Below are 144,179 nucleotides of genomic sequence, written 5' to 3' on the forward strand. Positions count from 1 at the left end.
TTCTGACGTAAACGAATGGTATCCGGGTAACCGAAACGGCGATGAATCTCTAGCCTTTGGCTCGGGTTTACAGACACTCAGGAAACATCTTCGATGGAGTATAAAGATGGTATTGGCGGACGCTCTCAAGGCTCATTCATCATTCGACATGATAAGAGAACAGATTTCTCCTCTGACTGAGCATGGACCAAAGAATCAGAAGACTTGATAACTGGGAGTAACGAGAGGATGGTGCGAAGTGGGTGATTTTCGATCTTCACCCTTCGCGCACGGAAGAATCGAGGGCTCATTTGTTACCATCCGTCCGTGCTAGTGATCTAAAACGATTCGCTTAATTTGGCACGCGAACCACGTGAGTTCTCTCGATGCAGTGAGGGCATGGCTAAGCACTGCGAATTGTTCCGTCCTGTGGGATCGTCATGGCATTTCATCCACACCATCCAATATTCAACTCCATAATTTTTCCATTTCAAATTATCGAGTCAATAGAGAACTATTTTTTTAAATAATATTCATTCTCACAACACTTCTCGCTGCGCAAACTATGACAACAAGGCCACTTTCTCTCGGGACGTGTAACGTACCTTTCGGAGCCCATCGTTCCATATGTATCGAGTTGAATGGCGTACATTGCTGTCAAATTTGCGAGTAAATACCGATCTATTCCATGTGTGTAGGTCCTTGAGGAACGATATTGACAACATTGGACTCCTTTTCACTCGAAATTAAAAGGCCTTCCGCAGTGGACACGGTAATGGGTTCATTGATATTATTTGTCTATCGGTTTGGAGCGAATTGGACTTCCATTATTTCGTCATTTCTACTGTTAGCTTCGAACTTCTCCTTGAGTCAAACATCATAGCGCGTGGCAACTGACTGCAAAACCGCGTTTTGGTCAGAGATAATTAACTCTCAAGTATATGGTACCAAGCCGCATTTATCGTCCGTGGGAAGACAAGAAGTTTGAGGTAAAATTCCGAGTGTGAAACACGACATAAAGAAAATCGCACTCCCAGCCCACGTTCCGAGTACTCACATGGGTTTTTCAGGCGGGTATAACAAGTGGACTCGTTAAGATGACCTAAGAAAAGTTATCTCCGATTTGCAGGGGAAGGAAAAATCTCACCAGTTCTCCTTGAACATTTTAAAAAAAATATCCGATCTGCTTTCCAACATTTGTTTTCTCTCCCTCTCGCTCGAATATGTATCTGTGTGTGTATGTATATTTATAAATATGCATGTAAATATATATATATATATATATGTATGTATGTATATATATATATATATATATATATATATATATATATATATACACATACATACGTATACGTAAAACATACGCCCTTACATATATATGTAAGTATATATACATGCTAATGTGTGTGTATAATGTATATTTATATGCAAATCCGAAATCTTTCTTTTTCTTACTGCCCTATCCACATGGTCTTCACCCCACGACCTATTCCCCAGGAGGAAAAAATAACAAAAAGCGCTCTCTCTCTCCGCTTTCGAATACCCATGGAGATTGGTCCGACGAAAACTGCGGTTGGAGCTCCCATTGACCATCACCCTCCTTCCCTCTCTCACTCTCCCTCTCGCGTCCTTTCTCTCTCTTTCTCGAGGGGAATTCTTTGATGGGGAGATCTCTAGGGAGCCATCTCACTCCGTAGGCCGGTCGCGACGTGTTTACCGATGTGGCTGCCTCTTTTGAGAGAGTAATTCCTCGGGGGAGAGTGGTCGTGGTTCCTGTAATTTTGTTTGGGTGGAGGAGGGAAGCGAGTTTGTAAAATCCTGGGGAAATGTATTCCACCCTCAAGCGTCGATTCCCCGTGAACTTCGGAATGTGATCCCCATGAGGATTGGGTCGATGCGAAGGTGCGGGAGATGACGTCTTCGGCCTCACGTTTAGTTATCCCGCTAATGGGAAACACCAACGTCGCAAATCCTATCGAAGGACATGCTAATTTTACACGGCGAAGATAAGATTGGAGGAATGCTCACATGTATTCTGCCAATTGTTTTTTTATTTATCTTCACTTAGAAAAAAAGGTTGGCTCTTACCATAACGATGATGTCATTATATTCTGTCTTACGGATAACATCATCTAGGATTTTTATTTTTCGTTAGGTTTGCGATGACATTTTTCAAGAAAAATACGACACTCTGCACATCATGTTTGCTACAGATGCATTCTTGAATAGAAATTAGCATTTATAGTCTGGTTGAAATATGAGTTTGGGAGGTGGTGAACTCCATTTTTCAAAGTCCTGATGGATTTTTGCAAAGAATGCAAACAAGTATTGTCTTATTGTCTCGAAAGGGCGTGATAGAATATTTTTTTATCGATAAATTTCAACAATTATTTCAACATACTGGTGAAGTACTCATGAACTTTCAACCAGATCAGGTAGTCAGATATCTGGAAGACTCGCGAAGACTTTACTCACCGGGAAATAACCTAATTCTTCAGGAATTTACGGAAATGAATTTTACTTAAAAGGATATACCATTTCAATAATATAAACAGGATGTCGTGCATATTTCACAAATGTATTTAGGTTATTAAATAGTCAAAGATAAAACCCTCTTTACCAGAAATTTTTCTCTTTTTCCTACTTGAGTAATTGGTCATATTGGAATGATTTCTCGTTTCCTCCTATAAAAAAATCATGCAACTCTCCAACTTGAGATGCGTCATCCGTGTGTTGTGTAAATATAATTAGCCGCGTATAACATAAATATTTAGATTAGCGGTGATTTGATTCAGTCGTTTTAAATGGATGGTTCACATTAATCTAATTCAACAATATTTAAATTAATAGTATGTTTAATATGGCCGTTGGACATGTATATTAAATACATCAGACTTGTTGTTATTTTTATTTTGCTGACAAAAATAGGTTATTTTTATACAGTCATCCACCTAAGGGTTGATTTTGATAGGCGAGGGTAGAATTTACCTTGAAATAAGCCCTAAGACGTCAAGCTCTAATATACAGATTTGGGGCAAGGGTGCAGTTTTTTTCCTGTGTTACCTTTAAAGGGGCTTGTCTAAAGGCATCACCTGGGACCCTCCAGTCACTAACCTATTGCTCTACTCGTTAGGGTAACAGTTCCCTTGAAAGCTAGTGGAGTAGGAAGTATTTCTCAGCTGAATTTATTTTAAAATAAGCCACAAAATGAACGCTTTCTTATGTTTTCGTTTAAGAGATAACTTCTGTTTTCGAACTTTGCTTTTTGTTTTCAAATTGTGGCCGTATTTGTCATATAATTTCATTCAAGGTACTCGATCTCGTAATAAAGGTAGGTTTTGGACGGTCCCTACGGCTATTTACTTTTACATTCTTGTTTCTTTTACGCGAAAACTCGTTCGCTATATATTAATTTCTTCCTTAGTTCTTCGTAACTTCTATGTGACTTCCTTCTATCTAAACAGCCTATTTTCTTCCTTCCTCCATCTCACGGCCTTAATTATTCCATTACCTTTTAATATTACTCCCAACCAACTTTCACTGTCTTTAACAGATTTTGCCACTGCAACTTCCTCTCTTCGCCCACCACGTTTGAAACTTCAGTGTTTGTCTTCCTCTCTCTCCAACTTATTTTCTCAATTCTCCGCTACGCCCACATTGCAAAAATATCCAATCTACACTCATCCCATTGACTTAAATACCAGGTCGCTCATCCATTCCTAAGTATCATGAGTTATTTCCTTCTTATAAATGCTTCATTTTGCCAAAGAAATTCTTTCCCTAATTTCTTCACTATTACGCCTATTTCCCATAAAATACTGCCCGAAAAGGTGAACTGCTCTAGTTATGAGAATTCCCTCCTACTCTATAATGTATAGCTTAGCTTTCCCGTAGTTGAAGTCTTTCATTACTATCCTTTTCTTGTGGTTAATATTCAACCCATACTTCTTACATCGCTACTGTAGAGCACTTAACAATAACTGAAATTATTTTGCTGTCTGACTGAATACTGCTTGATCATCTGAAAAACTCTGTCTGAGCTGGACTGACTTAATCATCTCGCATAATTTCACTTTTATTTCCAGCTGAAACCCTTCCCAAGTCACACTTAAAGGTTTCCTCTGTATAAAGTATTTTTCATGATCTCTGGAAGAAAATATGCCCTTGTTCATCCAAGTGCACGATGACGATGCGTCCCTCAAGCCGGAAGATCGGCGCGTGATGATGTCTTATCGAACAGCAGCCAGTGATAGAGGCAGCGTATTGCTCACGGCTTCCTGCTGGGGGAATACAAAGCAGAGACGCTAAGCGATGAATATTTATCCCATCTCCGATGTCAATCACTCGCACCGCCGTTGTGAAGAAAACAAAATAACGTCGCGTCTCCGGTCGCTTGCACGCGACATGTGGGATGGAGGACACGCGCTCTGTCTTCTCCATCGACGGCGGTAACTGCTCTGGGTGGTGCCCTCACGTCGCGCGGCGCAGGTCACCAGACTAATGCACTCGTTCGCAGTCGCGGGTCATACCGGGGTGGTTGGAGGAAGTGAAACCGATGCTCGGTCTCCCGTTGGGCAACCCTCCACTCGGCCGCGGCGGAATGGTGAAGGCGAGCGAGTAAACATCGGGTCCGTTGCGTGTGCGGTGTCTGTCGGGTATCAGTTCCATTGCTTTGTGGCTGAAAGGGATCGGCCGAGAGCGGGAGGAATTGACGGATTCATTTGGGATGAAAACCGATATCGTAATGGATCCCTTCTTATCGCAGTCCATTGCGACGTGCACTGGTCGATAAGGCACTGAATGAAATAATTCTAAAATGGGGGTTTTATATTTAGTTTTCGAAATAATTTTTAATTGATGGAGAAGATTTGCCGGCGCATGGAAGAGGAGTTTACAAAGTAAAATGGCAACAAAAAAATAAAATATACTGGTGAGTTTTTAAATGTTATTTCATATCAGCGAAAGAAATCCGTACCATTTTACTAAACTTATCACCGACGAGTGAGACTTACAAGTATTTTTAAAAAGTACTTATGATTCCATTGGCCGAAGGAGTAATAATTTTCTAACTCTCTAGACATTTTTCTTAGTCTATATTGTATTTTTCTTCTAATTAGGTAAATTCTTTCCGAAAATTTTTCTTTTCGGTCAAATTAAAATTGTTGGAGAAATAATTTAATGATTTGGTGTCCTCATTGCTATTGAAACGTTGCCAAAGAAAATATTGTATCTGTGGGAGGGATATAATTGGAGCATCGATTGTCCTGGCACTCCACGTTGTCAATTTCAGTTACGACCCATGAGAAGGAAGTAGACGAAGAAATTATTGAGAAATTATTAGAATCTAAGAAAAACGTTTTTTTTGGCATCATTCGCGAGAGTGACATCAGACAGCGGACAATAAATATAGATAGCTCCGCGACATTAGCAAGAACCGAAGATGTAGGATACAAGAGAGGAGGTGATGAAACAATTCAACGCTGAATGCCTTTAAACATTTGTTTAAAACAAGTGATCTTGGACTTGCGTCGCAATCCACGATAGTGTGCCTAGTCAAGCTCTGAAGCATAAAAAAATGTATAGCGAGAGCTAAATAACATATCTGTCAGTGACCATGAGAAATAAAGGTAGAACGCGAATGGAATATATTTAAATAGCAAAAGAGAACGGGTGTAAGAACAGTTGGAATACATAAATAAGTGAATTACGTACTTCGGACTAAAGAAAACGAAATTTCCGAAAAAAAATCACCATAATTATTGATAACCACCGAAATAACCACAGCGTTACAACGGTGTTTACAGCATATAATCAAGAAAAAAACAGAATCCTGGAAACACGCAAGGTTCAGGCTATGCTCTTAAGGCCACACGTAACAATGGAATGAGGAAAAGACGCATTTCAAATATGCATATGCTCCGAGTACTCTTAACGCACTGCACGCATGCACTGTTCACAACCAGATAGTACGAGCGCTCTTGTATGCAGGAGGGATTGATGCGGAAGTAAATGAATGGAATGAGAAGCGGACGTAGGTTATCTCAAAAGAGTCATGGTCATTGGTACTTGTCGTAGGTACACTTCCCTAAGAATTCCTCCTGGTAGCCTGAATCTCTTAGTTGCGTAGCAGTCTGAGCGGCTGGTAAGGCATCTAATGTTGAAGTTGGGGATGGGATAAGAGAAATGCTGTGACTGAGAGAGGGAGAGAAGGAAGAGAAATTAGTCGGAGCACACGTTGGAAGAGAAAGGCAGGAGAGCGGGTAGAATTAAATCTTTGAGGTAGGTTACACAAATTGTTTTTTTCCCCTTGGCTTTCGCCGCGTTAAATATTTATTAAGCACGTAACGTTTTCAGAGATGGGAAAGGAATGAGGAATTTGGTGTCCCCTTTGGTAATAAAGTTTACAGAAACGTAAAGAGTCAATCAATTAGTCTCTGTAGGTTAAAGTGTTGCATATTAAGGAGTGAGGTTACTTCATTGTCTATGCTGGGAATACTTATTTATTTACGACAATTAGAAACGTGAGTAAACTGACTGCCGAATGCCAAAATTATAAATATGATCGCTGCAGAACAAAATCATTTATAATTGTTCACATTTCTCACAAGTCCGAAGTTACATTTCACTTGCATATTGTGTACTAGTGAGGAAATATAGTTAGCAAAAACAATCGTTATGCAGTAAGATAAAAAATTAATCAAAAGGAGAGGAAATATCGGATTTTATGGTATACGACTAAGTAGATTTGAATACAATGAGCAAACCACGTATGGATCTGTGTGAGTTAATTTGCATGTGGTAATACAAGTGTATGAGCTGAATATAATGAAAATTTCATTTAAATTATCACGACTCACTGTAAATATTTCCCCTTACAGATGCGCAAATTTCATTTAGATGTCAGAGACACAAATTTGACTAAAATTAGGAATTCTTACAATTGCACTATTAAAAAAAGGTAAAATTTTTCTTACAAAAATATTCAGAGAATTCCATCCCCCGTAGGCCTCAGTCCAGGAATTTTTTCTAGATGTGACTTTATGATGATTATTTTTATCATTACAAAATGGTAGTTAAAGGTTGGTTTTGGATGGACTAATAACCACTAAATTTTTATACCTGCCGTTTTCATATTTCGAATATATATATATATATATATATATATATATATATATATATATATATAATATAGAAACTTACATTACTTCTCTATCTTCCGATGAAGACGGAGTAGAATTCCGTCGAAATTATCAAGAAATAACGTGTGAGTGATATCTTTTTTTTGTGTTTCTATATTGTTTGTTACTGTGTAATGTACTATTCGGCACTTCCGTGTTACGTCTACGAAATCATATATATATATATATATATATATATATATATATATATATATATATATTATATATATCAATTATCCACCCTCAATTAACCTATTTTGACTTAATAAAAACTATATCAACTCCTCTGCTAAATTATATAACTTAACTAAACACGTAATTACACTTTTTAAAACATTTTTTCTCAATCAAAATGTTTCTTTTATGCAGTGTTGTGAATTTAACATGCTGATATAGTGCGAAAAGCGTTTGAACAATTTATATTATTTTCTTTGCTCTTAGGACATATATCCGTGCACCCCTTGGGATCCAGATTAATCTTTAGCTTGCCGCCAGATTTCTCAGCATCTCTCGGACCACGATGAGTCAGCACAACAATCATGCCCAAAGTGGCACTGGAACCGGCGACCTCTGGGTCAGAAGGTGAGCGCTTCACCCAGCCGACTAAACCGGTCAGATGTGTAATGCCTTGCTCTAAGGGATTCTTTTTAAAGAAATCTTCTTTAATTGAAGGCATTTATAAATCAGATGAAAAAGCTTTTTAGGACGAGAATGGTGGGAAAAAAATAACGTGTTAACCATAGGTTGAGTTTACTTTCGCGAGCATCATCGGACGCGATCCTTGAATCTCAACAAACACTGTTCAATATGGAAAAATCCTCGCGATCATCCATTTGAGATAATGCCAGGTTTCTCCGTCACGATTCATAATTGCTGGCACGTTGAGTAGGAGACAAGAGAAAGAGCGCCCGCTCGACGCCGCAAGGGACCGTCACGTCGACGACGCCGATGGTCGTCGGGTGCGAAGGCGACGAAAGGGCAAGTGGTTCCGAGTGGGCGCCGGAGAAATGGACCAAACCAGCCAGGCGCCGATGCCTATCTCCTCGCTCCAATCCCACTCTCGATTTCTCGTCCTCCCACCATCCTTCCGCTCCCCGACCACCTCCTACCTCCTCCCCGCAGTATGCGAGTAGACACCCGCCCGATTCGCCTTCTTTCGGAGGGGACTCTCGCGAACCGCTATGAACTCGTCCGCGGATTAACATCGAGATAAATCCTGTGGCGCGGACATCCAGTTTTGCTAGTAGTTAAATTTCTTGCAAGGGTCTCCTTCTCTCGAGTCTCCAATTTCCCTAAATATCTCGCTTTGTCGAAGGAGGTTTGCTTGACTGTTTAAGAGCCCATTTTCCTCCCGTCTACGAGGTTTTTGAGATGAAGAAGGTGTGAGTATAGGGGCCAACGTACGGGCTTCCCAAATTAAGGATGAGACACCGCGAAGCACTGATATGCAACCAAACTTCTCCAAAAATAGATTTCACGTTGGAGAACTTCGGAATGACATCCAAATTTACATTTTTCTTCTTTACTTGCACCTCTGCATAATATCTCTGACTCTAGTTCTTCCCCTTAAGGCAGCATTAACTGAGAAATGATATTTCTAAAATTGTCACCTCGCCCCCTCCCACTCTTTCTGTCCATATTTGTTTCGAAGATGTGCCCCCGACCTTGAAACGTCGATTTAATAAAAAAATATATTTTACTACATGAGCTTTTGCAACGATAACACGTTAATATTGCTAGATGTTGTACTCAAAATAAGTACATTTTTATGTTTACTACTATAGGTTACGTGTAAGATTAAAAAGGAGGGCCGATTCAGATGGTTCACGCTTGCTAAGCAGTGAAAACGACTCGAGTGTTCGCCAGCTATAATAACCATTTCTTTTCCCCCGAAGGTTGGTTTTCTTCCTCTTTTCATGGCATTTTGTGCGTCGATAATCTCTATTTACTGGAAAGTGTCCCAGATTTAAGTCATCAGTTATTCTCACATGGTCGTCCCACAAATTTGACCTTTTGATTCCCTCTTAATTCTTCCTCGTCAGCCTACAACGCACCAGGGATGATCAGGTGGACGAATGTTTCCATTCAAATCTTCTGCCCGCTGCTACCCTCACGCATTCAAAATTTTCAGTTTCACGTCTTCCTTGACCTATTTTATTCCATCACAGCTCGTTCATTGTATTTGCTGCCATATGGTTTTTCATCTCATGATTTTGTTTTCTTCAACCCAAGTTTCAAGCTTTCGACCTCAACACACTCTATTTTCCTGAAGAAGTAAATATGGATGTGTATAAATGGTGATTAATTGGGGTGTTAAGGAAAGATTTTGCTGTCGTACACAACCTGTGAAGATAGGTATTCCTTTTTGGATTCGCATTTTTTCTAATTTATGTGATAATATGGAAACTATTTCAACCAAATGTGGAAGTAAATATTAATAGAAGATTTTTATCATTTCAATAATGTATCAACGGGAATGCTGGAAACAATAAAATAAAATTTGTTTCACTTTTATTTGGAATGCCCTTGGCCTAAAGGAAACCAGGAACTATTAAGAATAATACTTATTAGTAAGTAATAGGTAAATAACTAGTTTCGGCCATTGATTGATTTCATTCCCCTTAAGTGCCTTCTTCTCTTGAGTTGGTAGGGAGATATTTTTATGCATCGGTTTTCAATGTTGAAAAAAGAAGTATTTTGAAAATCAAAAAGTAGTGAATTATTTTAGAAAAAATGTTCACTGTCACAACCATTAGAAGTGATTTCAATCAAAAACCTTATGGAAAACTATTAAAAATATCGATTATGATTAACACCATTACAATTTTGTTTCGTGAGAGTGGTATGTTTTTATTTTCGATTCAAAATAAAAAATATAAGGGTACGGCTATTGGAAACGTGTCACATGTTCAAAAATCTTTTATACAAGATATTTACATAAAATAGGCGAGTTACAGACGTAGGGAAACCATATAAATAGTCCATTTCAAAAGTGTAACAATCCAAAAATATTTTTATCAGAATCATCATAATCATTATTTGAATCTTAAGATTGGCTCACTGTGGTCCTTCATTCTTCTCCATTCAGTGTTCTTTCCCTCGCCCTCTGATAACTCTACTCTTGAACGGTCGCAATTTTTCCTATATTTTTCCTAATGCCTCTTGGTCTTTCTCGCAGACTTTTTCTTCTATTATACATATTACTGACCCTTTGTGCCTCAAGTTGCGCCCAATCCACCTAGTTCTTCTTTCCTTTAGAGTTGTCCATATGTTCCTTCCCTCTTCTGGTCTTATATACACTTCATCATTCCCAAGTTTGTCTACCCATTCGATTTTCAGCATTCTCCTCCGGCACCATGAATCAAAGGCTTCTCTACTGTCCCAATGTTCCATGTTTCTGATCCGTAGAGTGTCAAGCCACATGCGAACGTTTTGATGAACTGCTTCCTTGCTTGCATCCTTAGACTCTTTGAACGTAATAGTTACCTCTTCTTCATGAATACCTTTTTGGCTTGGGCTATTCTCCACTTGATGTCAGTCGAACATCTTCCATCTCAAGTTATACTAATGCCTCGGTAGATTGAAAGGTTCTACTCGGGTAACTTATCAGAATAAATGGCAAAAATGAGAAGAATTCTATATTTCAGACTTGTGAAAACGATAGTTAACTGAATAAATATTAACCTGTTTTTACGATTCCACGGGCGCGAAAGTAAAATCGCTACGTTCCTTCCAACATCCCAATCTCTTGATGTGGGTAAACTTGTTCCTGTTTGCAGGATTTTGCACTCCAGGTCAAGGCCCGGCGCCTTTCTTTTGGCTTTTGTTCAGCCTCTGAGTGTAATGCCATGAATACTTGTCTCGAAAGTTGCGGCACTGATCCTTTTATAGTGCAGTGAATAACATTCAGGACCTTAGAACAGGTGCTGGTGGACCTCAAGGCTGCAGAGATGTGTGGGAGACCTTCATCGATGACAAAATGAAAAATTTGGCGAGACAGTTCATATATGGGGTTTCTCCCGCGAGAATAATGGCCGGATAATTACGGAGTAGAAAATAAAACAATGAGACAGCTTAAGTGGCGGAGATAGTTTTCGATTTTTATTACACAATGCTACAAAAAATTATGTCACATCATACCTTACCAAACAAAGGATTGTCGTATTCAGCTTTTAAACTGTTTTCGGAAGAATTTAGATTTTCATTAATTTTGTGAACGAATCTATATTAAAACCATCCTGAAATCTTTGTCTTAGAATGCATTTTAATGCCCAATAATCGAAGTGAAAACTCATAAAATTAATCAATTGCGTAAAATATTTTTGCTCAGCTAATGGAAATTTGTAACGGTTCAGGTATTAAAAATAACTTATTTCAAAGACTTTCCTCAGTGCAACAGAGAATCAATGTAATACTTACGGTGCGTGAGATTTTACACTGAATTAGTTTCTGTAAAATTCACTTGTTTTCACTGTGTTCATTATGGTTTCAAATAAAAAAGGAGACATAATGCAGATAACGATTAGAAAGCATGTGTGATAAATATAAATGAAATATCCCGATTTTTCTAATGAATACATAAAATTTAACTTTAAAAACTAACATTACACTATTATTATTCAAAATATCTAATATTTTCGTTCCTTTTCCTAATATCGGTCGCTCTAAAGTTTCTAAAATTATTTGAGGGAATTACGTACTTTTGTCTTCTCACTGGACCAGTCACACAAACTTCTCGATTTTTCTTTCTCCCCTCTTCATCATCTGACAAAAAAAAGGGAGCGTCTTATAGATGGAATCGTCCATGGCCCACTTGTGGTAAAAATCGGTCAATCTCAAATTTTATTCCTTCATAATTTACGTCCGAAATAACTGAGTCAGTGGCACAGAGAGACGGCACCTACTCGTAAAGACAGTATGAGAAACAATTTATGAGGCGGTACCGAATCGAATCTCATTCGTTTTTTCTGTCCCGGCAAGAGAGGTAATTGGGATGTTTGGCATGAAAGGAGTAGATGGGGATCGAGGTTAGAGCCCGTACTCGAAGCACAGAGTTCATCCGTTGCATCGCATAGCATATTACATTTCGGGGTTTATTCACCGCGGTGTTTTCTGTCGAGTAATCAGGCACATGTTTCAAGACAATCAAGAGTTGATTCGGTTGAAGAATACTTAAAGAGAAAAACATCATTTAGCTATTTCTTACAATTACGCACTTCTTTAACATCAGACCATTCGCACAACATTTGGATTTGCCTTTACTAATATCATAAATACGTTCGCTTATCAAGACAGATGCAATAGAGGAAGAAATGCATTGGAATGAATATACGATTAATTAGATCGCTACGGATCCTCGATCTTTGTCCGGAATTTTTTAATTTATAAACAATTAAAAGAAAGAGGAAGGCTACGTAAAACGTCAAAATAGAAGGAAAAAAACTAGAGCAAGTGGGGCAGTGTTTGTGACTAACATGGTGGAAGTAGTTGGGACACCAAAAGAAGAATTGTGTTAGGCAAAGAAGCTTTCTCAAGGAGGAGGAAATTAATGACAGGGTTGAGTAAGGCTGTTAAAAAGAGTAGTTATAACTTTGAAATGAAGGGTCGTTTTCTACAGCTATTAAACTTGTTCGTTGAAGAAAGGTAATGGGTGTATATTGGAGGTTTTTGAGATGCGGGTGTGGAGAAAGATGAAGAAGGTAAAATTGAAGGAAGGGCAAACAAACGGAGAAGGACTAAACATGGAAGTGGAGGAGAGCATTGTTGAGAGAGATCCAAAGGAGGCAGGAAAGATGGGTGAAGAGTATTTTTATAGGCGATGGAATCCTGTAGACTGTGAGAGATATGAGGATGTTAGGCAGGCATGGCAGTGGGAGGAATAGTATAAGTATATTGGACGGCGTGAAGGAAGGAAAAAATATGCGGGGATGAAGAACGATTTATTGTATGGCGAAGCTACAAATTGTGTCTTATTAGGCGAACCTAAGAAATGCATCCGTATTCAGTCTGTGTCCAACCAAAACCTAACCTAAACGGTACGCTAACAATAATCCTTGATAAATGATTAAAACTTTTTATTAACTACGTAACTTTTTGATGCATTCGATACACACTACAGAACTTCAGTCTAAATTTGAAGGTGTGGGATACATTAATTCCTAAAAGGAGGAAGCGCAACACTTCCCCGTCGACTTATCCCTTAACCCTACGCCACTCACATAATGGTATTTTAAGTTAAAAAAAATATTTTAAGCCAGAGAATACCTTAATTTCTACTCCATTTTGAAATGTTATTTTAGTGGGTTTTGTTCTTCTATACTGAATATTTCTTTTGAAAAGGTAACCTACTTGGACTTGGGCAGCCCAACGTAATATTATCAGTTCCATCAAATGTAAGAGAGAAGATAACTGCAAAACTGCATTTATAATAACAAATACACGTCACGATGAAGCGGGAACAGAAATATGCAGTCCCATTATTCCACGTCCGTAGCTGCTAAACGGGAGAGAGTATATGTAAATCTCTCTTTCCTGTCCCACCTAGAGGACTATACACCCGACATCCTGCCAGCCTGTCATAAATTTTCATTCATCTGATCTTTTTTTCTCTTTATCTTCTCCATAATAGAATACAGTATATTTGAGAGCTTTCTGACGCTCAGGCGGGTATTGTAGTCCTTAAGATTAACAAGCATCGTAATTGATGTGAACTTGCCCCACTTCTGGAGTTAAATGATTTCTATACATTTCTATGATTTCTACCTGTATTTAAATATATAGCGTGCTCTCGGATATGAAATGTCGTTGGAACCCAGGTGTTAATTGATTAACAATGTAAATAACACCGTCAATGAGAAGAGTAGTGTCATTATCCTGACTTAACTTTGTACAATTAGTTAGCAAGTAATAATCTAGGCAATTAGAGACAAAACGTATGCCGTTAGATGTGGTCATCCCCGTTCATCGTCCATATTCCATCGATTGCAATAAATATTTTATCTTTGAAAATTAGTAATTGGTTCTTTCTTTCCATTTCAAAAAATTTACCCACCCGTTGGTAGAGAGGCCAGAGATGTGGATTCTAAGATTTCTAGTCCTAGGGCATTACGAGTTCGTATAGTTGCCCAATAAATTCCGCTGAGAGATTTGGGAATCTTCCAATGTTTCCGGAGGATTTCCAATACGATTAACATCAGGATTTTGTAATCTTGACATCGAGGACAATTTAAAATTTTAAAAACCACAACTAAAAGAAAACAAAAATAAGGCATTTTGATATTTTTATCGCTATATTTAATTATTTACTTTGACATTTTCTTCTATTCGCGGTAAAAAATCCTGTTCTGCGTTTTGAATTCGTGAGAAGTTAAAAAATATAATTATGCAATGACGTGTTTGATAGATTAACAAAAAGACGTTGCTGCCAGTCGTTTTAAGCCTTCGTTACTCTTGCTCGATTATTATTCCCGGTGAAAAATTTCTATAATTTTCAATTAGTGCGCTTTTGTAAACATCACGTTGAATTTCGTTCGGCGGATTAAAGGTAGGTCATTAATTTTATGAAATTTTCCCGCTCGCTAAATTAATGGAAATTCTTTTCAGTATTATTTCTTTAGAAGATGAATCATTCTTATTTTGCCCAAGTGGTTTTCCCTACCGTAGGGGTTGTAGTCAAACCTGGGACACGCCTCCATGCACCCTTTCAATTTAGTATGCTGTGTAATTTTATGGGCAAGAGCATCTTCTTGGAAAACCGCAGGAAACAAAAGCAAAGGGGTCGGACCACGCATCCTGATGTGGAAAATTTGCTCGCTTTATTGTTTAGTACGCCGTGATGTCTTGTCTTCAACTATCAAATCAACCAACCAATGCGATTGGTGTAAATAAGTTTTGGATTGTCCTTAGCATGCCTCACTTCACAGATGCATGGTTCGAAATTATAATTCAAAACTCAGTGCTTTATTTTCACTGGTGCTGCATTCCGCTGTCCAATATGCATTCGTCATTAAAATACCTGTGCCCACCCTCCGCCTTTTCTGATTTGAATTCATATTTCCTATCCAACCCTCGTATAAATTAGCAGTTCCCCAACATACAAGTATTTCCCCTCTGCCTTCGGCTAAACACCAAAAAACTCACCCCTCCATGTCGATTTCCAATCGATTCCACCCAACCTCCCTTCCCACCACCCTAAAACACATCCACCAACCACAACCCTCCTGTCCTCTCACTCTTTCTCCTCCCATTTCCCGCCCCCTCCCCCCGGCCATAAAACGGAATTGTTGTCCCTGGGGGCGCGGTCCCGGCGAAAGCTTTCCACACGACCGACGGATGGACATCTTTTGAAGGGGAGGAGGAGGTGCTGGAAGGGGGGAGGGAGTGAGGGAGGAGGGGCGGGGATGGAGTGGTTGGGGGATTGGGAGAGTTGGGAAGGGAGAGGGGGAGGGATGTCGGAGGGGGAGGGAGGATGGAAGAGAGAGAAAGGCAGGACGACGGTTTCTCAGCGGTGTGCTCCTCGCTCTGGTGGAAGGATTCGTTGTTTGGACACGGGGTTGGTCGTTGGTGTGCGCTGGCGCCTGTTCGCCTGCAACCGGTGAGTTGTACGCACGGGAGGTCTTGAGTCCGCGCCCGGGCTCTCCCGATCCCCGTGCCTAATATTCGCACTCATTGCACATTTCTGCATTTTGCCTCTGTTTCCTCTCCTCAGCCATGCTTTTCCGGAATTGTGACGATTTTGCGAGTTTCCTCATTACTTTTACCAGAGGTAGATCCCATCTCTCCGTGGAATGATGTAGGTGAGCCATTAGCTTCAACTGAGAGATGGTATTCAAGTAAAGGTGTCTGCTCCTTTGATAACATTTTGCTAACCTATGTGCCATTCTCGTTAGTTTGACATGCATTAATGGTGATGCATTGGTTCGGGAAAGTTGCGATATCCCTGAACAGAGTTACATACCCAAACGCCACTCGTAGTCATCATAAGTTTCGTAGTTCATGCATATATTTCCTTAGTTACATTTGATCAAAATTGATCGTCACCTAGTGAACAAAATGCAATTATTTGAGTATTTCCTGAGTATATATGTTCCCTCAAACCTCGGTTAGTGCATGTGCAAAGAAACTCTTATGAATCTCCGCGTTGTCATAAGAATAAATTTGAAAAGGTTTTGGCGCCTTTGTTTACCTGCGATTGCTGACTTCAGGGCAGGTTTGGCGGGCCCGATTCAGTTTGATATACGTGTTGATTTTTTCTTCCTTCGGGGTTTGGTCTTTCAAGGCGTTGTGAACTAGACTTCGTTGAGAATCGAAGATTTAGTATTATTGCCTCAGTAAATTTTTTAGCGTACTTTTCCGAAAGTTTTTTGATGAAACCGGCTTATGCTTTCGGGCGAAACTGGTTAAAAATCATTGAGTAGCCGATTCGTTAAATCAATTTTCACTGAAAATTTTAGAGGATTCATTGGGCTTTTCCAGTTTCTTTAAAAAAATACATATTGCTATAAATTTTCCTGCAATCGTATTTCGTTCATTATTATTAATTGCTTCCATTCCCTTAGCAAATGATTATTTGCTATCGTATCATTCTAAATTAAATACGAGGAAAACCAACGGTATGGTTTTCCACTATAAATGCTTAATGCAATGGAAAATTTTTCAATGTATAGTGTGGCAAAGGAAATCTTCAATCGGCCAAAGAGGTTGAGTGAATGGCATGGTACTTGTTTTACATATAAACTGAAAAATATAATTATACTGCCACAACCGGAAATATTATTTGTAAGCAAATTGCCATAAGGATAATCTGAACAAATATGCCCAATAATATTATTCAACAGTTTCCCTTTTCTTACACAACTTTATTGAAACAGCGATGTGGCCATGTTGTCGAAGTTGATTGGTATCTTAATGGCATGTGCCTCTTGCTAGTCGACAGTTATTTGGTCATGAAGGACATTTTCATTTTAAAATTTTCACGATATGTGTATCAAAAATTGAACGGTTCCTTGAAAGTATAGCGGCGACTAGAGAAAGTTTTATTTCAATATTTAGGGAAATAAAAAAAATATCTACCCAATTATTTTAGTTGAACCGGTCTTTCTTTTAATCTTGCAGGCGGTAGTCAACTTGAATTTATATTAATCGGCACAAATAGAAATAATTAACATTCGTACCGGGATCCCGGTCAAGGCGAATATTTTTTCACTCTGAAATTATTGCATAGTTGCGTTGCTTCATATTAATAAATATACTGTGTTATTGAAAATAATGTGTGATATATGAAACATGTTAACTGTGGTATTGAATGTTAGATTCTGAATTAGTGTAATAATTTAAAGTCACGCTCATAAAATAAGGAAAACTATGAAAACAATAATGTAAAGATGCGTTACAAAGTAAACTAATTTTAGTTTGCCTGTTGGCACTCCAACTTCATGGAGGAAATAAAAAAGTAGAAGTATAAAGTTGAAACTTTTCATATCGTGGGCCAAAGGAAATGGAAGGCGTAATATTTCTGTTTTCCAAGAACACTAGGCTACAGTATGTTTACTTTGAGTCGCTAAATTTCGGGCGAGACAGCTCTTAAAAAAATAGGCGTTTCAATCATCTTCGGTAATAATTCCGGCACGCGATGAGTCAACGCTTATTTGACCTTTAGTTAGGTCCCATGTATTTCTTTGGTGCTAAGTAGTGGAGTAAAGCTCAAATATTTACTCCATCACTTATGTGTATTGTGTAGCAGCGAAAACAAAAAATGACCTTCAACTGTTCTTCCATATTTATGCAGTTGGTTTAACACGTCAAAAGTTATGTACATGAGAAGTGGTTTAGATGTCACGCGGAATTAATCTTAACTCTAAAGCATATATTTTTCGCGCTTATTCATTCTTTGAAATTCTTTGAAATGGTCCAGGGTGATATGTTCACAGATGCCGTGGGGAAAGAAATATTGCTTATCTGCGATACCTGCATAATGAACATTTATTAGTAGTAGTGGTAGCAGTATTTAGGGGAGGCGACCGACAGCTGAGGTCATTTGCGCCATAGGGGATGGACAGGAAAGGATGAAGGGTGGAGAGAAACCCGGCGCCTGCATTAGCCTACTCTTAACGAAAGGCGCCAAGGGGTCCGCAGTACTCACCCAAAGTGCCCTCCACAAAGCACCAAAGTTGGGATCGAGAGACCTCTGAAAAATATTCAACATCGCCGGGATTTGAACCCGGGTAGGAAGCTAGTACGGTAGCCACCACACCATCTCGTGTGTGAAGTTATGTGATTTTTCGGGTACCAGACCTTCCTCGGAAACCATAATAGGCGCAAGGAAAGGAACTAGCCCCCCTACCCTAATGTATGAATTTCTCACGCCGTTGGGGTTAGTACTGGGTGAACTCTACCATCACCTACCAAACCAACCTTGGCCTGATTACTGTATATATATATATATATATATATATATATATATATACATATATGTATACTATTTTGTACATTACGACTGTAATTGTCTTTCCTCATCTTTATCTTACGCAATAGTACCAGCATTTTTACTGTTAAATATGTTTGCCTGTAGAATTAAATTAAATTTTTCCATAATTTGATGAATTATTTTTTTCGAAAGCTAATAATTGCACAAGGGGCTAGAATCTCGATAAGCCTGTTTTTGACTTATCTCTAGGTTTCTAGGACGCAAACCACAGGAGCTGAAACTTAATCAGCGACCGATGTGGGACTCGCACTCGCGATCTTTCTCATAAGGTTTTCCACTTAAATGACTCATTTGTGTAGAAGTTCAGTTTTTTAATAATATTAAACTGTAATAATTGCTTATAATACGCTCTTTATTCCTGTCTAAATATAATGTTTAAGCTAGATCAAAAATTAACGTTAAGTAATCTATTTCACCACTAGTCTAAAATTCGAAAAAAGGTAAGAATTATTACTTCATAATTATTCTGATGCATAAAGTACTATCATCAACAAATAATCCGTGGCATAAAAAAACTTTCAGCCATATACAAACAGCCACAAACGCCATCCACGGGTAGGATTTTCTCTTAAGATATAATATTTGAGGTAATTGTGAAAATATTTCCCATATTTTGCTGGCTCTTACTCCAGAGGTTACTTTAATCATAAGTTCTCAGCCGTATTTCAGTAGGGAACTAGTATCAGGAATAATGAGTTAGGAAAACTCATTTTTCTGCAGCTTTTGGGTGTACATTTTAAGTATTGCGTGGAAAACGGTCGAAAATTATGTGGAAATGGTGGAATAATTATTAAAGCCGTGTTAGGTTGTAAGAGCGTTGCATTATCTTCCAATATTTATTTAAGATATGAATTTAGCATTAAAGTAATCTCGTCAATTTATGTTAGGGATTGTCCACATTTCGATCATAAAGTGTACTTTTTGAAATCATAGCTCTGATAGTTTATTACCAAATTTTATTTATAAATTAGTGTCTCATGTAATCAGTATCTTTCATATTTGTGCAAATGTTTATTTGAAATTTGGATTTGAGACTAAAGATTGGAAACATATGATGTAGAATATGAATATGATGATGTGATGAATTCGTGGGGCATAGTAGCTTTCCAATTTGAACTCGGTGCCTCCTTTCCCCTATCCTTAATTTGGGATGTTTCCCAAGTAGGAAATCAAAATTAAATCTGTCCCAAATGATGAAACTTCTAAACGGAAAGTGGATTTATTCTCATCTATGATTAGTCACTGAATAACACTTTCAGGCATCCTCATCTGAAAATTAACCGTGGCAGAAAGAGAAAGAGCTACGCTTTCTTATTAGTGAGGTGGAAATGCTCGAGTCATTATGGAATCAATACAAATAAAAACTCTGTTAAGAAGAATCTGCATTTACGAAATATTTTCATTGCAGGCACATTGAAAACAGTTATAGTATTTAGAGTGTCTATAAAAATTATTTTAACATAAAACTCTTTTTCAGGATATTGAAGGAGAGATTCTTCGTGGTGGGGGCAATTGACAAACCGTCAGACAGCTAGGTTAGTGGATGAGCTCTACTTTTGCAGCATCTGTCTACGAAGAGTTGGCAGTGTGGTCAAAAGCTTCCCATTTCAAATCAACCAAGACTAAAATCCTACTGTGATACGAATTTCGACGGGAAGGTTGTTGGAAAATTCTTCGCTTTAGATCCATCATACCTTTTGGCTGTCAAAGAGGAAGTCTTCGAGGCAAGGAAAGTTGGCAGAGACCAGGGTGGGGACTTAATGGAGAGGAAGATTCCGGGAACTACATAGCTGCTTCTCAACCCGCTCCGTGGAGGAGAGAGAAAACGATTTTGAATGAGGACATTGTCTGCCGCTCTGAAGAAGGAAGGGCGACGAAAGGTCTTTAACTTGGACGAGCAATACGTTTCCCAAAGTTGGGCGCCGAGTTCGGAGAAGTGTCCTGAGACGAGGTCTTGCCGATCAAAATTCTATTGAACGAGTATCTGGCATTTTGCCGTTGAAATCTCCCGAATTTCGAAAATCTTCTAGCAATCAAAAAGCAGACGACAAATATAGAATTAAATTTTAAAGCATTGGCTGTGAAATTTCTGTAATAATTAAATACCTAGAGAAGAAAATGGAGGGCTACAAGAGCTTATTTTCCACGGTCGCCGTGATGCTAATGGTAGTCATGCTGGAGACTTCAACGAGCGTGGCCAAGAGTCCCCCGGAGTTACTGAAAAAAACACGTGAGTAGAGGATATTTTTATTGAATTAAAATTAATAATATTTTTGAGGGATTTTTTGGAATCATAAATGATGAGGAGAACAAAAATCCACGTACAGAACTAAAACTCATGGAATAGTTTTGATTTTACTTGGTGGTTTTACAGGAAATTCTTAGTCTATACTTGTTGTAGCTAGCTTTGGTTTGACGCCTCAGATTTTTCACACATTCAGTAAATACATGTATATGAATAATCGTATAAGGGAGATAGCATAGTGCCGATAACGAATAGCAGGAAAATGAAGGAGTAGTTTGAGTTTAAAATTTGTTAATCATTTTGTTATTGCACGATCACTCGGGTAAGCCACAAATTGAAAATTTGTAAATAAAGATTTGGAAAATTCTCATTAGGTATGTGCATTTATATTGCATTTGAGAAAATCATTAAATAAAATTCTTGAATGATCATTCTTTAGTGGACGGGCATCTTGACTGAGGTAATCGGTTTTAGTAGATAATAAATAAGACTATCGACAATTTTCCTTTTCAGGAAGATAAACTATACCTGTATCTCCATACAACTCTAAGGAAAATAAAACTCATTTCAAGCTTTGTACAGTTTACCTTACTTTTGTATACTCCTCACTGGGACTCTGTAGGTGGCTTTGGGCAAGTGAAAATAGTACATATGTTAACCAGTCCCATTTACATATACATCATTCTTCTATATGCACGTCCTTCGGCCACTGGTGATCCACATGCTATGTCTTTGAAGCTGACTGGGGGGCCCGATTGATTAGAATGAATTCAACACACCATCGTCTTCGGCGAAATTTCGTAATCCTGTTTGGCTTAGTGTAATCCCCGGATGGGTAGTGCGGTAATTTCCTTCAGTGCACGGCTCCAATCCAACTTCTTTATTCCTAAGGCGAACGACTTGGGCCACGCGATTTCCTTTCCGCCGACATAGAAAGTCTTGTCTCCTCCACCTCCCCTACGCTCCTCCTCGTCCATAAGTTAATCCTTTCGCTTTCCGGCTTGGCAATGTACCGGAAGAAGGCTTCGGAAATGTTTAATCCGCCTCACGCACTGGAAATTTTTTTGGAATGTTCAACGTTTTCATTTTGGTGAAATGACATATTAAAAGGGAGGGTAAATTTTAAGCCTGGAATTGCGATTTCGATGTCCTCATTAATAATAAAGATCAAGGGTTGAAATATGTGTTATTAGTTTGACTTCGCTTTGAGGATTTGCGAGACCTAGTAAATTTTTATCCTATAGGTCTCCATGGAAATAAAATATCACACACATCACCATTTATTTTACTCCAGTGTCCATAGTTTTTCGTTGACCGTGAAGATGAGATAACTTCTAAGGATGCTGATGTTTCTTTGTTGAACCATATATTTGACTATAATACATATTTAATTTAAATCATTGAAAAATAGAAATCAATTCATAATCCGATCTGATCTTACCTGAATAGTCAATTAAACATGAAGTGAATGTTTTCTCCTGAAATAAATGAAAGAACTGTACCCAATTAGCCCAGACCTTTCCGATTTAACTCAATGCAAATATTCCTTAAAACATGGCATAGACTTGAAACAGTTATGTCAGTCCTCACATCATGCAAATAAAGCGATGGCTTAACGTTACCTGCCGATCAACCCCGTAAGCTCTGGTGCGATAATTAGGCAAAATAACACAAATGGAGACATTTTAAGACTTCCTGATAAAGTAAAAGTATTGAATAACGTGAAAGGATGATTTCTCTACTTCCAAAATTAAGTTGATTGTATATTATTTACTTTTTTTGGAGGAGGGAGGACAATAAATACTTTTTTCAATCGTCCGCGGAGATTTTTGCTTCAAGGTCTCATTCCATCAACCTATTATTGCTAAAATTCAATGAGGGGAAGATAAAAGAAGTCCAATTAATTGCCAATTGAACCAAATTGCATCTATTGCAGGAAAATCCAACATTTACTTCCTTTCCGCGCGGGAGTGAGTCGCAGTCACGGACTTGCGCTTTTGAGCAATCGTAGTTTTAAGGGTATGAGTAGGCACGTGAAAAGCGAGCGCTATTGGTAATGTTCGTATTTCTCTTTTGACCAATACATCTATTAACTTTCTCGGTGCTATTGCGAGCGTACTAAATCTGTACTGCGGGTTCATTGTTTCGTTCGGGATTTTTTTGTAGTATATTATATGGTTTTCGTTCCTTGGTGCTCCCCTAGCAAAATGCTTTTCGTTCTCCCGTACAATCTATGTGGGAGGTTGGGAGGAATCAGCAGGAGAGACTCGGAAGAGTCAGGGGTTACAGAGAGGGACGAGTCCCCCTGACGACGTCCTCCTGTTAGTCAAACCGATGGTGGGTAGGTAGGTTGGTGACGGAGGAAATAAGAAGGTGGAGAGGTGGGGGGGTGAAGGAGTTGGAAGGGAGGGGGATGGGAAGAAAATGGGAAAATTGAAAAAAAAAATACGTGCGGCCGCGTGCGAGAAACTCACTTTCCCCTTTTGCCATCGGGAACCAAAACATTCTTCGGGACCGAACCACAAGAGACAATCCCCCCAGGGGGGATGATGGGAAGTGAAAACAGAAGCACATGAATGGATTGTGGGTAATATATATATATATATATAATCGAATGACTGTCTGACACATTCATGGGACTGAGCACGAACGCACGCAAGGAGAATGACTGGCCTATGAATCTCAAGTTGTGCTCCTACTCTCCATTGGGTGAAGAAAGGCCTCGGGACTGGGACTCTCGAGGCACACGCATTCTCGCCATTTTCATCTTGCGACCACACTGGAATAAGTAAATGCCCAAAGTGAAATATGATCACGAAGATTTTCCGCTTTTCTTTGTGAGTGGTTCATTTGTCCATTAACAAAGCCCGAACCAATACAATTATATCTGTTGGAAAAATAGTGAAGCACTTAGTGTGTATGTATATGTATATATATATATATATATATATATATATATATATATATATATATATATATATATACATATATATGCTTTCGTAGACGTAACACGGAAGTGCCGAATAGTACAATACACAGTAACACACAATATAGAAACACAAAAAAGAACACTCACACGTATTTTCTTGATATTTCGACGGAAACAATCCGTCTTCCTCTGAAGATATAGAAGTAATCCTTACTTCTATATCTTCAGAGGAAGACGGATTGTTTCCGTCGAAATATCAAGAAAATACGTGTGAGTGTTCTTTTTTTGTGTTTCTATATTGTGTGTTACTGTGTATTATATATATATATATATATATATATATATATATATATATATATATAATTATATATATATATATATATATATATATATATATATATATATGTGTATATATATACATATAATATAGATTCACACAAATACACACACACTTAGGGACACCTATAACTAGTAACCATATTGTTAGCAATGAGATTACATCAATTTGGGCATGAAGATGATTTCGGTAGCCGCTGGTGAATCTGTCCGAACCTTCTTTTGTATTTATGGTGTGATAAGGAAAAGAAGGTGGATTTGACACAGGCTTAGACGTAATGTATATGTCGAGGAATGCCAAAGGAAAAATTCTTAGGTCAAGTAGAGAGGGCTGATAGAGAGTTTGCATTAGAATGGGATGGACTTGAGGGCTGACGTCAAACAAACTTCGGGCCGAATAGCTGGTCTTATTGATCTGGAATCCAAACTAACAACAGTTCACGGTACACGATCATAAAGCACGATTACGAGTTGACAGGTTATATTTTGGTTGGAGTTAGTGGTAAATGAAAACTTGCTTCCCTGATTAGCTAACGCCTCTTTGTGATAGTCAGTGGATAAAGTTACCAGACCGTCCAGGATTCTAAGCCGGGCGACGACACTTAATACTGTCAGTTAAAACCGAACTGAAAAAATGGAGAAATGACATTGAAATAAAAATTTTCAAACTAGCCTTCGGCTCGAAGAGTTCGATTCATACAGATTAATTAATAGATCAAAACAGCTAGAATGTCTCAGTAAGAATTCTCATTAGACTTTGACTTTAAGAATGAACGTCTAACTCATCGTCGTTCTAGTTTATTTAAAAAGCTGAATATAGTATATCATTATAATCAAGTGTTGACGGAAAGGATTTTTCGTGGTAGACGTTCTATGAAATCGAAAGAAACTTTAACATGAACTATATGTATATGTGTGATTAAGTTAGACTTACTTCCGTTATTTTTTAGATGAAAGTCTGTTGAGAAATTACTAAAGGAAAGCTCAGTCAGTATTCCGAAGAATTGCTGACCGCAGCCCTTTAGAATTTCCTCTCTTACACTTAAACTCCCTTACTCTTACTCCCTGAAAATTCTCGGATAAGCTCTTGCGACACTAACGAAAAATACTAAGGTAAAATGGGTCATGGGCTCCTGTGGAGAGTTATGCATAAACGACATGAGTAAAAACAGACCATTTACTGGTGCGGTAGGAAATCGAAGATGTTTTTTCCCTTTAGCATTGCCATTCATGAATAAATGCTGTTCTCTTCCCGCACCAAGTTCATGAGACGGACGGAATAAAAAGGATTTCAGATAACCGCAATGACGGTTTGCTGAAGTAACGTGGATTTGACGGCATTTTTACTATCCTACTGTTCATTGGAAATCTAGACCAGTAAGCATTAGTTTGGACGAAAGGTCAAGTTTAAAAAATATTCGAGAAAATGATCCCGATTACCCTTTTTATTTCCTTTCCATTGGTTCTGCGTCAGTGATACCCATTTCGGTGAGAACTTATTTTTTTTAAACATTTTTATCTTCTCTATCGAAATCATTTCGACCAATGATAATAAATTCTAAGTAAAGTTTCATCCTTCATTTCTTGAATATTTTACATCGTCGAAAAAGAAAGAAAAAAGTACCAACTAGCCTCCCCAACACTAATCTCTCGCACTCGAAAGAGCAAACGTCGGACGCAATTGAAAGGATAGGGTATATATATATATATATATATATATATATATTCATATATATATATTCATATATATATATATATATATTCATATATATATATATATATATATATATATATATATATATATATATATATATATATTTATATATATATATATATATATATTCATATATATATATTCATATATATACTTGTTGCCAAAGATTGCGTTAAGTATCGAAATTATGGAAATAAATTCTTAAGCGGTAAGGAAAAAATATTTATTTCGTCATTCTTTTTAAAGATTTACATATTCCCACTTAAAACACCAGTGAGAACAGCAAAACTGTTTTTTGAGAGGGAAAATATAAAGTCAAAGGGCCGAGGTCGACTGGTAAGATCGATATAAGCGGCAGAATCTGAGGAAACTTTTGATTTCACCTCTCGAACGAGGTCCAAAATCGCCCAGAATGTTTAACTTAATGGTGCTAATAGCTTTGTGGTTTGATAACATTTCGGGCAATTTCCATTTACACAATAAGAGCATTAACGTACACCCCCTTAACAGTTGACCCGTCCTCAGCCGAGTGAGGGATGACGAGAAACATATTCGGGGCAGCTTGATCAGGAATGGATAATGGAAGAACAAAAACGTCGACCTCCGCTTTAGAAAGCAGGTCCCGTTCCCCTTGGAAAATTCCACTGCTTAATCCGATCGAAATGTCTTCGGGATCGGGCGGTGGGGTAGAGAGGTAATCGGTTCTCAAGTTCCAAACACGCACGCACACTCGCACATAACTCCCTTCGGGTTGATTTTTCAGGGTCGACGTAGAACTTCTTTTCACGCTCCTTGCCCTCAAACTACCACTCCACGGAGTCGTCGACCTCAAAATGCATCCACGAAATGCCCTTCGTAAAGCTTTGGACGTTACAGGAAACTATGCTCGAAGGTGGAAAAACAAGTTCCTTCGGTTGGCATCCAAGAATAAGAGGAAAATCCCACCTGATAAAACGGAGACATTTGGGATCACTCTTCGACTGTAACCGCTGGAATCCGTTGGTTTCGTCAGAGCGGCCAGTAAGGAATCGGCCCTCGCCTTCTGGATTATGCACTCGATGATCGTGGGCTGGTTCTATAGTTCCATTTCCTATGGAGATGGTTAGAATCGAATACCTTTAATTCTTAATGCCTCACGACAAACAGGGTAAAGGTATCGTCTACTGAACCAACGGAACCCTGATTCAAACCTAGGTGATGCCTTGGAATATTCCGATCTTAACCTAAGCTGAGTGATATTCTGAAAACCAGATATTTCTGGGAAATCACACGGGGTAAATATAAAGTAATAGTTAGCTCCCGACTCCCTTCTTAATTATATGCCCGCAGGATTAGAATCATGTGACCTACGGGTTAAGGGCTGGATTTTAAGACCTAGGGAAATTTGAGGATGATTCTCTGCTTGGTCAGATCTGTCAAAAAGACTTTTTATAATTAATAATTTATCAAAGAATAGTAAATATATCTATGGTGAGTCATATTAAATTGACATTAGATAAATTTTTGTTGCACGTAGGTGGATCCAGATTAATTTTTTGTGATTAAGGCATTTATAATTTCATGAAAACTCTCGTTGAAATAATGAAGGTCACGGCAAAAGGTGTCATCAAAAGGCTGCGCAATCCAGTCTCTGTTGGAAAAGGATTTTGAACGAACAAATAAGGTATAAGCATGTGCCAAGTTTACTAGATTCAGAGATTTTCATTAATTTATACTAATTTCATCAATCACTGATGCGTATCAAGTATTAATTAACGCTTTTTAGTTGAATTTTATTTTGTACATAGCGCTTAGAATGTCATTCAGGTGAAAATATTGTTTTTATGAATATTGTACAGGGATAGTAGGAAGATATTTTATCCCCAGTATTTCATAATGATATAGGAATCAAGATATTTGAAATATTGTAAATTTATAAGAAAAATACTGGTTTGGTTAACACGCTGAATGAAGCGGCAACCTGCCAAAAATGTCGTGGGTTTTCGACCCGCATCTGGCCTGAGTGTTGTGTAAATAAAATATTCAATTCATTAAATATAATTATTCGGTGAAACCATTGGGCAGAAGCTGGTCATGCTGGTGCTTATGCAATTATGAAATAGATTTCACTTCAACTTGGTGACTTAGCGTACCCTAATATGTGATGAATTAAGATGGATTGGTTTGCATCCCCAAACGAATTACACCCATTAAAAAAATTCTATCGTGGATCCAGAAAAATATATGCGTCTAATAATATAATAGATAAAATGAAAATTCTCTAAAGCTTCAATATCTTTTGATTCCAGATGAAATATTTCATTTGGCTGATTAAACAATCTTTTTCAAATATGAAAAAATATAACTTTAGTCTTCATGAAAAGTTGTGCAAAATGAGATACCGACATTAATACTCAATATTACGAGTAGTAAGAGTGTCATTGTTTAAAATATTATTTGTCGCAAAATGAGTAAAAAAGCCCAATGGTTACAGAGTATTACTCGTAAAACACGAATTGTTTGTCGTTTCTGCAGCAGTGGTAAGTGTATGTTATGGGAAGAATCAACCCCACAATTTTTAAGAGTACGGCTGGGGTCTTCTCATCATATTCATACGGCCGTAGTTACCATTCCTTTAATTCATTGGCAATTGTATGCGAAACTACATGATATCGTATTCAAATAAATTCATCAGAGGAAAATGGTTTGTAGCGGATACCATCCTCGGCCGGGTGTATTTAAAAATGAAGTTACGTGTAGATTGGTTTTATCGAGCCAAATGATTAATTTCAGGGTAAAAAAACCCATTTTAGCAGTACATTGACAAGGAACATTGTTTACAATTAGAATATTTTAATACGATTCCGAACCTCAGCATTATACGGGCCTAAAGGACGTCAAAAATGGCACTTTCTCTCCCGGCGGATACTCACCTTTTGAGGGAGTTAAGCATTATGCAACGAAGAGCGGGAGTAATTGGTCTTTTTGTATCGCAGCTTGCTCTAAACCACAGAGTTGGTTATATCTGGAGCAAGCAATCCACGGGTGTTTTGAGAGGCTTTTTACGACGTATTATCGTTAATTATTTTCATGTCCCACAGGGAGGATAATAATACCGCCAAAGGAAACTGTTGGGATGATAACGCAACTTTTTAGGACGGTGGAATTCTATGGAGATGCACGACCCTCTTTCGAAATGATGCTTGTCCGTTAGGTGATTATTTACGCTAACAGGGACACGCTCTGACACGCATAAAATTGCTATTCTAAAAGTTGCCTGCTCGACCTTGGTTTCGCGGAGCTATCTTAATCTTCATGGACAATTAATATTCGTTTTCTTGTGACAAGCATTTCATCTGAAAGAGAACCTAAAAAACTCTTGAATAGAGTGGGTGGAAGTCTAGGGAGTGGTCTAAAAGGGAGGAAATCAGTGAGATTTTTGCCTTGTTGCCATAGAATGGGCAACTTTGCTCTCAAAGCTAATGGATTTGGTAATGGGACTCTCGTGCACATTGTCGTAAGTACTAGAGCCGATTCATTAAATCATATATATAATCCTGATTAAAAGGTAGGTTTCGAACTGTCCGAATCTTTAAATCCTATTTGGAGGGCTTCCTCTTTCTTTGTCCTGCGTTATGTCCTTCTTAATTAATTTTTAACTTCTACCTATCTTATCGTAGTGTAAAAAGCTTACTCTCTTCCTTCTTTGTCTCCGCTAACCCTTCTATGACTGACTTCAAATATTCCTTCATCCTTTATTCTTTGCCTTTATTGGATTTCTCCAAGAATATTCTTCTCTTCACCCACCCTTTTTAGTACGATCATATATCGTGAAACATTTGCAATTTTCCGTCCATGTCAAATCAAACTATCGATTCGCAATGTGATTGAATATCATGCACGCTTTTGTACCTAAATCTTCCGCTATAGTATGTTAATGACACCAGGGTTTCAATGAACTTTGAAAATACTAAAATAAAGAATAAAACATGAGTGTTCTTGTGAGTAATCATGCGGGGATCTGCAGTCCATAACCCTTTGTCTCAAACATTCAGGTATGGATCGCAGGAATTATGAATCTCCCACCGACTGTGCCTCAACGTGAGTCATCCGTGAATGTGAACCTTGACAAAATCACATTCACATCGTTAAACTGTACAAAGACATCTAGGAATAAGTAAGATTCTAACATCTAAGATTCTCACGTTAGACGAATTTAAGTAAATGACCGAGAGTATTTGAAATATTTCTACGTGAATGCTTGTAGGTGTGGAAGGAAGATTCAAAAGAATGCAACAGAGATTTCCGAAGGCAGGTGGATTACACGAAGTAAGGAACACTATTCCGTAGAAAGTCGGATCTTTAATTATTTCCCTCAAAGCATGCCAGTGAATGGTGGGCTTAGGAATGAAAGTACTACTAGCGGAACGGCGGGGATTGGGAAACGGACATTTCTGGCGAAGTTTGCGTGGATACAAGGAACGGTGGCTGTAAAATGCATCGTTCACGTCAGGGGGCGAAAGGGCTTTTGCTCACTCTCGCTCCCGCGCGGGACTTGCCCTCATGTGATGCAACGCCGAAGAAGTTTTGTGTTTCACTTGCGGTAGACGAGGTGGTTGTCGTGACCCAATTGCCTGGTCGTGCGTCCGCTTCATTCGTATTGCAGGGGATAAACATTCTTTCCAAGTGTTGGACCAGGCCCGTGAGATATTCATTGTCCAACATCGGCCGTCGCTATACAAAAATATCTTAGCTGGCGACGATAAATCGATAAAATTATCAAAATCGAATATATCGATTGAATTAAAAAAATTTAATCGATATGTATCGAGCTATCTACCACATATTGATTGTATATAGTATCATTGACCATATTGTGTGCCAATTATTCGTATAATCTATATTGATAATACAATCCATATAGTCTTCACGACGATAATTGCTGATCCAAGATATATCAGTCTCTTAAAATGATCTCTAATGATCTTGTAGAAACGGTGAATATAATGCAATCATGACGATACATGCAATGATAGTGGGCATAATATTACCGAAAAATATTCATTTAAGTCATTGATTTGTTTCTATGCAATATGACACAGTTTTGATCAATTTTTAAAATTGATACTACGCCAGAGTTGAAATCAAATCGGAGTGATGTGGAGGATAAAAAATAGAAATAAGAACATTTAGTTAAGAAATTTATCGAAGAACTAAAATGATTGGAATTACGAAGGAATGACGTTGACAAAAAATAATTTATTCAATTATAGCAAAAAAACGCAGGGACAGTTCAATTATATTGCTAAGAGAGAAGGTTAGAATATTTTTTTAATTTTCGACGAATGCGCACGTTATCCACAAGGTCAGGATGACTTAGTCGGATCCGCCATACTCTTTTTTAATGGATAAAATTAATAGTAACCCAGTGGTTTGCGGTAGGTTTTCGATGGACCCTGACACTTCACTCTAATGCACCGTTAAGGCTAGGCTAAAATGAACCCAAAATATCCTTACCCCCATGCTAAAATTTACAATAACTCATTCAATAGCTCTGCATACTTTGTAAAACACTTCCTAACTATGTGAACAGTACCATCTCTTTCTAGTTTATGCCCATTACCTTTAATAATTCTTGCAGGCCCTCAATTTCTTGAGGACAAGACATTGAAGTCAAAGGCAATCTTGCATTATAATTTCTTGCTTCTCTTTAACTAAACAAACAAAAGGCGTTCCTTATCATCCCGAGGCCATTTTGAAAGAATTTTTAACCTTGCGAAACACCCTGGAAGAGCAATCCATGCAAGGGAATCTCATTTTTTATAATTTTTTGCTTAGACTTTCAATGAGTTCTGTATCCAAGGCTGTTTTACTTTCTTTTGAAACTGAACTGAGTAATTTTCTTTGATTTCTGACGTAAGAATGGAAATTAAATGGTGGTACATACAATTATTACAAACAAAGAATTAGTTGAATATAGGGAAATGTTTATCCAATACCTTCTTATATATAATTAATTGCGTTACTCTTATCATGACCTATAACGATAAGAATTCGAGATTCGAAGATACGAGTAAGATTCGAAGTCTTCGAGAACACTCCTGCCATTTCTTTTGTTCAAGATAAATTGATTGCCGTAACTTAAAGTGAAAGCGTTGAAGATTGGCGTGAACTCACCGAATTAAACCGTGTATCATGACAATAGTCATTTGTGCTGTGAGGGAGGAGGATAAGTTGGATACTACAGCATTATATAATCCTTGCATAACCTTTGAGCATGCGGACGAAACAGGGTGAGAGTTGAATGTTCTAGAGAATATACGGAAGAGTCATGACAGAAAGGTCTTCGAGTAAAGAAGAAATCAGAGTTCAAAATGAAAAAAAATGCAAGTGTTGGAGAAATTGGAGTATTTATTGAAGATATTTTGTTATTTTTAGTTTGAAACGGGGAAATAAATTCTTATACTCACAAATGGTATTTTTTGTCGAGAAAATGACATTTTAGCAAGGTGCTCATAGTTGAAAAGAAACTTGATCAATTTGTGTAATCACTAAATTAAAATAAATAGTATAATGATGGTATTCCTATGAATATTCCTTTTTGTTTGTAGCATCGTTAAAATCTATAGAACTTATTAAGGCGGCATTTTCTATAAAATTGACTATAAATACTATGGATATTTTTTTAAGGTAATCTACCGGTTAAGGTAGGTTTTTGGATGGACACAACTACCAAACAAATATTTTATTACTCCTAACAAAACACAAAATCCATCATCCTACTCTATATCAGGTCCCTCTTCATCTCCGAGTACTTTCTTCCTCCCTTCATCTCGTCCAACATCCCTATCCTGTTCCTTCCCTTTCCTCGTTTCCCCAACATTCTCCCCTCAATTACAGTCTTCAACTTCCGGCTGCCGGTCAATACCCCCTTCAGCCACTTTTCCTGCCTCCATAGGATTTCTCCCAACAAACCCCTGTTCTCGCCCACCATACCAAGTACTTCCTCATTTGTTTTCTTCTCTGTCTCCATTTCACCTTCTCCATTCTTCTCCACACCCACATTTCAAAAGCCTCCAATCTACGTCTATCCTCCTGCTTCAATGACCACGTTTCCGCACCGTACGCTCCATATCAAAGTTTTTACGAGTCTTTTCTTAACATCCTTACTCAACGTCCCTGTCATCAACTCCCTCCTCCTTGTGAAAGCCTCTTTGCCTAGCGCAATTCTTCTTACGTCCCTACTACTTTGACCGTGTTGGTCCAAGACACTACCGAGATACGTAAACTGTTCTACCTGCTCTAGTTTTTGCCCTCCTATTTTAATGTTAAGCTTGGCCTTTTTCTTTCTAGGAAGTCGCATAACCTTTGTTTTATTAATATTGATTCTCATCCCATACCTGTCGCACTGAATTTCCAATTCACTCAGCAATGCTCGCAGCCCCTTGGCTGACTGACAAACTAAAGGTTGGTCATCAGCAAACCTAACTGATTTTACGAATTCCCCGCCCACTTTCATTCCTACCTCGAGTTCTTCCCATGCCTCTTTGATCATTTCCTCTGCATACAGGTTGAACAGCAACGGTGGTAATGGGCAACCCTGCCTTACACCCCTTCCTAACACTGCCCATCCGGACTCCCCGTTTCCCACCCGCACCTGAGCAGTCTGAGACATGTACAGGTTGCGGATTAGCCTCCTTTCCCTCCAATCTATTCCTATTTTCTGCAATATACACTTTAGTTTTTCCCAATTCACTCTATCAAACGCTTTTTCGAAATCTACGAAACAGGCAAATACCTCCTGGTTGTGTTCTATATTCCTCTCGATTAATAATCTCATTACTGCAATTGCATCACGCATACCTCTCCCCTTCCTAAACCCAAACTGATCATCCCCTAAGTAATCATTTGCCCTACTCTCTATCCTTTTGTTTATGATCCTGAGAACAACTTTAGCTGCGTGGGATATCAAACTTATCGTCCTGTAGTCCTCACATGATGTAGCCGTTACCTTTTTCGGAAAAGGAACTAAAACTAATCTCACAAAGTATTCCGGCCAGATTCCTTCCTCATAAATACTACGGATCAGCCCATATAGCCTCTTCCTCCCACATTTTCCTAAGCATTTTAAAAGTTCCGCGGGAATGTTATCTACCCCCACGGCCTTATTTAGTTTCATCTCCCGTAATGCCCTTTCTATCTCATTGTCTAGTATGCCTGGACCTAAGCTATCTTCCTCTACGTCATTTTCTTTTTCAATGTCTAACTTTGTTGGTCTGAGTTCTTTACTATACAGTTCTTCTATATACTCCTTCCATCTCTCTTGGATCTTTCCTGCGTCAACTATTACCTTACCCACCTTATCTCTAACTGTTAGCATAGATCTCCCTTTCTTACTTCCCGATAAAGATTTAACTTTGCTGTACAGCGCACCGATTTCACCCTTCCCCTGCAGACTTTCCATATCCTCGCACTGCGTCTTCCACCATGCTTCCTTTGCTCTATTTGTTGCCCGCCTCAATTTATTGTTCAATTCTTTGTACTTTGTACTATGGATACATGTTTGAAAATATTATAATACCTTGCGAATTTATATTTTTTGTATTTATATAGTTTTAATTTCACTAAGGGCTGTAGGTATTAATTTCAGCAAATCGGAGTGCCAGAGAGAAGACGTGACTATTTGAATTCGATTGGTGAATGAGGGTGGTTAACGCATTATTTGTGAAATTAAAAGGTTATATTATTTCTCATCGCCATAAGGAAAATTATCATAGTTAAACCTAATTTTTGCGAACATTCATGTGTCGGAAATAATGTGATGACTATCATTATAATTTTTATGAACATGTATTATCGTTATAAATAACACTTTGGCAAAAATAAGGATAAGATGGAAGAGAAAAGGAAAACAGGGATTTCTAAGATACACTACGAAAAACAATCAGAAAGTCCGGTAAATAAGTAAATGACCAATTGTTACATGCTTACATAATTACTTTGATTACATCGACGAGTACCAAGCTATGCCATCCTTCAAGCACTCATTTGAACTGGGGGTAACGTTAAGTTTAAAAGGTGACGAGGAACCGAAGTCAGCTTTATTTCGGTTAATTATGTTTTCTTCCGAGAAAATAGATGGGTTTTCATCAATATCATGTACTATTTAAAAACTTGTGGAAAGTCCACGAAAATCACTCTGAACTCTTGGATCTTAATCATTCACGAAAGATTTATCGTGAGGGAAGGGCTGTGCAAACCTCACGATGGAACCAAACACCTGATACTTCATCGATGTCCCAAAGGTAAAGTTTTAATCATTTTGACTGAAGGATCAAATAATAGAATATAGCGAAAGATATTCACCTGAGTCACGGTTTAGAGACATGCCCAATGGGGAGTCTCTTTCATTCAGTTCTACTTATCGCTAACCCCTCCAAAAGGAATGAATGAAAAACTCGCTTAAAATGACACTTTGACTTAGGTAATCCTCAGAATTTCCCCTCATGGGTATTTTGCAAGCTATGGAACTTCTCTCTCAGGTGATTGGAGAGAGGAACTTAGATGAGATCAGGGTCATCCACAAATGGTCATCACAAATGCTGGAACTCACCTCATCTCGAAAGCCATCAAAATAGGTTTTTCCCAACCATCTTTCATATATTACAACACTGCTGTGACTGATCCGGAGATTGATCGCGGTATGTGAAGATAGACCATTGTCATTGTTTCAATTCACACATCCAGGGTAAGAGAGCCAGTTCCTGTTTCTGCCCCCCCAAGTAGTTTCATACAATTACCTCACACCCCATGCTGTTCTCTCAGTGACTCTACGTAAGTTTTTTCCTTGGGGACCACTGCACTTATTAACTCCTACGACCTGGTTAAGACTGAAGTGTCATTTAGATCAAACAACGACATAGCATTCATTCAGCAAATTAAAGGTTAAACATCCGTCCACTATATCATTCTAATATCTAATCGATGTGAATATTACTGTTGGAATGCATTAAAACATTGTTCCCATAACACGTAGGGTAACTGAAGCATACATGTTTATTTTATCCAGGCAATACCGATAGAGAAACTGAAAAAAAATGAATTACTCATCTCTGCTTATCAATTCACTTCAGTTCATCTTTAAAAAATTTTTGTTCCCTATTAAATGTCCTTTAATTTCTGTTTTCCACGATTTCTATGCGCATAAAATGATAGACATCGGAAGAGATATGGAACGCAGCTTTCTTCGAAAGTTGATCTAGCTGATCCATCTATTTCTCCATCCGAAAGTGTAATAAAATTATTGAAATCTTGTAAGTTCTAGAACAATTATTATTAAAAGAGTAAGGGACCTACATTTCATTTTTCATTCATATTTTACGTTTCTCATTTTAAAAAACCAGCATTAACCAGATAGTTTGAGAACTTACGAGAAGCACGTAGTACTTCCCTGTTCAGGGTTGTACTACCTTTATACCTACAGTTTCACGCGGTTTTTAATAGGTTACATCAGGTTAGTAAAATCACATTTTGCACGTCTGGTCTCATTGGCTACGAAGGACACATACAATGCTCATCTAAGAATCAGCAGGTCATTCAGTTTTGTAACTCCTACTATGATTGAAGTAGATAGCCGACTCTTTGGCTGTGTTCTCATATGGTGTATATTATAATCAGAATAAACCAGTGCAGAGAAATTACAATCAAACATTGTTTTGATTTCATCAAAATTTTCACTAAAATCTATATGTTAAGTTGGAACTTTTTGCATAGTTTTTATATTTTGTGAGTTACGTTTCAAAAATCTTATGTATGCATAAATATACCAATCATCACTACCGAATTTTTTAAATTATCAACTTCTATATGAGTGCAAGAAACTCTAAACGATTTCATTTATTACAGATAGCAACATTGCTTACTTTCATACTGATTTCACGATTAAACTGATTCATAGAGCATATTTGTGCATGAAAATGTTGACAATTAAGTAGTGATGAAAAAAACTTTGAGTAGGCACATGATTTTTTCCCTTTGCCCCAAAATCGTCTGTTTTTAAACAAAATAAACAGCCTAACAATCAAATCATAAAATAGGCGTTTGCAGCGATGCAGTCTATCGCCATAAGGAAAATTATCATTGGTAAAGTTAATTTTTGCGAACATTCACGTGTCGGAAATAATGTGGATTATCTTGATTATTTTTATGAAAATGTATTATCGTGATAAGTTACGCATTGGCAAAAAATGATAAAATGCATCATCTCTGAAATATATTTGCTATCATTTTTAGTAGTAAATTACCTATTAAATTGGCTTTGAAACCATGCACTCTTGCTGACCCGAGAGCAACGGTAAAATGCTTTTACTTTTTGTTCAGTGTCAGAATGAGCGCACAATCAGGTATGAGTAGCATTAATCTATTACCTAAGTATTGGGTAAAAAAAGAACGAACGAACGTGAGTGCTATAGCAGCAACAAAATTACTTATGGGCAGGTAAAATCTCGAGTGGAATTACTCGCCTCCACTTTCACTTTCTTTTAGCGGAGAACCCAAACTTTATTCCTCGCCTCCGAGATTTTTGAAGATCACGAAACCTCAGGGCAAGGTCTCTTCCTCATTCCGAAGTCGTATTTGTTTCCTTCCCTCTTATATCCCCCCCCCATTTTCGCTCTTTTGATCCGGCGGGTTGGCAGCAGAGGGGGGGAGGCGTGAGAGGAGGGGGCGGGGAGGAGGAAGGGAGGGGTGAGTTCGCCGGTCTGCAAGTGGAACGGTGAAAATTCACTTTCGTCAATTAGCGCTGCACTCCCGCGCATGCGCGGCGGAAGAGAAATTTTCGTTTCGGATGGACCAAGAGTGAAAGGCATAACCCAAATAGCGTAGAGGGAAAAAAATGTTTCGCATCCCTCATTCCCCCACTCCCCGTGGTCAGAAAGGTGTGCGGGTTACAGCATTTCACGGAGCCCCGTTACACCTCCATCTTCTTCATTTGCTCAGTGCATTCCTAACTCTAAAAAGGCTAATTCAAATTTCCTCCAGTTCGAAATACTCTCAGGAGTTTATTCTTTGAGGCTGAGACCTTCATTCAGTGACCAGCGTAACACATGTGGCTATTTAGTCACGAATATTAAACGATGATATTGTAAAATATATTTAAAAGTGACCGTACTAGGAGCGCTTGTTAAATTTAAATTTCTCGTTCTTTGCATACATTAGGCAGCTTAAGACACATTTGCAATGTGATAATTGTATTGTTCATTATAATATGAAAACATTCATATACGAAACTTACCAGCCCTGTACACTGGATCAATTGTTAATACTGGTTCCACCTCTGAGGAATTCGAGGTTATATTCAGAGGAGGGGTTGTGTAATTTGCCACAAGCAAATGTAACCAAGCATTTGAATGATAAACATACTTTTTCTCTATAAACAAACTGTTGACTAAGAATACTTTCAGAGACTAACTTTCCAAGAACTTTATATCCAAGGCTTACTTTAGAATTAAATTGTTGACTGCATTTTTCGTTTAACTTTTTAACCCTTAATTAAATGAATTGGAGTCAGCATTATAATAGAATAAAAAATGTTCAATGAAGAATTAATATTTTATGTGGAATATTCCAATTTATTGTCGCCAGTGAAAATCTCAATATTGAAATATTATTACACACTTATTGAAATATTTTCTTGTTCTTTTCTCATTGATAGAAGTTCTCTTTGACATAATATATAAAATTAAAGGTAATAAATTAAGTGAATATAGAAATAATTATTCTTCAAAATTATTTTCTATTTTGTCACTTTTTCATCAGTTATTAAGTGTTAGTATTTATAAATACATTTTAATAGATTACTACACATATTATGAGTGTTAAAATTGTTTGAAATTTATCATTGTATTGAAGTTAACAGTTTATGCCGTAATTTTGTATTTAAATTGTAATAATTTTTAATGTGATATTTTTTTAATTCAATGAAAAATTGGTATAACGATTACATATTTTACAATTTTAATGACGAAATCAAATAACCGTTTCAAGATAATTAAGTTAAAAGTGTTTAACTTAATCAATCAACTTATCTATCTATTTAACTTATCAATACATTGGGCACAGCTGATGCTATGGTTAATTATGTTAAAGATTAGGCTGTGCAAAATATCATTTAGTTCAATTCCCGCGCAAAAAAACTATAATTGATTGGGATCGCAAATTTGGAGCGAAATAATCCAGTGATTTCCTTCTCCCACTCCACGCTCCGTCCTTTGATCCGCTCTCGCTGATGGTATTGCAGCCGAGTGGTTGAGACCGTGTAAGAGGGACGACCCGAAATTGGACGACTGCCTGAGGGATGCCTTCCAGTTCATGTTCCCAAACTTGGCAAGGGGTGAGTACGAGTAGCGGATGTTCCGAGTGAAAGTGAAAACTGTGCAGAGTTGAAAAAAATGACATCAGAGCACACGCGCAAAAGGAGTGAGAGTCACGGAGTTTATAAATGAAGCATGCAAAAAGTGCAAGGCCAGTAATTTCATTTTCCGGTGCGTTCATAGCCATTACCCGAGAGACAATCAGGTTTAAGGGAGATGTTCTCATGGCTTTGCATGCTGCTGTAGAGAACTTACATTCGGGACGAATATTTTGGAATGCTTTCGGGTAGAGGGACATGAGAACCATTAATTTTCTTGGTGCCAAACTGTATAACGAGATGATGGGTGTTTATGAAGAAATAGGGGTAAAAATAACTTATTTTTCATGTTATTAGATGCCAAAAAATCGAACTTTTATGCAGGATTCGGGGTGGCAAATATTATTTTTTGTTTACAATGTAAAGCTTTTGTTGGCCAGTGTTCTTAATATTGTTCAATAAAAATTGCCACTCGTCACAGCTTCATGTATTCTCATTTTATTTGTTTCGAAGGCCTGCACATTTCACCCAATCTTCCACTTGGCTTCCTGCTCGCAGCTTATTTTATATTTGTATTACCAATTATTTTTGAAGTGCAGTGTTTAGTGTTTTGAAGCCACATTAAATAAATTGAGTATTTGATTTAGCCGAACTAAGTGTTTGGTTAAAATAAAATTGAATTTTCAAAAAGTAAGATACTATTGCTCAGGTGGATAAGGAGGAGGTTTAAAATAAAAATTAAAACAAATATCAATATAACTGTCATAGTTTGGACATGTTATCAGTCAGCTTTTCAGCCGCTGTCAAATTATAGCACTAAATGTCCACTAAAGACTGATTTGTTGCTGCAGTCATATCCTTCTCTCAGATGCTGTTCCTTTCAGTTCCTCAAAGAATTTGAAACCTCTTCTTTGATTAAACCTTCTTAACTGTCCCCTTGGCCCTAAAACACTGCCCTCTTTAAAAGGTATCTTTTTTTGTCAACTTCTTTCAGCACCTCAAAGTTACTTTCCCTCTCTGTTCAACTTGTTTTTGTTAGTCTACTTTGTAAAAACATTTCTGCAGACTATTTTATTCTTCTTTTGCTTCCCGATATTACAGCTTTCGTGCACATAGCTTTCGTGTACAATCTCTTTCCCAAGAAATACTTTTATAAATGATTATCTAAAAAAATAATGATAATTTTGTGAATATTAACAACATTATCATTAGTTTTTTAGGGTTATTAATCTCCCAGGTATAATCAAAATAAAAAATCGTGTCTTTTAGGAGTCTTAAAACTTAGAAACGCTTAAATTTCTATATCTTAACTTACAATGTCATTTTTAATAGTGAAGTTCCAGTGAAATAGTTAAAATCACACACACACTATGCATTCTAATTAATTAAAAATGATGGTAACAAGGAAAAAATTATGGCCCTTGAGACTACTACACACAACATCAATGTAACAATCGAAGGATAAATGCATCAATGTAATTATCGTTTAAGGAATTACCAGTACCAATATAATTTTCAATGAATTTACTAAAAAAATTTAAATCAAATTGTCCATTGGTTAAGGGTTTGTCTCCGAAGAAAGCGGTAGATATACGGCAGGACAAATATCCCGGTCTTTTTAAGAGCATCCTTTTCAGAAAGTTGATGAAACCTCCTCCATATGGCAGCAGCGTCGGGTGGGTTCGCTTTTGAAAGTGTTGGTGACGTTGACACGGTGTCCGTTTCCTCAACTTGAACATCAATGCAGGAGGATTGTGGCACGAGTGGGCTTTCATAGGGTATATGAACCACTTCTAAAAACTTGAGCGAGTCGAAAATTTTTCAAATATATGGTTGAGTCGTTAAAAAAATCAATGACCGGCACCTTTTGTATTGATAAATTATTTTCGGGAATGCAAGTTAGAGATACCCGTTATTGGTGGAGCCGAACGAAAATTGAAATAATTGTCACGCTAATGATAGGTGGGCCACGAAGGGGAAGCAAGAATTCAACAAGTGGTGAAAGTAGAGAGAGAGAGATTCGACGTCGGTTTTTATCATAAATGTAACTCCTTGTTCTTTACCTGCGGATGGAACTCGATTTTACCCCATTTCGTGTAACCATCTTCGGCCATTAATTTTTTTATCGCTCTAAGGATGGCTGATAATACGTTATAACGGCTAGTTAATTCCATTCCCAATATTTTTAGTCAGCGTTACGTTACATTAAATTATGCCACAGCTTTTCTGTATATCATCTCATTGTTTTGCGCACTCTTTCTTGCATATTTACTTCATCTTTCTTTAGAAACTCTGATCTTTATATTTTGAATAGAATTTTATTTTATTTGTTTCAGGCTTCACTTCGTGGAAATATTTAATATCCATACTAAAAAAGAAAGACTCGTACTTACAAATCTGTGGAAAAGTACGAGTCTTTCTTTTTTAGTATGGAGAATTTTAAGCGTGTGATCTCATAAATTTAAAATCAACTTACAGTGTGAATTGTGTCCCTAAAAAAAGCGAAAGTACTGAAAACTATTGATAAGGTATTTGACGGGGAGCAGACAGGAAGTATGTAGTATGAAAAGTAGCTTGGATGACTAGAGTGAGGTCAACTCTTACCGAGACTTTAACAGAGCGTGCAGTCACCCATCGAGGTGAGGGAGCCGGACCGGCTGTTATATTTAAGAAAGATCCAGTTCTCGGTCGGTGAATAACAATCGTCGTATTCTTCCAATATATCATCTTCTTCGGAACAAGGGTGACCAGAGGGGTCAAAGGCGATTGAACCCTGCTCCATAAGGAGTTCTTTACCTTCTCCATGCTGTGAAAATTTTAATTAATTGCATAATGAAAATCGCAATCAGTACTTCATAATAATCTAATAGGCTGGGGAATCTGAGCCACTTTTGTTGCTGGGGAATAGATTAGGTGACCAAGGGAGTTTTATTTTTAAGATATTGCATGACGTAAGCTGTCGATGCACCAACAAAACTGCAACTAACTACACGTTTTTATTTTTATATCCTTATCAATACATTTACACGTTTATAAATCGATAAGGCCTGATGACCCCATTCTTCCTCCAGGGATACCCGAGATCGGAGTGAAGAGGTTCGAGCCTTTGTTCATCCCCGAGGTGAGGATATCTCAGGGGCGGTCCGGGGACGCCTTCCAGCTGCAGGGCAGCTTCCGAAATATCCTGGCCCACGGCCCGAGCAACTCCACCACAAGGTTCATGAGGATAGCCTTCGGCGAGAAGAACCACACGATGACGTTCGGCGTGGATATCCCGAGGATACGGATCGAGGCGGAGTATCAACTTGATGGGAACATTATCCTCCTGCCCCTCGTCGGAGATGGCCGGGCGAACGTCCACCTGAGTGAGTGGATGCGTCGGGCTTCAATCCAATAAACACTGTAACGCTATGATGGGTCAAGTAAAAATTTATTTTTTAGAAGAATGGTAAAAGCTTGCACTTCAATTATTTCAATTCAAAACGTTGTGACTCATAATTTAAGTTTATATTATAATTTACTTACTAATGATGAATTACGATGATAAATATTTTTTAATTGATGGAAATAGTAAATATTTCTGGTTATACACATAATTTAACGTAATCTACCAAAAAAGCTTCTTTGCATTCAATTAAACATCTGTGTTTTTCAAAAACAGTTGATGTTTTTGACATATAAATTGCTTTGAATCTTAAAAATTAGAATATCTGGTATAAAATGAATATTTAAATTATTTTTATGTGTAAATAAAATTATGCTCTGAATGATTTAATAACTAATATTATTTAATACAGCATTTTTATTAATTTCAATCTCCTAGTCTCATCATTGCACAAATCCATCCATCCAGCTCTGCCTGATACTTCATTCTTTACTTTCGAAAAGCACAGTCTCAAGTGTTCATAAACACGTATTACTCCATAGATTTATGAATGGCAATATCTACTATCCCAAAGAACTCGGGATCACACGGTTTCTTCTCATTCAACGGGGATGGAATGGGGGAAATGTTCCTCAGGCTAGATGGTTGCGCTTAGCAATAGGAATAAACGCAGGGTTTTAGCTTCATTAAATAAGTGAAATATAATAATTATTAATTGTGAATGGCACTGTTCTTTTTAGAATAACTTTCAGGAGCTGAATCCTGACTCTACACACTGCACAATGTCGTACTGATAAGCTCTGAGTAACACGACATAAAATATCCTAAAGACCATGATACATATTACAACAACTCGTTCATTAGAACTTCATATTTTCTACCTCCCATTATTCCATCCAAAATGCCAATTGTGCCCCTCCCTCTACCTCATTATTCCAATTAGTATAACTTAATAGTTGTTTATACGGGGAAAGGGAGTAGGTATCCTTAGTGAAGTTTAAAGAGACAGGATAAAGGAACGGAGGGGGGAGGAGAGGGTTTAGGAAAAATCCTTTAAGTGTTAGCGAAGGAGGCTTCTAGGCCAGGGAGACAGGGCACATGAGCAAACCTCTCACCACTGCTATCTGGAGATAGCAATGGTGAGAGGTTTGCTCATGTGTATTCGCCGCGCAGAGGTTGATCTTTGGCTCACTTTTGTGCTGGGGGATTCCTGTCTATTCAAGCGCAATCGCCTTTTAACCGACGTTACTGTGTAGCACCACTGGGGTGAATTGCTTTGATGTTATTGTTCAGTTGATTCTTTGCCAGGTGTACTTAATTTGATGTTATGGAGTTTCAGGCAATTTTCGCGTCCTTTTCTTCTCTTTGTTCAAAGGATCAGTCCGCTTGTCCTATATGCACGCTGTTACTCTCCACTGTGTTATGCAAGTTAGTTTGTTCAACCCTGTTTGAGAAAGAATATCTCGCTTGTCTTTACCATTGTCCCAGAATGTATTGGGGGTATAAGAGGCTGCTCTAAGGTAGTTGGGTAATTGTTGGGGAAGTTTGGGACAGGCAATGAAAAACCGATGTTTACATCACGTGAATACCGTCAGTAGTCGTGGAGTGAGGGACATTAGATTTTGTGGGGCTAGTTGCTTGTGTTTTGTCGAGTATTATTTTCTTTATTTCTGCTAGTCAAGTGTTCTCGTCGGCGATGTTTAAATATGTAGATTTTATAATTCGCTACTCGTAAGATGATTTTATTTGTAAGTGGAAGAATTTATTTAGCGATGAAACTTCAATCCATACTTCATTCACTGAGAAATATTCCACTCGCACGTTCAAATTCCCTTCCTTCTCATGCCACTTCATACTCTGGCTTCTTAAATATCGAAATTATACGACTTGTTCAAGTTTTCTCTTCCATATAGTTTTGTTTTCAAATGATCTTAGCAGTATAAAGAATTACCTTTCTTTGAGGTGGCCATGAACTTCTAATCTTCATCAAAATCAACGGTCATGAGTGTTTTCAAAATGTTAACTATAAGATATATAAAATTAATACCAGGAATTAAGGTATTTTTATTGCTAAAATATCATTGCGATATGTATCTTTGGACTCACACGTTGATGACAACAATCTCCCGATAGAACTATTTAAACGATCCACTTTGACGGGTTAATAGAATGCACACATCAAGAGAATGGAAAATGGTTTATTAACAAACATGTCCCAATGCCTTAATATGTTTATTCTCATTTGCCAATGATTTATGGAAAATCAATGAAAATAAAATTATTTGATAATCACAAAGCACATGTAAGGAAGAGATTAGAAAGGAGGTTTACTCATTATATTTTGATTAATTGGTTTTAAATTTCATTACATATATGAATACCAACTAGACAGTGCTACTTAAAAATCACTTACGGAGTTAGTCTTGAGCTAAATGTACTTAAATTAAAAGCAGTCCATGCTTTACTGTCAATTATTATTAATATCATTAATTAGAAAAATGTTACAACGAATATGGGGAAATGAAGATTGATCGAAGACTACTCAAGATTGATTGAACCTGAAATTAACAGAAATACAAGCACTCTGGTCCATTAAAACAATTATTGTTTCTTCATGTATCAAGGGGATTTTTAATTAATATTATTGTTCCGTTCGTGATCTTCCTGTTAATTAGAAGCCGTATTTTTTAAATTCTCCATCATTCGCATTTTTTTCTGCTGCCACCTCCCTTGCATTCGCCTTTCCATACAGCATGACTTTTGAGATTTAGCTCATTCCGATTCTATATTCATCTTCTCACAGCCTTGTGATCATTTTATTTTATCTTGAATCTTATTTCAGTGTACTATACTTCCCAAGCGTATCCGTCCACCTGACTTTCATCTACATTAAAAATTCTATATCACCAAAACAATCAAATGCTACATGGCGATCTAACTTATGTCTGGGAGACGATTAGTTAGTGTGTAGACATGCATTTCATTACCAAATTCTTTCATTAGTGTGTTTGGTGCAGATAATTTTTATAAAAAAGACAGCAAAAATAAATTTAAAAATTGCAAATAATGTATATTTAAGATAATTGGGATAAAATCCTCTTATTCTTAAAAATATATATCACTTTCAAAGCGGGTGTTTAGATTTTACCATCTCCATATTTTGTATTCGTCATGAAGCATTTTCGCTGCTTACGCTTATGACATTATTTGAGAAGAATGTAGTGTATTGGATAGGTTCGCTAATTTTGAAGAATCACGTCTCTTATTTGATTATTTGCAGGGAATGTGACAACATCTGTTTGGATGGTCGTGGAACCCATCATCTTCCAGTCGGATGGCGTGGACCGTGAGATATTCAGAATCAAGGATATCAAACTGGACTTCGCAGTGGAAGGGATGAGGATTCACCTGGGAAATCTATTCCATGGAAACAAGCTTCTGGGTAAAACAAAAATTTTGCTTTCGTAGAAATCCATACTTTTCTTCTTTTACTGTCTTAAAAAATTTGAAGTTGGAAAGCAATTGTTAAATTCTCGGAAACAAGGAACCACACACCACTGAGGTCAAAATTACAATGTGGTAACTCTTTAAATTAAAAAATACCTTTATATATTGATTTAAAAATATCTTTTAAAATGAACTGAATTAGTACATTTAGCATATTATTTTATTAATAATAGCTTGCAGTAGACTAGTTGACATAATATGCTGAAGTCCATCGTAAGGTATATCATTAATAATTTTAATTTTTATGAAGAAAAAGTTTCAACATTTCATGTCATAATCAGCATTATAGTAAATGGTTCTGAGCTTCAGCTTATAAAATGTTTTTGGTCGGTTACTGTATCAGAAATAAAATATAACTTTCATATTTATTTTATTAGGGTAATCTACCGGTTAAGGTAGGTTTTGGATTGACACAACTACCAAATAAATATTTTGTGACTCCTAACAAAACACAAACCAGCAAATCCTCTACATCAAGTATCTTCATTACTGTATACTGTCTTCCTCCCTTCATCCAGGCCAACATCCCTTCTTAATCCTGCCATTTCCTCTTTTTCCTAACATTTTCTCTTTCACAATCTTCAACAGCCCACAATCGATCAATGTGCTGTTCATTAATTTTTCCTGCTTCTTTATGATTTATCCTAACAATCTCCTTTCCTTCCTCACCATAACTAGCACTTCCTCATTTGTTTTCCTTTCTGCCCCTTCACCTTCTCTATCCTTCACACCCACATTTCAAAAGCCTCCAATCTACGTCTATCCTCATTTTTCATTACATAACAACGCTCCATATCAAAACCTTAACGAACTTTTTTTTAGCTTCCTTAATTGACGTCCATGTTATCAATTTCCATCTCATAAAAGCCTCTTTGCGCAGTGCAGCCCTCACGTCTCAACTACTTTGACCGTGTTGGTCCAAAAACCTTCCGAGATACGTAAACTGTTCTACCTGCTCTAGTTTTTGCCCTCTTATTTCCAATTTTAAGCTTAACTTTTCTCTTTCTATAAAATTGCATAACCTTTTTCATTTATATTGATTCTTATCCCATATCTTTCGCACTGAATTTCCAATTCAATCAGCAATGCTTGCAACCCCTTGGCTGACTGACAAACTAGAGCTTGGTCATCAGCAAACTTAACTGATTTTACGCATTCCCCACCAACACTCATTCCTATTTCCAGTTCTTCCCATGCATCTTTAATCATTTCCTTCTCATATATTTAGAGCACCACCGGTGATAATGGATGACCCTTCCTCACTGCCCTTTATAGAGAGTAAGATAGTAAGTAATTAAAAATGGCTTCGTTTGAAAAATACCACTAAAATAAATACTTTCATGCCTTTGGGCAGAGGTTGCACTTTCCACATATATATATATATAAATATATATATATATATATATGTATATATATATATATATATATATATATATATATATATATATATATATATATATATATATATGAACAGCATCTGGCCTCATGTCTGAATTTCGCACACCGTTGGGCTTCGTATTGTGTGAACTCTACCATCACCTACCAAACTGACCTTCTGTTTAGTTATTGTATTAATGGCTTGAATATATCGTGCATATGTTTTTAAATTGTTTTATAGCAAATTTTCTTCATATGCTAAGGTTTAAGGAAATTAATGTTAGCATCAGCATAAAACAGTCAGCATTTAAACATTCAAGCAATCATACGCGTAGTCCAACCTTAAATCAACACTTTAATACTTTCTAATTCTTTATTTAATACCTAAAATTTTGACGAAATTCAAAGAGTTTCGTATTGTTCAGAGAACTAAATTCTCAAAAGAAATAGACGAAAATATTGTAGGTAAAAAAATCGAATAAAGAAATAAGGGTTCGAATCCTGGAGACGGAAGGTATTTTTTAGTAGTATCCCGATCTCTACTTAAGGTTCTTTCTGGAGAGCACTTTGATTGAGCACGCCGTCCGTCGGATGGGACGTTAAACTGAGGACCCTATGGCGCCTTTCGTTAAGAGTAGGCTAATGCTGGGTTTCTCTCCACCCTTCTTTCTTTCCCATTCATCCCTATAGGCGTAAATGACCTTAGCCGTCGGTCACCTCCCCTAAAACTACTGCCATTTATCGAAAAAAGGAGTGAACAATTTCATTTCTATGAAGAAATACTTGGTGTAAAAATAACAGGAAATTAACTTTTTGGCTAAAATTGATAACCTAGAAATGTTGATATATTTTCCTTCACATCTACAGTCCCTAAATGTCATTTCAAACCCTTGAATAAAACATTAAAATCTTTCTTTAGATACGATGAGATAATTTTTTTTCTTAAATCTTTATAGGACTGACCGTCAATAACTTCCTCAACCAGAATTCCAAAGAAGTTATCGCCGAAATTCGAGGATCCGTCGGTAGAAGTCTTGGTGAATTGTTTAAAAGAATAATGAATGAAGGTCTCTCACACATGCCAACGGATTTATGGCTGCCTTAAATTCTCCAGTGACTCGGCCGACAAAATAACTCTGGAATGCATCACGAGCCAAATGTAGGGAAAGCTCAACATGCATTGCGTTTGTGCATCGCCGATGTAAACATAATGTAAGATTTTTTTTCATTGCGACAAAGAAAGCAAGAGTTTCTCCTAAAAAAATATCTGATATGAAGTACATAGTATTATGGAGACAGCCGCTTGAGAGAATATGCCTAAAGAGAAAAAAAAGAGTACAAAACTTACGTGTGTTTATATGTATATGAAATACCGTGTCCTAAAAGTGTATATTTTTAATACAATATCCCCAGGGTATGCATTGTGATCGTGATATGACAAATTACTTTATAATCTTTAATGTAAGAACGGTTTAAGTGTATACAAATTTTGCTTTAATCATTTACCTATATTTTTTTATGGGAAAAATTCCATTACGTCCTCCATGAATGTGTGTTCTAATAATTAGATAAACAACCGCGCATTAAAATCTAGAAATACAAATAATATGAGATAAAAATTTAGGTCACAAATTGAAATGTTTTTCTCTGTATAAGGGAAAATGATAGTTCTTGTTCTCTTTAAACTACAATTTGCGAACTATCGAAAATCACACATTGAACTGGTATCTCGTTGTATTTTCATGCAAATCGTCGAAAACTAAGACGGAATGGATGCATCAATCGTGTATAGCATGGAAAAACCTTATGTAATGTAGGTAAGGGGATGAATCCAAAACTGAAAAATGATTATCACTATAAGAAAAATTAATGTTAATAGAACTTTGGTGATATTTCGCCCGACCACCAACTGTAAACTAAACAGTTAAGGAAGGTCTACTTGCGCTCCTGAATGCAAACATGACCTTGCAATTACTTATATCTCTTGATTTTCAGCTCTACTGCTAAAATAGGGTACATTTTACATTAAGGAATCTTGTAAGGAATTGAGTTTCACTCACATGTAACCGCATTGGCTTATGTCTTATCAGAGGACTGGGTGACTGAGGGTTGTAGTCCTTTTAAATAAGACAAGATTATCGTAATCCACAAAATTCTGTGGAAATGGAAAAAATAATTAACATTGATTTCTTTTATGATTCCTGTGAAAATCTCTGACACCGCCCACATAAAAGATAATAATACAATTCCCGATTGTTGTAAAATTCCAATTACAAAATAAGTATATTCAACAGATTGTAGTGGAAGTTCGTCAGTATGAGAAAAACAAAATTGCGCTTTTCCACAGATTTCTGCGGAAAAGTGCAATTTGTTTTTCTCATAATACATAAAGTACTGGAAAAGAAAATACTTTGATCTTCCACACACATTGTGTACCAATTATTTTCTTTTTCAATATGAATCGCTTCCACCAAGTGACACCTCTATCCATCCTTTACATAATTAGTGTTATCAGAAGTGCGTAGATATTGGGATAGAGGGTATTCGAGGGGGGCCTGAACCTCTCCAAAATTTTACATTTATTAAGATAAGCATGTAAATAAATGATGAAGGCGTTAAACCATTATTTTTGTGTGTAAAACCCCTCCTCCTATCATCCGTAAGTGACCAACCACCTTTGATACCAATGAAAATGGTTTTTATCGATAAGAGTGAAGTAGTCTCTTTTATGAAGACTAGTTTCACTTGGAAAATAATATATTCGTATTAGAAAATGTTTCCACGTCTTTCTTCTTTTTGGAAGCCGAATGGGAAAGCTAGATTTAGGAATTATTACAAATTTAACCTAAAGTAGCTCGGGTATTCAAAGAAATTAATTGCTCATGCTAGGGCCCAAAGGGTCAAGTTAAGTTCCATGTGGGCAAGTGCGGATGGAAAACCTAAGAGCAATTGGAGTTGGCCACATTCGCGGAGTGTCACTGAGCTGGAGAGCTACTACTGAAGAAATGAGCTGAGGATTCAGTGAGGTTGGTTTGTGTGCCTCTAATTCAAAGGAGAGTGCTATCGCAAAGGTTCAAAGTCCTACGGTTTGTTCAAATATCCGAGTGGTGACAACGATCTTCAACCACACTCCAAGGTAAGACTTTTTGAGCTCTTCATATAACCCATACACTACTGACGCCCGTCGCCGATGACGTACCTCATTTTGTGTGTAGAGTTACACAAGAGAATACATGGGTGGTCTGAAAAGTTTCCGACTCAGAAAATTTCAGAAAAAATGTCTTGCATCTTTGTTAGGTCGGAAACCTTTCAGACCACCCTCGTTTATGTATGCATATATATATCGACCAAAAATACATGTTTTACACGTCTGATTGCAAATATTAATAATTCTGAACACGAAATTTTTGAAATTACAACATTTCATAGCACATGGGTGGTCTCCTTGAACGTAAATAATAATAATAATAGTTTGGCTTTATTCGGGCGAGATTGAAATTGTGGCAGGCCCTTCTTCCATCTAAACCCGTGAATGAACCCATGGAAACGTAGATCATACGAAGTTTATGGCACATGATAGATTTTTGTTCTCCTACGTACACTATGCTATTTTATTAGAGCATAAGTGCGATCAGTGCGGCGTAACTCATCATTCCGTTAGTAGTATAAGAGCTTAAATGTGGACTCTTTGGGCCTTCATTGAATAAAGGTTAGTCGTCAACTCTTGAGTTCTGTTTCGTCATTATTCAATTCCCTCGTTGATATCCTACAATCTCACCAACTACCCATCCATTCATGAAATCGCGCTCTGGTTTTGAGTTCCGTGCTTGAGTCTGTATACATGGCCTCGGGTTCCTGCTAACCTACGTTTCATATTGAAAGTAATTCATTACTGCCTACTAATACTTCACTAGTAATTCATTACTGCCAATGCTTAGCGCAACTTTCATAAATTACCATCTCATTGAGAATGCTTCTCACGTCAAGGCAATCCTTCCCTTATGTTCCCATTACCCCCAATAAAATCAACGAAACCTTACAGAATTACAAAGCATCTAGGTCCACTGCCAAGAAGGCCTTCCGGAAGGCACTAGCGGAATTCAAAAGGAAAAAATTAGGTGAACATTTAAACGATAACCCAAAGATGTTTTGGTCCTACGTCAGGGAAGTGCAGGGAAAAAAGTCCACCGTAAACTCATTGAACAACGAAAAAGGGGATAAAGTAACAAGTAGTTTAGATAAAGCCAACATATTAAACTCATTCTTCCTCAATGTTTTCAACAAATGCTCCCAGAATATACCAGAGAACCTTCCGAAAACATTTCTACAGCTAATGCATGCAATCGACTTTTCCACCCGCGGAATAGAGTTACTCCTTAAAAACATCGACCCCAACAAATCTCCGGGACCTGATGAGATACCGGCTCGCGTGTATAAAGAACTGTCGTCTGAAATTGATCCTTATCTTAATATAATATTTAAGAAATCATTAACAGAAGAAAGCGTGCCAAGCGGCTGGAAGATAGCTTCTGCGACACCCATATTTAAAAATGGAGACCGGGAGTACCCCATTTCTCCTCGATATATTCCTCAATTCCGTGAACTGTTACATGAGTCCTAGTTTCCCCCATTCTTACTTCAACGTTGAACGTAACCTGAACACTTAAAATTACATTGAGATTCTTAAATATTTGATTTTGTCGTGGTTGATCTTCATTTCATATTCCTGGTAATGGTTGTGTTGGTCCTGGTAATGTGCTTAGTTCTGCTTTAATGAACCAAAAATATAAGAGTTTTCTTGAAATTCTCGCAACCTCTTTTACCTTTAAGTCTCATACCACACTCAATACTTTGTCAGCTCATGAGCCAACAAGCGCTGGTCATGAAGAACACCTCCGCCTCTATCCCCTGCCTGCCACTGCTTACCCCGAATCCCTTGCACTTGCGTCGTTTTTTTCATGCGTTCGTTTTGAAAAAGTCCCTTACCCTTCCAATCTGTTTCCATCAACTTTGTTCACTCTATGGAAGGGAAGGGAAATACATTTTTACAGTGGGAAAATCATTCGTCCAGAATATTCCACGCGCAAGTCTCTCACACTTATGTGTACATTCTGCGGTTGACTTCGCTAAAGTTACTATTGCAGCAGTATGATAATCCTCATTTCCGTTATTTTTTCAAAATATTCTTTCTGTTCGCAAGGCCCCAGCAAAAAGTCCAGGAATATTGCTTAAATTGCTTACCCACAGCTTAATGAATTAAAATATATATTATATATTTCTATAATTATTATTAAAATTTACATGTGCAGATAGACAGTGTCAGGTGGCACTCAAGTCCCAAGTAATCACAAAATATAATATATAAAATCAGTCAGTAAAACAAAAGTACACTTTAAGGAAACTTCTAAACACAAATCTCTTTAACAAAACAAGAGAATCCCCATCTCATTTACATCAATCAATCAGCAAGAAAAAAAGATAAATTAAAAAAAATAAGATGTTACAAATAATTTTACACCACAGATCAATCAAATTATTACATAAATTCCATACATCTTTTCTTAAAAGTATGCACTCTGTTAGGAAAGGGCTCGAATAGTTTTGCAGGTACGGTGTTCCAATCAACAATTGTTTTATTCAGAAAAGAAAATTTTTTTTATTTTTTTTTGTGCCCGGCATTTTACCTTGAATTTGTGGTCATTTCTCCCTATAAAATTTGGGTTTCCCGTCTCTTTCCTAAGATCTGCCCAAGCTTTCTCCCCCTTCAGAATGCGGAGCATTCCACAAAGTCTACTAAATATATAAACATGAGTGGTCTGAAAAGTTTCCGACCATTTTATATATATATACATATATATATATATATATATATATATATATATATATATATATATATATATATATATTTGTATATAAATATGTATATGCATGCGTGTGTGAATATAATAATAACACCACGGCGTAGAGTGTAAAAACTGACCTGTTTCACCAGTATTATTCTCTCAGCTCGAATCTTTGACCTTACAGTGATTACTTAAAAGATGGTGTTGATTCAATGCTACAGTTGATGCATGTTAATGAAACTTGATTCTGTAATCCTCTGTTATGTTCTGGAGAAAAAATCTCATCCATTGTTAATTCGTCATTCGTCACTTCCAAGGAGAAAACGTCAGTCAGGGCGCAAAAACGAGTCTGCTCAAAGCCCGGAAGTGAGATCTCAACTCAGCATACTTTAGACTCATAAAAATTGCACAAGTATGTGTGTGTGTAGTTTTTCTAGATATTATGTGTACGGTTGGAAGTGAGTAGGAACAAGTGAATGCTAATTTTTTAAAATATTCCGCGTCTTAGGTCGAAACGTCATTTTTTTAAAGGTTACCTAGCCTGTCCTTTCTCAGAAGTTACCAAAGAGTCATCAGCAGGAAATTCACGAGCAAGAATGACATGCCTTATGAATAGTTAAGCCAGTTGACATGGAGAATACGCGTGGAAAATACCGAGAGACACATGGGAATATAAGTTAAAAAATTCTATGTCTATGGTGTACGCTATTCGCACAGTTTCCCTGGCACGGTTGCTGATTGAGTTCACATTTCAGTTCTCGTTATATACCTGTATAATCAGGGCCAGTGCAAGTGGGTTTTTGCAGGCCAGACAATGCACGAGGGCATTAAGCTATAAGGGGAGTACTAGAGCGCCAAAAAAAATTGAATGTATTAATCATGTAAGCAAATTTAAAAATTCAAGGCAGAGAAAAAGCAAGATTAAACGAAAAGAAAAATGTAATTTTTTAAAGCTTATGAATACGTTACCAAATTTTGATACAGTTATGGTGAAACAAATATGCCTTATTTATAGTTATGCATCAGATATGAGCTCATTATTTAGAGCATCAACTCAAGAATGAAATTATCGATTTAGTATATAACGCCATAAACTAAAATGAGAAAGTAATGAAGGATGCAAAGTATTATTTAATTTTTCTAGATATAAATTCTGACGCAAGTCGTGTTGATCAGAAATAAAAAGTAATTCGCTTTATACGCTGTAATTAGGAAAAAACTCAAATTAAATCAGGAAACAATTATAAAGATTTTGTTCTTTAGAGAATGCAACTGGACAAAGGTTGTATGCTTTTATTTGTAGTCGCCTTAACAAACTAATTAATCGTTCTAGGCGTAACTTTGTGGAATTGTTCCATGATGAACAATGTCAAAATACCACTCAGTAAATCCACATGAAAAAAATACTTAAGTATGTGACCCAGGTTTCACTGCGGTACAGAATCATCAGCCTGATGATGCTGCACCTCAATGAAACCTGGGTCGTATTTAAGTTTCTTTTTCATGTAGAACTCCTAAGATTTATTTTGACATTATTCATCAATAAACTAAATTTAGAAATACGAAATCTTCCCCGGGCAGGGCTATGGTAACTCGGCCATTATGAAAAGGAATATGCGCAATGGGCTTCAACAAAAACTTAATAACAAACAGAAGAGCTTTTTTATGTTTCTTGTTTTTTCACAATCTTAGTCATCAATGGTGCTATAAAAATGTTTTTTGAAACAGTTTTTTATGGTCATTCAAAAAAATTATTTATTTATTTTTTCTGTAAAAAGTTGGAATATCCAATTTCAATATGAAAAAGCATTTCGCAAGGAAAAAAACAATTGAAGAAACTTCATCCTTAAAATGCAATTGAAAGAAGTTTATCTCTCGTTGAGAGAAATTACTAGTAAAATATACGAGTTTATGATTTCCGGCCAACACAAATTTCAAAGTCTAATTCTTTTGCATTTATTTATTTGTTATCATTTAGTGAGGGGCGAATGTTTGATAAAAATTAACGTAATTTCCAAAACTTTAAAGTTGTGACTTGATAAACACTGGGCTGAGACGCATTCATTAGAAAACAAAGGTTACCTATGTTTTCTAAGGAATGCGTCTCAGCCCATTCGCTGATTCATTTAACCGTCAACGTCTTACGCTGATTCTGAAGTCCATTTTGGAATAGTTACAACCCTTTTCCTCGACTTGAAACTAAAACTCATCATTTGCACAATCAAATTTTATTGAAATTTATGAAGTAAATTACGGAGTCAGCTTCATGTTTGCCATCAATTTCTGGAGAAAATCTGTTGGCTGACTAGCTAACCAAGCTTTATCGGCCGCAAATCTAAATGGCTTGATCAGCCCTACCTCCACTTCATCGCATACCTCTGCTTCCATTTCCTCTGCTCATTGAGTTTAATCTCACGAACGATAACGGACATAAGCCTATCCCTACTCCCCCGTACATCCTTATAGCTCACCGCAAATGAATCCTAAACATGAGAAATGAATCAGGCCACACTTGTGCAGGTTTTCAATGAGATTCCTGTCACTTTAATCTGATCCCAGATTCTGCAATAATTTCAATGCATTAATTCATCACACTTTGACGGAAGCTTTCTCGAAGTCTCCTTTCACTGATACATCTTCTTCTTCTGCTATGGCATCATGAGCTCCTCACGTCATTCTGAAGTACATAAAGGTCTTCTCCCAAGTATTCGCTTTATCTCTTCTCCTATCTTGAAACTTAGTCATCCTTTTTCCACTGGCGAATAGATTACCCTTTCACATTCCAGAAAATCCGTTCGTTTTCCCTTAACTATTTCTCTATGAAAGGGCGAGGTAATCAAGTGGGTAGGACCCTGGGCTACTGACCAGAAGGTCTGGTTTCGATTCCAGGTAACATGTGTGATTGTAACACCTTAACCCTATGTGCGATTTTTCGGTTTCCAGATCATTCTGGGAAATCAAAGGCATTACACTCAGGGGAAGGAACTAGTCCCACGGTTCACTGTTGTGTAAATTTCATTTCATTTCGCTGTTTAATGGCTTACAATTAATATTAGACGAGGTCTACCCACGCCTACCAAGCTGTTGATCATACATTGCATCCTAAGCTATGACATATAAATTAATTTATTGGATTCTATGAAGTATAAAAACGACCCGGAGGGTCGATTATTAATGTTTTTATTTCTCTAAGAATATAATCAATTCCAATTGCGCCATTCGTTGTCAGATACCGTCCTTCTTTTACATATCACCCTCCGGACATTTTGGACTGAAGCTATTTTCATTCATGCTACGCTATGAAGTCTTCCTCAACATAATCCCTTCTTATGCCTAATCATGCTAACCTTGTTTCTCCAGTGTCCCTGTCGTCTTGAAGTACGAGGTGAGTTCAAATTCTAAGATATTCTAATTTTTATCTGACAGGCTACTTAGCCTAGAAAGTTTAAATTTCTCTTAATTCTCCATATAATTTCCCTGTAGATTTAAATATTTTCACGTCAACACAACGCTTCTGTAGAGGTCCCTTTTTCGCACTAAAATTGCTGATGGTCTGTAGCAGAGTTTTATCCTATATTTTCTATTCTATTTTACATGGTAGCCTGCAAGCCATTGTTCGAGTGTGTGGCAGAAGGTGATTACACACCAGACATACAACATCAAAAATAAAATTTTTCTTAATTTTTAGTTAGTTAAATACATATCTGTAAAATAATTAAAATAAATAAGATCATGATACCAACAGGCAAATGCACCAAGTTATCTAAGCGAGATTTACATGTAGATGTATGCGTAGATGTAATTCTCTACCAATACGAGAGGAGCTGTAGGTAACAAGAAGTGCATTAAGTGAAGCTTGTTGTGATAAATGTTCTTGAGTCCATTATCCCACGGCGTTCTGCTAATTTTCCGGTTATAAGGTTGTTATTTGATCGCAAAAGTCACTATAAAATATTTATTTCATATACATTCACAACACCGTATGTCTCTCACTCATTGACAATGAATATCGATGTGAGTTAAACCACGCAAGTATAGCAAATTGATGATTACATGCCGTTTTTTTTTAACAATATACGGTACCATTTAAAGTATTGGAAAAGCTTCTCACTCCAGTGGCAGCGATACGACTGCACGTAGCTGCCATCTATGTCTTATATTTAGAAAGAGTGCCCGCGTGTTTTAATCTCAACCACAGCTTTCTGTCTCATCCCAGCCTCAAAAACATGTAGTGTCCTTAGAACAGGCACCTATTGTTTCAAGTATTACTTCAACCAACCCAGAAAATATTTCAGCACCATAAATTAATTTTCTTGTCTTATCTTCTATTGCCGATATTTCTGTATATTAAAATGAAAATCGCCCGAGGAATTATTTTTTGTTTTTCTCTTTTTTCAAGCAAATTCTAATTTTAAAAACATTTGTTAACTCAAAAATCTAGCAATGAACAAATGATATTGGCTTTATCATAAGAAATCGAATTGTGAAATATTTTCTTAGTCTCTGGAATGCGAATTCTTCGTTACATCGTTATGCGAATCGTACTAATGGTAATTTAACAATTATGATAGGCGCGTAAATTTAAGTTCTCTGTGAGGTGAATATGTACAATTGAGTGAATGCGAATCGTTAGCGCGTGAAATGGTCGTCAAAGGCAGACATTGCTTTGGAGGATCGATTAAAGTAGTGAAAGTTATCTTGATACGCCCAAGTAAAGTCTAATTTTTTTCAATAAACGGTTGCGAAAAAGTAATCGTTGAAATTAAGACGGGATTTCTATAAAAACAAAGCATCAAATATTTAAAAAAATATACCAGTATAAAAATGTCGAGTGTTAAATTTTTAACGTGCACAAACCACTGAATAAGAAACTGTATGAATTGATTTCCCCTAAGACAATGAAGAAACTAGATTGACAACGGAAAGGAATGCCATATGCGTGTGCAGTAAGGAACCACTTTGCTAAACGTAACGGTGCCGAAATATTATTGCAACCACTCGTAGTGCAAGCTTTCAGGGATATACGGAGAAAACAGGATGGGTGGAGAACAATTATTAATTGATCAAATGTTTTCAAAATGAAGCGAGCATGGTACTATTTTAATCCAATGAAAGACGCGACATGGTAATAAAAAAAGCCGATCAAGAAAGACAGCTTCGCCGCAGTTCATGGTACCAAAGCGGATACTCAACTCTGCGGTTTTTCATAAATACTGAATCTTCTTAGAGATTTATCCGTCCAATTTCATTCACCAAATGTAAAAATGAGTTATCTGAGAAGTAGTCTTTCACTCTTACATATTTTTCACTCATGTTTGCCATTACGAGGGAAATCGATGGAATATGCCGAAAATATAAAACATTTGGACGATACAATAGAAAACCAAATAAAATGGATAAGACGTAAAAGGACTTGAAGCACGGATCTAGGACGTGTTATCTGCTTTATTTGGTGTCCTTTTGTGCCGTCAAAATGTTATATTGCTCTTGTGAGTGCTTCTACATCATCTATGTTTGAATATATATATATATATATATATATATATATATATATATATATATATATATATATATATATAACATAAAAAAACCATAAACACAGTAATCAACCCGAAGGTCGGTTTAGTAGGTGATGGTAGAGATCACCCAGTACTAAGCCCTATACGGCGTGTGAAAATTCACTATATATATATATATATATATATATATATATATATATATATATATATATATATATATATAAACATATATATATATATATATGTGTATAAAAACTTTCGATGGCACGGTCGTCATCTTCAGTATCGGCCGTGCCACCGAAAGGTCAAAGCTAGATATGTGGGTATCCTTTCCCTGCGTGTCTGCGTCTAAATGTTTTAATCAAAATGTCCATAAATTCGTTGCTATAGAGCCTTCCTTTTCAAAAACATATATATAAATATATAAATACATATATATTTGTAAAATAATTCAAATTATGTAGGCCATGGTAACAATAGAATGCTATACTATGGTGCATGTACCTGTATACAGGTACATGAACTACGGTATACAACTGAGATATACTTTTCTGCGCATACGAGAAGAGCTTTAAGTAACAAGATTTGTTTATTTCTCAGTTATATTGTCAGCATATTCCATTTATTTCTCCCGTCACCTACTGTGAAGCACTATCAGTTTATTTGAAAAAGCGTTCGATTTCGTTATGCTCTTATGCCGGCACATATATGCATCGCTTCAATTATTTTACTTTATACAGCTGTTGTCGCTCGTGTTTTAGTTCCAGGTAAGTAAGTACGTAAGCAAGCTCATATTTAACAAGTAAAAAAACGTTTTTCAAGAAAATTATCTCGATTTTTAATGACAGTATACACCAGAATACGGTAACAGTCGTCGGAACACCTTTTTTTCAGACGGAAGCGTAACCACTTTATAAGCATATAAAATATTTTGACACTCCAGGATTACTGAAGCCAATAAATTCCTCCTTTCATGTTCGGTAATTGAGAGATTTTCGAGAGTTTAATATCGAGTACGTACCTTTGTGTGTGATGCAACATGCAACTGTCTAAATTTAGGTGCCTACAGTATCTTTAATCTTTGATCGTTCGTCACAGTTAATGGCGACGACACATTTCCCTTTCGCTCGACTTCCGAGGTTTTTTTTTATTTTTCTATGGTTGAGACACAAGAGTGACTGTAGACAATGGGTGAAAGGCTTAATTTGGAAGTAATGAAAGCCTAAAAAAGACATCATGAAGGTAGCACTGTGATAACCCTATGTATTTACACAAAGACTTTTATGTAACGGATCTAAAACGAATGAATTGCACTTCAATTTCTTCAATCTTACGGGATCTTTACGGGGAGTATAGAGTGGGTTTATATACGGAGACAAAAAACTTCGTACACCGACTTCAGACACAGATTTTATGAACATAATCTTGTCTTTGTCTTCTCGCTGATAAACTTTCACTTCACTGTGCGTATGCTCTAATTCAGGGATCTAGGCTAACTGGTGATGCAATGAAATGTATGATATAATGAAAGGTCTGATGTAGTCTAGGTTCTTTTCTATATTCAATTTGTATGATATATTGATTCAGTCGAAACGGGATTTGTCGCATTAAATTTACAATAATAAATATAAAAGTAGTATTCAAAGACTTCTTACTTACGTCCAATTCATCAATTATCATATTATGCACCACGGTCACAAATAGCAAAAGGATTGCACCCCTGAAGTAAGAATCCGTAACTGAAATTCATACTTTACTGCAAGTTTTAAAGTAAAAGTGCTGCACTTTATCTAAAAACATTTAAAAAAAGAGTGGCCATTAAATTTCTCTTACAAGTAAATTTAGAAAATAAAAATTATTTGTTAAGACTACTGGCAAATATTATCCGTGAATGCTGTTAGTAGCATGTGAACTATGACAAAATAAGTAAACTTTGCAGAAATTTCACTATTCAGGGCCCTTTGGCGTCAAACTCTGGCGTCGAATTTTGGTGCTGGCCACTTGGGATTTCAAATCCTTTCCGCGGGTTATCGATGCAGCTAACAGCATTGCGAAAGCATCTCTCATCATCATCTATTCATTGTCGTAATTAGTATCCTGTGTCAATGAATTAAGTGAATGACTAAATACATTGTTATAACCTATCTCTTTGGAAAATTTGTCTTTGGAATATTTTGTTTTATTATTTGTAAACTAATGCAAGCATTTATGATTCTTCAGCCAAAACCCTTCGAGTCTACAGATTCCCTTTAGTAATCAAAGAAAGGGTTTTGATTTGCAGGACCTCACCAGGTACTTAATGGGAAAAATCACGAGGTTTGAGATGAGAGAGGAAACATTATTCCTCTGTTCTTATTTTTCTAGCTACATCATATTTACTCATTTTACTGACTTACTTTCCGCATAGAATGTCTCTTTTTAATGGACCAAGTTAAGGAAAATGTTATAATAATTTATAATAAAAGCTTTTCTTTGCATCTCAGCATGAAAAAATAATGGGACACAATCAAAATCACTTCCTTTTGCAGTTTATTTTGCAATACGTATTTTTTAGACATCCCCTTTCTTCCTTGGTGGAACAGACTCGACGGTCACCAAATTGAAGAGAATTAGTCAGCGGCGACATTACGGTTTCAATTAGGGTTACAAAAAAGAGCCCAAGAAATACTTTAAACGATTATGTATACTCGTATGAACATATATGTATGGATATGAACGATATTTATTTGTAAATTTAAATAAAAATACGATAAATGGTGAACATAATTCGAATATATTCCCTTATTCGTATAATGAATTTATCCCTAAGTGCTTTAATTAAATCTTAAATCTTTTAACACATAATATTAAGAGATACTTTACCAAAATTTCTCAATTTAAATAATAAATGGTTCTAAGATCACTTTCCTTTTGTAAATTTTATTTTGGGTGGTATACTGGCATGTATTGAAAAGGGCTGAAACGGTCACTTTTGTTGGCTGAATGTATGTCAAAATCTAATTAATATACATTCTTGTAACAGTGATGTGAAATATAAAAAAAATATGCTTTTCATGTATATAGTATTTAAGTTTTAATTCCCACAAAAACATATCGCAAACACGCAGAACACGAGGAAAATGGGTATACAGAAAGTCATAACTCGGAAAATGATGAAGATGCATTTAGGGGACCTTGAAATATGTATTTCCGAAGTTTTATCATGAAAACAATACTCTCCCATGTACTACATTTGGAAAAAGTAAAAAACACGAAACTACAGCGTGGCCTAAGATATTAAACGGTCACTTGGGTAAGAGCACCGAAGCAAAATTTACGACAAACCAGCAAAACAACACTCCAAGAAAATGCTAGAAATTATAATGTCCAATAACTGTAGAGCAATTCAACTCTCATGATAATATTCCTGGAATTTCAGTTAATGATGCAGAGTATGCTATTCAACTATGAAAATGATATTGAAGCAAGCAAACAAACTCTTCATTTATATAAAATAAGGTGACACGGATTTCATTTTCATTATTTAATTATAAAACATCAACCCTTAATTAGTTCAATACTAGCACGTTACCAATGGTGTTAATCAAACAGACAAAGAGGTTTTATGTCCCTGTAGCGGAGATGCGAATTTAAAGATTGTATCCTAATCAACTAGTCCAGTGAGTAAAAATCTCTTCAGCCAGGTAACCGCTCGTTCGTATCCCGGTTCGGACATCAATTGCACATTGTACAATGTATAATGGTTATTTTTAATTTTCTGATATGCTCTATATTTTCCATAGATATCATTGTTAATGGCGGGGACTTTGGGTAAGGAAGTTAGGAAAACATAGTGAGAACTTCGATATGGAGCACAGTTTTGTACGGCTAGGAACTTGGTCGTTGAAGTACGCTAATAGATGTAGGTTGGAGGCTTTTGAAATATGGGTGTGGAGGAGAATGGGGAAGGTAAAATGGGCGGAGGGAAAACAAACGAAGGAGAAATAATAAGCATGGTGGGAGAGGAGAAAATATTTTTGGAAAAATCCAAAGTAGGCAGGAATGGTGGTTGCGGGGCACTTTAATAAGGGATGGAATGTTGAAGACTGATAGATGGAAGAATGTTTGGCAAGCGAGGAAGGGGCAGAAATAGGATGAAAGAGAAAAGTTTGTTGGAAAGAAATGGAGGGAGGTAGAGCATGAACGGAATTGAAGAAAAGTTTAATGCAGAATGGAGCATCAGGTTTTATCTTCATTGACGAAGCTAAGAAAAGTAGCAATGATCAGTATGTACATCCAAAACCTACCTTCAACAGTAGACTATTTAATAGTTATAGTTTTGTGTTTTGGTTTAATACTTATCAATGTGGTCTTGAGGACTAAAAAGCTGCCATTAACATTTTTAGATATTAATATCAGCATTCAAGGTCCTGTATAAATTCATAGCTAACAAAAGTAAGAATTTTACTTCGCCATAAAACGTCTGCTAATAAAAAAAGTTTACGTTTTTTAGGCATGTATTTATATTCAAGATGAATAAAGTGAAAGACCTTCAAAATATTATTTTTTTCAGTCGGAATAATTCTTGAATATTGCTGCATGACGTGTGTAAAAACAAATCTCCAAATCTATACATGAGTGGCCAAATGTTATGAAGCCTTTTTGGTATGACTAAATATGTCGTACCGGCGATTCGTACGCCATAGATTTTGTTATTCAAGGTTTTAGAAAATATTTAAAAATGCACGAAGAAATGAGAAAAAAATCGAGCAAAAATGAATGCTAAACTTGCCAACACACTTTCTGGGCATGATGAATGGGAAAACTCTCGGATATCATTTCAAAAGGACGAAGGGGTTTTATCATCCTCATTATCCACAATAATATTATCTCAGTTTTAAATGATATTCTAACGCTGTAAATCTTGAGGCAGTGGGGAAGCTTTGAATTCCAATGTACCTCCCATTTGGCTTTGGGATACTTGACGTCTCTCAAAACGTTTCTGTAGAAAAGTATGGAATTCCCCGAGTGATCTTCCATTTGCAATGAATGCATTCACAAATGTAATTTCATCGTTTTCTCGATTGTTTATCCGATTAGTGAGGTTACACAATGAACAAAACGCATTATTACAATGACAGCAGTTTAAGGTAGTTTTTGATGGAAACGGACTGTCGTTATCTTTATGAGTCTTATTTATCAAGACATAGCCTGATATTTTACAGTAAAATATATGTGTGTGTGTTTTTGCTTGCGTGCGTTTGTGTGTATGTGGGTCGTGGCAGTCTAGAGAACGTTGAACTACTGACTTGGCCGGGTTCAATTTCCGAGCAAGTCTCTCCGGGCACCCTCAGCTCCACCCAAACTATGTCATTTTTCTGGCACCAGATCTACCTGGGGAACCATAACCGGCGCAGAGAAAGGAATTGATCCCCCTACCCTGATGTGTGAATTTCACATGTCATCGGGCTTATTATTGAGTGAACTCTACAATCACTTGCAAAACCGACCTTCGGCTTGATTACTGTGCATATATATATATATATATATATATATATATATATATATATATATATATATATATATATATATATAATATATATATTATATATATATATATATATATATATATATATATATATATATATATATATATATATATATATATATATGTATATATATACATGTATACACAGTACGGCGGTACAATGACGGCAGTCATTACTTCTCTATCTTCCGTTGAAGACGGAGCAGAATTCCGTCGAAATGATCTAGAAACAACGTGTGAGTTTCCTTTTTATGTGTTTCTATATTGTTTGTTGCTGTCCAATTTATTGTTGAGTTGCTGTCTGAGATTTATTGCTATTCTTAAAATGAAGGACCATAAATAGCGAGTTCTCATAAATTGACAAAAGTTTTAGAAAGATGATAATTGTTAAAAAGGAATCTGGCGATGATTTATTGGATATGGCGCAAATCTTCCTCTTTTTTTTATCACAGATTGCCATAAAAAAGCGTCTTAAACTGCTTGACAACATACAGCGTTACAAAAGTACATAATTTTATCCACGATGACCGTAGGAGTATATTCGCAGAGAATATCTTTGTAGAAATGTAGTAATGAAGCATTGAAGTCTCCAGCGTATTTAACAGGACGTTCTCAACGTATGGTAGCCTCCTCTTAACATTGCTGCTCGTAGTTCCTACACTTTCAACACGTGGAAGTAACATCGTTTGGAAGCCTTTTTGGTTCAGAGAGTAGATAGGAAATGACCCAAACTCTCTACCAAGGATTAGTAATTGTGAAAAAAAAATGCGGGTTTATGAGTAAAATATAGAAGAACAATTAAAATCGCTCCACAAAAACCCATCTTCAGGGAAGGACAACCGTTCAAGGGCAATGTACAATCAATGAACCGATTTTTTATTTACCAAGGACATACTTTCTATTATTGATTTTTGACTTCACGGATGTATATTAATAAAAAGCCCTATCTGGGATACGCCCTACCAAAATAGCTCACGAACAACCGATTGCTTCACCACCACGACTTCGACACCACAGCGCCTTCGACGCTCAGCAGTGTTTGACCTCGAAAACATGAAGGTCATCCCCCGAACTCTCGCGTTCCTCTTATGAGCTATGTAGGATTTTGACTCCTCCATGGAAGAGGAATCTACTTGAAGGGGTTAAGATTCGACACCGTATAAGAGGCCCAATTGGAATGTCCTTTATCTTCCAAATAAGTTCATATGGACATCATAGATCACTAAAATTCATTCCGTACATAAATCTGTTGTTTTATGTTTGATTATGATATAATTCATGTGTATATAACTGATTTAAATAAAATCTCACTATGCGTGAGTGAGATACTAAAGTAAAATATTACCCTACGAGGAGAAAATTGAGAGAAAGTTGAATCTTTTTATTTTACAGACTTAATGGCATTGGATGGAAAGAGGAAGACGAAAATGAAACGCAGAATGCTCTAGCTAGAAAAGTGTTAACGAATATTATAACGAGAGTAAAAAATGAATAACTTGTATGCTCAAAGAAAACAAATTTACATGACGCAATGAATGAAAGTGTTTGCGTGTAGTTTGGTACAGGGACATAACTCCTGGAAAGAACGGAAAATAGAAGAGTAGAAATCTCTGGAATAAGGTTTTGGTGACGGATGCTATAGATTAAATGAGCAGGTATAGGCGAAACGAGGAATCGCATGGAAGACTAGAAGTGAAAGTTAATGCTGAGAACACGGCGGAAAAAAGTACTGGATGGACTGGGAAGCCCTTGAGACAAGACGAGGAACAAATAATTAAACCGATTAAATGGGGACCAATCAAAAAAGGATTATCTAAACAACAAGGGCGAAAGTAAATTAAAATTGTATGAGAAATGATAGATGACTGTAAAGAAAAATCTTCGAAGTGAGAAATAAATGATGACCTCGCTCGTGATTCCAATATTACGCGTTTATTGGAGTTACCATCAAGAGGAATGAAGCAGTAGTGTATATGTACACAATTAGGTTACCCTGACATTCATTCTTGGTATTACTACGTACATAGTTTGCATGAAAAGTATCGGGAAAAATTTCATAAAAAAAGATTTATTTCAGATATTGCTACAATGCCTCACAATTCTTCAAAGAAGATCCTTTGAGGGTTAACACACTTCCCGGCGACTTTTCCACGACTCGAAGGCGGATGTGTTAGGCGGATTCTAGAAGGTAATTGAGGGTACGCGTGCAAACATCTTTGACGGCAATTTAGGGTCCTTTGGTGTCCTTTGAGAGAGGGTTTAACTTTTGGGAATAGAAAATAGTCTGCTGGTGCCATGTCAGGACTGTAAAGAGGTTGGGGAATCGTCTCTAAGCCGTTGCAGAAGATCTTCGCAAGCAGTTTCAATAGTTTTTGACCTAATATTGTACACATGAGGGCCAAGTAATCTTAATTTTCTTATTTGGATTAAAAATTGAATCTACTGCTATCTATTCCTCAACAAAACATACCGGAGAATCACAAAAACCTTGTGTTAAAATGTACTTTGATTGTTAAGAGATATTATTGGTGGATTTTATTGGCGATAGAGGAAGCTCCTTATCAATAACTCCGTTTAAAAATACATAATTGAATTTTTGAAAATACCTTTATCATGGAGTTCCTAAAGATGATAATAATAATAATAGTAATAATTGGGCCCGTTCGAGCAGGATCGGGCAATTTATTGTTTCAATTTGTTTTTTTTTGGGGTGCCTTATGTTTAAACCCCCAATACAATTTCGTAATTTTACAAAATACAAAATATGAGTTACATGCCATTCCTTTCCGTTACTCTCCCCGTTCTTACTTTATCTTTTATTGATAAATCTTTCCAATATTTTCCTAATCGGTTCCTCATGTAGGTATTGCCCAATTTGTTGGACGTTATACAAATACCCAAGGATAGCTTCCAGTTCGCGTCTTTCCTCGGCATAAATTGGGCAATAAAGGACTCTATGTATTGCCGTGTCCTCCTCCATCATGCATTCACACGTCCCCTCCTTTTTTTTCCCTATTTTCTTGAGGTATGATCTAAACTCCCCGTGGCCCGTTAAAATTTGCGTAATACCGTTGTAAGTTTTAAAGTTGATCTTCATTCTTTCCTTCACGCTAGGTAAAAATTGTCTGGTTGTTTTACCCTTTTCTAATGTTTCCCATTCCCGTTCCCACATATCCAGGAAATACGCTCTTATAAAATTCCTGTTCCTGCTCCATTTCTCAGTTGGAGACAAAGCTACATCTCCCAGAGTAGCCTCTTCCATCTGTTTCATCCGTACCTTGATTCTTCTTTCCTCTATTGAGAACGTTATCGGCTGTATCCCAGTTATTATTTGTAGAGCTTCATTACAGACTGTATTGTAGCTCCCGGATATTGCGATTAGGCAAGATCTTTGGGCCTCTTCCAGTTTTCTCCGGATTCTGCTGTAATTGAGTCTCTCTCCCCACACCTCACTAAAGATGACAAGAGGGAATGGAATTGTTATTATTGGTAATCTACCAATTGAAGTAGATTTTGGATGGACAGAACTACCAAATAATTATCTTATCTCGCCAAACAAAATTCATCCAAACATTCTGCTCTAACTCATGGATGTGATTGAATACATGGGAATAAACAATCCATTCGGGAGACTTATGATTCAGGCAACGTATTTTTGAATTACGTATACTTTTTACAAAGGTTCAGCTGGCGAGGAATTTGTTATCATATGTCAGTTGTCTATAGGAGCAAATGATCACATGAAAAATATTCAATGCACAGGTGTCAATTCAAGGAATTATTTCTTTGGGAGCTGCCGAACACAGATATTATGTGGGTCATGCGCCTGAATTTGTTTCAAGGCTTTTGATATAGAGCGTCAGGCAATTTTGTGTCTTGCGAATGAAGGCCTTGTGAAGACTCTCAACATTTCAATTACCTTAAATGAAAACTCTTCGGTTTCGAATATTGCGAGGTTTTTGCCACATATGACCACTATTAACGCGTAAACTGGCCAAGGCTAAATTGAGGAATTCCAAAATTATTACACAACTCTAGAGGGATTTTCATATCTTGTCCAATTTATGCAATAATATTTCCTAAATTCAAATACCTTGACGGAATACCATTGCAAACTTTCTCCATCCAACATTTGGAGCAAGTAAATTTAGAATTTCCGATTCTAAACTTTCAATTAAATGATTGCGTCTCAAGATGCTCAGTTACATTTCCATAACGTATATTAGCAAGACTTATGTCTTGCTAATGAAACGAATGATGTTGACTCATAAATTTGGTAAATTGTAGACCATACAGGTTTTACGAAGTTAACTATGAAATAAAAGATTAAAACCCAAAAAGGTGATTTCCCACTCGGGAATTATAGCGTCAATCGCCAAAATTTTGTAACTTTGAATAGTGTAGTGATGCTATTTATTCTCACAGCCGTGAAAAAGACACAGGAGATGAATGATAGAGAAAGATCACCGTTTAATTTTGAGAAGGAAGTCATGGAATATGCCGGTGCAAAGGCTACAATAGAATGAAGGGATTTTCAGGGAATATGATAGCATAGAGAGCTGCTTCAAATCAATCCTCGGATTGAATAACTGCGATTAAATGAAAATTGTAATTATTCACTTAGAACATGCAACAGTAGCTGTATTGCTATTTTGTTACATGTGATCTAGGTTTTATGTGTACACAGCCAATACATCGGTACAAAGATACATTAACTTACCTTTCCTAATAAAACACAACCTGAATTCCGGGACTACAGTAAACCCCTCTTCAATTCCTCATACTTTCTTCATCCCTTCATACCATCCAGCATGTATTCGCCTTCCCCTTCCTCGCTTTTCTAACATTCTCCCCTCTATCTAAGTCTCCAACATCCCATTTCCACTCAAAACGCTCTGTATCCATCTTTCCTGCTTCCTCTGGATTTCTCCCAGCAACCTATCTCCTCCCCACCATGATTAACACTTCCTCATTTGTTTTATTCCATTCCATTTCGAGTACAGGAACCAAACACTTACCAAGATAATAATATATCAGGAAAAATAAAATAAATAGTACCTACTGTAAATTTGGCCCAAACCTAAAAAGGAGAGATTTGAGAAAAAACTTCCTTGTATTATAATTTATGTGTCGGGGACGTTTCGAGAAAGGAAACCCGAGTTTATATCGACATTAGGGGAATCGGGCAATGAGGGATGTTTGTGCTATCAGGAAACTTGCGAAAATATCTAAACTTCCGTAGATAAAAATAAAACCTAGTATATTATTTGACTCAGACAGTTAAGATCATAAGTAACATAAAACCATAAACCACAGTAATCAACCCGAGGGTCGGTTTGATAATTGAGGGTGGAGCTCACTTACTAGAGCTTGTACTAAACCGAACGGTGAGTGGAGAACATCATGGTAAAGTGGTCAGTTCCTTTCCCTGTGCCAACTATGGTTTCCCGGGAAGACCTGGTACTTGACAAATTTCACAGCTTGGGTAAGGTATCCCAGTAAAGCCGACATAGGAAAATTTATTGTAACAGCGCAAGGCTTGACAATGTAAAGTCATGGCTGAAGTGTGGTTATAAAAGTTTCTGGAGAAACTCCTTTCTTCCACACCCTCATGTATTTTAATGGTATTTTGAGTAGGTCTGAACACTCACCCTTCAGAATTATCTTTTGCGATACGAGGCTCCTTGTTCTTCCCCAGGTGAGGTTTTACCTCGCTCAGGACATTGATGCTGTCCCGTTCTGTCGTCCATTCCCACCTTACCCTCTCTGTGAGTGCTGCTCGGCATCTTAGAAAATGCCTCCATTTGTAAACACACCCCCTCTCCCGAGTACCTCACCCAAATACTATTATCAATTGTCCAGAGGGCAAGGGGATAGGAGTTGGGAAAAGGGCAAACGGAAAAAGTATGGCATTGACGCGATGCTCCACCGAAACCGTGGACTAAACCAGGAAGAAAACATCGCTAAAACAATTTCAGTCAGCGAAGAAAAAGAAAAATCTCCCACCCATGAATCAACGTGTAAATCGTACATAAACTTACCTCGGTATCGGTTCATGAGAGGCGGGAGCGAATGGGGGGACAAGGGAAGCAAAGAGATTGGGAGTGGACTACACGTGATCCCCCAGTGATTGTGAAGTGTGAGTGAAAACCTGAAGTGAAGTTGTATCCGGAGGCCTCGCAGACCGCTGATCTCATGATGGAAGAAAGCAGGATTCCCAGAACCAGGAGCCTTCTTAGACCCGCCGGTTCGATTCCCAGCTAAGGGACCTGAAGGTCTCTGCGAACGCAGCCCGACTCTCAGGTTTTCGCGCCGGTCCTTCCTCAATGAGAACCTATTCTAGCCGCAGGCACCAACTTTTCCCAAATCGGGTGCAATCCGAGTAATGCTCCTAATATTTTGCAAATGCTGGTTCGGTAGTGGATGTACTAGCAACATACAGCTTAGGTTTCTGCACCATTAGGGATGTGTGAGTACTTTCGTAGAGGGAGAATTTTCTGGGAATGGTGGAAGAAGGTTGAAGAGAAAATCGATACCAGCATTAGCTTACTCTTAATGAAAGACGCCAAAGGGGGCACATAATTTAACGTCCGACTTGACGGGCGCCGTACTTCACTATAGGTACTCTCTATGTGGCATCTAAGTAGGGATCAGGATACCTCTGAGAAATGCTGTCCCACAGGGATTTGAACCCGGATCCTTGGAGCGCGATGTCAGTGCACCAGCCACTGCACCAACCCGATCCCCATAGGTTTGGTGCAGCTTAATCCGAACCGCATTTGTTACCAAGGGAAGGGTTCAGTGCTCATTCCATCGTACCGCCTACAATTTCAAATCTTCAGAAAACAAGAAAGCTTCGGCTGCTTATAAGGCACGTTATCCACTGAAGTTACCGAATTGGATGAGATTTTTGGGATTACAGAGATTACGAACCTTGTGGTTAATTTCGATTGGTAAAGCATTGCCTCATGTTTTTAAAATACCGCCAGAATATCTCATGGCCTTGAAGACGTGCGAAATATTATTACTTCAGAAGATCATCTTGATAACACAACTCAAGCATACCTTCTATTATATTCACCAGATGACTTTGTGTCTCGCCAAAACAACAGGTTTTACTCGATGCTTCTAATATTTCTTCAATTTTCTTTCTTCAATCAATTCACGTTCTCAGGCGGAGGAGATTGTTTCAGCGGGCATACTTTCACTAAAATCTTAAAATATTTAGGAATATCACTTCCAAGTAGCAGTGTAAAATGATATCGACCCTTTCCGCCAGTCTTCTCTTCCCGAATCCGCGGTCCCTTTTGCAGGGAGTGGAACCGGCCATTCCTCACTACCTTCGTCGCCATTCGGCGGCCCGCCCGCCTGTCCCACTTCCGTTGTCCCCGTGGCCTCAGACGGAGTCCTGCCGCTCTCGTGTTTCCCTTCCTTTCACTTTTATTTATCCCCCGTTTTCTCACTTTTCACTCAAGAGAGTTATCGCGGTCCGCAACACACAGGACCCCTTTCCAAGATCCCTTTCGTTCCTTATTCTTCCCCCCCCCTCCCATTTCCCTCGCGAAGCCGAAAACCTCCCGACTTCCCCTCACCAACGGGACACACGGATGGAGACCGACTTAGCCATAGCAAACAGTAAATGCCGGCTAGTCGTGCCGATATTGTCCTCCTCACCTCACACCACAACGCTCCCTCCCATTCCTCCTCTTCTCCACATTGCCTGTGTGTCGGGATCGCGGGGGACGAAGTTTGGACGGAAAATATTTGGCCGTGAACTTTGGAAAATAAGCATTTCGTAACGGCGTGTTAGTTGGCGGGTCGTCTGGTCGCGGGCCGGAAGCGATTTCGCCGCTGTCCCCGATCCTCGAGGAAATTATGGCTCGGGCCGAGGTTCCGAAATTGGGGAAGGGGTTCGTTTTTTTTGCGTGCACAGGGCCTTGCGTCTGTGTCACGCTACCAAATCGTAGATTATTTCCTCCATCCGGTGCAGTAAATTTTCATTGTCGAATCAAGAAAAGATCAAAGTCTCCCTTTCACAACTCTTGGCTATAAGCGTTTCGGTTGCCAATTTTTAGTTGTAAGTAGGGGAATTAATCTGATACATGTTTATTAAAAAATTCAATCATGTACGATCGGAATGTTATGACACGGAGGGTAATATTCTGCAGCCTATAATGTCAAAACATGTATCCCTGTTGAAACTATTATAGTACCAAAGCCTGACTGTGGCAGGTTAAATACATTATTGGAGCAAAGTCATTATTGGACTGACAATAAGTGGGGATATGTCGTCGTCAGTTAGGTTTGCAGTTGATCAAGCGATATTCAGTCAGACGGCCAAGGAATTGATGTAATTGTTGAGTGATTTACAGGTAGCAATACGAGGAGTAATAAGAAGATTAACCAAAATAAAATTAACGTTATAAAAATCACAAGACGTATGAAGGTTAATTCAATTAAAGTCAGAAGGAATAAATTAGAGCAAGCAGGTATTCCATACATGCGGGCAGTATATAAGAAAAATGTGTGCAAGAGTGAGAACGTTAGGAGAGGAATTTTGTTGGCGAAGAGGCATTTAAAAGAAGAAGATAATTGAGCACGTGTACACTGAGTAAATATGCGAAGAAAAGAGAATTAAAGTCTTTAGTATAGAGCGTAGTGCTTTACAGATATGGTACCTGGTCTTTAAGGCAAATGAATGAGTTTAGATTGGAGTCTTTTGTGATGCAAGATTAGGTAAGAATGGAGAAAATAAGTTGAACGAGGGGGAAGACAAACGAAGGGTTAAATAAGGTGGTCTAGGAGCCCACCATATTTCGTCCTTGAGAAAGTTGCTGAGGGAAATCCGAAAAAAGTAGATAATGTTGGAAAAAATGTTGAAAGGTAGTGGGATGATGAATGTCGTGAGAGAAGGGAGACTTTTAGGCAAGCGGCGTAGGGGAAAGGAGAGAATATCGTAATTTTTAGACCTTGCGGAGACAGAAGTTACGAACAAACGAAGAGGGAAATAATGTAGGGAAAACAAAAGGAAGTTTTCTCAATACTTAAAAGCTAATAGTCGTTAGGAATGGCTCGCAAACCAACTTTAAGAATTAGAATGCTTCGAACGAATGAATTCATTCCGATCCGAATTCGGGAATAGTACGCGACAAAAACTGCAGCATTTTTTCCGGATCATGTTGAAGTTATAAATAAAATTCGATCATCTCAAAAATATGAACGGTTTCTATCAAACTGCGATCGGTATCCCCTTCAAGAAACAATCTAATATAGGGACTATTCTTTCTTAAAGAGTTACCACAGCACAAACTCATTTCATTTCAAATTTTAACTTTGTCCACAAAATGAATTTTACCTCCATATATATTGGATCACTAATACTCCCGGAACTGCTCAATTATAGTTTTCATTAAATACATATATATATATATATATATATATATATATGTATTTGTATATGTATATATATAAATAAATATGTATATGAATATAAATTATGTATATGTATATAAATATATATATATATATATTTCCATACACACACACATTTATATATATAAATATATATATATATATATATATATATATATATATATATATATATATATATATATATATATATATATATACATATACGGAAATTCGTAATTATTTTTACCACTTTTCCAATAAGATTGCCACGGGCCCCTTATTTTTGTTCGCGACTCCTTCAGTCACCTGGAGTTGAGAAGAAAAGGTTATAACTTAGACCTTACGAGATCTCAGAAGTCTTATCACGTAATTGACCTCTATCTCTTATAGCTCTATTGAAATGATGCATTGTATAGAGGAATTTGCTGGAGACGGGAAAAGTGAGCTGCGTCAACGATCTGAACCATACGACCAGAAAGCAGCTCGATTTGCTGAAGATTCGTATCATCCCAATTTTCTCCGCGTAGGCTCATATGGATCAACTGCGTAGGTTCATACCACGTAGGTTCATATAAATATTGCTGACAATTTATTTTTGTCATTTTATGTAGCGTACCCTAGTTATAAATGATCTGAAGTCTTCTCTCCTGAAGATTTTTCTGATCTGATGTTTCTGACCTAAAGGCGTTGACTGCATCACCCGCGGAGCTATTGCTCCATTGATGTTGACCGGTGCGAAGTACGGGTCCATATTACTCTTAAGGTACGGATCTTTATCAGTATCCCAACGTGGAAACATTAATAAGGAAAGCAAATAACATTTAAGTGGAAATATTAAAATGGAAGCATGTACATTCAAGCGTTTAGATGATTTACCGACCCTGTCGATCAAGTCTTACCTCCGGATGAAAGTAGACTCCAAGCATTAAGTTTTTATGAATCGTTTTCTATTATATATCCTAGTACTACTTGCCTTTAGTAGTTGCTTCTCTTTAGAAGGCCTTCTTTGACATTTGTATTCTGCTTACTATTATATTTCATCACTAGTGATTCTGCTGCCATACAGCAAAACTCTTCCACCTGTTCCAGTGTTTATTTCCCATTTTAACATGGGGAATATATTCCTTACTTTGATTGCATATCATTAGCCTTAGTTTCAATCTTGCTTTGATTGAGGTTTTAGAATTTTTGTAAGAACAGAAAAAAACAGGGATGAATAGTCGAACGTGTCTGCCTGTACCAAATATCATTTGCAGTTTTTTTGCATCGAATCTTGCATACTACTCGCCGTACCACGAAGGATGGCAGAGGATCTTTGTGCCTAGATAATAAGTCGAGCACCTATACCTGAGAATGAAAATAAAATTCCAAAACACTAGTAAAAATGAAATATATGTAGAGATAACTTTATCTAAATCTATATAAAAAAGTATAAATATGAATATTAGAATGATTGCTTTGGAATAGAATACGATCCCATTCCTCATATCAAACATTAATTAAGCAGTCTTTTTACCTTAAATGCAGTTATTGGCCGACAAAAGAAAATGTATACCAATCACTTACAAGAGTAATATGCAAAAAAATAAATCCCAAGACTCTGAAATACTATTAAGCATTTTTATTTACTAAAAAGTGAAGGAGCACCATTATATTTTATACAAAAGTATAACTTGGATCATATATCCCTTTCCAGTTGAAGAAATAAATTAATTGAATACAGTAGCAGAGCATGATAATTTTAATAGTGACAAAATTGGAAAACTCCAGTTTTGTTAAATAATTATTCAAGAGAATATATGCATGTATGGATGTACACTCAATACCCGTCTCATGTGAGGGCAGGTTAGGAATGGCAGCTGATAGATTGATTCAACCCGCCGAAACGGGTTACAATGTCATGGACCAGAACTAATTTTTATAATATAATTAAAATATATTGCCTCAAACCTTTTATGAGAATTTGAGAGATTTTTGATAAATCTGAGAGGTATCCGTAATAGGTTAAGTTGTCAATGTGGAAGTAGCCTATTTTTTTTATCACCTAGAAAATTATTATGTATCAAACGAAAAAATATGGTAATTAGGAGATAAAACACACCTTAATAATTAATAATAATTAATAATATTTAAAATATTTGAACAAGAAAGCCAAAGTATCTCTTAGTATAGTTGAACGGAAAACGGGAACTCGTGCTTATTCTACTATTTTTCATCCTGGTTCATAAAGTGAAGTAAAATGTGATTCTTATAGAAAATATCACGGTTTGGATATTGTATCTACCAATATTTTCCTCTTATTTTTGTCAGAATGAAGCCCTGATTATGTGATAAAAATGTAATTAATGTAATTCTGTTGTAACGGCCGCCAACGTTCATGAACCATCTATGTAAATCTAGATCTCCGTATTCTTAACATTAATAGTGCTCATATTAAAAAAAGGTTAAACAGTCACATTTTCCTTCATGCATCTGCTCATCACCCTACAATCACATACTTCCTACCTCACGAGGGCGTCAACCAATTGAATTGCGTTTCACATTGAGGGAGTGGTAGCAGCTCTGGTCCTATAACTTTGAATTTTCCGTATCTCACTTGAAATTGAAAAAATTTAATTCTAACAATTACAGGTGAAAGCATTTCTCACATCCATAACTATACGTATGTGAGAGCATTAATTTTCAATTAATAAATTTAATTGATCCTCCCTATTGCTATTATTATTTGGTAATCTACCGATGAAGGTAGATTTTCGATAGAAATAAGCTACCAAACGGTAGAGAGATATTTCCCTTGCCTCTCTTAACAAAACACAACCTGATATCCAGCGTTACAATAAACCCATCCTCGATTCCACATATTTCCTACCTCCCTTTATTCCGTGTAACATCTCTATCCTATTTCTACCCCTCCCACATTGGTGCAATGTTATCCACCCTGTCACAGTCTTGAACATTCTATTGTCAATGAAAACGGCTCTACATCCATCTTCCTTGCCTCCTTTAGATTTCTCCATACAATCCAATCTCCTCCCCGAGCATACCTAGCACTACCTGATTTCTTCCCCTTTCTGTCAATTTCCCCTTCACCATTCTTCTCCACACTCACATCTCAAAATCCTTCAACCTACGCCTATCATTTTGCTTCAACGACCATGTTTCCGAGCCATAAAAAAGCCCACACTCAATTTTTAAGTTTGTTTGAGTCGTTTCTTATCATCCTTGCTCAACATTCTTTATCATCAAGTTTAACATCCTTTGTTATCACATCCCTCATCCTTTTGAGATCGTTTTTGCCCGACACAGTGCTTCTTACCATGGCCCGATTGTGTTGACCATTGTGATCCAGAATGTTTCCCTGATATTATCGATCACGGAAACTCCTATTAATATATATTTCACAAAATTTAATAAAAAATTTCACATTAGTTTAGCATTGGTGTTAGTTGCCACAAAAACTCCCACTATTTCAGCTCCGTTAGGATATCTTCCAAATATTTCCTCAAAAGAAACTCTACAAATATGCTCTCTTCCGGAATATTTGAAACATTTCATCGATCGATGCCAAATTGTGAGGAAGCGACGAAGCCTTCACCATGGGCACTACGTACCCTTCAGTAGAAACCCTCTCATCCTCCAGCCAGACAAATAAATGTTCAGTCATTGCTAACATCCTCACGCATTTGACAGCTGTTTAGAGGATATGGGGTCCACTTGAGAGGAAACGATATTTATATGCCTACAGCGGGCCTACCATCTCGTGTATCTATCGCAAAAAACATTGTTTAAGCTTGAATTACTCTACTCTGTCTTATTTTTCAAAAGAAAACATTTTGTGTTTGCAAATCAAAACGTGTATCTCACACTGATTTGAAACTTATAAACCATGAATCAAAGAAAATGTTGCATCCCATGAGATTTCATGGAATAAGAGCAGCCAGTTGTCATTAGCGGTCAGGAATGACGAATGTTAAAATAATCTGGTTTACTACAATGGGTAAAGAACCGTTGCACTAAATTTTGCACGACTATTTATTTATTTAAGAATTTCGTTGCATTAGGCAATTGTCCTGGTGGCAACGGTCAAGTTTGGTCAATGATCACTCTTACAACGAAAAATACATACATACACGCACTAGAAAAAACAGATATGAGACAAAATATTCTTATATATAATGACACTTCCACATCACATACAAACAAACTTCCACATCACATACAAAATGCCGTCCACATCACCTGCAAACAATATTTTAATAACTACAATGAAGTTTATCACCCAGTGGCTGCTTTACATTTACTCTTAAAACTTCTAAAATTGATAAATTAATTTATATCTATATTAATATATTATTCATGTATATTGATTAATAGATTAATTCATATCCGTGTATTGGTTACCTATTTTCTATAATATTCAGTCGTTTTATTCATCTATATAATTAAAATTACAATGAATTTTCACACACGTATATCCTTAAAGCTCAAATCTCCTATTTTTAAGACCTTCATGGTTGTGGTTACCCAATTTTGATGGGAACTTTGTCTTCCAATATTTGTGTAGGGATGCAAAGCTTTCATTTTATCACTTAATACTGATCTTAGGTGTTGATCTTGCTAATGTTTCAGAGTGAATTTCGAATATGGGACTGATTTGAAAAATTTTTTTTAAGGATTATATATTTTAAATATATATTTAGAGTTAATATTCACCATTGCTAATCGAAGATTGTTTCTCTGGTAGGAGTATTTGTGAAATAGTTGGTTGCTCTACTACCGGATCATAGAGCACCCGGTAATCATTGCCTCACGACGGTACCACTAGCTGTTACAAACCAAGGGATATATACTTGAAGAAATGAGGATCAATAGATGATTGCATCTTCATGTTACTATGGGACTGGTGTCATAATACTTATCTTCGTTCTTCTAACAATTTTATTTTTTTTCATTGACGTCGACTTACGCAATTTTACCGGGCGACCATTTCCTCGGAACAAAAAAGTAATCTAGTCATCTATGCGCCCAACCTTCGCTATCTCCTCCATCCCTCCTGCCCTCCATCTCCAATCCACTCCTCCTTGCCCTCGCTACGTTGCCTCCTGCCCCCTTTCCACTCATCCCCATCCCCCCTGCCACTCACCCATCCCTCCCTCCAGTCGTCAGCGCGCGCTTCTTTTCCCGGCAAATAACACTTTCTCCTCTATGACGCGATCTGAACCCTCCCTCCCTCTCCTCCACGAATATTCCCCTACCACCCTCATCCCCCTCCACCTTTCCCTTTCGTTTCCATCCTCCCCCTCCCCTCTCCGAGCGTCGTCTCACTCTCACCCCAAGGGAACACTTTTTTAAAGAAAAAAAACTCTCTTCCTCCTCTCCGAACGCTGCCGCCAGTTGAAGTCTCCCGCCTCTTTTGGCACGGGAGAGGTGTGCACAGGCGACTCCCAAATCGTAGTCCCTCGCTTAACTCACTCCCGCCATCCTTCACCCTTTAACTCTCCCAAAACACTCCGCCTCTTCCCTTTGTTCTACGCTTGTGAAGAAAAAAAGTCAAGGAGTAGTAATCACGTTCCCCTTCCTTCGCTGCGGATGATAACTCCCTGCGTCTTTACGCAATCCTCTTAGGGCCGAGTGTTATTTTCCCAATCCCTTAGCATAAGTGTGGAGGAGGGATGCGATTACTCCCCGTTGAAAACTTCCCTTTCCTCCTTCCCCTCATATTCTACACTTCTCCACCACCCTCTCCCATCCGAATCCCACCAAAGAATCTCTCCTTGGTTCCACATAAGGTAGTGTGGTGTGGATACGCGGGAGGGATTTGTGACGCCCATCCCTCCTATGCATACCGCACCCCCACCGGGTGGGCTCGACCGAAAAAAATGAAGGACTCCATACGTAAACAAATTCCCTCCTCCTGTGCCTATCGCCCCTCCACACTTCCGCCCCGCCCTTCTCCATACGCCGTTCCCTCCCTCCCCACCAACCCTGCTCCCCCTCCCCTTTCTACTTTCCCCCATCCCATCACGATCCCTTCCCACGGCACTTTTCTCGCCCCCTCCCTACCTTATAGGAGGTTGGCTAAACGCACCCTCTCGATCGTCGCACGTTCTGCAGTAGGGACAGCTCGGGAGGAAGCGTGAGATCACGGCTGTCTTCAGCACTCTCATTCAGACCGCCGTGGTGCGAGGATTGTTTTTCGGTGGGTCGCGGTGTGCCAGAGAGTCTTCAGACCAGGACCAGACAGTCTTTTCTGCGAATCCCCAGGGAGCCAATCCATCCAGCGATTTCCCTCTCACCCCTGGAAACCGGTAGCCGGGCTTGGTGGGCCTTCCCGTCTCTCCGGACAGAGGATACGGGCGAAAGCAGTTCGTAGCAGAGACCGGATACTCCGGGAACAAATATTTCAGTTGATCGAAAGTCCTTTAACTCCATGAACCAACCTAGGAGTAAGGAACGAAAGGGTGAGTCTTGAGGCAATTTGGGACAAACGTGGTAGCGATTTAAATTCAGTCCTTTATTCCCGGAAGTGGTTAAATGCTTCCGAGGACGGTTTTGGACGTTCCTTATCTCATCAGATATCGCGTTTTCCAAAGAGTTCATACTCATAACGGTGTCCTTATCCATTTATCCTGTTTAATTGTCATTAACACAGTGATGTAAATACACGTTACACTTCTGCTGTAGATCCCATCACTTTAATTATATCAATCAGGAAATGGAAAGCATAAAGGTACCTCGTTTTACTCGGGAATAATATTTAACATGCTTGAAGAAAGTCTTTTGTTGCGAACAGAATCTGCAAATGAAATCTTCCGGTTTGTTCGAGTTCAAATCTATGACTAGTCATTTGAAAAACAAATTCTATCAAAGTACGCAAGGTATCAGTTTCCGGAGGAATGAGAATTTCTTTTTGGTGAAAGCTGAATAAATTTATTGCATGTTATGGCATCTTGTTTATCTTGACGGGGTGCGCATTTCAGTCAATTTCCATGAAAAATGTGTGTTGTTGAACAAAACGAGAGTGAAAGGATCTCGTACTTTCATTTTTTCGGAAGCCAACTTCATTATAAGCATGCATATTTTTCTCCACAATTTCCCGTGATGAATTCCTGCCTTAAATAGGGTGCTTTTGACTCCCATAAACAAGTTTGATGAGCGTGTGAAGGCGTGTTTTCTCAGGCATAAATGATTTGATTCAAGTTGAGTTGCTTTTATTCTTATTTTTGGTAAGAGTGAAAAAATGACTTATCCAAAAATATTGTAATTTTAAAAATCGCGAATTCATATTTCTCCCAGGGTAATGCATAAACACGAAGGAAATAATGTCACCCTTGTTTTTTTAAATACCAATTTTTTCAGTTTTTAAACGGTTAGGTGTAGCGTGACCGTAAATCGAAAGTAGATTCTCACATTCTCGTCTCGCACTTTCATCCTCCACCTCACCTTTGGGGTGTTTAAGGCCCTGAATTCCTTATCTCAGCTCCGACTGGACTACGCAGCCACTGTGAGAGTTCCGAAGGATTCAAGCTTCTTAGCTACACTATAGTGGAGGAGAGATAGGAACGGGAGAAAAGGGCCTCGTCAAGGTCTCACTCCTCTTTGTAGCTTAGAAGTGTGCCTAGTTTTTAGAGAAGTCGAAGTTTCCACACTGCCGTGGGTGTTGGGGGAGTAAGCGACCTGCTGAGATAAAATCCAGACAATATCGCTCGGCTGTTGAATTTGCTAATCCCCTCGGCTTTGGAAAGCTCAAATAAAAATCATGGACGCATAAATTGCTTCCTTAAAATATTAAGGAAACAATAATGACTCTAAAACTCATTTGTTATAATTTAAATCTAAGACTCATTTGTTATAATTTGGTGCTCGAGTTCCTAAGACAGCAATAATAACTAATCACTTAAATCAAAGCTTCTCAATTTTATTATTATGTATGAAGTAGCGTATGAATTAAGAAAAAGCCTTAAATATGCTAAAGAAACTACGCATGATTACATTGTTTCTAAAGGAACTCTATAACTGTAAAATTAAAATTTTCTCTTTGACTCGTCTATACAATTATATAACAAATTATGAGTTAAATGAAGAATGTTTAATTGTCAGTAATGATTATCGTACGTTAAGTGACTGGTTTAAAGTGTGTCGCGGAATGATAAAATGCTACCTTAATGGTGTTGTCGAATATTTCCACATGTACTCCTTGCGGAAATCATGCATGCAAAGGTGAAATACTGTGTACAATTTGTATCGGAAATCAAGATGAAAGATTTTCGTAATTTGCTGTTTCTTCAAAATGACCTCGGTGCAAACAATCCCTGGCAAAATGGTGTTATTTCACGGGGTTAAGAGCAGTTTTTATGAATAATTCGTATTCGTAGATACGAACTTTATTACTTTTCATTGCAGAAGTGCCATCGAAATCATATTGAGCTTAAATAAATTTGGAAAACTAGAAAACAACACATTTGAGGAAATGAAATGCTTTTGCTATGTAATTATCACGATCACTGGTAATGGAAGTCACGAGAGATGGTTTAGTAGACAAGCATTTAGAATAGTTCAAGAGGGAAGGCTTCTTTTCTAGAGGTGCCAACTACCAACCGCAAAGATCTCTCATAAGCCTAGAGACGTGAAAATTGTCAATTAAATATTATATTTTACTTTCAATCGTGTACTGATATGTTACTTGGAATATATCAGGAACAAGAAAAGGCGGGAGCAACGTTAGAATGACGAAAAGTACATCAAGTGAAGAAGCACCTACTTTGACGCAGAGCTATTCAATAGCCCGTGGGAGACATAAGTGTTAGAGAGAAACTAAACTGGACGTATTCGGACGGACTGAGGCCTCTTTTGAAAAGCCTAAGTGAAGCGAAATAAGGGTAACGAGAAGAAAAAGTTGGAATGGATTGGGCGTTAGGTAGCTGCAAGTAAATATAGGCTCGTTGGGTAAAGGTTCAGTGAGAGGAACAATTAAGGAACGAAGAAATCATTGAGGGATGGAGGAGTTGGACGAGGCTCTACGAATCATTTCTAGGTTTTTATAGCCTGTGTAGATGATGAAAAATTTTTTGATTAAAAAAAATTTTGATGTCATTCTTCTAACCACGAGTATGAAGAAAAAGGTCAGCATAAAAAATAATTAGACCATGTCAATTTCGGCATCTAAATTACAATCAAAAAAAGGTGGAATAAACATGGAATTAAATCATAAAATACTCAATTTCAATTTGTTTTTGTGAATTACTCAAGGATGACCAATCAGTTTGTCTTCGTATTCATGTGTATTAATTATGTCACCAATGAACATTTCGGTGCAAGAGTAGCAATCTCAGGGGATACCAATATATTAAGTATGTATGATTCATCAGATGACCTTGTATTGATGAAGTTTTTAGTAATATCTATAACGCCAAGCTGCCAGTCTATTTGTGTAAGAATGAAATCGACGTCTTTTCGGGAGGGAGGGGTATGCATAAAAACATGCAAAGAAGCGCTTATGCATGGCTTTTCCGGTTACCCAACGTAAAACTTTTATCAAGGTTCTAATGCCACAACGTCGAAGTGATAATAACATGAGGTTATCCTTTAACTTCCTACAAAATTAGACCCTATGTTTTAGGTACCCGCCCCGTAGTCAAGGTTACCTATATTAAAACTGGTCTTAACCAGGGACAGTCATTAATTTGGAAATCCTCGGATGGTTTCAGGAAAAAAGTTCGGGGTGAAAAAAATTTTATATCTGAATGATCGCGGCCGTGTTAGAACGCGAGACGGTGCGTGCATATGTGCGTGTCGGGTCTCTCTCTCTCTCTTTCTCATTTTGGGTCAAGTGAAAGTAAAGTCACGTCGGGCGCCTCAGCTGGGTCCTCTCGTGTAGTGACTGCGGCGTCCCACAGGGCAGTGGCGCGATGACGCGACGGGTTCTCCCCTCCGCGCTGTTCTTTTCATCTCAATAAAAACAACAGTACTCACCTTAAGGGTCATGTTTATTTGTTGCTGCCTCGAGGTAAGACCGAATGTAAGCGCATTAAGCATTGCGTAAAGTCTTTCATGTGTCACTCAAGGATCATATTTTTCTCGAAGAATTCACGTTTCACTTTCGTCTTAGAAGATTGCTGGAAATTTCGAACCTTCTCCAACTTCTCCAGCTATTAATGGCGTGCCTGTAAGCTTGTTGCATTAAAAGAGTAATCGACTAGAACTGAAGTGTGCCGGTAGATTTATATGATACTATTTCAAAAATAGGATTTTTTTAGACAAAAGAAGGTCACTCTGTGAATCACCACGTCTGAATTTCAACTCATGTGAGGTCAATTCAGTCAATTTCAGGTAATTTCTGTGAATTTCAAGTTCACCACCGGTCCCAAAGGGTGTTTTCCATTGTATTTGTCAGCAAACACCTGCATTTTTGCAATCAATAAATCTTTCCCATGGAGTTCGGGTAGAGTTTCCTCAGAGATAAGTAATATCGATCAAACCTGTTAAGAATTTCTACGTCATTAATTTTAACAGCTGGGTGATATCAACTATGTGACTGAGTAAATTTGGTTTTTATTCTTACCAACGTTTCTTGCTTTTCCGTACTCCTCTTTTAGTTTCATTATTCTTTTCCGTCTCATGTCTAAAAAGGTTTGTAAGTTAAAAAATTTCTAATGAAATTAATAGTTCTATAATTCTTATGAAGTAAAATATTTCAAATGTTGTAGAATATCTGAGAATACCAAAAAAATTTTAACTCCAAAATTTAAAATACAAATCTTTTGAAAATTATTAATATCTCGTAACAGTTTTGTTGTTTTGCCAAGATATTTAACGTTCTAATTAATATTAAAATAAATGCCGGTATTGGATATTGATGCACTTCATTGCACTTGACAAATAGTTTGATAAATACGCAAACTTAATTCTCCTTCAGAGATGTGTAGTTAACTGAAAAATTAAATCGATTATTAAAGTGTTCTTTTTTTTAAGCGTGTTGGTTTTCAATGAATCAAAATGATGTTTTGAATTCCAAAATTTATGGCTCTGAAATTTTGACTTCTCTTTTTTGCAGAACTGAATATGATTCCGAGGATAAATATGAATCTCATTACCGCCTGTTTACTACTGGTAGTTGCGGGAGTAACATCGCAAGAAGTGGAACAGAAGTTCGAAACACGTAAGCATGATTTTGGATTCGATCATGATGGCGTGATTCCATCGTTCCACGTGATATTACGAAAGGAACAGCTTCTAATTTAATAGAATAAATTACGATTTTCATCTCTTTTCATGGTCTGGATGACCTAAAAATGTGTGCCCTTCGCGACTAAAAAAGAGGTATTTTTTGTACTTATGGCATCCATTCATTATATGGTGTGGCCGTTTAATTGAGATTATGTGTCTCAGCAGTTTCAAATTTTCGATATTTCACTTTCATGACTATTGAGTTTTGCACAATCGTAAATTTTCAAATGGAAATATATATTTTCGTCATTTTTTTGGAGTAAATCAATTTTCACATTGAGTAAAGGAAAAGTAAATTTATAGAATATCATGTGTCATTACTCTAATGTTAAAATTATAGCAATGTATTCACTGTTTGCCGTCGTGAGCAAAAACACCTTGTGCATAAATATTACGCCTCTTGCTACGCCGGATGCTGCTAAATGAAAGAAAACGCAGTTCCTTCGGCTATTATAAGGAAGCATGTCAAATTTATAATATTGATGAGCACCTCAATTTGGGTTATCGACTAACATGTGGTAATATACGTGGCTACATACTCTAAAGACCTTTCTTAGTAACATGATTTTTTAAAGTTATTTGATCGTAGAATAGCCGATTTCCCCTTTAAGTTTTTACATTGGGCAATAGAATCGTGCTAAGGGAGGTGAAAACATCACAAGGATTCCATATATAGGGCAAACCGTTTGTTCCGGAAACAACCATGTTGTATTATCTCACCCGAATCTCAAAAAGAGAAAGAGGGATGACACGGATTTGATAAAGGAGCGCACCAGATGGATCAAATACATATTCTAATGGATGTTTTGTGCAGGGCAAGAATACAATAACTTCAAAGAAATAATGAAAAATGACATTAAATTTTAATGCAACAATTTCAGAGAATAAAAGTCATTAGCGGACGACTCCGTCAAGAAGTTACTATCGTGGTATCTCCCGCAGTTACTTGGAACTATAAAATTTATTTGAATCGATTAGTATCAGGGGAAACTACCATTATATGCACCAAAATTGTAGATTATCTTTCTATTCTTCGAAGTTTTAAACATAAATGATGAAGCCTATCATTTTCAAAATATTTTCACGTTTGAGGATAGCCTATTTTCTTCGCGTATTACCAGTCTATTGCGGAGGAATGTTGTAATTCTTGAACCAGTTACAATTCCTTCCGGCGTATATGGGTCGGCTTTTCCCCAAAGAAGTTCAACAAAACTCGTCTCTCTCCGTCTTGCATGGTCATCGTTAGCGTCAATTTTGATATAAAGGTTACTAGAATCTTACGTTTTTGGACAGTACTATCAATTCAATGTAGAAGTAATTATCATTAAATATACGATAATTAGAAATAAAATAAAGTGCGGTTGTCTATTAGAAATTGTTATGAATTTTGAACTAAAATTTTCGTTTCATTAACAACACACACTTAGATATTTTTCTGGCGTGTGCATCATTCTTATATGTTCACTTGAGACATATTACAAATAATTATTATTTTAAGTTTAAGTGAAGTCATTGAATGTACATGGTGGACAAATGATTTCAGTGGTGCTTTGACTATATATTTTAGCTAAATGTTTAATTTATTTATCCTAAAATATTTCACCAAAATAGGGATAGGTATTTTACACCCGTTCACCGTATACATTTAAGTGTGACAAAAATAAGTACGGCACTTAGTCTGTGACAAAATATCCGAGTAATAAAACTAATGGGATGTGCGAAAAATATGAAGTAGTATTCCTAATACATTTTTTAGACTATCCTTCCCAATAATTGAGCATAAAAAAAGAAATTAATGGTGCTTTTTGGAATTCAATGACGCTATTCCGCGGAAATATGACAGTTGTGCATATATTTATTTAAATGCAGACGGAATATTTGATAACAACTTAAGTTTATTTACTCTCAAATTCAGTTATATTCGTAGTTTCCTTTTTATTTGTTAATGCAAATGTTGTGCACGACGTGTATAAAATTATTGATCCCCAGCGTTTTGTTTTCCTCATTTCCGTTTTATTATAATTAGGTATGTTTCTATAAACAACGGGGAATTGCTTAGCATCAGATCTTATTATACTGCTATCAATATTAGTTCTATACCAATATGTTAATAATGACTTTCGGGATTGTCAAATTCTTTGTTTTACCGACGAAGTCCAAAATAAATATAGTTTTAAAAACTTTTGAATATGAATGTTCATCATTATCTTCCAAAGACGGAGTCTTATCGTTGTAGCAATCTCTATCTCCCTTGCAGTTCTTTTCAAATCCTTGTAAAGCGTCACTCTCGAAGTACTTTTTATGATACCCAGAAACTTCTTTCTTGGCTTACCTCTTCTTTTTTTCCTAGTACTTTTCCCTGAATGTTCTATGAGAGTGATCTGTCAGAGAGAGATCTGTCAGCACACCTCCACCTTGTTCGATTTCCAACCGACTGCCGCCTCAGGCCTCGTCCCTCCTATATATCCATCCGGCCGCCGAATGAGCGGCCGATCTGGCATAGGGAGGAAGGACGGTCCGGGACGGACGATCGGCTGGATTTTCGGCGGTGGAGATGTACTGCCAGGTCACTGATTGTGACAGTTCCTTTATTATTGAAATATACAATGTTTTCAGGTCAGGGTTGCGAAACATAGCCCCTTTCCCTTTACATAAAGAGTAGACAACTGCTTGGTTGTCGGAATAAACATTGAGAGAACAGTTTGTATTACAATTTTGCATAACATGGGTTGCTCCCATTAGGGCAGCATATGCCTCCGCTTCCAATATTGGCATGACCTCGTCAAATGCCCAAATTTCACAAATGTCTAAAGCCGGGGCCACCCATGCAACTTGGAAGGGAGTAGCGTCAACATATAAATCCACAGTATATGACCAATTACTGAATGTTCGTGTCTTGTGCCATACTCCGGTCTCCTATAATTCTATAGCCCATTGATTTTGTCGCCGTGCTAAATCTGTCATGAGAAAGTATGGGAGGCGGAGTATGTAGGCGCACCACGATATAAAACCCAGTGCTTTGGGAAAGTCCTGCCGTCTCAAGGTTGGGATGATGTCCATTATGTATTTTGCTCGGTCTAGACTTCCCGGTGTCAGGGAGAGTTCCTGGGTAGCTGTATTAATATTTACCCCTAGATACTTGATCTTTTGCGTCGGCTGGATAACACTTTTCGCCAAGTTAACTGAAATGCCTAAATCTGCTTGAATAAATTTAACGATCTCATCCACTGGTTGCGGCGTATCTGGAGGGAAATAGAACAGCCAGTCGTCCAAGTAGGCGATCATCGGCACATTAAATTTAAGTAATACCTCGTGTGCCACCGCCCTTGCCCAGCGTTGCATAATTGCGGGAGCTAAGGCATGTCCCATAGACAGGCGAGTCCATTGAAAATATTCGCCGTTAGCGAATATACCGTAGAAGTGGCGATGGTTAGGTAGGATAGGGATTTGCCAAAACGCATCAGTTAGATCCAATTTAATCAGGAAGGAGCCTTTTGGAATCGTTTCAAGTGCCTTGGCGGCGTCCTTGAGTGAAAATTTAGGCTTATTGTAGAATTTAGTCCAATCGGACAGGTCCTGAATGATTCTAATACCCCCTGATGCCTTTGGTATCGCGATCAGGGGAAAAGCGCAGGAAGGCCTGGCCATTGCCAAAATACCTCTTTGTACCAGGATATTTATCCACTGTAAGATCTCCGCTGTTATCCGGGTAGGCTTAAAAACGTATGCATCACACGCCATTCGTAAGCAAATATTAGACACATATACGTACTGTTCCGTAAAGTTAAATTTATCCAAGTGTTTTTGTACGAGGTTGCTTGACAAGAATAATTGAAACACTAGCATATATATAGTAATCCAAAAAGCTAGTTTTATTTTCCCAAATATCATACTACGGGTGAAGTTGTTGAGTCTTAGATGACTTCACATTCTGTACGGAAGCGAATGAGGAACGTTCGATAGAGATATCACCTTCCACGGAAGGTTTCTTGAGTTCCAAAATTTTGGTGTAATTGCCTCACCGCAGTTGCAATCTCCGTTGTTCTTGTGTCGATCAGGTGGTAATTAACTCCTGCCGAAAGGAGTTCTTCCTTTAATAGGTAGTAAGAAAACTTTCACAGCATAATTCTTGGAAGTGAAATGTCACCTTGAGTAAAAGGACAAGAATGTAGAGAATATATTCTGCTCTCATTCATTTTAGCGTAAAGCAGATAGTATACCTTTATTTGATTAACTTTTAAGAACCCTTCATTCCTAGTTGCCAAAATAAGCGCTCATAAATTAATTTTTGGTGATGAGACGTTGTATAACAGAAAAACTTACAATTTAACCTCCCCCTTTCAGTACCGGAAACAACAGTCCGCTGTAGCTTTGGGCGTCGTTTATACCGAGTGAATAGTTAATAATATGATATGAATGTATATGAATGATAATATAAAGATGCTTGTCTCTCCACTGTCGAAAGGAATGCTTCTTAGAGAGGCTAAATGCTGCTGCATACTCTCGTCTACAGTCTATCACGTGTTGGCGGCTCATAGGGAACTATTTCTTGCGGCGCAACACTTCTCGCATGAAAAAATCATTGGCTTCGGCCGCATCCATTATGCATTTAGCGCTTACCAGAAGCTCTAAAGTTCTTTGTATAATGTATAAATCTTACAAAGGTTAGTGGAATGTAGAATCTTATATATCCGCTTCCATACAAAACTCTTACCTGTAAATGTCTGTGATGAGGTATGGAGTATGAGAAGAAGCAATTATACCTGTATCTTCATCACACAGACCAAACGTTAGTTTTCATGAAAATAGCTATAATACAAAGTAATAAGCTTTTTCTTACTTGTCTGGGATAAGGATGAAAATCGCTTTTGAAGATAACATTTGAAAAATAATGTTGACGACACTGTTATGACAAGGAAAGTCTATATCAAGAATGGTGAGGAAATACGTAAATTATTTTTTGTTTCGTTCAATTATTGCTACTTCTTCAAAGTTGCTTTATATTTTATTCATTTTATGAACATTCTCCTAATGCAGTCGTTAATTACTGATGTAAAAAATGAATTATTTGAATGCGATGGATCATTACAATGGATTCATGTAAATAACTTATATTGTTCTAGTTTCGATTATTTTTATGGTCCCACATTACTTCCTTACAGGTCTATAAGCCTCGATACCAGCTCTGTTTATGGCGTGATTTCGCATTCTTTGCCGACCTTTCATACTTTTTCGCGTCTCGCACCCTAAAAAAATTTGTCCAAAGGTTGATGCTAGAACGTCATATTTCCTTTCGCAACCAAAGAGAATTGCACAATACTTCTCCACATTTTATATTTTGACATTCTTGATGCATTTCGAAATGAGACGTCACGGAGAATGAAGGGGAGGAAGAAATAGTCCGCGAATTGGCACGTGCCGAAATGTGGTTCATTACGTGAGCCAAAGCTCTCCGCTTTCGAGGACGACGGAAGCCATTGCGACTTGGTGACGTCTTACGAAGGGATGAAATCATATCTTTCCGAGTAACTTAAAACGTCACGATAGTAAAAATGGCTATTTTTCTCCTCACTAAATATTATGATGCATTAATATTATAATATTTATGCAGAAAGATTGATTTAGCTGTGTAACTGGGTGGATTCTTTAACACAATCCATCATTAAGCCTGTTTTTACTAAGGAATATGTTTGTAGTTGGTGTAAAAATTCTCTTTTGAGACTCGGACGTGTACACGGATAGAATAAGTAAAATGGGTGGGAAATAACAAACGAAGAAGAATCAAATACGATACGGGAGCAGAGAGAATTTTTGGGATGTATCCAAAGAAGGCAGGAAAGTTAGATGCAGTATACTCGTATTACCGTTGGTGATGTATTGTTTCAGACTGTGATAGAGGGGAGAATGTTAACCATGCAAGATAGGAGGAGGATATGCATAGGCGTGATGGGTGCAATCTAAGACGCAGTAAGTATGCGGAATTGAGGAAGTTTTTATTCTAGTGTAGGATGCAAGGTTGTGCCTTGCATGAAATGAAGTGTTAGTTGGTCAATGTCCATTCAAAATCAACCTTCATCGTTAGAAAAACGTTTTACAGCATGGATGGAAGTCTAATTTTTAAGTTGTTACATCACTACGAACTTTTTCTTGGTTTGAACTTCACTTCATGAATGAATAAGATATTTTAATAATATGAAAGAATTCACTGCAGAATTAAATTATATAATAAAAATGAGAATAATGGGAACCGCAATGGGAAATTTACAATAGTTAATAGAATAATCTACAGTAAATTCTAAACTGAATACCGTGATAGAAGTAAGTATTTGGCCAGCGGGGTGAAATAGAAAAATATAAATTAAACGAGGAAGGAAAACAATGGATGCTTTGGAAGAAATGGACACTTCTATATAGTTTGAAATAGCAAGAAAAAAATTTAAGAAAACATTTTTGAGGGTTAAGGATGCCCGCGACGATATGTAGTAACAGATATTCAGGACCGTCATAAACCTACCTATGTTTGGTAGACTACCAAATATGATGATGAAATTAACCTATTAGTTCCATCTATTTTGGAGGTAAATTTGCATTCCTGACACCAATTGACTTGTGGCTAATATGGATGAAAGAAGTCACATCTCAATATTATTCAGAAAGAATAAAATATTATGAAAATTACGCAACAACTTATTGATTTAATGTGGAGAAATCGGGTCATAAATTCAGGAGGATAAAAACAGATTTGAATGCAGAACTGAAGCCGTCCTTGTTTTACGATAAAAAATTCTGACACAGGTCATTCGGAAAAGGTGATACGAACGGTACCAATATAATACTGGCCAACGTGACTCTTTATTTATTTATGATTCGATTTTGGTGAAATCGTAGTCATATTTTGGCACTCGTGTTGGTAATGTAGCGGTTTCTGTTTCTGTTCCCTGTTCCTTTTTATCTTTTTATCAGTTATCTAAATGATTTACCTGGAAATACAGAATTTTCGGTAACTAACCACGTCATCGAGATAAAAAATTTCATATTTAGACTTGTGAGTATCTTCTGAAATGTATTTCCTTTATATTCTATAATTATGGACATAATATTAAATTTTCTCACCCTCGGATGGAGTTTAATTCTCAGGCCAAAATCTCCGCCTTTAAATATCGCGCGGAGTTAAAAAACATTAACAAAAATGAGAATCCTTAAGAGATATGCTATGATTTCCGAAAGTCTCTCAGCAGTCATTGGCGCACCGAGAACTTGAGAATGTCGACATTTTTCGGCATACACTGGCTGGCAAGAACTTGGGCTGCGGCAGTATTACATGGGCGATAGTATTTTAGAGGCCATTGTGACTGCCAGGAATTTCATGTTAAGTGCAATGGACGCTTTCACAACTCTCTATTTTGAAGGCGCGATGATTAGCTCCAGAATTTTGGATACGATAATAGAACATTTCTCAAAGAGTTTTAACTTTTTTGATAGAAAATGAAACGCGTCCCTGAAATGTCTCTCTTTCACAGCATGAAACTGCCACTTTATAAACACAAAGAAACCACCGCGTCACTGAAAGAAGGATAAGTTCTCTATAGTTGCAGACGACCGAGCAAACGGGATCAAATGCCGAAGGAAAAACAGGCCACGGTGTCTTAAAGTCGAGGCAAGTCGGTCGCGGATGGATTCTACGAAGAAAGGCTTTATTTCCACGTCTCATTGACTCGGGTCTTACATCACACCACTCTTCCCACAACAGCTCTCATTCCACAGCGAATAGGAAGCGCATTAGCTGTTATGAAAGCGCCGGAAAAGAACACGTGAAGCGGAGCGCATCGAGTAAAAGGGGACTAGTTCAACGGAGCGCCCGAAGGGACCTACTTACGGGATCGGAGGAACGACAAAGGCGGGCGGTATCGCCGAGATTGGTCTAGCTAAAAAGCATTCTGAGATCAGGGCGAAACGTTAAGGAACACATTCGACCCCTCTACGACGCAAGTTGAGAAGCTCTTCCTTTGGCACGCTGTGAAATCAGGGATCATAATTAGAAAATTTGATCCGCATAGTTGTCGCGATATCGTGTTAAGTGTTCATTTTTTATTAATGCTTTCTATTTATATGTCAAAAAACTTCAGGGCAACTTCACTTTGCATGACTGAAACGAAATATCCCATACCTCCACTAGAGCCTCGGTTATAATTTAGTTTTTCCTCATTATCTTTCCGATTGCAGTTGTTCCCTTGCAAGTAAATTAACACTCCCGAGTTGTTTGATTAAGTGATGTAATGGCATAACTAAATTACATATTATTGAATTTTTACACAAGAATGGGGTGGTAGTCCTCTGTGGCCTGAGACTTTTCAGGATCTAGTACACAGTACATGGCTGGGTGGGTCCAGAGAGGGTCTGGAGTAAGAGCCACAGCACCCTATCCACTGATCCACCACGCTGCCCTATACTATTACCGGTTTTTAATTTGTCATCTAAGAATCATTAAATCTAGAAAAATAGTGCAATAAATGTGGCAATGATGCATATATTTAAGTTACACTCAAAGATGTTTTAGAAGACGTCATCTTCAAGTCTTTAAATCGAACACAAAATGTCGAAATATGGACCATACTTCGGAAACCTTTTTTTTTGGAATTTTCAAAGTTTATACAGTTTCTTCTTAAATAGAAAATTTCGCACAGTAAAACCTGAGACAGTTTGGTTTATGAAGTAATGAAATAAGAAAATTAACCCATGTGGATTTTTTCGACAAATAGCATTCACATTAATTGTAATACAGTATGATATGATAGTCTACCAGTTAAGGTAGCTTTTGGATCTAAATAGCGATGACTAACCACAGTTGTATGTAAGCCTCACCTAACATGAAGTGATACTCTATTAAGCTCTATAATAATTACATTTATTTAAGTACAAAGATTTTATGGCAAGGATTACACATGAAGACATATTGAAACAAAAATATGTGAAAAATTTCGATTGACACGATTAACCTCATTGTTATGAGAAATTCAATTTTCCTCCCATTCTGACGGTGTGATTACTTTCATTATAATATTGTGACTCACGAAGCAAAACGAAAACCATCCAAAAAATCTTAATAAAACGTTTCTCTCTAATGATATTTTCATTTAAAAATCATGAATTGACTAAGTTTACTATACTGTCAATGTGTTCGAAAATTACAATTTTTAAAATAAAAAAAGGGTGAAAATTGTCGAAATGACGTACACAGTCGACTCCATCAGAACTGTCGTGTTCGGCTGCCGAAATAAATATACAAAAAATATATTTCTCATTTTTCTATGCTTGATGAAAATTACATATCAATTTGAGGGATTGTTTTCCTGAAAGTATCCTTGGTACCCTTGAAACTACTTAGGAATGATGAAAATACATTCGAACATAATAATTAGTGAGTCGCCTACTAATAAGAAGGATTGAAATCCTTACGATTTTTTGAGGACATACTTTTAAATTTAATCTGTCAAAGGGGTGGAAAAATAAATTTGAGTTCATCTCCAAACGCAACCAGAGCCAGGCAATAAATAAGCGAACGTTGGAGCCGTTCGTGCGTACCAATAAAAGATCACACCCACAATCCTCGACGATAATCTCGCTATGTTGGCAGTTATCTAACGATCTAAGAAGGAAGGTGACTATTTACACGTAAATTCCTCACTCTCCCTCGGAAAGAAAGATCATCCCGGATAGAAAGTTATACCGGGATATTATTCGAGCGAGCGTTGAGGAAGGGGCTGATGTTCGCTGACTCATCATGAGGCAGCTTCCCGTAATATAACGTAAGGTGGCTATTATTTTGCGTGTTTCGTAACGCGCTGGGACGAATTTATGCGTCCTCAATGCATTGTGAAGCTTTTCATTTGGAATGGTCCGTCGAATCTTTATCTTACTTCTTGCCAGTTTTCCCCCCTTGAGGCTTTTGTATTTGTCACACTCATATCGAACCCTATTATACTTGTTGATCGTTATGAAAAGACTGGCCTTCGTCCCCAGGGTGAGTTTGGGGAGAATGAGTCCGTTTTTGTTCGGTCTGAGTGACAGACGGTGTCCTTCCCCGTGGTTGGCCAAGAGATGGTTTTGGAACAGTGAGAGGACTCTCGAAGTGGTGGGTCTTGAGTTTTTCGCAACCTATGGTGGCGTATCTTATGCAAGGACTGCGCTTTTCCATTCATAGAGTGCAAAATCGGGAGAAATCTCAGAATATTAATAAGGTAATGGATACTTTAATGTTACATATTTTAACCCTCTAATTCTTTCGGCATTGTGCAGCGACGTCCGAGGGAAAATAAAATTTGACGACCTTTCCCTTTAAGGCATAGAGTGCGGAAACGTGATACTAAGGTTGTTTACTTTTAGATGTATTCCTTTCCTTTGACTATCGCCTTGACACCTTTCGTTTCTATCACACCATTAATCAACCCAAAGATTGATTTCAATGGGTGAGTTAGGCACTCACCTCGACCTAAGCCCAATGGCATGTGAAATTCAAACATTTAGGTTAGGAGAGCCCGTTTCTCTCCCCCTACCACCTACAGTTTCACACGAAGCTCTTGAAAATCGGTTCTCATAAAATTATGTCCTTTGTATTGTAGTTAATTATCTTCAAGGGCATCACTCAGGATTAGAATCTAAGATCCTATGAGTAATAGCCAAATGCTCTAAACAGGAGACTACCAATCTGAGGTATACCTAAATGTTCACTAATGAAATGTAATGAAAAATTCAGGGGAGAATTCATGTAATCATTTTAATTAGCGGATGATGTATCTTCATTTAGCCAGTCATCAAAAGGGTTATAATAATTGCTGGGTTTGTAAAAAAATCAGTACAATAGGCATGGGATTAGAAACAACTTGTTCAAAACAAAGATTATGAGGTTTTGATGAAGAGGAGGCTGAATAAACGTTAAAATACGATAAGACGATAGGAGGCTTTTATAATGTGGGCGTTGGGAAAGATAGAGAAGGTAAAATGCTCAGGAAGGAAAAAAGTGAAGACCTTGGTGAGGAAGGAGAGAGAATTGTTGGGAGAGCTCCAAAGGGGGCAGGAAGAAATCTTGAGTTAAGTAGGATGCAAGAAACATGGATGCAGAGCATTTCGTATGGAGAAAGAATATTTAATACTGTGATACAGGGGAGGACGCTATGCGAGCGAGGAAAAGGATTAACATGTTGAGGGGAGGAAAAATGAATGCGTAATTTAAGAATGGTTTATTTTAGTAAGGAGCCAGGTTGTATTTTGGGCGAAGCAAAGAAATGGAAGGGTGTGTGTGTTCATCCAAAAACCTGCATTAAACGGAAGACTAAATAAAAATGAAACCCAAGCGACCGAAACATCCTAAATTTATCACCACTTATATTATATTATTATAACAGCGTTTGACCTTGGGTTGAACATTATAATTTTCCATTTTATCCAAATTTTTAGTAAGATTTTAAGGGTTGAGGGTGGTGCTGAAAAAACCTTCGAGGTAAATGAAGTCAAAACCTAATTATGAGTTTATGAATTCCGTCAAATATTACTGTGAATGCAATGAAAATCAGTCCCGTATCGGTTTGTGCTCACTTTGTATTCTGAAACGAGATACAATGATTATGTCTTAAAAGACAACGATGGCTATTTTCGTGTATAGAAGACCTTTCTTGATAGCAATAAGCTTCACTAATGGCTTATTTGAAATGAAATCTTGAAAATCCTCTGCTACTTACTTGAGCAATTTTGCACTCTGACTCATTGGGGAAGTTGTAAACTCACTGGAATATGTGCTGAAGAAGTGCAGTGTTACACAGCTCAGTTGAAATGAGGGCATACCAAATATGAGGCTAAGAAAAATCATGACCTTGTTAGAATTGGTCTTTTAGGATACGATTCATGGTAGCGAAAGAAAACAGTTAAGCGTCATTGTGTCAGTTTGGTCATCTCTCACATCAATATTAATAAAATGGCACCAAGGAGTATCCCAAGCTCAATCAGTATCATAGGGAATATATTTTGTTGATAGAATTTTTTCATTTTACTCTCCTGAAATATACGCATATTCCGACTATCGGATTAAAGGTGCGGGATTTCATACACTCGTCCTAGAATTACATTTCTTAAAAGAATATTTTCCTAATTAAAACATTTAAGTGCAGAAAACAATGTGATGTCGTTGTATATTGGTTTCATTTCTTTTTCTATTAGAGATCACGTTGGATCTAGTTATGCTCATTTGTAAACCTACCAGGTCAATGGAAAAGATTGGAGAAGAAAAGACACTCGAGAGTAATATGAAAGGCAACAGAACCTATATAATGATTGATTAAGGAAGTTTAAGGAAATTATTAAACCTCATTTATGAAACTGCTTTCATTTTTTATATAATTATCTGCGAAATTTTGATCCATCTAACAGTTTAATCTTTCTTGCGACTTTTTTTCTGCGCAGCTTACCGAATGTTCCGGGAGGGAGATCAAACGAAGAAGATTAGCCAAAAAAAGTTGGTCCTTATTAAGTTGAAAGAGAAACTCAACGAAGCCTAGGAACAGTTGAAGAATGCCAATCATGAGACGAAAATTCGGTTTGGAATCCCTAGAGTTCATTTTAGTGGCTTAGGGCATCCATCAACCGAATTCAGAGAGAGAAATGAGTCGGTGAAACTTGTCTTCCGCCCCGTCGTATACCAGAATAACCACATTTGGTGACCGTGAATATTTTTTGGATGTGATTCCTGTTTCTCCTCTTAATTTTTCTTAACACGCTAGTGGAACCGGACCGCCCAAGAACCTGAGAACCCTTTGGAATATAATTTTGCCACTTAATTAAACAACGTATACGACTTAACAATTTAGCATAATTAAATTCAGGATATTAGAAAGCGTGCGGGTTTTTGGATGGGCAAAACACGGATGAATGTTATGAAGAGAAATGCCAATCTGAGTCTGCGTTATTAGATGAGTATCTGATTGCTCATACTTGCCATATCTATGAGTACTTGTGTAGAGTAATGCTGCTTGCCTACAGCTCTTAATTACCTAGTTCAACTGAGAGAATTTTGCTTCCGAAAAGGCACGAGAGGAATTTAGACATCTTGATAACAATCACCACAATTAATCTATACACGAATGATGACCATGAGGTTTTCTTCTCTTTACGAAATTCGCTAGATGATTATTTAAAATAACTTATTTTTTCATTGAATGATTACTTGAAATTTGATTTAATTTTATATTTTGCGGAATAAACTCTTACTTCCCCTTCAAAATTTCTCCTCAATTTATTGATAATATTGCGTGCAACATTAAACACACGAATTTAAAGGTATGATACACAAACTGTCTTCATTAATTTACGAGTTGCTCTTCATCAACTGTTTTTTGTTTGTTTTCCCGATCATGAAGATGCCGTAGGGTAACTACGGCATCTTCACGATCGTCCCTTCCACTAAATAATACTGTTTAAATAATCGTTATGGATTTTAAGTAAAAAAATTAAATTTTATGATTGATACGAGCTGCATGGAGAAACATCTTTAATTTAAGAAGAAAATCCTTCTGTGCCATTAATTTTTAAAATTTTACGTATTTAATTAAAATAACAAAAAATGACAATTAAAACAATGTTTTTAATGCTAAATATTATCCTTAAATCATCCTGAAGTTTTAATTTGAAGGTATATAGGAATGTGGTGAATGGCTCTACATTTGTCAGAAGAGGAATATGAATTTTTATTCAGTCATTAAGCTCTCCGAGTTTCCCATTATAGATTTAGCTTGATATAAATTATTTTACGTAGAAATGATCAGACTTATAAGCCTTGCCTTATATACTTGTACATACGTTCAACAACTTCTTCCGGTGCTCAGATGTGGATGAGGGTAGGCTAATAACAAAATAAGAAGAGATCTATTTTCAATTAGATGAAGTCTAATTATTAGACGAGCTCATTCAAATTCTAAAAAGGGATGAATACATGAGACATGAGTAAAGGAATGATGAAGCCGTTATGGATTTTAAAACGTGTTTGCTTTTAAATGTACGTGGATGGTGTAAATTTAGTGATTACTGATAAATTAACCAATGAAGGATATGTAGCAATTTAGAATTTGTTCTCACTGGAGAAGTCATGGGATATGCACCAAAGGTTATGCTTAAAATATCCATAACATCGTTTGATGCGTGTAGATGGAAGAAAGGTAAAAGAAAACAAAATCAGACCGGACTTTTTGGCATCCAACGTTCAAATTTTGAAGGAAACCTTAATTTTCTATTTCGTAGAATTTTTACCGAATGTACCAGAGAAGCAAAATTATCTCATTGTGAGTCAGACAAGCTTTACAATCAGAGACAATCTTCGGATTACAGTTTCCCTTCTTTTTCAAGTTCCTTGTTAATTTGTCTAAAAGGATAAAGTCCCATTTTTCTTAATAAGAGTCACGGAAATATAGGCCTCGGTGTTCCAGATCACGATGAGGAACTCATTTCGGGTTAAACTTAGTACCATGAATCCCTACGTCCCTCGCGCACTGACATTTTCCATCGATTTTCCCAAGTACTTCGCGCGCAATCCAATTAGCATGGAAAAGATTAGTTCGCGACTGTTGACTGAAGTGAGCAAGATGAAATGGAGAGAGAGGGAGGGTGTAGTCTGGGGAAATAGCAGGTGTGTCGAACCCCTTCCACCGCTGATTCCTCCACGGTCAGGGGAAAAGAGAAAGTTGGGACGCGGCGGCACTCCCTAGAGCTTACGGAACGGGAGGTATTGAGAAGGAGGGTATGGGAGGCAGGAAGGAGGGCTCTCTGGGCACCGTAAAAGCAGGGAGAGAGAGGGTATCTCGCCTCAGAGGGAGGAGTATGAGGGCAAAGGAGGACGGTAGTGGTAGGGATCGATGTGGAGCCGGGTTTGAGGGAGTCTGCTATCCAGGGGTGGAGTGGGGCATTCGGGCCTTCTTCTTATGTGAGGAAAGACTTTCTCCGGAGGGGGGTGCCTGCACCGTGGCCGCCCGGAAGGATCCCGCGTGACGAGGCCAACGCTGCGGGCGTTGTTGCTCCGGAGAGTTGAACGCGTGACGGCATTGGACGTAAAAATACGGGTGGTATTCCACGAACGGTGGTTACGTCACCGTACCTCGGCGGAAGGGCCTGAGGAAGCAATAAAAAAAATCACCATGCAACTTGATTGTGATGAGCTTCGTGCTGCCGAGGGGTTGAGGGAGAAGTTCGAATCTCTTCACTCTCCACCGTCAACTCGTCAATCTGCTGCCATATAATTGATTACCACCCTCGCGATGAATACGATTGTGGTGAGCGAAATAATTTTCATCATAACCGCAAAGTTTTTATTCAAACTTCGAATATAGATTCGACAAAGTTTATCCTGGAATCTATGATTTGTTTGGGGAGTTAAGGATGGAAGATTAACAAGTACAATCTTAGGTTAGGAAAGAGAATGTATATTTTTCATTGACAGAAGACCAAATTGTTCATCTTGACTAAGAGTTGAAAATAGCCAAATCAAGTTTAAGGGAGATAATATTTGATAACAATGCACCTTACCGAAACTTTTAAAGGATAAAAAGGTCAAAGAAAAGGTGTCAAAACAATAATTTTTTTCTGCCTTAAGGAATGAAGGTATTCATTATTAAAAGTAAAATATAGTACATGGCGATAAAATATCCAGTACACTGGTCATATACATCCTGTGTATAATTTAACTGAGATTAAAATTAATCATTTAGCATTGATAAATTTATGGAAATACCAGCAGATCTTTCTTTTTATGCATAAAAATACTTTTATGTACATACTGATGAAAATTAAAAACAAATCAAAATTTTACGTCTGTGTGTCAGTTTATGCGCGCGCACATTGGCACGGATATGCGACCGCTAATGCTTTCATAGTTTTCTTCTTTCATTCCCATTTCCTCCTCGAAATTTAATCTTTCAGAAGTGAGAACACTCACAGTGATAGTTCAACGGAGAAAATTATCATTTGATCAGTAGTTAGTTCATCGTAATTGCAGGTCTCTACTGGTAACCGCGTTGGAATATCTGAAATTTGCATAAAATGTAGGAGAGTAGTTCAACTTTCAACGTTATTTCCTTGCATGTGTATTCGTCAATACTTGGAATTACGATCATCTGGTTTGCATTTTGATTAAATAAATGGTTTCAGACATAACTTAGTGGAAATATATAATGGTTGAATAATGGGACCGGGTATTTTAGCTGTAATATATTACACAACAATGTATAAAAAAATCACTGAGAATATATTTTCCTTAATAATGCAAAGCTTGGATGTACATATATGAATAAGTGTACTTATTCAATTATCATGAATTCTCTTGTCTGTGCTGATGATTATTGAAAAAAGTGATGTTTTGGTAGTAAATTATTATAATTTAGGTTATTTAATTCAATTTAGTAGTAAATATGACTGATTTGACCAAAACAATTTACGTATATCATCATTAACCAGCGTCGGTAACTTAATTTAAATCTAAAACTAAACAATTTATTGCTTTGGTGCGTACCACTCGAGGTAGAAGAACGGGAAAAAGATATAGAAACCATAACGGCATGAACATATACATAGAAAAGACATAGAAAATACTTGACCCGTAAGAAATGTAGACAGATAAATAGATATAACAGGGTGGAGCATAGTTAAACTCATTTTTGAGGGAAGTTAACGATATGCTCACATCAGGGAGATTGGTTGAATGGGCGGACAAATACTCCAAAAGTTTCGTAATAGAAATCCTTGTTTGTGTAGAGCGTTTGATAGCTTATCCAGAGGATTGGGACGGCATTACATATTGCACTACCCGACATAATAAATTGAGAAGGAATGATTCGTAGAAGTAGTGGTAAGTATTTGGTGAGGCAACCGACAGCAGAGGTCATTTGCGCTAGAAGGGATAAACGGGTTATCTGGTAGTGCTAGCATGTTTCAGGGAATGGAGGAATGGTGGAGCGTACTCTTAACGGAAGGCAACAAGGAGTCCCCGGTTTGGCGTCCCATCAGACGGACGGCGTACTAACTTAAAGTTCTCTCCACATGATACTCAATAGTGTAGTTGGGATCGGGCTACCACTAATATTCTGTAACAACCGGGATTCAAAACCCAAAACCTTTGGGTGGGAAGCCAACAGATAAGCTGCCGTACCATCCGGGTCTACAGGAAGGATTTCAAGTCTCTTTGAGAGAATGGCGTGAAGACTGAAAGGCAAGCTGTCGACATATGGAACTGTAATTCGTGTCTCAACGGATATGTTGTGCCATCTAAAAACTGAGACGTGTTTGATAGAAATTCCTGCATAATAAAGGTGCTGTATGAGGTGCTTAGGGGACAGTGAAGAAGTTTAGAATAAAGGGGTATAGGCACAAGTTATGGAAATTTGTTCGTGGTTATCTTTCAATTTGATGGCTCTGCAAGAAAACTCGTTGGACGAGAATGAGACTTCGTTCGATCACAGGTTCGTGTGCTTTTATGTCAGTCCGGTAATATTTTTATTAGATTATGTATCGTGGTAAATCTATTTTCCTTCCGTTTTTCATGTTCATGGTTATTACCTGATTCTTTTAAAGGTGATGGATTATTCTTCTGTCGTTTTAGTCCATTACAAGTGCTTTTAGTATCTTGAACATTTTTTCCATTCGGCATTGTCGAAGGTCTTCTCCAAGTCCACGAATGCCACATATAATGGCTTGTTTACATGGATCAATTTTTCGGCCCCTACCCTCAAGCTGAGTAATGCCTCTCTTGCTCCTCGGTTTTTCCGTAATCCGAATTGGTTTTCCTTTAACTGCATTTCACCTTTTTATTTTTTAGTTTCATTTGTTTAATCTTAAAATCGAGAAATTTGGTACTCGGGCTAAAATCTGAATTTCGTGCTCGACCTAATTCATCGTTTTTGTCAATGATGCTAAAAAATTTTCAAATATCTTTCGTCGATTGTCAATAATCAATTAAAATGTTTCTCATTGCGTAAAATTTGCTATATTGATAATGTAGTATGAATTAAATGTTAAGGCAAAAAATACTGTATCCGGTGTTACTTGCTGGAAGTCATTCATACTAGGCGTAAATGGAGGAAGACTAACTTGGTAGATTTATATGGAAGTTTTATTTTTCACGACCATGGTTTCGTCGCAAGGCAACTTCATGAGGTGATGTTGACTGGCAAGAAAAGAATGGTCGTGAAAAATAAAATTCTAGAGGAATCTGCCAAGTTAGTCTTCCTTCATTTACGCCTTGTTAAGACAGATATGAAGTTACATGAGTTAATCGAAATATCGGTGCAGGCTTCATATAATTTAGGAAAAAAATATCAAAATGATTCTCAATTCCAGTCATGGGGTATATGTAGATATGATTGAATTCTTCATCCATATCACCCATCAATTACATTCGGAGAGGATTGGTTGACATTCAACAACTCCCGCTCAATATGCGTACTCCTTTGTCGATCGTCCACTTCCTCAACTACTGAGTGGATCGAAGGAAAAATTTAGGTAGTACCTCAGGTGTGTGTTCCACGGACGATGAATCATTACCGGCGTTACGAACCGCGGAAGTGACGAAAGAGGGAAGAGATTTTTACGCATACCCTTCATCACCTGGGACCCAATTCTTCGCCGTGACTTGCGTATGTCGACCGTGTTCGCTTTCTTATTTCGTCCGATGAGGGATTAGCCGGGCCGGAATCGATGTGAAACAGACTTCCCTCCTGCCACCCCATTCCCCACTGAATCATGCATTTCGATAAAAACGCGAGAGAAAATAAAATGCGAATGGGCTTTTCCCCGCTTCGGACTCCACGTGGGATCTCTTTCATTCCTCCGCGAAACGCGCAGCATTCGACTCCGGTGCTTTCGCGCCATTGCGTAACCTTGCTCACGTGGAGGGATAGAGGGGGTGAAGAAAGAACCGCGCTGGGGTTAAATCCGCAAAAGGCGATCTTCCGCATTCTAAGCGTAATGTGTGAGAGTGCAGCGGCGTTTTTCGATTCCCTCCGCGTAGACGAGACTATGCGCATGTCTTGCGCATAATGTAACTAGCATTATGCATTTTCCGTGGGAAAGATACCCTTTCTAACGACCTTTTTGCCCGGCAGACTTGCTTCCTCGTCACGGGTTGGGACTGTTTTGTAGGGGGCTTTCACCAAACCACCCGGTGCTGGTCGAGCGGTTCGCCTGGCCCGCGAATACGAGTGCATTAACTTATTTCAGTAACAAGTTTGAGAAATGAATTAATCCTTGACTACTCCACTTGTGCAGTTATACCATAAATGTAAAAACGGTATGAATTTGAACTAGATATAACAGGATAGGCTTTTGGAAATTGTGTTACGGAGAAATATAATCATGGCACTCTTTCAATTATTAACTTAAACGTAAATGATTTCGATACTGTAATTTATTGCGTAATGTGGTCTGAAAGATTTTCCAAGAATCCAACTCCATCTAAGTAGGCGGTTTACTCGATTATTTGATGATATGCATATCAAGTAATAAGTCGCAAAGTGGAAGATTAACTATTTAGGGAAAGGGAAATAAGAATTAATTGTTCCTCCACATTTTTCTGCATAAAAAGTATAGAAAACACTTTTTATATTGGACTTTAGATTTACTTAATCTCATTTAATTTTTGTTAAAGAAAATTTGTGTGCTAAATTCTCCAATGTCTCCCCATACATTCTGTTTTCCCAATATTTTTCCATTTATTCTTATTTTCAATTAATTTTCTTAAGTAAGAAAGTACAAAATGTTGTTTTGAGATTAATATATTACTTTCTACAGTTAGTTCCAAAGCTTGCAAGTTACGAAAAATAAGTTGAGGTCAATGGGAATTATTTTGGAACGATTTTCAACTTCATGGATCGAGTTTAAAAGAATACTTATGATATGATTTACTGGCTATGTACAATCACTAATTTTTAAGTAGATAAAACAAAAAAATCGGCATTAGACGTGCAAAGTAATGTTGTTTTATTAAATTGAGAATTTAAACTTAGATATTTCCTTACCACCTCATCGGTGAAACTTCACCATGAAATGGATAAAAAAATGAAAAAACAATGCGAGTATGTGGCAGTAGGCTTTCAAGATCCCAAAAAAATGTCCATTTCTGAGATAGAGTACTTTCACCATTTCTAAGTGAAACCCGCAAAACCTTCATTCGGGTAAATATGCTCATTATATCAGAATTTGTCGGTATAGTTTGTGTCTTTTCGGGTAAAATTCAACTGAATATGGAAATAAAGAGTGATAATTTTTTTTCGTAAATATAACTTCTCTAATATTTCTCTCTCTTTTCCTCAGCCGAGTACATTCTCCCTTGTGAGAAAGAAGACAGGGACCTCAACGCCTGTATCAAGAACACCTTCAATCATTTGAGGCCATATTTGGTGAAAGGTAAGCTGTAAAAAAATATTCCACATAAAATTTAATACCGAAGTCAATTAAAAGCTAATAAACTCAAAGTTTCTTTCCTTAAAACTCTGATAATTTCTTTTCTATAACTTCTATTTTATTCTTTTCATCTTCTGCCGACAGCTGCAGCAAGTTCAATCATTCGAAATAATTTTGGTTACAAAAAAGGTTTGCAAAATCCGGTGGACATTTGTGTCTGCGAGGAAGCTTAGAAGGAAAATGGATAATCTTAAATAGATTGATAACTACTATAGAAATGTATTCTAGTTATCTTCAGTACTTCCAATATAATTTTATTTTAGTTGATTTTCATAACGATCTCAATTTAGAAACTTTTAGATTTTTGTTTTTGTCACTTAAACGCAGACAGATTAATGCCGGCAGCCAATTATTCCACTTCAAAACATTTTTGAAACGTTTAATTAACACGAATGGCAAGATATTAATTTTTTCTCTGCATTCATCTTCTCTCTTTGTTTTGCTCTTAATTTATTTGTTGTCTTCATATCATAGGGTCTATCTTTATTATTATTTCCTTGCACACTTCTTGAATAATAACCATAAGTTAAGGAACCTTAAAGGAATATTCAAATTAATTAGTTTATTTATAAAATACCTTTTTGAAAAACAAATCAGCCTTCATTTGCATTGAAGTGGTTATATAAGTACTGGTATTACGCATGATATCCTTTCGTCAGACTTCAACGAGTACCAGAAAAAAAACCGCATTACAATTTTATGTTATGAGAATTTCGCGTGCCCCAGTTGCTCCAAATGAATATTTCAAAGTTATTTTAAGTTTGTAGGTCATCAAGCGTCCCATGAGGTCAAATTTAAAAGAGTAGTATCTCAGAATTTTATATCAACGAATCTTCAAGTTCTTAGAGAAGCTATTAAGGAAAACGAAGAATTTTTGCGCTGGCGAGACTTTTTGGTTGGTCGATTCCAACCAAAATACACTATATAAACTCACTACTATGCAAGAGACCAAAATATACTTGTATTTACTAAATGTTTCATTCTATTTGGTATTGGTTTTAATGTTACTTATATTTAAACATACGATATGCTTAAGTAACACGAGGGCAGTACACTTTCGTTTAAAAATAATTTATCGAAAAAATTCTGCGAGGGTGGAACTTAAAGATAACAATGTTATTTATTTTTTATAGGTATACCAGAATTAGAAATGCCACCAATTGAACCTCTCAAGATCGACAAGATGGCCATGGAGAACGGACACGGCCCAGTGAATGTTCGGGCTGTCTTCACCAACCTCACAGTTCACGGGGCAAGCAATTATTCCGTCGTTGCTGTCAAGTGAGTTTTAAGCTCTATGAGCCAAAGTGAACTATTCGGAGGTTACTTTTATCGGTGAAGTTGAAGCTGACCATATAGTAAGCCCTATGCTATGCATGAAATTTATTCATCAGGGTTGGAGGGGAGAGTTTGAGGAGTTTTTTCCCTTTCCGTCCTAATAAAGCCTGGAGTTGGAAAAGTGGCATATCTTGAGGGCACCAAATCATTAGAAACCGAACAAGGGCCCACCAACCAGAAGGAGATATTTATGTGTATTTAATAGGTTTAAAAATCTATTATTTTTATAACTTATCTGGCAAATATTCTTTAACATGAGTGACATCTTTCTGGAAATGTTACTTAAATTTTTAGCCTGTTGTTCGTGACATTTAGTGTGGAAGAACAATTGACTAATACGATAATCATATTATCAGTTATCTTATTTTTTCCTCTACTGTTCTATTTGAACTATGTAAACACCGGCTATTTGTATGTTTTATGAAGATTCTCTTAGAGGAACGGGTCCGGATTTGAAAACTTTATAGTTTTGAACGAGGATGGAACAAATAACTTGAGTAGAAGGAACAATTATGGAGACGAAATGATTGTTGGTAGGTTTGAGATGATTTTAATGAAAATTGAGAAGGAAATACAGGAAATTTGAAGAACAATAATTATATTATTGAGAGAGTTTAGCGTATACTAAATCATGAATGAAAGGTGAAGTGTTAAACAAAGACGGAAATAGGAGGAGAATCTTGGATTACAAGGATAATGTTAGCAAGTGCCGGGAGCCTAAGATGAAAGCAATTCAAATAAAAAAAGGAATGATTCTTCCCCGAACAATGACCAATAGCCAATTAATTGAACATTATGCCTGAAGCAGATAAACTGAATCATTAGGTATATTAGTGTCACACACTATCCTATTTTATAATAAGCAGATATTCTAATGTCGACATTGACCTAGGTGCAAGATGATTAATGAAGCGGAACAGACGCAGCCCTTCTCATTCTCATCATAAAGTGATTTGTTTCAGTCTAGCCGTGAGAAAAACCGGTTGAATTTTCCCAACATTTGATGCGAAAATGAATGAAAGAATTACCTATTCACCTGATGCCATTTATTGAAATTTCATATGAATAATGTGTTCATATTATTTTACCATTTTTTGTTACGCCTTTTGTAAAATTGGATTACTGTTATGATATCGGGAGAGTCCCTCACATAGACTACAACCTTGACGCGGTGGAAGGGCTTGTGCGTTCCGGTGATCCCTAGATCTGTACTGGCGGGAGTAATGATAATTGTTCCTGGAAGGGTCACCCATGCCAGATAGGTCGAAGGTTAAGATCCAGACGAAAGTTAGTTCGCGCAGCGTCTGTTCCTCAGTGAGGCGGCTGCAAAGGCGTCTGACCCCAGTGGGGCGGCCATTGAGTGATGGTATCACGTTAAAAACACTATTGAGAAAGGGCAGGGGAAAACACCCAAGATTATTCCCAAGATTTATATGATGAAAAATACAGAGAAAAGAGTCCTGGCATCTTCTGGACTTGCCCCAATCGGCCGTGGGTCATACCCGGCAGCGGGAGAGGCAAGGCTATCGCGGCCGACACCTCACGTAACCCTTGCAAGGAAAAACCGAAAGCAGCAGGACTCAAGACGCAGAAGAAGAAATCCAATTGAGTTAGAAAAAGAACTTGGAATGTTAGAACGATTTTGAGGACAAGAAAATTAGCGAATATCAAGCGAGAGATGGGAAGAGGGAGTATAGATATTTTGGGTCTATGCGAGGTGAGATTGATGGATAGCGGGGATTAATGGAGTGATAGTTATGGAGTAATATACAGCGGCGGGGACGAGAGCCAACGAGGGGTTGCCATTGTATTAAATGAAGAGGTAGGAAAAGCATAGTAAACATAGAACAAGCAACGGATGGAATATCACCGGTAGAGATAAAAGGAGAACCGACGAACTTGGTCATTGTTCAGGTACACATGCCACCGAGCAACCATACGGAGGAAGAGGGATAGGATATACGATAAGCTAGAGGACATAATCGCGTGTGTTGCTGCAGGGAAACATTTGTTAGAGATGGGAGATTGGAATTCGACGGTGGCTGAAGGAGAGATGGTGATGAGATGGGGGACTACGGTTTAGGCACGAGGAATGACCGCGGGGAGAAAGCAATTGAGTTCTGCAGGAGACAGGGGTTAGTAATCTTCAATACTTAGTTTAGACACCACAAAAGGCGTAGATACACACATAAAATACCAGGTAACTCAGAAAAATATCAGTTAGATTATATTATGGTTAGACACAGGTTTAGGAACAGTGTGATCAATTCGCACAGCTTCCCGAGAGCGTATGGGGACTCTGACCATAATTTAGTTATAATGAAGTGAAGCATCCGTTTCAAACAGATAGAGCAGGGGTGGTGGGTTAAGAAATGAAATAAAAAGGCATTGAATGGATTGACAAGAAAGGAGTATCAGCAGGCTGTGAAAAATTATGGATGACGGTAAAGAGCGGAGTACTACCGAAGAAAAATGGCAAATGTATCAAAAAGGGATATCGAAAGCCGCAAAAAAACTATAGGAACCGTTAATGGGAAGTGGAATAGGAAACCATTGTACACAGATGAAATCATTAAAAAAATAGATGAGAGAAGGAAATGGAAGAATATTAACACAGATTTAGACAAAATGAAGCACAAAGAGTTAAATAATAAATTGAGATGGGCAACTAACAAAGCAAAAGTAGCATGGTGGAAGACGCAGTGTGAGGATATGGAAAGTTTGCAGAGGAAGGGTGAAATTGGTGCGCTATACAGCACATTCGAAACACTATCGGGAAGTAAGAAGGGAGGATCTGTGCTAACAGTTAGAAATAAGTCGGGTAAGATAATAGTTGACATAGAAAAGATCCAAGAGAGATGGAAGAAATATATAGAAGCACTGTATGGTAAAGAACGTAGCCCAACAAGGTTAGGCATTGAGAGAGAACATGACGTAGGGGAAGATAACTTAGGTCCAGGCATACTCGACGATGAGATAGAAAGGGCATTAAAGGAGATGGTATCAAATAAGGCCTTTGGGGGTAGGCAACATTCCTGTGGAACAACTGAAGGGTTTAGGAAAATGTGGGAGGAAGAGACTATATGGACTGATTCGTAACACCCTACTGTATGAGGAAGGAATCTGGCTGGAAGACTTTCTGAGATCAGTTTTAGTTCCTATTCCGAAAAAGGTAAAGGCTACATCATGTGACGACAACAGAACAATAAGTTTGATTTCCAATGCAGCTAAAGTGGATCTCAGGATCATCAAAAAATGATGCAGAACAGGACAAATGATTATTTAGTGGATGATAAGTTTGGGTTTAGAAAGGGGAGAGCCTCGCGCGATGCAATTGCAGTGAATGCGGTGGCTAACGTACAAGCTTCCCACCCAGAGAGACTTGGTTCAAATCCCAGAGATAGCAGGTATTTTTATTTTTATATTTATTCAGTGGTATCCCGATTCCCACTTGAGGTGTTTTGTGGAGAGCACTTTGAGTGAGTACGACGTCCATCTGATGGGACGTTAAACTGGGCATCCCTTGGCGCCTTTCGAAAAGAGTAGGCTAATGCTGACGCCGGGCTTCTCTCCATATTTCCTTTCCTACCAATTCCTAATGGCGCAAATGACCTTAGCTTGCGGTCGACTCCACAAAAGAAATAAAAATAACTCCATAAAGACCTTGCATTATCTCTCTTTTGATAATATAATCCTCCAATTAGCCCCAAACTATTGTTACGAATACATTCTTTTCATAATAGACCCAAGGGGGCTTTGGGTGTGGATTCCGCACATTCACGGTGAAGTAAGTATATGCACTATCGGTGCAACCTTATCAAAATGTTAATGAACAGCATTAACTAATGACGGTTACAATCTTAGTTTCAAATTTGCCACTAATATTAAAGGTAATTGTATTCGGAAATAATCTGTCAGATTCAGCCTTTAACGACTGTCGTTAAATTTATCAGCAGACAATCTATACCAATTTAGTGATCCTATCTACTTAATCATTTTATTTGACGTAATTATTGTTTGAATCCGTTGCTGCTCTTATTTAAACGCTCATGACAAGAAAATTCTCGGGGATAACATAAGCATTTGTTAAAGAACAATATTAATATTAGATTTTTTTTAAAATATCAACCTGTTTTAGAAAATAAAACGTATAGACCATTAATTCTTTCCCAGACATTAGATTTTAAATATCACCCCAAATAATTCATGAATGTTTCTTAACTATCGTTATAATTTCGCCATCCTTAATTTGGCTATTTGAAGTCTCGTAAAGCTACCTGTTTTTAATTTTAAGAGTGCTATCAAAGCATGTAAACATCAAAATCATTCAAAGGGCAAAGTTTAAGCATATGTTAAGAGGTATTTTAAGTTCAACAGTTTATTTTATGGCATTTTTCAGGAGTGATTTGGCAACCTACCGACTTGACCTTGGGATGAAGATTCCAAAAATCACGGCCACTGGACACTATGAAGTTACCGGGAACGTTTTGCTTCTGCCAGTGAGGAGCAGAGGAGATTTCTTGTCCTCATTCAGTAAGTATTCTCCTTCTTAATGCAATTAATTCATTATTACGTTAATGTCAAAACCAATCATAAAGATATGTGATGGTAAATTCGACAATGATAATAATATTTATGACCTCTATGATAATACTCTATCGATAGTGCCATTGTGATCGTTTCCCGAAGATATTCGCGGTTGCTACAGCGTATCTTAAAGGCAACTTGATAAATGTTGAAATAAATGGAAAACATGAATATTTCGAGAGTAAGCTAAAAAACAGAGAGGTTGAGGACTATATCTAATATCATTAATGATCCATATTCAATGGTTCATTTCATCCCTACGTCCTTTGTGTGCTTTTGTCAGGTCCGAGCCGTAAACTTTTCATACTTTTGCCACAATTATCCACACATACCCATTCATTTGCTAATTTGTACGACAAGGCCAAAGATTTAACAGGCTAAAAATATTTGACAAATCTCCAATAAGATGAAATATGAGAAGAAGCTGGTGAGAGTAGTTCGAAGATAAAAGAAAACGTGGATGGAAAGTGTGAGAAAAGATAGAATATGTTAACAAATGATGAGCAGAGGAGTACTAGTGGGTAAAAGGCGGACTCAAGGACTAAAACTGACGCTAAATAGGAAGGAAGAGATAGAACAGAAACGCTTAATTAATGGCAACGAGTAGGAAGAGAGCTGAATGGTGGAAAGCGTGAAAGGATAAGTCATATCGGGTTGGTGTAGTGTAAAAGTATTGCTTAATAACTTATGAAAAACAAAGATGGCACTATGGTGCTACGAGGATTTTTCAGAAAATTTCAGAAAAAATGTTTTGTACCTTTGTTAGGCCGGAAATTTTTTTGACCACGGCGCTTGGCACTTTTGGCTCTTGGCGACATATTAGACCCACGGATCTCAGGGTAAATTACGTTTCCTCGATAGCTCAAGTGGTTAAGAGCATCCGCCCGGCAAGTGGAAAGATCCGGTGTACGATTCCCGGTCAAGGAAATATTTTTACTCTTGTGATCCGTTCGATTCCGCCTTCCCCACCTCTATTGTGTTCGTAGTAGTAGTAGTTTTGAGGGGAGGCGACCGACAGCTAAGGTCATTTGCGCCATAGGGGAAGGACAGGAAAGGATGAAGGGTGGAGAGAAACCCGGCGTCGGCATTAGCCTACTCTTTACGAAAGGCGCCAAGGGGTCCGCAGTTTAACGTCCCATCCGACGGACGGCGTACTCACTCAAAGTGCCCTCCACAAAGCACCTCAAGTAGGGATCGAGATACCTCTGAAAAATATTCAACACCGCCGGGATTTGAACCCGCGCCCTCATGGTGGGAGGCCAGTACGTTAGCCCCCGCACCATCTCGATCCCCTTGTGTTCGTCCTTTATGTGTGTTCCTATCCCTTTTCCTTATATATGTTTCTGTATATATGAGTATATATATATATATATATATATATATATATATACATATATATATATATATATATATACACACACATATATATATATATATATACATATATGTGTGAATGTATACATATAAGCATACGAGTTTGTATAGGAATCCCCATGCCCTGATGAAGGGACCATCGAAATATTGAAGTGAATGGTTTTCATTTTAGTGACGTTTTTCATTTGTCTTTTGGCTATAATAAAATGTGTATGCATCGAGCATTAGTTATAACCATAAAAGGGCTACCTGGTCAATATATACTTGGTTTGTATGAAAAATGTCGGGAAAAGTTTCGGAAAAAGTTTAGATTTATTTCAGATATTGCTACAATACTTCAAAATTCTTCAAAGTACATTCCCTGAGCGTAGACACACTTTTGCTAGCGGCTTTTCTGCGAATTGAAGGCTCCCTGTTAGTAAGGAAAATGAATAGCAACACATATAAAGGACAAACAGAGAAATGGTGGGGAATGTGGAATCGAGCAGATCACAAGTGTGAAAAAGTTTCCCTGACCGGGAATGAACCATCGATCTTTCAACTTTCCGGGCCGATGCTCTTAACTACATGAGCTATCGACGAAAATTTTGCATCTGTATAAACTCCTGAAGAAAAGCGAATCACTCATGCGCCCTCTAAATAATTAAGTTTATTCAATCTTCAAAAGTCCTGCTAATTTCTGCGGTAAATATAGGTAAAATTCAAAATTTTCTAATGCTTTCAAAACATTTCTCAGTCTTTAAATCACTACATCGAATGGCAACTCGCAATTTCCGTTTAGAAGAGAAATTCTCCCAGTTTATGTTCTGACCTTATATGATCTGTGACCTCTGTTGGAAAAGCGGAAGTCGTCCTTAACTATTTCTGCCCGGATCCAAGCTTGGGATATGGTCAAGAGTTATAAATAATCTTGCGCAGTTTATCTCTCACTCATTTCTAAATTTTTAGTCTCATTAATAGATAGAAGAGTCATTTGTGTGTCTTGTCAGGGTCATACATGCAGTAATTATTATTTCCAGTAATACTGCGTTTATTGAAAGATTTCACTTCGTTCCATAGCATTGCAAAACGTGCCAATTTCTTGAAACTTTTTCTCTATAAGGAACAACTCGGGATGTTGTCTGTAATTAATTGATTCATTCCAAATGACTGAAAAGAAATAAAGGACTAAATTATCTAATAATGCTCTTATTTGTCAGAAAAATAATAAAGTATTAACTTACACATTAGATAGCCTCAGAAGCTTTAATTTGGGTTTTTATTATTCAAGCCGTATGTTCTTTAGCTTCAATTTTATTCAAATGCAAGATGTAATATAAAAAACTCAAATGAAAATATTTTGTTTCACACATTTAATTGATTTTACTTACAGTTTAACAATCCAGTTTTAGCTAAAATCTGGTGTAGTTTGTACCCATGATATCATGTTTGTACAGTGATGACAAAATTACATTATATTTATTGCCAAATACCCATTATCGCATGGCACCCCAAAAACCACCGAGAGAAAATGAGAACCAAGTTCCTTTGATCCGGAAACGCATTATTTCACGGTTCCGTGATCAACGTTTCGTTGCGTTTTATTGTCCTCAATGCACCTTTCCTTTCCACGAAGGTGACGTCACAGCTCTCGCCAAGATCTACGGGAAGGAGGAGAAGGAGGCCTTTGGGCGAATGGGGCCGTTCATGCGGACGGAAAAATTGGTCGTGGATTTCGCCCTGGGGAAGGCGAGGTTCCGGGTGCGGGACCTCCTCAACGGCGACAATTTGCTCGGTGAGTTTCATCGGTTACGGGGATGCATCACGATGGAGAACGGGGTGACGAAAGTCGCTAAACGTTTCCATTCGCTCCTCACGCACTGCGTAACCTTGCTTTTGGATTTGGGGCACCCTTCCTTGAATAGGTTTCCCCTAGTCATCGCAATGCGAGTTGTGGGCGTTGATTAACCAGGCCAACGAGCTATCAGTACCACATTTGGAAAGTGTATAAAATGGCTTTCAAAAGTTTTCGCTTTGAATAGACTTCCGCGGGAACCCACATTTTTTATAATATATATTTAACTTAACAGTTTTAGCAGTTTAGACTGAAGACTGGTGCAGCCTGTACCAATGCTAACATGTATGCTGATTGAATGAATGTAAAACTCCAATTGCTGTAAACAGTTTACCTTTCTAAACAAAGTCGAAATTTAAACTTAACAGTTTTAGCAGTTTAGACTGAAGACTGGTGCAGCCTGTACCAATGCTAACATGTATGCTGATTGAATGAATGTAAAACTCCAATAGCCGTAAACAGTTTACCTTTCTAAACAAAGTACAAATGAAATTAGTTGGCTGACGCCACAAGTCAAGGAGGGGTAAAAAGAAAAGGGATAAGAAAGGTGAATACGCGTATTTTGGCCACAAAGTAGCCCTCTTCAGCGTACTGAAGGGTAATCGTCACGACAACACAAGTCGAAGTGAGGCTTTCTTATTCCTTTCCGTTTTACTTTTTACCCCTTCTTGACTTGTGGCGTTAGCCAACTAATTTCATTTGTACTTTGTTTAGAAAGGTAAACGGTTTACGGCTATTGGAGTTTTACATTCATTCAATACTACTAGCCGTAAGAGCTCAATTCTATCAATATGTATACTGATTGATGGAAAAATACTATATAATGTATAATATATTTGATTTCCCATTTATATTATTCGTATTTTAAATTTATAAAAACTTTGATTGAAACATATATTCACAGAATAAAGAGAAAGGACACTCGCGAATCTAGCTTTGGCGTTTCGACGTCACGGTCATCAACTTCAGAATCCCGTCAAAACTAGATGTGGCAGTGCCCTTTCTCTGTGCTTCTATGTATAAATGGGCACACACACGTACATGTATAAAAATATATATATACATACATACATATATATATAATATATATAGAATATATATATATATATATATATATATATATATATGCACTTGGAAATAGATGCATGGAAAAGGGATAGGAGCACATATGAAGGAAGAGCATATGAGAGAGGTGGGGAAGGCGGAATCGAACAGATCACGAGCGTAAAAATATTTTCCTTGACCGAGACTTGAACACCGAATCTTTCCACTTGCCGGGCAGATGCTCTCCGGTCAAGGGAAATATTTTTACGCTCGTGATCTGTTCGATTCCGCGTTCCCCAACTCTCTCCTGTGTTCGTCCTATATATGTGTTCCTACCCTTTTTCCTTCTATCTATTTCCATGAGAATGAATATTGGTTCACCATATGGCGGGATTTCATAGATGTGTGTGTATATATATATATATATATATATATATATATATATATATATATATATATATATATATGTATATAAAAATATATACATATATATTATATTATTATATATATATTATAATTATATATATATAGAGATATATATGTATATAAATATAAAAATATATACATATATATTATATTATATATATATAATTATATATATATATGTATTTGTGTGTGTACTATATAACACTAGTTATTTTCCCTATTGCTGTTTTCATTTATACTAGTTAGATGTTTATTTATTATTGCTTTGACTGTCAACATGTAATTGTTTTAATAAATGAATACTTTTAATAAAAATGGAAATGTTTTAATTGGATAAATGTTAAAATATTTTGCATAACTATTTCAATGCATTTAATAGCATTAATAATTATTGAATAGTAATGTCAGTTCGGGGTATGGAAAGACACCCGAACTGGCTGAACTGAACAGTATCGTGCTAATCCACCATCACTGCCTTTTCTTGTGTCAAAGGTGTCGCGATGAACCAGTTCCTCAACCAAAATTCCATAGAAATTATCAACGAAATGAAACCAGCCGCGTCCGCCAGCATAGCCAGACTCTTCAAGAAGATTCTCAACGACGCGTTCCTTCGTATACCGATCAAAGTCTGGCTGAGGGAATGAGCGGGGAACAACTGACGTCGCGGGAAGAATCAGCATAGAATTCAGCAGATGGATAAACCAAAGCACCACTGACGCTATCACCACTCCCAGAATCACTTGCTCCACGCACTCTCTGCTTCGGTAACTGTAATCGCCCACAGTGAATGTCACAGCGAGCCACGTCGAGTCAAGAAGTGAACGCTGCACATGCCGGAATTTATGCGCAATAATGCAGAAATTGGGACAAACGACTGATAGGTTAGTGCGTCTAAGACTTTCTGGAAGGATATACCTGCGGTTAATTGATTTTGAAAGGGTCACGTCTCCGAAACCATCGAAAATGGCTCTGCAGAGGTGTTTGGCATAGTGCAGACAGAGGAAGTAACGTGACTAATGTTTTTAAAACCCATGGCGATCAATTCATCGTGAACCTTCCTCGTTTTCACTTTCAATTCTTCGGTCCAATCAACATTCTTTAAAGTTTTCTTCGCCTTTTTTATAAGTTTTAAGGAATACCGTTGTGCTTACTTCCAAGTATTCGGTGTACCCCATGAAACCCCTTTATTGAGAAGGAAACACACAAGAATGTTTTGTACAGGATATTTTAGTGACAATTGAATGTGATAGTGATTTATTGGAATATGTTTTTGTACCAAAATATTTCTTTTACAGTTCAAAATGAAAAGTAGGCAGTACAAAGGCTATAGCAGGTTGAAATATGATTTTGTAGCCCAAATGAATTGCCATTTTGGCATGAGTACATTTTATGAGGTAATTCATTTTTCTGTATTTTTTTAAACTGCAGATTGCAGGTTACAGTGTTTCTCTGAGGGTAAATTAGAAATTTTCATCCATATGCCTCATTCTTGTTCAGTAATTTTCATAAATGCAATAACTTATATAGAAATTTCCTGCATTTACTTGGAGAAATGTAAGAAGAGAATTGCTTCTCAGTAGTTAGGTTTGATAATCAAATTATTATTTTGTATCAAGAAGTGATTTTTCTATTTTTTAATGTAAAATATGTCCTAAGTACCGCACAGTTTGCCCTACATACTCTAGATGAACTAATATAAGTAGTTATGAAATTATGTCTTGTTTGATTATAGACTATGGTTTTAGATTTGTTAATTTATGTCAATGCATAATGTTTGATGCGTGTTATTTGGTCCTTATGAATGCATTTTTGTTAAAAGATAATCATGGTTGTGTTTGGCAATGATTTGATAATGCCAAGTATTAAAGGAAAGGAAAATATGTTATTTACTCTAGTAGCAAATCACTTTGCGGCCTCAAACTGCACTTAGGCTTAAAATGTAATTTATTTCACCATATGTGTCTTTAACATGAATTGTACAAGAATTTACTTTAAAGAAATATAAAAAAAATGAAGATTTTGCATTTTTATTTAATCTAACACATAAATACTCGAATTATGCGAAATCGTGATATTTGATGTATATTTTTAATTCGGGTGACATTCTTTTCCTGATTTTATTTTAGTCTATAGATGGCATTTGATGTCTCCAGATTTTTAATTTGGAGACATTAAAATTTTAACCCAAATATCCACCTATGCACGTTCAAATAAGTAATAAAATGTTCCAATCGTGCAAAAAATTATTTGAATTGCAAAAATTGGTAAAAGAAAGAATACTATTCACCATCGTCAATTATTCCGTCAAGGTCACTCTCAATTCAATGAACGAAGGCTTCTTTAAAACCCCACGATTTTAGCAAAACATTATAATAGTAACTTTCTCAACTTACAGTTTTTCTCTCCATTAAACTTAAAGGCTTGTGTGCTACGTCACTAAGTTACTCTCCTAAGTGACAAATAATTACAATAACGAAATTTAGTTTTTAAAATACTATTCATTAAAGAATTTCTTTGAAATTAAATATTCTCCATTTATGTATTGTACCTTATAAACAAACCGTTCCTACAATCAATTATCGAAGTAGAAGCCATGCCTGTTGCAAATCCACAAGTTAAATAGAAAAAATCAGATTAAATGTTTTAAGATGAAATAATATCGATCGCGTATGTGTTTTACTCAAACTACCGCTTGACTTTATTATGCGTCGGACATGATTTCTTGCAAGGGTAATCATAGGTGTTTTCATGTATTTCTTTGAATATTTAAATTATCAGGTCGTATTTGATATTTTGAAGTGCCATTTAATCATAAAATCAATGGTTATATCCGGTATCCTAAGCCCTAAACCAGTCTTGAAATCACTAAGCCAGTTCATCCCTCTTCCACCATACAGAACGGAATGAGAAAGATGCTCATTGGATGGAAAAGGACTTCAGCTGGTAATGAAAGGGGTTATGTTCACTAATCTGCGGAATGAAAGAACTAATGAGGTTTTTACGTTCTTACTTCCCTGCTTATTACGAGTTAACGGGATTTTGGACGGCATTTCTCTTTCGTAGGTTGTCACGCGCGACTTTAACTCCTCGACGATTTTTCAAATAATTACGCCGAGGGCAACCGTTCCATCAACGCATATTATAATTGTGCTGTTGTGAAACTCAGTTTGCTTCAGCACTACAAGCCAAAGGAATTCATTTTTTAATTGAATACTGGCTCGGTGACCACCGAGATCTTATCGAAATGAAACGCTTACATAATGAAAGTAGAGATACTTTTGAATACAATATAATAATTAATATAATTTTAGTGTCAACACATCACAATTTTAGTGTCAACAATTCTTCAGTTTCCTATATCTCTGGTTATAATAGTGATTTTTTTGTTAACTGTTTTTGTTAAATATGAATGCTAATGACTTATTAATTGGGTGAAAATATTGCGCTAGCATTTTCTTTGTTATCTCTGAGTCTCTATCATCTGGTGGCGTTTCAGTCTCAAGATAAGCATCATTCAGGTTACGATGGATCCTAATCCTAGGACTAAAGCATGAAGGTTATTAGGATTCAAAATATTTCAAACATTTACCCTCTCCTTTCATTATTAAGTAATCATCTCTCTCTTGTGTTCGTCCTTTATATGTGTTCCTACCCCTTTTCCTTATATCTATTTCCATGTGAATGAATATTTGTTCGCGATATGGCGAGATTTCGTGTATGGATGTGTGTGTGTATATATATATATATATATATATATATATATATATATATATATATATATAAGGAAAAGACTCAACTTCTTTCAACTTGACGAATTAAACATTATGTTTGGTTGTGCTCATTTGAGGTAATTTTTGTACCAAGGAATAACTGATAAAAATGAACTCAAGAAAACTACCACTTTGCGGCTATGAACTTAAACGTTTACTTGCTGTTTGATACACGCTAAAAAAGCTATTCTTCCATTATTTAAATAGTCGTGAATTTTTCGATGCACATTACTGAATGTAACTCTCATTTCGTTGGTGGGTGTGGTGCCGACAAAAATGAGATTAAGTTGGCGTCAAATTAATCATGCTCACCTTCATCACTTTGATAAAACACCGATCTGATCACTGGGGCCTGCAAACATTTTTTTCTGTCCCGTTAGTCATCAAATTATGTCCGTATTCAGACTTGAAGCTCGGGCGAAGGAACGTGACGTGAAATTGCGGTCATTATTTTTCGCGTGGAAGCGGGAACTTTCAATTTCGGAAACAGTTATTTAACCCTCGTGGCTTCGTATCTTAATCGAGGGGAAATATGACTCATTTGAATTCCCAATTTTCGCTTTTAGGTTGTCCCTTCGCTGTCCTCGAAAAGAAGCCCATAGGGTTAAGGATATAAACTCGTTCGGAGTTGATAAACCTATGTTCATCATCTTTTCCCGCAGCCCAATGATACTGCAAATTATCTTTTGTACCTCCCAGCCCGATATTTGCCCAATTTGAAAAATACGTAGCCGAAAATCTTGTCACTGCTGGCACTATTTGCAACGAAATGCAGGTAGCACTGTGTATACGTTGCAAAAGCCGCTCTCCCACAACCGCTTCCTGGTGGCAGACAAAGGAGTCATGAGGTGATTGTTGGGGCCTTTCCGTTACCGCCCGTTGCATTATGTATTTCAGGTAAGATCTGTTGTGAGGAAACGGTTTTCGGGAATACCGATGAAAATCTTTGCCTTTTCTCAAATGGCACATGGAAGTGCGAAGTAAGAATTTTGAAAACGTGAAACGTAGTGTAAGTTGTCATATGAATTCCTTCGCCCAATGGAAATGTTCATAAAAATGAATGATGAATCATCTAATTAAAATGTTAAATGATAGCTTCGAGTCCTAGCGAATGGGTAACTTTTTCTCAACGAACTGTCCTGATGCTCACTCGATGTTATTCATACGATCGATTAAAAACGAATAACCTAGTAACACTTGAAAATACGTACTTAAAAATACATTTTTACGTCAAAAAATGATTGTACCAGTTTTAAAACGGCTATTACAAAGTGGTAATTAACTTTATACTCCAAAATATCCAAATTACCCGCTAGCATAGTAACATCAGCGCAATTGAGTTTGACATTACTTAATGTTTGGGTACTAACTGTTAATATAGCGCCAGTATCTTCAGCTTTATTATAAAAAAACCAAAATAAATATTCTGAAGGCTGCTTACATAGATACGTAGAACACGCTGTTCACCAAGCGCGGGGGCTTACCAAATTCACGCATCAAAGCAAGGGAAGTCATTTCATTTCTTTGTGGTCCTCTGACCCGAAGCTCTGCTCACAAATCTTTCCTCCCCGGTAGATATCTTGTCTCTTATTTCTTCGGTACAGATTCAACTCCAAGTTAATAAAGCTTCCCAAGTACTGACATGATTTGACCTGCTCAACCGTTTTTCCTTTTATAGTTGGGCCAGTAATAGCTGAATTCCTAACTACCCTCAATACTTACGTATTTCCTTCTTACTTTTCATCATGTACTGTGACTAAGCGAACTAAGAGTTTAAGAGAAGCGGCAATAGAAAGTAAGTTGCCAAGGGGGATACGAAGGACAAGAACGACATAAAGTAAAGAGGGATATAAAAGGTATATCACGGTGTAAGGGAAATCATTAGATAAGGCAGAATGGAGTACTGCAAGGAACGTCGGATTAAAATACAGATTAATAGTAATCTACTATTCAATGTAAGTTTTTAGTGGATCCAGTACCTTGCGAGCTATATTAAATTTCTTATCCCCATATGATACGACACTCAATTAAACACTACATTACAATAAGCCTTCTTCAAATCGTCATCCTTCCAACCTTCCTTCATTGTGTCCAACGTACGAGTACACTCAGCCCTCTATCACTGTCATCACTGCCATCCATTGGCAATTAAAATGTTCTGTATCTATATTTCCTGCCTTCTTTTAATTTCTCCCAACAACTGTCTCTCCTTCTCCATCATCCACCTCTTCCTTTGTTTTCCTTTCCGTCCACTTTGTTTTTTCAATCTTCCTCCTTATCCACACTCAAGAGCCTCCTATATATGCTCATCATCTTGCTCAAAGACTAAGTTTCAGCAGAGTACAACACTACGCTCCATAATAATGGCTTCGCTAGAATCGTTATTAATATTCCGACAGTAACATACCCTCAATAGAAAGTTAAAGATGGTATCAAGAAGAGAGGTAAGCAGTCAATTTTGCAAACATGTTCGTCGCGTTGAAATTTTGATACAGTTGATAAGGTCGACTTTGAGCGAAAAAAGTTGCATTCCAAATGTAACGGATTAACAGTTTTTCACTTAAGACGATGCCGCCGTTCGCGATCTGTCAGTGCGATTCAATGCAATATTTCAGTGGATCTCGACATAATATATATGTCGCTTTAGCAGGGGACTAAAGGGCACATTTTTATCGCCATTAAACGATAAGGGAAACCTATAACTATTCCTACACACGACGCTCCCTTACTCCACCACTTCCCTCCCTCCTTCCACCCTGACATTGATACATGGAGTTCGGATAATTAAAGCGTCCCTACGGGGTCCCCAGAGGTCGACGACCATCGACTCTCCATGGCATTCAGTAAAAAATAAATTCTCGAGGCGATAGTTTTTGAATCTGAATGGATTTTAAATGTCCCAGAGCCGTTTGCTCTTGCATCCGCTTTGGTCTCGAGTGACAACAAAGGTCTTTTCGATTCGTCTCCCATATTTTTTTCCAACGTGAATTCGTAGTTTTCAGATCGGGATACAATGGAATTCGACACTCTTTTATATATGGATATCAAATAATATTTTCCTCAGGGGCCAAAGTGATCACTAGCTCACCATATCTTACGAGACCAATCCTTACCCATTTCCCCACTCCCCGAAGTGGACCAGGTCACTCGAAAAACTTAGGCGAAAATTGAGTGTTCAATTTATGTGATTGAAAATGCATGCTGTTGTTGAAAAGAGACGCACAGATAACTGAAATACTAACTATATTTACGATAAATTCACTTTGCATATTATTCCTAGCAGGACCCAATTATTTGGACATTCATGGCTATATCGAGGATGTGGCTCACTCTGAGCCGGGGCTATTATTAGCTAATTTTTTAATCCAAACAGTGATAACTCCAGCTATCCATCCTTTCCTAAACGACTTCATTAGAAAATACCTCTTTTCCATCCCATATTATACTTAATCTCCTGATTTTTTTCAGTTTTAAAACCTCATTAATTAATCATACATTAAGTCATGCTATATGGTCATGAAGGCTTCCATTTTAATCAACACCTATCATCGTATAGTTACATAAAGTCCTGGTCGATGGTAAAATCGTTTACCAAATATTTGCTTTTACCATGCAAAACATATTCAGGAATTCTTTCTATATGTTGATAATCAAGGGAAAGACTGTTCTTTTTATCATAGCCACTAATACAAATACAATAATCATCGGGATTACAGAAAAAAAATATGAAAGTGGGGTCACCGGGTAAGGAAATTTTTACCGTAAATGCGATAGCATATCCTCCGCGATCGGGTAGCTTAACGAAGGGATACTCACCTTTTATGCTCTGGTTTCTTTACATGGATGGAAATGCTTAAGTAGTTCGATACCACTCCGGACAAATTTTGGGCGAGACCCCTTTACCCTTGGGCATTGTCGGTTGAATGGTACCGTTTCTGTCTTCGCAAAGATTATGAGGTTATGCATTCAGGGCCTGCTTAAACTATTCACTGAGACATCTTCCTTCAAACACGAGAAGGATTTGGCCACAGGCTTCGCAGGATAGTCCTACCCTTGGAAAGGGAATTCTACATTTACAACCAGTTCTCATCGTATCCCCGAGCTAATGACTCAGATAGGTGCTGTTGCACGATATGTCCCGGTATCCGTCGGAAGCGATTTCGCATTCTCGAGAAAGAAGTTCTTCCTCCTGGCCGGGATACTAGTCTGCTGCAGGTATGAGATTGTATTATCCCATGCTTACTGTTTATCTTGTATAATCTGATATTGGTAGGCTTACAGATTGCTTGCTGCGATTATGTTCAATTTCATGTCTTCTTTCCGAGATGTTTTGCGTAGTTTAGTAGGAACTGTGAACTAGTCATCTGTATTTTAAAAGGGATTCAACCGTCTAGCCGTTAGGAAAACCGTAGGGTTTGGATAGACACACATACTAATGAACTAAACTTCTAAGCCTCGGCTCACGCGAGAAAATATTGCATCATGCAGAAAATTAAACCCTACTAATATTCAGCATAATTTCTGCCTCCCTTCATTCCGTCCAACATCCCTACTGTCTTCCTACCTCTACCTCGCCTGCTTAACGTTCCACCCTATATCAGGTCTTTACTGATAAAGATGGTGGAAAAAGGTTTTCCGCAATGGACGCCCAGTGAATGGTTCTTTTTGGTGTGAATATGTCTGCCACTTAGCTAAACTATTTTACTTCACCAGAGTAAACGAAAACTTTAAGAGGTATTGCTTACACTGTATATGAATCTTTGATATAAGTTAATTCCTGTACTCTATAAATAAGAAAACTGTTCAAATCTCACCCCATTTTAATCGTATACAACTACTGTAAACCGTAAACACAGTGATCAACCCTAAGGTCGGTTTGGTAGGTGATGGTAGGGTTCACCCAGTACTAAACCCGACGGCGTGTGAAATTCACACATCAGGGTAGGGGGGGCATTGCCTTTCCCTGTGTCGGTCATAGTTTTCCAGGAAGATCTGGTAACCGAAAAACCACATAGCTTGGGTGGAGCTGCTGGTGCCCAGAGAGGCTTGCCCGGAAATCTAACTCGGGCCCTCTGGTCAGTAGTCCAACGCTCTACCCCCGAACTACTGCTACCCACAACTGCTGTATTCAGGATTAATCGCTTCCTAATAAAACTTATCGTAGTTATCAGCCCGGAGGTCAGTATGATAGGTGAAGATAGAGCTGACCTAGTGCTAAGCCCAAAGGTGCGTGAAATTCACACATCTGGGTAGGGGGGACGTTGCCTTTCCATGTGCCGGTCATGGTTTTCTAGTAAGTTCTGGTACCCGAAAAATCGCTGAGGGTGAATCGGTGAAGGTGAGGGTGCCCAGGTGCGTCCCCGGGCCCTCCGGTCAGTAGTCGCTCTATAATGTCTTCCTCGGTGTTTGTAATTGTGTCAATATATATATATATATATATACATACATATATATATATATATATATATATATATATATATATATATATATATATATATATATATATATATATATATATATATATATATATATATATATATATATATATATATAATATTATTGTTATTAGCCCGGTGTAAAGGCCAAAAAGTGTTGTTTTCGGAGTAATGCTAAATAAAAAATCCGAGAGCACTCAGAAAAAGGTGTCTTCTATTTTATTACCGAAGAGTAAAAGCATTTTAAAATAATCTTTTAAAGGGGGATGAGTTGGAAGAAGAGTACTTTTATCACACCCAATTTCATCCACAGACTGATTTTGTGATTAATCTAAGACGAGAGTTTCGCATGCTCTACCTTTTTCCGCATTTTATGACGCAAAGTGGAATCATATCCAACTTTTCATGACTACGCTGGTCACTTTTATATACGGAAATAACCAAATGGAATTTTAAAACTATTCAAATGAAGCTCCACGAACTTCATTGGAAAAACATACCAGCAGTTGTCTCGAAAGGTCGGATTTTGTCCTATAGTACGAGGAAAAACCCAAAAAATGATTAACTATACCATCATAAATCGCAAAAGTTTCAATTTAAAATTAAGAGAAGTTTTTTTCCAAAAAAAGTGAACAAGCGCATTTGAATGCGTTGAGTTACAGGATAGGTTAAATGCGGTTACCATACGCTCCTATCGTTACTGAGACATCGCGCCAAGTTCCAAATTCGTAATTAAAAAAAAATATTTTCGACATTTTGTCAGTTTTATTTTTCCATCTCACGCTCCGCTTAAGGTCTAGGGGATTCATTACGAAAAGGCCCCATCGTCGTTGACGCCCTCTAAGGCTCCCCCGTAACGGCGAAGAAAACGAAATGTTGGAGGACTCCGCTCGGGCTGAGGGCGTTCACACCAGGGTGTCGGGCACGCGACCGGGGCCCGTGACGAACCTTGACCCCCCCCTCTCCTCTCCGCCAACCGTTGGTGACGAGACGAGAAGGAAAAAGAGAGAGAGAGAGAGAGTTTTCAAGGAAGCAGATGAAGGGCGCGTCAAACGAAACGAGACCGGAGGATGAGACGACTGATAGCGAGGGAAGACTACGTGACTTATTGCGGTAGGTGTTCATCATCTTAAGATTCATTCATTCATTAAAGATGCTACCTATTAAAGATTTGTATGGTACTCTCCCTAATGACTATTATCCTCTATTTATCAAGAGAAATATCTTATATTTCGCCCTAAATTTTATTCTTTATTTCTTCGCATCATCTACATTCTTTCGTGTTGTCTATAAATCCTAAAATATTCTCTTTAGATCCCCGTTACCTGTTATCGTTAACATTTCCCTTTCAACGTATCTCACCCTTCATCATCCCACAAACCTTGCAATTTTTTCCCCATCGATTTTTTTCTGCCTTTTTTTGGTTTTCCCCAGTATCTTCCTCTCTTTACCAACTATATTTAATTTTCTTCATTCTTCTCCATATCCACGTCTCAAAAAATTTAAATCTACACTTTTCCCCTTTCAACGACGACCAAATTTCCTCCGCATACCAAAAAACTACGCTCAATTTTCACTAATCATTTCTTTTATCTTAAGATAATATTCCAAAGAAACTGCGGGAGATGCCGCAACAGTAACTTTTAACGGAGTCATCGCATTCAATGAAACATTTTCAGAGTGTAAAAATCATTCATGTCTTTGGAATTGGTCAAGGTATAAACACCATAAGTGTTTAAAGGTTGCTTTAATCTCGTGGTCTGTGGCGCGTCGCGCACAAATACGAATGCCTGTGACATTATATGTGCGGTTTTTCGTCACAACATCTTGTTCCTTCAAAAGCCCCAAAATTTCAGAGTTTAAGAGGACTCCTCGATAATGGTTAAAGCATTCGACCGGATATTGAGGTATCTTGGTTCGTATCGCAGTCAAGGCGAATGATTTTTACTCTCTGAAAATATTGCATTGAATGAAGATAATATATTTGCATATTAAAATTTGTGGCGAACGGAACCAGAGTCTTCCCTATCGCAGGAGTTCTTTGTAACTTCAAACGCTTTGCATGACAAATTGATGTTATGTGTTTCTATAAAATGTGGTAACCTCATTTTGTTACAAATATTTTGTGACCCTATCCTTCCTCCACTAAGAGAAGACGATTGCGTTCGCTACAAATGAAATTTATGCAGCTTTAAGACTACTCAACACTTTCCCACCCCTGAAAGAGAACTCTAACATACTTTCGGGATGACAAAATTTCCTGTAATTTAAAACACCGGGATGGCCTCTGAGAGAAAAGGAAAGTGTAAGGATCCAGGAAATTCTAATATGGAGAGATTTAATTTAATGGTTCGAGAGAACACGGTATTTATAACATGTTGACAATAGCTTATGAGGGGCGTAATTTATTTGTATTGAGTTCGCACTGTAAATATCCATTTCGACGCCGTAATCAACTTATGGTGTTCTCGTATTTCCCAGGTCGCCGTGCCAAGAACGGATGGGATGTGCACCAAATTAAATTTAATTACTGTGCGAGAAAATCCCAACTGTTTATTACGACGCAATACATGCTGATGGCGCATCCAATTGGGGTGAAAATCCATAAAGTCCACTGAAATTTGCAAGCGCCTCCGCCCTAGGATCAACCACATGAGATAAGATTCACTGTTCTCGGGCTACACTGCGGTATTTCTCCCCAGGGAGTGAAAACAAACTTTCTTTTAAAAATTTCTTAAAATCTCACCATTGAAAACATTTATTGCACCACACGGCTTTCAAAAACAGCTGGAGATTACATTCTATGTCAAAACCTGGTCGTGCAATACGTTCTTACTGATGGAATTTACTGAATATTCAAAAACAAATTTCACCCACTGCATACGCTAACACTAAGCATGTTACAGAGATACAGAGCTCACAATGTTGCTAATGAAAACGAGGGAATTATTAATATATCATATTACGTTGGCAGATTGGGCAACCAGGGTAAAAGAAAAGAGGCCATACTGACTGAGTGATTAGAGTATTGATTTTTCCTCCGAATGACACGGAATTGTAAAAAAAACAAAACACAACCACTCCTACTTTCTCAGGTATCATATTTTAAAATTTTACTTGACAAAACTCATTACAAAATGATGTAAATATGCATGCGTGTGTGTGAGCGTAGGTACGTGTGTTGGTGTGAATACAATATGTGTTTACTCTTATGCAAAAGAGAATATTCATACATAAAATGCTAGTGACCTAACACACCCCCTCTCCCCCAAACGATTTTGAACTGGATTTCGGAGTATGGCGTAGAAATCCATGAGACTATTGATTGGTTTTTTTCCTTTCCAATTTTAAAGATAGTAGGTGAATGATCATTTTAGGTTAACATTTTAATATAGGCATCGCGTGAGTCCATATTTAGTCTAGGTCCTCCAAGATTGGTGAATAATTTGAGTGGGAGGAAAACCCGGCGTCTTACTTTAGCTTAGTAATAGTAAAAGTTGCCTGGGTGTCAGCGGGTAGTCGTTTTGACATACCCAATCCGTCGGGCTGACTGATTTACATAAAATCCTTTCAATAAAGTATTCAGCGACGGAATGAAGGGAGATGGAAAACATGCCCTTGCCGTAAGTTGTAAACCAGGTTTCCAATGCCTCTGTAGAAGCCTTAAAGCATCTGAATAATTCTAAGAGCTATCCTAAACCTTTTATTCTAAAAAATAAATTCTTCGGTGTGTATTAAAGGACTCCTGATATTATTTCTTATCACGTAATTACATCGTTACATTCGAATGGTTCCAATCCTTTTTCCTCCCCTCTGAAATGGTTATTTCCTTCATTTTCCGAGCTAATCGAACGTTCTCCGTTTTATTATATAAATAAAGCAAAAATTTTCACGCTCATTCCATTTTTTTATTTTATCTCCGATCTATAATCATACCATCTCTCAGTACCATCGATCCGTTTCTCTCCCAACTTCGCATTTCATTGAAGTTGCAAAAAAAGGCAGGTAGTCAGCAGATTGCCCTCTCCAAAATTAAGATAAACCTGTCACTAATACCTGTAGTCGCCGGTCATTAGTGGAGAATCTGAAAGATCGAGAAATCTCGGAGGCGGTACTCGAAAAGAAAATAGAACTTGAAATATGCCCACCCTCATCGAAAAGGTGCAAGTTAAAGAAGTATTTTGATCTCCGATAGGATAAAAGGATATGCTTTGACCAGAGTAAGCAAAGACGTCGTCCCACTTGAACCGGACGGGAGCGAAGGATTTGTTGACCACCAGAACGGAAGCGTGTGATGCAAAAACAAGAGATAGCGGCGCACCATCCGCTTCTTGTCTCTATCCATACAGCGTGAGGGTTGCCTCATTCGAAATTTCGTACGCATCCCGAGTCCAAGGTCGAGGGCACTCTGCCAATCCCTTTCCCGTTTGAGAGGGAAAAAAATGACATTCCCCGAGACGGCAAAGCTAAATTTCTACGCAGAAATACTCAAATCAACGGGGTCGGATGCCATTTCTCCGGATGGCATGAATGTTTGTTGAAAACACAAGGAGTAAACTCGTGGAGTAAAAGATTTACGAGACCTTTGATACTGAATGGTATCTCACCAGCTGCCCAAAATAGCTTTATCTCTCCATAGGCGAACGTAACTAGCAGCAATAGAAAGGGCGATATATCTTTTATTTTTAAGAGCATTTTAGATACTCGTCGATGGTCTCAGCTACACAAGGGACGAAACGGTTGGAGCTCACATGCGAATTCACTTAGCGTCTTAAATATTTGAGTTGATGTACAACAAGTGCTATAATGCATTATTTGACGTAGCAAAGACGATGTTGATGACATAATCCGTATGATTTACATGAGAAGCATCATTTCAATCCAGTTTATCACAAAACATTTTTTAGCAATGGAAAAAGGCAGAAATTAGCTTCTGGTTTAGATTTGCACGCATGGTGGTCTGCTTGAAAATCTGGAGCCAACGGCATCAGTATGTCTTAATGCATTGAAAAATACAGTTCCTCTCTAGCACCTTGACTTGTCAAACTGAATATTATATTACATTATTTATAATTAGATTATGAATTATTCTCCCTAGGGGATAGAGGAGGTGAACCGGGTTCTTACGGCGGTTAGTATGCTGGCTTCCTGACCAGAGGCCCCGGATAAGAATCCCGACGGATGGAGAATTTTTCAGAGGTAACACGTTCCTTACTTTGTGTGTTATGAGGTAAATTCTAAATTCAAGTAGACTATGCCGTCGTTCGCATCCTCACTAGTAATACGGCTGCACTCGATTAGATAGGATTCTAAATCAGAGCATAAGCGACTGAAGAAGATAGCTAACTAAGGCCTTCAGTAGGTGTTTACCTTGACAGGAAACCTCAAGAAACAATTGCGACCTTGTGTCTGGGTGTTCTGGGTTCATTACTCGGAAGTTTCCAAAGTTACGTAAATCACCATGGGACAATATTGGGACCAATAATAATGTGGAAAAAGAAACACCACAGGTATCAAGAAGTGGACATTTTAAGGGTCGCTAGATAAGCAAAGAGAAACATGTACGGATACCAACAATGGTTTCCAATGAAATAAAGAGTTCTGGGTTCGAATTAAAAACATGGAATTTTTCTGAAAAATCTTTTCCTGGAATCAGTGGGTTCGAATTGCATACACAAAGGGGTTACGAAAACAGGGCATGATTTTCATGCTTTAATCATCCAGTTATTACCATTTTCAGTACTAATAATGCTAAACAGTAACGCTACTAATTATTTTGTTAATTGCGCCTGAAAATGATTGCGCTGAAATAACAAAATTACGAATGGTTGTAATCAATTCTCAAGAATATACATAACATTTAAAATGAGGCTTTATAAGGTTTTACATATCACAGACGTTTTAAAGGCAATAATTATTCAGAATTTCTCAGATAAGTTTTGAAATTAATTGCTCATAGCATTCATTTTAGTATGTCTATACCGAATTTGTCTGAAATATTTTATCTATGTTCAACGTCGAATCTCTTCCAGAATAATAATTCTTCCGACGTAGGTGAAAGATTCCAAGCGTTCTAACTTCATTTTTCGTTACTTCGGACTCACCATTTATGATATTCATTTCAATTAATATTCAACCAATAAATTATAGTTTATAACGAAATTCTGATAGTATTCATATACTAATCAATTGTTACATGCATAGGGTGAATTTCCACAATTATTAATTTTTAGGAAACTCTAGTCCACTCATTTGGAGTTGTAGTTATTTTCCAAATATATAGAGACCGGATGAATTTCCACCGATGCCAGTACGTAATTACCTGTTTCAAACATCCCTTCGCTGCAGCTTAAACAACTGTCTTCACCCTAATTGATGTTTGCCAAGAACACGGCATTCCAGCCAAATTGTCACCGCACTTAAAATGTTTACTTTTATCTTGATTTATAATAAAAATGCACGAATATGTTTGCCATTATATCGGTAGTGATGACAATGCTAGAAGATCTTAACGATCCCCCAAATTTTTATGTGCCAGGAAGAAAACCTTTCATCTCCTCCATAAAGTTATTGCCGTGCTATTGCTAATCATATTAGTAATATATTTTAACTTTTGCTGGGGAAATAATTCCAATCCTGACACATGTATTCCAAAAGCAATTCTCTCCAAAGATTTATCATAAACTAGGCTATATCAATTACAGGCACATCTTCCTGTTATTTATTCTAGAACAACATTTTTTTCGAATCAATGAAGATTCCGAGTACTCCTTCGTAAGTCGATGTTTATTTCTGCATAAAGTTCTCTATCAAGTATCCAGAGGAAGGTAATTAATCTCGGTAAGAACCTCAACCAGGTTGTAGAGGATGAAATACCGGAACCGCGTCTCAAATTCTTAAGACGTTTGAGGAATATTAAATGGCGTAATATTTTGTTTGTGGCAGTGCCGAAAAAAAATAACTCGATGCACGCACAGCAAAGTCGGAACGGACGAAACGGTTTTTAAGTGTTTGGACGGAGTCGAGTTGCGCGGAATTTTTATTTTTTGGGCACCCTTTGACCTCCGGCGTGGAGATAAACTGACTTGGGGACAATCGGAGGCGCCTGCTCGTCGCCTGAAGGGAGGGAAGAGAGCGACCGAGATTGCAGGGTTCTCCGCTCTTACACACGCACACACACAGTGTGTGTGTGTGTGTGTGAGAGAGAGAGAGAGAGAGAGAGAGAGAGAGAGAGAGAGAGAGAGAGAGAGAGAAAGAGAGAGAGAGAGTGTGTGTGCGTGCATATGCAGTGGGAGCGTAGTGGTACATGGCACGGATGGACCGCGGGGAAATCTGGTCTCTTCTCGCCTCTCCAATCGCGCCTTCTCCCGATATCTGTCACAGAGGCGGAGTCACTCTCGCTATCGGATGGAACCAGTTATTGTCGAGATTGAATTGGTATCCCTCAAAATTTTTTCGTGGATGAATAATGACCAACGATTGAGTAATAATTCTCTCCCTAATCCTCCACTAATAATCGCCCCGAGGGGAAGACAATAATTCGTCGGGTCCATTCACTTCAGTCATTCGTGTACACGAATACAAATTTGTTCATGAAATGGGTGATGGGTATCGCAAGCATACTGCTCTTTTTTTTACCCTTTTAGACTTTCGCCCTGCTATTTGTTTTGCCACTTACAAGTTTCATCCCATCTCTTCCTCGGCCTCCCTACGCTTCTTTTCCCGGTTGGAGCATTATCTCTGGATAGCCCTGGTTTACTGCTGCTGTTCATCGGGTCTATATGTATCATTCTTCTATTTAGTATACCAGATCATACTGCTTTGATTTTGCATTCCTATTTTATGCTCTCATACTTTTTTTCTTTTCAGTGTTTCCCCCTGATGTTTCCTGATACTTTCACCTTTGATGTCTCCATCAGTTGTTTTGTATTTGCTGCTTCATTTTCTGCTTCGCTGCATTGGTCTTATAATAGATAAATATATTTTTACTTTTGTGTCCTACCTTTGCTACTCTATATTGCTGCTTTACATGGTCAGTTTTGTATTGACAGTATTGACTCTATCAATTCGCTCTCTAGTTATCAGATTGGACCTTCTATTGCCTGTCGCTGTAGTTCCTAGGTATTAAATGTCATTATCTGCTTCATCAACTTGTCTTCTAATTCTGATTTTCATATCTAAGTACATGGATGCCTTGTTACAACTTTTCTCTGCAGACATGTCAAGTTCTAGTATTTTTGCAGTTTTATCCAAAGTGGGATTAGTGAACTGAATATAAACAGATGAAGATAAAAGCTTATATGTGTACAAATTTGATTCGCAGGTTAATTAGCTCATACAAATCAAAGAATTTCATAGGATGGATTTATTTATTGATGAAGTAGATTTTTTTATATTATCTTACTTTGAAATCAAATCAATGAATCATTGAATTTGTTGCCAAGTAAATACCTCGGTACAAGATACTTCAGAGCCAAGACATGACTGGAATTAACACGTCAAAACGTTTATTAATATGATTCCGTATATTAGTGGCGCGTGCATTTTTATTTTTAATTGATATTCTACAGGTTAAGGTAGGTTTTGGATTAACGCAACCTACATAATGGCACAACGGTACAGTTATTACCTCCCCCAACAAAAGCAACCTGATATCCGACACTACAGTAAACCCCTTTCTTACTCCTACCCCTTCCTCGCTTGCATAACTTTCTTCCTTCTATCGCAGATTTCAACATCCCATTGCCAATCAAAATGCTCTGCATCTATCTTTCCTGTCTCCTTTGGATTTGTCCCAACAATCCCCTCTCCTCACCCATCATGCTTCCTCGCTCTTTTCTTTCTATTGTTCCATGTAGAGACAATAATTAAAATTAGTATGGTTATTCTAAGATTTTTTGAGGGGCAATAGAGATTTGTAGATGTTTTAAAACTTTTGAATATTTTTCTCCAATATTTCGCCACCTTTTAAAAGACCCATTCTAAACTACTTGACGGTCAAGGTTTAATGAAGTTTATGATTGAATAAATTATGTGGAAACGCAATGCAATGACCGAGTTGGAACGATTTACATGAGATAGCTGTCACTGAAAAATCTAATGATAACATAAGATCACTAATTGCAGTATACTCATTATTCTACCCAAGCTGATTGACAATATCTCCATAACTGTACTCACCAGGTTCCAAAAAATGAAAAACATTGTAAAAGACATACAATATCATAAATACCACTTTTATTCGATCCGACAGAATAAGATTTAAGGATGAATGAAAGCTGATTTTTTTCAAAAAAAAGATTTTCTAATGATATTCCCTCTTGAGTTTCATTTTGGACGTTTACTGTTAAAGCAATGTTTATTGTCAACATTGAAAAAGTTAATAACATGTAAGAACTAACAACTTATTAAATTAGGAAGAAAAATGTAACATTATCCTCATTTATATAATGAGAATATGGTGACAGAGGCATAGGAAAAGCCTGGACTAAAAATATGAGGGGATCTCTTCGAAACAGATTTACGAATGATCAAGTGTTTGTCAGTCATTCAGCCCTTGTGTTAAAGTAATTAATAATCGCATTGCAGAATCGGCGTGATAGGTTATAGGTTGAGATTCACTCATAATGAAACGAAGGTGATGAGATTCTCAAGAAGTAGAAGATCTATGATAACATTAGAAGTCGGAGAGCATACAAAAGAACAGAATAAGAATAGTAGATTTTTTTATTATTTAGGTATATACTTTCGATAAATACCGCATCGGCTTAGTGATCGTAATTAAACCATTATACCCACAAATTCGAACATGATTCCCTTCGGCTTTTGGACGAGCTCTCTGTTCCACAAATAGAAGAAATCCTAATTAGTCGTCGTCCATGGATGTAAATATCTATTTCAGGATCGGAACTGGGTTAAGATCTATTTAATATAGCCTGGATCTGCGTCATTGGTTTAGCGATAAATGTGTTGACAAGTTTTATGGAGTAACTTCATGCCTGCGGCTTTGCCGCGCGCTTTTTATCCATTCATGATCGATCGCTACTGATGGTATTATCTCTCCGCCTGTTATTGTACGATTTTACTCATACATACTATATATAAACCTATTTCCACTTAGAAGTCGATGATCGTTTTGGGCTATTCATTTGGACTGAAATGGAAGGAAAAGAGGGAAAAAGTACGGAAAAGGAGACGGATTCCACAAAAAGAAAACGAAGCTAGTACTACAGAACCCAAAAAAATTGTTTTCAACTTTCTGCTGTGTCCAGTATCCAGGTAGAAAATATTTTCTTGAATATAAGATTGAGGTGATCCCTCATCACTAAGATAAAAAGTCTAAAATGATACTTAAGATACGGCAACACTTAAGAATAGTGCAAGTGGGTTTGCACACGACTCTTGCTAAGCACTTCGATTCGAAAGCGTTGGATTAGTCAAGAGAGCTTTCTTCAAACTTCTGATGAGTAACTAAATGAATCGTCTTCTTGTGGGCTTTTTTTGTGTTGGTAACGCAATCTTAGAATTTTTTGCGTGAATTTCTTACCCGGACGACCATGAAAGGAGCTCTTCAAACAAATCATTTATCCGCCCCATTGAACAAATCATTTTACGACTGTTGCGTCGTCTAGTGCTTAAGGTCTTGCTAACGTCTTTTGTATCTCGCGCCGCCCCTTTAACCTTATGCATATGCAAAAAACACATATCGGCGCCTTCTCCAAGAGAGAAAAAGTCGATGGTTATCTGAATTTCCGCAAATAATAAGTAAAATCTATCCAAGAGACTGGATAGTGACTTAATCTTGCGATGGACTAACTTTGCAATGACTTCAAACCTAAGAAAAAACAAAGATACGCAGCATAAGAATCGGAATTGTGAGTAAAAATGTTTTTTAAATGTATCACGCCAGTTAACACTGAATCCCAATACAGTCTCGACTCGGAAATTTGTTTAACTATGACACAAAGAGGATCTGACTATTGATTTGACCACCTATTTATCCATCCATTTATCCATCCATTTGACCATCGGGGCCTAGTTCTGCAGAGCACACCGCAATGTGGGTGTGATGCTCGTGTACATATCATCAGTAAGAATACAAATGGCTATCAGTAATAAAATTAAATTGTTGTTCGAACGATAATATTATATAGGTTGAGATAAAGTCATTAGTTGATCGAAGGGGGGTTGACATTTTAAAAATGCGGACTATGAGTACATTAAATTATCATTATTGTCATTCTACACGTAATTATGTTTGCGTCGCTTATGGACTTCTACAAACTCTTGCTAACTATTGCACGAAATAAGTTCGGAAAAATACAAATATATTTTGCCACATTACGTTATATCTATTAGGCAATTGATTCTTGTATTTTCCAAATAAAAAAAACTGATAATCGCAGATAAATTAATACAGGTACGTAATGAGCGTTATTTGTGCTGACGAATGCTCCAAGAATATATACGAATATATATATGTGTAGGTACTAATTATACTTACGCGTATATGCTTATATATTTAATTTAACCAATCAGACGAATGCATTTATTCGTGATGATTCGAGGCAAAATATCAAGCAAATACTAAATACATTCATCGGATTAAGGTAACATTATTCTCTAGAATATTCTTTACGAACCCATTTTGAGTTACCAGAATGATGGAAAATAGTGTGAACATGGTTAACAAACGGTTTCAAATATTAGGGGAAAGGAAGAGCAATCAGCTCTCTCTCGTGGCAGTGAAATATTAGCTCTAGTTTCAGTATATACTGAGCAAATAGGTGAATATGCTCTATTAAACTGGAAATGAAGTTTACTGGCACTTGAAACTGTCTTTCGACGTTCGATAATTTATAACCACGATAATAAGGTGTTCTTGGATAGAGGTAGGTGGAGTGTAGCGAGATTTTTGGAACAGAGTGGTGGAACATCAATTCGTTTTTAAAATCCTTCCATATCTAATAACTCCGAATGTAGGTTAATTTATCGGCTGTATTTTACACCCAGCCAGTGATTTTAATTCTTTTAACGACTTCCTGGGGCTAAACCATCTTCCGATTTTGTAGCGGCTGGATGGAACCGAATCTAGACTTTCTATTTCCATTCATTATAGAGATAGAAACTGGATTGAACAGGGATGATATCACAAGTCTATGAAAGTCCTTCTCTTAAAACTCTTTTTACTAAAATGCGCTGCCTCTCATGATTAACTGCCAACACCAATCATAATATGTTATCAATCCAAAGATTTCTTTGAAGCAGCAATCCAAAATCTCCTTTTTCCAGACAGTCCATTCATTTCTTTATATTTCCTTTATCTCATATCTTCGATTAACTACTTCTCCTAAATGATACTCATTCTTATCTAATTTCCTCTACGGTTCCTTAAATAGTGATCTTCCATAAATTGGTGTTTCTTAAGATGTATCCAATTGAAGTCCCTCATATTCTAATAAATATCTTTCATTGGCCTCTCTCACGTTCTCTTTTCAAATTACTTCATTTATTACTCTGTGAATTTTTAAGGTTCATCTTCGACGGTTTCACATTTCCATCGCCTACAAGTTTTTTTCTCTTCTACTCCTATTGTACATGTCTCACGGCGTTAAGTAATTTGCATGTCAAATTTTATGGATTCCTTCCGTATGTACGTACGTGTATATGTAAGCACTTTCTATTTGACGCTAATAGTTTCTCCTTCTGATATGAAGCCTTCTTCGACATCCCTATTGTGCTTACTATTCTTATCTTCCTTCTTTCATCGCTAATGAACTTGTTGCATAAAAGGTAAAACTCTTCTGTTTTTTCCGTGCGTCTTTCCCGGAAGTTATTTCGAAACCATTTTCCTTGCTTCAACTGCAGACCATTTTTCCTAACTTTAGTTTCATTCATCCAAAACTGGAAGTTTTCTTATCCTTTCCCTGTTTATTTACTGTTATTATTTATTTTTTCTTTATGTTTATCTTATATATTTCCTCTTGAATTCTTTACTGCTCATATGCTGTCTAATTTGTTATACAATGTATACAATATTTGTCACCAAAGTAATTCCTTTTTTCCGGTCGTGGAATTAGATTAGGATGTACCATTTTGCTGTTTTCATGTTTATTGAATTTTTGTTGTTTTTTCTTGTTTATCTCAATTGTTCGATGTAGATTTGCATGCGTATTTTCCCTGTTTTCTAGTTATTTTTCATGTATTAAAAAAAATAAACTCTTCACAGTGTCTTGAATTATATGGACATTAATATGTTCTTAGGGAAATACTTGTCCCAGAGCGCATGTGTTATTTTTTCTCTCTCTTTCTCTTTGTGAATATGCCGATTTTTTATATTCTCCTTGATCTCGTGGAATGGTTTATCTATACCCACTTTAAGTATCAGGTACGAGATAATGTGTAACTCATACTTACTCATTTCTTTAGATATTCCATTGCTTTCAAAACATCTACTCATAATCACTGTTGCTTACTTTTTTGTATGGAGCGCATATACATATCCTGTACCCATAATTAATTCCAATTTCTTCTATAATGAATGCATTGTGTTATATTCCAGGCTTTCAAAGCCATCTCCAGATATACGAAAATATTTAAGGTCAGTTTTTAAATTGTTATTACTTATTATTATCGTAATCTTCAATTTTTGGGACGAAAGTCTAATTATTGTTAAGTGCTCACGTCGTCCACCCATTTTTACTTAGGCAAGAGGATATCCACATTCTCCGTTAAGTTTATTGATATTACTCTTCTCAATTGGGCATCACAATTCGGGATTTTAAGTTGCGTCAAAGAGTCATTTCTTGATATTTTTATTAATTCTAAAGAAATTTATCTGAAACATACCCACAAATCGAATTGAAGAAGAATTGCAGAATTCAAATCAGCTGGAATCATTTTAACTTTGAAAGCTTCCCTAGATTTACTGCTTTCGTGCCCATTAAATTGACTCTTACCAGGGATTAGGGATACAATTGATTAAAATATTTCATTCCTCTTCAACCATAGTTTAAAGGGTATCCGATGATATATTGAAATTTTGGTAATGAAGGTAGATCAGTCTCATTACAATTGGAACAATTTTAACTCTGGTACAGGGGCGAAGTTTTGAAACAGTACACCAAAATTCTATGCGTGACGGATTGATACCTCAATCATAATGTTATGAATAATGAACAGAAATATAAAATCCTGGAATGTTGAATTCCTTGAGTTCAGTCAATTAGGGTTAAATGCGGTTGAATCACATCGTAAAGATTTTTAAGTGATTTGGAATAGATTAGAAAGGAATAATCAACTTTGTAGGGTCGGATTAAGATTATCGGATGATTTCTAACCGTTCCAGATTTTTCAGTTTAATTCTTTACCTTATGAAAAGTATACATTTCAGGAATTAACATGGACGAGTGTAATTTTCAAGAGGGTGTATTGTGAATAGGTTTGATCCAGAAAAGTAAGTGCTTTCATGTTCTTTGGTGCTAGCGTTTAACCTGTGGCCATTTTTTCTAAAGGTTTGCAATATCGACTTTCATAATAATAGCCAGATTAATGAATATTTGTATTTATTTATAACTTGACTCATAATGGTCTTATGGGCTACACTGTTGTATCAAGCTAGTTAAATGCGGTGTTTTCTTTATGTATGCTACATCACTTTAACCTTGATGAGCTTTTGGAAGAATTCACGAGGAAAACAATTGACCTGTTACCAAGCTTTGACGTTCTCTCGGATCCAACAACACAATTTTCTTTCTAAAATAACGGAATACGTACGAAGTACAAAATATGTAGTTACTCTTAGAGGGGAATCGAGATGGTGCGGGGGCTAACGTACTGGCTTCCCACCCTGAGGGCGCGGGTTCAAATCCCGGCGGTGTTGAATATTTTTCAGAGGTATCTCGATCCCTACTTGCGGTGCTTTGTGGAGGGCACTTTGAGTGAGTACGCCGTCCGTCGGATGGGACGTTAAGCCGCGGACCCCTTGGCGCCTTTCGTAATGAGTAGGCTAATGCCGACGCCGGGTTTCTCTCCACCCTTCATCCTTTCCTGTCCTTCCCCTATGGCGCAAATGACCTTAGCTGTCGGTCGCCTCCCCTCAAAACTACTACTACTCTTAGAGTGTGAAATATTGGTAAACAGCAATTGCTCATCGAAAACCAGTCAACGAAAATGTATGTACAATTTTTATTACGCATATAAATAATTATTTAGGTTGGAGAGGATACTTAATATTTAAAAGCAACTCATCCCTTTCTTTGCAAGGAGATACTGCCGCTGTCTAAATGAGTCGGACTCTTTAATTTTTAATTGTGTTAGTGATTATTGCTGAACCGTGCGAATGAGTTCAATAACTACGATAACTATGGCGGAGTAACATGCGAGCGTCAAAAGTGCAAAGCTTGATACGTATTGAGTCCTAGAAACCCGAATTTTGAAAAAGAAGCTGCATGAAATGGAGCGAAATGGATTTACCCAAATTTTATCGGACTGGGATGACCCATAACATTTTTGGAGAAATCTTTTGCAGAGCAGACCAACCATGTGCTTTAATCTCCATTTTTGAAAAGAAAAGTTTCTCCATGTCTGTCGGACACAAAGAACCCGTTGTTAAGAAACGCGCACTTTGGGACCAATAAGATTCTTAGAAATGTGTTTTGCATATGTAAGCAGAGAAGTAAAGGTTTTTTTTTCTACCGAGTGTGGAAAAACAAGTCGCTATCAGGTGACCCAGGGAAAACAAATAAAAAACCATAACCACGGTAATCGACTCAAAGGTCGGTTTGGTAGGTGATGGTAGAGTTCATCCAGTACTAATCCCGACGGTGTGGCGTGCGAAATTCAATTATCAGGGTAGGGGGGCCAGTTCCTTTCCCTGTGCCGGTTATGATTTCCCGGGAAGATCTGCTACCCGAACAAATTACATAGCTTGGGTGGAGCTGCAGGTTCCCAGAGAAGCTTGCCTAGGAATCGAACCCGGACAAGCCTCCAGTCAGTAGTCCAACGCTTAACGCTCTACCCCTGGACTACCACGAACCATGGAAAATTAAATATCTTTGCGAAGGAAACATATTTCAGTACATGTCTTAATTTTATGCCCGCCTGTCCTGTTTTTTTGAATTAATATCCTTTTGCGAAATAGTTTTGGTTTTCTCCATGCTCATCCGCCCCCCTAAGCAGTTAATATTCCTCAAACTACACTAAGGAAATCAGCGATTGAACTATATTTTTGTCTGAATGCAGGACTAATAATGTGCACCAAATAGTCCATTATCATATTCCTTAGAGAAAGCATAGTGACCATTGTACCCAAAATTGCTTTCATGATTGGATTTAATGTGCAGAAATGTCACCTTAAAGAAGTCACCAATGCTCGAACTTTCAGGATATTTTTTATTGAACGGTTTCTTCAAAGACTCGAACCTATAGAAAACTCTCCGTTGCCTCTGATTTGCATTCACTTGTAATTAATTCATTTTGGGAGAGTGATTTATATTCATAATTGAGTTTTCATTTTTACAATATTTTGTTAAAGGTTTGCATGATAAGAAAATGAGTTAGCCTATTTTAAAATGGATAGTTCCTCTGAAAACTAATTCAATTTATCGGGTGCTTGATGCCAAGAAATCCTTGTCTAATGTAATTTCGTTGCAGGGGAAGTTATCGCTAGTGTTCAGGAAATCAACCGTCATGACTGTAATGCGAGAAATACACACTAGGCATCATTATCTGAAACGAGATACTATAGAAACCAAAAGTAAACAATCTACTGCTCTATGCAAATTATGTTTTCCGCCATCACTTTAAATAGGGCGCAGATGTGGTTTTTGAATCGGATACACCGTCGACTGCTATTTTTTGTTACGCATCGCAGAACAACTAGAAATGCTAGGGGAAGAAGAGGGCTGATCGGAGAAATCATAAGTGATAGGAATAGTGGATGTAGAGTATTTTTTGATGGCAATGGAATGTTGATGATTGTACTAAATGGAGGAACGTTAGGCTAGCAAGGTAGAAGGAAGAAGAATATGCATTTTGAGGTAGCATTAATGAGGTAGAACATGTACAGAATCGCAGAACGGGAAGGAAATGTAACGGTGGTTAGTCCTTATGTCCATCCTAAACCTAAGCAAATCATAGCCTACCACAAAATTTGTTTGCTACTAAATTCCTCAATTTGCAAACTACTATTGCATTCAAATTCAACAAAACGTTTCGCTTTCGACCCCAAGGAAATCTGCTGACGGCTGCCGACAGATGTGACCCACTCGTCCCACCCAATTCTTCCCGAGGCGCAGCGGGAAGGGTGCCCGCGATCCGAGGTAGCACAGTGGGATTGTCTCGGTCACTTGATAAACACCACCCGGCCGCTACCAATACCAAGTGACGAGGTGTGTCCTACTTAGGAGGAGACGGTCGTCTCCGTGGGGGGAGGGGGGTTAAAATGTGGAGAGAGGGCGAGGAGGGAGCTGGTGGAAGGTGGGGGGACACTCCCCGACTCCTGGCTTTGGCCCACATAACCGCTCCAAGGTCCAAAATCACGCAGTCGTCCGCAGTCTCGGGCGAAGTGTAAAAGCAAAGCAAGAATTCCCAAGTGGGGCGAAGAGGACTGTCGAATTTCGAAATTTCCAAATTGGTCAGGGTGTGTTTTGGAAGAAAGGCGACCTCTCCTTCTCTCTCCCCTCCTTCCCTCTCTCCCTCTCTCTTCCTCCCTCTCTCTCTCTCTCTCTCTCTCTTCCTTCCCTACCTCTCCCCCTTAAGCGTCCAGATTAGCAGAAAGTTTTTGAACCGGCTTTCTTCTGAGGTGAAGAGTGGAGGTTGACGGAGAGGTGGGGTGATGGAAGAAATGCGGCTTGGGGGTGCGGGAAAGAAAAGTGAAAACACCCTTTTCCCTCACATCCAACCCCCTTCCAAAACCTACCTTCCCCACTTTCCCCGTGCAAATAGGTCCGCGTGAAAAGTGCTCGCTTCCTCCATGCATCACCTAAGTCGACGGTCACCGTTTCCAGCAGCGTTCAGGTTTCTCCCCCTACCTCTCCTTCCCCCCTCCCCCGTTCTCTTCGCCTGCCCCCGGCGGCCCACGCGGTTGATTGACCCTGCTTGCTATCGGAAGCGGGGCGGGGAACCTCCTTCCGTTCCCTCCATCTTCCCTCCCTCTCTCCCGACCCTAACTACTTGGATAACCGGCATCCGTAGATCAGGATTGACGTCCGGGGATTCAAGTCGAGGATGTGATTTTTTTCCCGCACATTCCCGACCCGTTCGATTCCCGATCCAACTCCCACGTCATTACCGTTTTACTTGTGGGCGAAATCCGCCCACCCACGTCTGAGGAAGAATGAGGGGTCGCAAGGTGGGGTGGGGGATGAGTTGCTGGTAAACTGCTTCCCCACTCCCCTTCCCTGCCCCCCTCCCAACGTATTACCTACGTTTTCCTTGACATTTCCCAATCGGAAATCGATGAACATGTTTCGTTTCCTCCGCCTTGAAATCTTTTTCATTGCCGTGTGCCGCGGAAGTCCGCTGTAAAGCAGCAATCAATGGGGGTCTTTATGGCGCTCTGACGGCTAAGGTCATGTGACACGGCGGACTAAACCGTTAAAATTTCACTCCGGGACAGCGCTACTTCCGTTTGTTGGATTAGCCCATGAGGCTGGATTCGGACCCACACAAACATTGGGCTGTCCAGCGAACTTAAAGAGCTGGTATCTAAAAAAGGTGAACTGTACAATAAATGCACCTATATTCCCTTTTCACATGCATTGCTCATATCTTTGTGCAATTAATATAGGGGTAGTTCCCAATTCGTTAGCTTTGCAGACTAAAATGATCCAAAT

General features: G+C 37.5%; 2 protein-coding genes across 2 annotated transcripts; both read left to right on the plus strand.

The window, feature by feature from the left end:
• Positions 1-15,692: 15,692 nt before the first annotated feature.
• On the plus strand, positions 15,693-50,128 carry Jhbp4 (Juvenile hormone binding protein 4). The gene is made up of 6 exons (XM_071583904.1): positions 15,693-15,750; positions 20,120-20,872; positions 39,143-39,235; positions 42,325-42,618; positions 45,919-46,080; positions 48,479-50,128. The coding sequence occupies exons 2-6, from the start codon at positions 20,761-20,763 to the stop codon at positions 48,625-48,627; spliced, it is 810 nt and encodes a 269-aa protein (XP_071440005.1). The 5' UTR covers positions 15,693-15,750; positions 20,120-20,760; the 3' UTR covers positions 48,628-50,128.
• Positions 50,129-79,958: 29,830 nt separating this feature from the next.
• LOC139686831 (protein takeout-like) lies at positions 79,959-118,122 on the plus strand. The gene is made up of 7 exons (XM_071583905.1): positions 79,959-80,283; positions 84,876-84,980; positions 105,386-105,478; positions 106,669-106,816; positions 111,273-111,406; positions 114,450-114,608; positions 116,631-118,122. The coding sequence occupies exons 1-7, from the start codon at positions 80,253-80,255 to the stop codon at positions 116,780-116,782; spliced, it is 822 nt and encodes a 273-aa protein (XP_071440006.1). The 5' UTR covers positions 79,959-80,252; the 3' UTR covers positions 116,783-118,122.
• The last annotated feature ends 26,057 nt before the right edge of the window (positions 118,123-144,179 follow it).

Source organism: Hetaerina americana, unplaced genomic scaffold (genome assembly GCF_022747635.1).
Source record: "Hetaerina americana unplaced genomic scaffold, ioHetAmer1.1.p SCAF_15, whole genome shotgun sequence".
Taxonomy (NCBI): domain Eukaryota; kingdom Metazoa; phylum Arthropoda; class Insecta; order Odonata; family Calopterygidae; genus Hetaerina; species Hetaerina americana.

Excerpts from the sequence above, each read along its gene's own strand:
- Jhbp4 (XM_071583904.1), top strand. The coding sequence starts at position 20,761 with ATGGAGGGCTACAAGAGCTTATTTTCCACGGTCGCCGTGATGCTAATG. Across the intron at positions 42,619-45,918 it reads CCGGGCGAACGTCCACCTGA|GGAATGTGACAACATCTGTT; the intron begins GTGAGTGGATGC and ends GATTATTTGCAG. Across the intron at positions 46,081-48,478 it reads CCATGGAAACAAGCTTCTGG|GACTGACCGTCAATAACTTC; the intron begins GTAAAACAAAAA and ends AAATCTTTATAG.
- LOC139686831 (XM_071583905.1), top strand. The coding sequence starts at position 80,253 with ATGAACCAACCTAGGAGTAAGGAACGAAAGG. Across the intron at positions 80,284-84,875 it reads TAGGAGTAAGGAACGAAAGG|AACTGAATATGATTCCGAGG; the intron begins GTGAGTCTTGAG and ends TCTTTTTTGCAG. Across the intron at positions 106,817-111,272 it reads TATTCCGTCGTTGCTGTCAA|GAGTGATTTGGCAACCTACC; the intron begins GTGAGTTTTAAG and ends GGCATTTTTCAG.